The sequence below is a fragment of the Perissodus microlepis genome, chromosome 6 (genome assembly GCF_051167445.1).
Source record: "Perissodus microlepis isolate ML-2025 ecotype Zambia chromosome 6, ASM5116744v1, whole genome shotgun sequence".
NCBI classification, from domain to species: domain Eukaryota; kingdom Metazoa; phylum Chordata; class Actinopteri; order Cichliformes; family Cichlidae; genus Perissodus; species Perissodus microlepis.
This window is the reverse complement of record NC_140466.1, coordinates 42,160,883-42,305,061: the sequence shown is the minus strand read 5'-3', so window position 1 is coordinate 42,305,061 and position 144,179 is coordinate 42,160,883. Positions and strand designations below refer to the sequence as shown.

General features: G+C 43.4%; 5 protein-coding genes across 10 annotated transcripts; 1 reads left to right on the top strand and 4 right to left on the bottom strand.

Moving 5' to 3' along the window:
* Window positions 1-32,868: 32,868 nt before the first annotated feature.
* LOC146386314 (CD48 antigen-like) lies at window positions 32,869-55,232 on the bottom strand. The gene is made up of 4 exons (XM_084932427.1): window positions 55,132-55,232; window positions 37,104-37,433; window positions 34,715-35,008; window positions 32,869-34,599 (listed from the first exon to the last, which is right to left on the bottom strand). Exons 1-4 carry the CDS (start codon window positions 55,190-55,192, stop codon window positions 34,490-34,492), a joined length of 795 nt encoding a protein of 264 aa, XP_084788553.1. The 5' UTR covers window positions 55,193-55,232; the 3' UTR covers window positions 32,869-34,489.
* A 7,082-nt stretch (window positions 55,233-62,314) lies between these two features.
* LOC146386313 (uncharacterized) lies at window positions 62,315-67,104 on the top strand. The gene is made up of 2 exons (XM_084932426.1): window positions 62,315-62,431; window positions 64,999-67,104. Coding segments are annotated over exons 1-2 (876 nt in total). The 5' UTR covers window positions 62,315-62,430; the 3' UTR covers window positions 65,874-67,104.
* A 10,382-nt stretch (window positions 67,105-77,486) lies between these two features.
* Window positions 77,487-96,484, bottom strand: pex6 (peroxisomal biogenesis factor 6). Of its 4 annotated transcripts, none has more exons than XM_084932422.1 (18): window positions 95,926-96,484; window positions 94,746-95,351; window positions 93,484-93,653; window positions 93,312-93,395; window positions 92,485-92,590; window positions 90,529-90,650; window positions 90,277-90,382; window positions 89,932-90,134; window positions 89,457-89,643; window positions 89,079-89,155; window positions 88,246-88,363; window positions 87,570-87,775; window positions 87,408-87,469; window positions 86,883-86,991; window positions 85,672-85,788; window positions 81,281-81,358; window positions 80,860-80,999; window positions 77,487-77,785 (listed from the first exon to the last, which is right to left on the bottom strand). In XM_084932422.1, the coding sequence occupies exons 1-18, from the start codon at window positions 96,445-96,447 to the stop codon at window positions 77,649-77,651; spliced, it is 3,150 nt and encodes a 1,049-aa protein (XP_084788548.1). In that variant the 5' UTR covers window positions 96,448-96,484; the 3' UTR covers window positions 77,487-77,648. The 4 variants fall into 4 exon arrangements, 3 of the variants coding, with proteins under 3 accessions (XP_084788548.1, XP_084788549.1, XP_084788551.1); XM_084932423.1 differs by having other exon boundaries at window positions 90,277-90,379; XM_084932425.1 differs by lacking the exon at window positions 81,281-81,358.
* Window positions 96,485-105,231: 8,747 nt separating this feature from the next.
* Window positions 105,232-123,292, bottom strand: galnt7 (UDP-N-acetyl-alpha-D-galactosamine: polypeptide N-acetylgalactosaminyltransferase 7). 2 transcript variants are annotated; one of them, XM_084932419.1, is made up of 15 exons: window positions 122,672-123,292; window positions 117,805-117,916; window positions 117,036-117,354; window positions 115,808-115,974; window positions 114,317-114,447; window positions 113,098-113,177; window positions 111,447-111,629; window positions 110,710-110,827; window positions 110,493-110,615; window positions 110,108-110,223; window positions 109,547-109,649; window positions 108,939-109,037; window positions 108,571-108,699; window positions 108,364-108,394; window positions 105,232-106,483 (listed from the first exon to the last, which is right to left on the bottom strand). In XM_084932419.1, the coding sequence occupies exons 1-15, from the start codon at window positions 122,792-122,794 to the stop codon at window positions 106,377-106,379; spliced, it is 1,941 nt and encodes a 646-aa protein (XP_084788545.1). In that variant the 5' UTR covers window positions 122,795-123,292; the 3' UTR covers window positions 105,232-106,376. The 2 variants fall into 2 exon arrangements, with proteins under 2 accessions (XP_084788545.1, XP_084788544.1); XM_084932418.1 differs by lacking the exon at window positions 111,447-111,629 and adding an exon at window positions 111,814-111,996 and having other exon boundaries at window positions 122,672-123,275.
* Window positions 123,293-123,590: 298 nt separating this feature from the next.
* Window positions 123,591-133,436, bottom strand: LOC146386310 (ankyrin repeat and SOCS box protein 5-like). 2 transcript variants are annotated; one of them, XM_084932421.1, is made up of 8 exons: window positions 133,172-133,284; window positions 129,816-129,910; window positions 127,770-127,849; window positions 127,573-127,680; window positions 127,342-127,495; window positions 127,116-127,250; window positions 124,636-124,827; window positions 123,591-124,537 (listed from the first exon to the last, which is right to left on the bottom strand). In XM_084932421.1, the coding sequence occupies exons 2-8, from the start codon at window positions 129,865-129,867 to the stop codon at window positions 124,398-124,400; spliced, it is 861 nt and encodes a 286-aa protein (XP_084788547.1). In that variant the 5' UTR covers window positions 129,868-129,910; window positions 133,172-133,284; the 3' UTR covers window positions 123,591-124,397. The 2 variants fall into 2 exon arrangements, with proteins under 2 accessions (XP_084788547.1, XP_084788546.1); XM_084932420.1 differs by lacking the exon at window positions 129,816-129,910 and having other exon boundaries at window positions 133,172-133,436.
* Between the last annotated feature and the right edge of the window lie 10,743 nt (window positions 133,437-144,179).

The following is a 144,179-nucleotide window of genomic DNA, read 5'->3' as shown; positions in this document are numbered from 1 at the left end:
CCAGAGCCTGAACTGGTAACAAAGGCAGTGATGAACACTTCATTCATAAATCTGTGATATAGTTTGTTTAATTTGCATCTGTATTTCACTTCCTTTGAATAAACTAATTTATCTAGTTTCACACTGAAGTTTGAATTTTAGCTCATTGGTTTCTTTCTTTATCCATAGGGCCTAATATGATGTCATCCTACCCTGTGCAGCTACAGGTTTGAGTGTTTGTGGGAATTTTCTTTCAGAAGTGAGCTGGTAAGGTCAGACACCAATGTTGGATGAGAAGCCCTGGCTTGTAGTCTCTGCTCTAATTAATTTCAGAGGTGTTCTTTCAGGTGCAGGCCGTGTTATTACTGGTCCATTTTGACCAATAACAATTCCTGGTCTCTTCTACTCAGGGCAGGCCACTTGCTTGTAATACACCTCGTCTTGAGCTGCATACTTCACATCTGTGTGACGAGTCCGCAGTGCTCTCCATATTCTCTGCGAACTTTTTGCTTCTGTAAAAACTTTCTTGATGCATCTAAAGCACAAGTGTGACTTGCTGCCTAGAAGGCACAGCAAGGAGTATTGTAGCCAAAAACGTGTTCTTTGCCATAAGAGCCCAGTCCATTGCAGTGTTCCAGTGGCAGCAGTTACTTGCCGTGACATTTTTATTTCTGGGAGTTCTTGATTGCGTTCCTCAAGCAGTCCATTACTCCATGGGCAGTATGCAGCTGTTGTCTTTACCTCTGTGTTGAAATTTTCTGCCATGTCTCTCACGTCATCGTCATTAAACTCTCCCCCATTGTCACTAAATTGTTTGAGAGGAGCCATGTGCACGCATCGCGTCATGAACAAAGTGTTTGACTATTTCAAAAGATTTCTGTGAGTTTAGGATTCTGCCTGCACTAAACTGGTCAATAATGTGGGGATACCACTCATGGTTAAAGTTCACACAGTTCCACAGACACAGTCTCATTGTATTCAGATGTTGGTGTTGCTAGTGCGAGTTTTCTTGTGTCTTTGACATATCAATATTCACGAACAGTTTTCTGCAGGATTGTGTGGCATTCTGCATCGTTGTCCTAAGCTTTTTAAAGTCACATGTAATCTTGATTCCCGTTTAAATCTTACAGGAAAAAGTAGAATAAAGTTACTCTGTGATGTTTTTTCAACTCGTTTCAATTTTAATGATTCAGTTTTTTGAGCAGAAGGTGTCCTGCTTGCCGTGGTGCTGGGGACAGGAGCTCGGTGAGGGGGCGCTCCTGGCACAACCTCCCTTTGTGTGAAGATGCACCAGCACTGCTGCCCGGTCAAAGTCTTCAATATCATGAGCAACCTCAAACTGTCACCGTGTAAAACTGGCTCGACACCAAGACACTCACCACCAAGCATGCGCAGCAGGTGCTGCGGTGGAGGGACTAGATTCAGGTGAAACGCTCAGCCGGCTTTTAAACCCGCAGCTCTGTCTTTACCTGATCATTTTTTCCAAATTTAGATTTCTTTGACTGCCAACATTAAGACCGCCAACACTACACGAAGGTGGTGGGAGGGGCTGTAGCACACAGCCTAACAGGACGCTGCTCAGGAGGACGCAGAGACAGCGTGATGGAGGCTGGACTGGGTTCTGCTGTGTACCCGAGGTCATCACAGGTATGTCATCATCGGTGCTGCCGGACTGCGTTTGAACCTCTGAGGAGGTCTTTCTTTTTCTCATGATGAGAGGCTTTCAGTCTGATTATCCAATATGATCATGAAGCATCCTGAAAGAAAACATTCAGCTTTTCGAGCAGCTGTGGCTGCAGATGTTTGCTCTGTGTCAGCTGACCTGTGTTGTGGTGGTTTCTGTGCGAACAGGGGCGGAGGGCTTCTACCAGTAACGAGTCAGGCAGGAGTTGAAGTGGAGCGTCGATGTGGAGAGTAGGTCAGCAGAAGGAGAGCACATGTGGTACAGACATACACATAATCCTTAACATCCTGAACTAAAATTTACCACCAAAACAAACTGAAGGAGGGTATGTTGCGATTGTTACCAGGATGGCTGGTGTGTGCAGAGTAGATACCTTGTGAAGGGACACTAGAGGGAACATACTGGCGATTGGGGGTTACGGCATCTCTCTTTGTGGGTTACGAGACGCATGTCTGGAAGCGATAGTGAAGTTAAATTGTGTGAAAAAAAGGAGACCATCTGGCTTGTCCAGCGTTGAGTTGGTTTGCCGTCTGTCGTTTGGGTTCGTTGACTATTTTACCCACCTGCACATCAAAGTAAATCATAAAGTCACGTGGCCGCAGAAAGACTACACCGTAAAAAAAAATCCTAAAAAAACAGTAATATTCCAGCAGCTGGGGCGCCAAAATAATACCAGAAAATAACTTTCTCATGAAAATACGGTTATTTTCAGTAATGACAATACAGTTTGTTGCCCTAATTTTACATGGGCTTTTGCCTTTTTCAAGTGCTTTTAAACATTAAATTAGGAACATTTTAATGTGATTAAACAAAGAAATTACCTATAAACAAGGTCAATGAATGCAGCAATATGAATAATAATACTTAAAGGTACAGAAATATACAGTTAACTTAACTAATAATGGATTGCATTCATAGAGCGCTTTATGAGACCCTCAAAGCGCTTTACAATTCCACTTTATAATTCCCCTCTGGCCATCACCAGTAGGTGAAGTGTCTTGCCCAAGGACACAACGACCGAAAGTGTCCGAGCCGGGGCTCGAACAGGCAACCTTCTGATTACAAGGCGAACTGCCAACTCTTGACCAACAATCGCCCTAAATAACAATAATTATTATTATTATTTGATGTAAAAAAAGTTTATACGAATCATTTTATATATTTTTCCATAGCATTATATTTGAATTTAACAGTTCAATCTTTCAAATAACGGACAGATATTTGTGAAATCATGACACATTTCTGAATTATTTTAACAAAACTAAATATGCATATGTACAGACAGATACATTTAAAAAAACAAGGAAATTATGTTTTATTACATTTACAGTGATTTTACGTTAATTTACATTTGAAATGTAAAATCAGTCTATTGATGTGAATTTAATGATATTCTAGAAGAACAGAACAAAACTGTAAAATACACAGTAAAATACTTTTATATTACAATTTTTTTTACAGTGTAACTTTGAAAGAGGTGTCACTTCACTTTCAACACACGTTGGACTAAAAAACAACTGGAAGAGATTAAAGTTAGAAATGGTTGTAATTATCTAAGCCATGACAGTGATGCTACGCAAGAGCAAATGTTACATGCCGAAAGAGTTAGCAGATGTAAGTGAAGAAACCAGTGAAAGTCATCTTTGTGATTTAGAAAACAGCTACAGCACAATTTAATATCTCTGCTGTTAAAGATGCAAACTGTTCTGCACATACCACAGAGTGCTGTGCCTCAAGTAATCATATATCTTTGTGAAATCAGAAAGCTGTCAGAGCCACTTCCACAAAACCGAGTGAGGGCTGCAATAAAAACAATGTTACGCTAACATGAAAGAAAGAGGTGGTCAGCACCGTGTCACAAAGTGACTTGATGATATTTTGTGCCAAAGATGGTCCCGTAGGAACTTCTAAAATGAGTGCAGCCTATTTACAAAGAGCGTTTCCACTGGTGAACCTCATACAGTATGTTGTAGAAAGAGATAGCTTTTGTTGACTACAGCCTATTAGACTTTAAAAACACAGAGACATAAAAATAATCACTTTTTGGCACAGCACTCAAGGAGAACAGAGTGGATTGCTGCTCTGCAGAGCAGCGGACAAAGCTTAGCTGAACTGAGCAGAGAGCCCAGAGCGTGGAGAACCAATCGAAGCAAAAAAAAAAAAAAACGAAAACTGGAGCAAAGCAGCCAAATCAGACAGTTTCAGACCTCAGGGGGTGAAGCTGAAGAGTGAAAAACTGGCAGGAGAGAGTTCTCCAGCTGTTACAATAAAGTTTAACATTGAGACGTTTAACATTGAGAAGAAAGTGAATCTACAAGGTTCAATCAAGGTCGAAGTTATCAGGAAGTTATGTTGCTAGTTTCTATCCAAACATGATACAAATGAGGTGATAACCTTTCTGAACTTGTCACCTGACCTGCTGCAGGGTTTGTCCTCCTGAAAGCGTCGCTGTTCTTTTATTAAGTAAGAAAAGATTTTGTATATTTCTATTTACCCCTTCTCTATGTACAAGGTCTGTGTACACACAGGGTCTGTGATAGACTTATGGAGGATGAAGCTGGTACTGCTACGGACCCAAGAAAACCTCCAGCTGTTCAACAGCAGCAAGCAGTTCATCATGGGTACGTTGTCATTCACGCCATCAGGCTCCTTTTGAGCTTCAGAAGAGGTTTCTGAGTTTCTCATGATGAGATATTGTGGATCTGATTATCCAATATGATCATAAAATGTCCTGACAGAAAACATTCAGCGCTTCATGCAGCTGTGGCTGCAGATGTTTGCTCCGTGTCAGCTGATCCATGTTGTGGTGTTTTCTGTCAGACAGGAGCTTCAGTAGAACTGGGTTCTGAAGCTGGAGGGGAGGAAGGAGGAAACGTGACTGTCGACCTCGTCGCCAGAGTTACAATTAGTGAGTTCCAAGGTTGGTTAGTTTTAATTTAAGATAAGATAAGATAACCTTTATTAGTCCCACACATGGGAAATTTATTTGGTTACAGCAGAAAGTGGACAGTGCAAAGTTACATAGCAAAAATTAGAAAAACCCTGGAATAGGATAAGAATAACATACTGTACATAACTGTACACAATATAATAAAATAGAATACAAATACTATATACAACTGAGTCAAAAAAAAGAGTGTTGCCCTTAGTGTTATTCCTATTGCACATGTGTGGGTTTGTGTGTGTTTGATCAGTTGAAGTCTTTGTTGTGGAGATTTTTTTCCAATAGGAAGAGGGCCATGTGACACATCAAACTTATTGGTAATGTCACAAGAAAAACAATGGTGTGCTTGGTTTCAACGTAACTTTATTTGGACAGCCAAATCAGAGCAGTGGTCAAGTCCAGTTTTTATCATTAAAGGCGACTGGTGAGAGTGAAATCTTTTCTTTCTAGGCAGCACTTTGAAACCGTGATCCATGCGAACTTTTTGCTTCTGTAAAAACTTTCTTGATGCATCTAAAGCACAAGTGTGACTTGCTGCCTAGAAGGCACAGCAAGGAGTATTGTAGCCAAAAACGTGTTCTTTGCCATAAGAGCCCAGTCCATTGCAGTGTTCCAGTGGCAGCAGTTACTTGCCGTGACATTTTTATTTCTGGGAGTTCTTGATTGCGTTCCTCAAGCAGTCCATTACTCCATGGGCAGTATGCAGCTGTTGTCTTTACCTCTGTGTTGAAATTTTCTGCCATGTCTCTCACGTCATCGTCATTAAACTCTCCCCCATTGTCACTAAATTGTTTGAGAGGAGCCATGTGCACGCATCGCGTCATGAACAAAGTGTTTGACTATTTCAAAAGATTTCTGTGAGTTTAGGATTCTGCCTGCACTAAACTGGTCAATAATGTGGGGATACCACTCATGGTTAAAGTTCACACAGTTCCACAGACACAGTCTCATTGTATTCAGATGTTGGTGTTGCTAGTGCGAGTTTTCTTGTGTCTTTGACATATCAATATTCACGAACAGTTTTCTGCAGGATTGTGTGGCATTCTGCATCGTTGTCCTAAGCTTTTTAAAGTCACATGTAATCTTGATTCCCGTTTAAATCTTACAGGAAAAAGTAGAATAAAGTTACTCTGTGATGTTTTTTCAACTCGTTTCAATTTTAATGATTCAGTTTTTTGAGCAGAAGGTGTCCTGCTTGCCGTGGTGCTGGGGACAGGAGCTCGGTGAGGGGGCGCTCCTGGCACAACCTCCCTTTGTGTGAAGATGCACCAGCACTGCTGCCCGGTCAAAGTCTTCAATATCATGAGCAACCTCAAACTGTCACCGTGTAAAACTGGCTCGACACCAAGACACTCACCACCAAGCATGCGCAGCAGGTGCTGCGGTGGAGGGACTAGATTCAGGTGAAACGCTCAGCCGGCTTTTAAACCCGCAGCTCTGTCTTTACCTGATCATTTTTTCCAAATTTAGATTTCTTTGACTGCCAACATTAAGACCGCCAACACTACACGAAGGTGGTGGGAGGGGCTGTAGCACACAGCCTAACAGGACGCTGCTCAGGAGGACGCAGAGACAGCGTGATGGAGGCTGGACTGGGTTCTGCTGTGTACCCGAGGTCATCACAGGTATGTCATCATCGGTGCTGCCGGACTGCGTTTGAACCTCTGAGGAGGTCTTTCTTTTTCTCATGATGAGAGGCTTTCAGTCTGATTATCCAATATGATCATGAAGCATCCTGAAAGAAAACATTCAGCTTTTCGAGCAGCTGTGGCTGCAGATGTTTGCTCTGTGTCAGCTGACCTGTGTTGTGGTGGTTTCTGTGCGAACAGGGGCGGAGGGCTTCTACCAGTAACGAGTCAGGCAGGAGTTGAAGTGGAGCGTCGATGTGGAGAGTAGGTCAGCAGAAGGAGAGCACATGTGGTACAGACATACACATAATCCTTAACATCCTGAACTAAAATTTACCACCAAAACAAACTGAAGGAGGGTATGTTGCGATTGTTACCAGGATGGCTGGTGTGTGCAGAGTAGATACCTTGTGAAGGGACACTAGAGGGAACATACTGGCGATTGGGGGTTACGGCATCTCTCTTTGTGGGTTACGAGACGCATGTCTGGAAGCGATAGTGAAGTTAAATTGTGTGAAAAAAAGGAGACCATCTGGCTTGTCCAGCGTTGAGTTGGTTTGCCGTCTGTCGTTTGGGTTCGTTGACTATTTTACCCACCTGCACATCAAAGTAAATCATAAAGTCACGTGGCCGCAGAAAGACTACACCGTAAAAAAAAATCCTAAAAAAACAGTAATATTCCAGCAGCTGGGGCGCCAAAATAATACCAGAAAATAACTTTCTCATGAAAATACGGTTATTTTCAGTAATGACAATACAGTTTGTTGCCCTAATTTTACATGGGCTTTTGCCTTTTTCAAGTGCTTTTAAACATTAAATTAGGAACATTTTAATGTGATTAAACAAAGAAATTACCTATAAACAAGGTCAATGAATGCAGCAATATGAATAATAATACTTAAAGGTACAGAAATATACAGTTAACTTAACTAATAATGGATTGCATTCATAGAGCGCTTTATGAGACCCTCAAAGCGCTTTACAATTCCACTTTATAATTCCCCTCTGGCCATCACCAGTAGGTGAAGTGTCTTGCCCAAGGACACAACGACCGAAAGTGTCCGAGCCGGGGCTCGAACAGGCAACCTTCTGATTACAAGGCGAACTGCCAACTCTTGACCAACAATCGCCCTAAATAACAATAATTATTATTATTATTTGATGTAAAAAAAGTTTATACGAATCATTTTATATATTTTTCCATAGCATTATATTTGAATTTAACAGTTCAATCTTTCAAATAACGGACAGATATTTGTGAAATCATGACACATTTCTGAATTATTTTAACAAAACTAAATATGCATATGTACAGACAGATACATTTAAAAAAACAAGGAAATTATGTTTTATTACATTTACAGTGATTTTACGTTAATTTACATTTGAAATGTAAAATCAGTCTATTGATGTGAATTTAATGATATTCTAGAAGAACAGAACAAAACTGTAAAATACACAGTAAAATACTTTTATATTACAATTTTTTTTACAGTGTAACTTTGAAAGAGGTGTCACTTCACTTTCAACACACGTTGGACTAAAAAACAACTGGAAGAGATTAAAGTTAGAAATGGTTGTAATTATCTAAGCCATGACAGTGATGCTACGCAAGAGCAAATGTTACATGCCGAAAGAGTTAGCAGATGTAAGTGAAGAAACCAGTGAAAGTCATCTTTGTGATTTAGAAAACAGCTACAGCACAATTTAATATCTCTGCTGTTAAAGATGCAAACTGTTCTGCACATACCACAGAGTGCTGTGCCTCAAGTAATCATATATCTTTGTGAAATCAGAAAGCTGTCAGAGCCACTTCCACAAAACCGAGTGAGGGCTGCAATAAAAACAATGTTACGCTAACATGAAAGAAAGAGGTGGTCAGCACCGTGTCACAAAGTGACTTGATGATATTTTGTGCCAAAGATGGTCCCGTAGGAACTTCTAAAATGAGTGCAGCCTATTTACAAAGAGCGTTTCCACTGGTGAACCTCATACAGTATGTTGTAGAAAGAGATAGCTTTTGTTGACTACAGCCTATTAGACTTTAAAAACACAGAGACATAAAAATAATCACTTTTTGGCACAGCACTCAAGGAGAACAGAGTGGATTGCTGCTCTGCAGAGCAGCGGACAAAGCTTAGCTGAACTGAGCAGAGAGCCCAGAGCGTGGAGAACCAATCGAAGCAAAAAAAAAAAAAAACGAAAACTGGAGCAAAGCAGCCAAATCAGACAGTTTCAGACCTCAGGGGGTGAAGCTGAAGAGTGAAAAACTGGCAGGAGAGAGTTCTCCAGCTGTTACAATAAAGTTTAACATTGAGACGTTTAACATTGAGAAGAAAGTGAATCTACAAGGTTCAATCAAGGTCGAAGTTATCAGGAAGTTATGTTGCTAGTTTCTATCCAAACATGATACAAATGAGGTGATAACCTTTCTGAACTTGTCACCTGACCTGCTGCAGGGTTTGTCCTCCTGAAAGCGTCGCTGTTCTTTTATTAAGTAAGAAAAGATTTTGTATATTTCTATTTACCCCTTCTCTATGTACAAGGTCTGTGTACACACAGGGTCTGTGATAGACTTATGGAGGATGAAGCTGGTACTGCTACGGACCCAAGAAAACCTCCAGCTGTTCAACAGCAGCAAGCAGTTCATCATGGGTACGTTGTCATTCACGCCATCAGGCTCCTTTTGAGCTTCAGAAGAGGTTTCTGAGTTTCTCATGATGAGATATTGTGGATCTGATTATCCAATATGATCATAAAATGTCCTGACAGAAAACATTCAGCGCTTCATGCAGCTGTGGCTGCAGATGTTTGCTCCGTGTCAGCTGATCCATGTTGTGGTGTTTTCTGTCAGACAGGAGCTTCAGTAGAACTGGGTTCTGAAGCTGGAGGGGAGGAAGGAGGAAACGTGACTGTCGACCTCGTCGCCAGAGTTACAATTAGTGAGTTCCAAGGTTGGTTAGTTTTAATTTAAGATAAGATAAGATAACCTTTATTAGTCCCACACATGGGAAATTTATTTGGTTACAGCAGAAAGTGGACAGTGCAAAGTTACATAGCAAAAATTAGAAAAACCCTGGAATAGGATAAGAATAACATACTGTACATAACTGTACACAATATAATAAAATAGAATACAAATACTATATACAACTGAGTCAAAAAAAAGAGTGTTGCCCTTAGTGTTATTCCTATTGCACATGTGTGGGTTTGTGTGTGTTTGATCAGTTGAAGTCTTTGTTGTGGAGATTTTTTTCCAATAGGAAGAGGGCCATGTGACACATCAAACTTATTGGTAATGTCACAAGAAAAACAATGGTGTGCTTGGTTTCAACGTAACTTTATTTGGACAGCCAAATCAGAGCAGTGGTCAAGTCCAGTTTTTATCATTAAAGGCGACTGGTGAGAGTGAAATCTTTTCTTTCTAGGCAGCACTTTGAAACCGTGATCCATGCGAACTTTTTGCTTCTGTAAAAACTTTCTTGATGCATCTAAAGCACAAGTGTGACTTGCTGCCTAGAAGGCACAGCAAGGAGTATTGTAGCCAAAAACGTGTTCTTTGCCATAAGAGCCCAGTCCATTGCAGTGTTCCAGTGGCAGCAGTTACTTGCCGTGACATTTTTATTTCTGGGAGTTCTTGATTGCGTTCCTCAAGCAGTCCATTACTCCATGGGCAGTATGCAGCTGTTGTCTTTACCTCTGTGTTGAAATTTTCTGCCATGTCTCTCACGTCATCGTCATTAAACTCTCCCCCATTGTCACTAAATTGTTTGAGAGGAGCCATGTGCACGCATCGCGTCATGAACAAAGTGTTTGACTATTTCAAAAGATTTCTGTGAGTTTAGGATTCTGCCTGCACTAAACTGGTCAATAATGTGGGGATACCACTCATGGTTAAAGTTCACACAGTTCCACAGACACAGTCTCATTGTATTCAGATGTTGGTGTTGCTAGTGCGAGTTTTCTTGTGTCTTTGACATATCAATATTCACGAACAGTTTTCTGCAGGATTGTGTGGCATTCTGCATCGTTGTCCTAAGCTTTTTAAAGTCACATGTAATCTTGATTCCCGTTTAAATCTTACAGGAAAAAGTAGAATAAAGTTACTCTGTGATGTTTTTTCAACTCGTTTCAATTTTAATGATTCAGTTTTTTGAGCAGAAGGTGTCCTGCTTGCCGTGGTGCTGGGGACAGGAGCTCGGTGAGGGGGCGCTCCTGGCACAACCTCCCTTTGTGTGAAGATGCACCAGCACTGCTGCCCGGTCAAAGTCTTCAATATCATGAGCAACCTCAAACTGTCACCGTGTAAAACTGGCTCGACACCAAGACACTCACCACCAAGCATGCGCAGCAGGTGCTGCGGTGGAGGGACTAGATTCAGGTGAAACGCTCAGCCGGCTTTTAAACCCGCAGCTCTGTCTTTACCTGATCATTTTTTCCAAATTTAGATTTCTTTGACTGCCAACATTAAGACCGCCAACACTACACGAAGGTGGTGGGAGGGGCTGTAGCACACAGCCTAACAGGACGCTGCTCAGGAGGACGCAGAGACAGCGTGATGGAGGCTGGACTGGGTTCTGCTGTGTACCCGAGGTCATCACAGGTATGTCATCATCGGTGCTGCCGGACTGCGTTTGAACCTCTGAGGAGGTCTTTCTTTTTCTCATGATGAGAGGCTTTCAGTCTGATTATCCAATATGATCATGAAGCATCCTGAAAGAAAACATTCAGCTTTTCGAGCAGCTGTGGCTGCAGATGTTTGCTCTGTGTCAGCTGACCTGTGTTGTGGTGGTTTCTGTGCGAACAGGGGCGGAGGGCTTCTACCAGTAACGAGTCAGGCAGGAGTTGAAGTGGAGCGTCGATGTGGAGAGTAGGTCAGCAGAAGGAGAGCACATGTGGTACAGACATACACATAATCCTTAACATCCTGAACTAAAATTTACCACCAAAACAAACTGAAGGAGGGTATGTTGCGATTGTTACCAGGATGGCTGGTGTGTGCAGAGTAGATACCTTGTGAAGGGACACTAGAGGGAACATACTGGCGATTGGGGGTTACGGCATCTCTCTTTGTGGGTTACGAGACGCATGTCTGGAAGCGATAGTGAAGTTAAATTGTGTGAAAAAAAGGAGACCATCTGGCTTGTCCAGCGTTGAGTTGGTTTGCCGTCTGTCGTTTGGGTTCGTTGACTATTTTACCCACCTGCACATCAAAGTAAATCATAAAGTCACGTGGCCGCAGAAAGACTACACCGTAAAAAAAAATCCTAAAAAAACAGTAATATTCCAGCAGCTGGGGCGCCAAAATAATACCAGAAAATAACTTTCTCATGAAAATACGGTTATTTTCAGTAATGACAATACAGTTTGTTGCCCTAATTTTACATGGGCTTTTGCCTTTTTCAAGTGCTTTTAAACATTAAATTAGGAACATTTTAATGTGATTAAACAAAGAAATTACCTATAAACAAGGTCAATGAATGCAGCAATATGAATAATAATACTTAAAGGTACAGAAATATACAGTTAACTTAACTAATAATGGATTGCATTCATAGAGCGCTTTATGAGACCCTCAAAGCGCTTTACAATTCCACTTTATAATTCCCCTCTGGCCATCACCAGTAGGTGAAGTGTCTTGCCCAAGGACACAACGACCGAAAGTGTCCGAGCCGGGGCTCGAACAGGCAACCTTCTGATTACAAGGCGAACTGCCAACTCTTGACCAACAATCGCCCTAAATAACAATAATTATTATTATTATTTGATGTAAAAAAAGTTTATACGAATCATTTTATATATTTTTCCATAGCATTACATTTGAATTTAACAGTTCAATCTTTCAAATAACGGACAGATATTTGTGAAATCATGACACATTTCTGAATTATTTTAACAAAACTAAATATGCATATGTACAGACAGATACATTTAAAAAAACAAGGAAATTATGTTTTATTACATTTACAGTGATTTTACGTTAATTTACATTTGAAATGTAAAATCAGTCTATTGATGTGAATTTAATGATATTCTAGAAGAACAGAACAAAACTGTAAAATACACAGTAAAATACTTTTATATTACAATTTTTTTTACAGTGTAACTTTGAAAGAGGTGTCACTTCACTTTCAACACACGTTGGACTAAAAAACAACTGGAAGAGATTAAAGTTAGAAATGGTTGTAATTATCTAAGCCATGACAGTGATGCTACGCAAGAGCAAATGTTACATGCCGAAAGAGTTAGCAGATGTAAGTGAAGAAACCAGTGAAAGTCATCTTTGTGATTTAGAAAACAGCTACAGCACAATTTAATATCTCTGCTGTTAAAGATGCAAACTGTTCTGCACATACCACAGAGTGCTGTGCCTCAAGTAATCATATATCTTTGTGAAATCAGAAAGCTGTCAGAGCCACTTCCACAAAACCGAGTGAGGGCTGCAATAAAAACAATGTTACGCTAACATGAAAGAAAGAGGTGGTCAGCACCGTGTCACAAAGTGACTTGATGATATTTTGTGCCAAAGATGGTCCCGTAGGAACTTCTAAAATGAGTGCAGCCTATTTACAAAGAGCGTTTCCACTGGTGAACCTCATACAGTATGTTGTAGAAAGAGATAGCTTTTGTTGACTACAGCCTATTAGATTTTAAAAACACAGAGACATAAAAATAATCACTTTTTGGCACAACACTCAAGGAGAACAGAGTGGATTGCTGCTCTGCAGAGCAGCGGACAAAGCTTAGCTGAACTGAGCAGAGAGCCCAGAGCGTGGAGAACCAATCGAAGCAAAAAAAAAAAAAACGAAAACTGGAGCAAAGCAGCCAAATCAGACAGTTTCAGACCTCAGGGGGTGAAGCTGAAGAGTGAAAAACTGGCAGGAGAGAGTTCTCCAGCTGTTACAATAAAGTTTAACATTGAGACGTTTAACATTGAGAAGAAAGTGAATCTACAAGGTTCAATCAAGGTCGAAGTTATCAGGAAGTTATGTTGCTAGTTTCTATCCAAACATGATACAAATGAGGTGATAACCTTTCTGAACTTGTCACCTGACCTGCTGCAGGGTTTGTCCTCCTGAAAGCGTCGCTGTTCTTTTATTAAGTAAGAAAAGATTTTGTATATTTCTATTTACCCCTTCTCTATGTACAAGGTCTGTGTACACACAGGGTCTGTGATAGACTTATGGAGGATGAAGCTGGTACTGCTACGGACCCAAGAAAACCTCCAGCTGTTCAACAGCAGCAAGCAGTTCATCATGGGTACGTTGTCATTCACGCCATCAGGCTCCTTTTGAGCTTCAGAAGAGGTTTCTGAGTTTCTCATGATGAGATATTGTGGATCTGATTATCCAATATGATCATAAAATGTCCTGACAGAAAACATTCAGCGCTTCATGCAGCTGTGGCTGCAGATGTTTGCTCCGTGTCAGCTGATCCATGTTGTGGTGTTTTCTGTCAGACAGGAGCTTCAGTAGAACTGGGTTCTGAAGCTGGAGGGGAGGAAGGAGGAAACGTGACTGTCGACCTCGTCGCCAGAGTTACAATTAGTGAGTTCCAAGGTTGGTTAGTTTTAATTTAAGATAAGATAAGATAACCTTTATTAGTCCCACACATGGGAAATTTATTTGGTTACAGCAGAAAGTGGACAGTGCAAAGTTACATAGCAAAAATTAGAAAAACCCTGGAATAGGATAAGAATAACATACTGTACATAACTGTACACAATATAATAAAATAGAATACAAATACTATATACAGCTGAGTCAAAAAAAAGAGTGTTGCCCTTAGTGTTATTCCTATTGCACATGTGTGGGTTTGTGTGTGTTTGATCAGTTGAAGTCTTTGTTGTGGAGATTTTTTTCCAATAGGAAGAGGGCCATGTGACACATCAAACTTATTGGTAATGTCACAAGAAAAACAATGGTGTGCTTGGTTTCAACGTAACTTTATTTGGACAGCCAAATCAGAGCAGTGGTCAAGTCCAGTTTTTATCATTAAAGGCGACTGGTGAGAGTGAAATCTTTTCTTTCTAGGCAGCACTTTGAAACCGTGATCCATGCGAACTTTTTGCTTCTGTAAAAACTTTCTTGATGCATCTAAAGCACAAGTGTGACTTGCTGCCTAGAAGGCACAGCAAGGAGTATTGTAGCCAAAAACGTGTTCTTTGCCATAAGAGCCCAGTCCATTGCAGTGTTCCAGTGGCAGCAGTTACTTGCCGTGACATTTTTATTTCTGGGAGTTCTTGATTGCGTTCCTCAAGCAGTCCATTACTCCATGGGCAGTATGCAGCTGTTGTCTTTACCTCTGTGTTGAAATTTTCTGCCATGTCTCTCACGTCATCGTCATTAAACTCTCCCCCATTGTCACTAAATTGTTTGAGAGGAGCCATGTGCACGCATCGCGTCATGAACAAAGTGTTTGACTATTTCAAAAGATTTCTGTGAGTTTAGGATTCTGCCTGCACTAAACTGGTCAATAATGTGGGGATACCACTCATGGTTAAAGTTCACACAGTTCCACAGACACAGTCTCATTGTATTCAGATGTTGGTGTTGCTAGTGCGAGTTTTCTTGTGTCTTTGACATATCAATATTCACGAACAGTTTTCTGCAGGATTGTGTGGCATTCTGCATCGTTGTCCTAAGCTTTTTAAAGTCACATGTAATCTTGATTCCCGTTTAAATCTTACAGGAAAAAGTAGAATAAAGTTACTCTGTGATGTTTTTTCAACTCGTTTCAATTTTAATGATTCAGTTTTTTGAGCAGAAGGTGTCCTGCTTGCCGTGGTGCTGGGGACAGGAGCTCGGTGAGGGGGCGCTCCTGGCACAACCTCCCTTTGTGTGAAGATGCACCAGCACTGCTGCCCGGTCAAAGTCTTCAATATCATGAGCAACCTCAAACTGTCACCGTGTAAAACTGGCTCGACACCAACACACTCACCACCAAGCATGCGCAGCAGGTGCTGCGGTGGAGGGACTAGATTCAGGTGAAACGCTCAGCCGGCTTTTAAACCCGCAGCTCTGTCTTTACCTGATCATTTTTTCCAAATTTAGATTTCTTTGACTGCCAACATTAAGACCGCCAACACTACACGAAGGTGGTGGGAGGGGCTGTAGCACACAGCCTAACAGGACGCTGCTCAGGAGGACGCAGAGACAGCGTGATGGAGGCTGGACTGGGTTCTGCTGTGTACCCGAGGTCATCACAGGTATGTCATCATCGGTGCTGCCGGACTGCGTTTGAACCTCTGAGGAGGTCTTTCTTTTTCTCATGATGAGAGGCTTTCAGTCTGATTATCCAATATGATCATGAAGCATCCTGAAAGAAAACATTCAGCTTTTCGAGCAGCTGTGGCTGCAGATGTTTGCTCTGTGTCAGCTGACCTGTGTTGTGGTGGTTTCTGTGCGAACAGGGGCGGAGGGCTTCTACCAGTAACGAGTCAGGCAGGAGTTGAAGTGGAGCGTCGATGTGGAGAGTAGGTCAGCAGAAGGAGAGCACATGTGGTACAGACATACACATAATCCTTAACATCCTGAACTAAAATTTACCACCAAAACAAACTGAAGGAGGGTATGTTGCGATTGTTACCAGGATGGCTGGTGTGTGCAGAGTAGATACCTTGTGAAGGGACACTAGAGGGAACATACTGGCGATTGGGGGTTACGGCATCTCTCTTTGTGGGTTACGAGACGCATGTCTGGAAGCGATAGTGAAGTTAAATTGTGTGAAAAAAAGGAGACCATCTGGCTTGTCCAGCGTTGAGTTGGTTTGCCGTCTGTCGTTTGGGTTCGTTGACTATTTTACCCACCTGCACATCAAAGTAAATCATAAAGTCACGTGGCCGCAGAAAGACTACACCGTAAAAAAAAATCCTAAAAAAACAGTAATATTCCAGCAGCTGGGGCGCCAAAATAATACCAGAAAATAACTTTCTCATGAAAATACGGTTATTTTCAGTAATGACAATACAGTTTGTTGCCCTAATTTTACATGGGCTTTTGCCTTTTTCAAGTGCTTTTAAACATTAAATTAGGAACATTTTAATGTGATTAAACAAAGAAATTACCTATAAACAAGGTCAATGAATGCAGCAATATGAATAATAATACTTAAAGGTACAGAAATATACAGTTAACTTAACTAATAATGGATTGCATTCATAGAGCGCTTTATGAGACCCTCAAAGCGCTTTACAATTCCACTTTATAATTCCCCTCTGGCCATCACCAGTAGGTGAAGTGTCTTGCCCAAGGACACAACGACCGAAAGTGTCCGAGCCGGGGCTCGAACAGGCAACCTTCTGATTACAAGGCGAACTGCCAACTCTTGACCAACAATCGCCCTAAATAACAATAATTATTATTATTATTTGATGTAAAAAAAGTTTATACGAATCATTTTATATATTTTTCCATAGCATTACATTTGAATTTAACAGTTCAATCTTTCAAATAACGGACAGATATTTGTGAAATCATGACACATTTCTGAATTATTTTAACAAAACTAAATATGCATATGTACAGACAGATACATTTAAAAACAAGGAAATTATGTTTTATTACATTTACAGTGATTTTACGTTAATTTACATTTGAAATGTAAAATCAGTCTATTGATGTGAATTTAATGATATTCTAGAAGAACAGAACAAAACTGTAAAATACACAGTAAAATACTTTTATATTACAATTTTTTTTACAGTGTAACTTTGAAAGAGGTGTCACTTCACTTTCAACACACGTTGGACTAAAAAACAACTGGAAGAGATTAAAGTTAGAAATGGTTGTAATTATCTAAGCCATGACAGTGATGCTACGCAAGAGCAAATGTTACATGCCGAAAGAGTTAGCAGATGTAAGTGAAGAAACCAGTGAAAGTCATCTTTGTGATTTAGAAAACAGCTACAGCACAATTTAATATCTCTGCTGTTAAAGATGCAAACTGTTCTGCACATACCACAGAGTGCTGTGCCTCAAGTAATCATATATCTTTGTGAAATCAGAAAGCTGTCAGAGCCACTTCCACAAAACCGAGTGAGGGCTGCAATAAAAACAATGTTACGCTAACATGAAAGAAAGAGGTGGTCAGCACCGTGTCACAAAGTGACTTGATGATATTTTGTGCCAAAGATGGTCCCGTAGGAACTTCTAAAATGAGTGCAGCCTATTTACAAAGAGCGTTTCCACTGGTGAACCTCATACAGTATGTTGTAGAAAGAGATAGCTTTTGTTGACTACAGTTTTAGAGTCATGCAGACCCCTCCTGCAGATGTTTGCTCCGTGTCAGCTGACCCATAGTGTGGTGGTTTCTGTGTGAACAGGGGCAGAGAGCGAGTAAGGGTTGCAGTGGAACTGGGTTCTGAAGCTGGACGAAACATGACCGTCGACCTCGTCACCAAAGTCACCATCAGTGAGTTCAAAGCGTGGTCAGATTTTAACCTGTGACCGTTAATCTGTGACTCAAGGGCTCAAACTATTCCTATTTAATATATATTGTTTGAATAATATCATCAACAACAGAACCAATGACTAATCAAAATTATTAATAAACTGTTATATTGCATTATCTCATTTATTTTGTACTTTTTTGTATTTTTCTCCTGCTATCTGTACCTAAGCTGAGGTAACGCACAAATTTCCCCACCGTGGGATCAGTAAAGTCTTATCTTGCCTTATCTTATTTTATCTTAAGTTAATCAATTTTACTTGTATGTGTAATATATAATTAATGTATTAATAATGGGAACATTAGGGTTCGACCCTAGAGTAAGCATGTTTAGTCTGTGTTATGCCATTTAACAGAGACTTTTAGTTTTTACTTGGGTGAACAAAATTAGATTACAGGTCAAACAGTCATGCCAGTCATCTCTCCTATACTGTTAGAAATCATGGAGTAGTTCTGGAAAGCTCCCTAAAATTAGACAAGCAAGTTTCTCGTTTGGCTCTCGGCGAAGGCAGTCGAGCTTTTCTCCTCTCCTCCTTCCCCTTAGCTTCCCTGCTTAGCCTCTTGTGTCCTTGTCTTGTCTCGGGTGTATTACTTTCCCTGGAACACTCTCTCACAGTCTGTTCTCTAAAACCTAAAAGAGAAGTATGGATTTGATCAACTGGTCTCTGAATGCTATTGACACCCTTTTCTCAACGAGAAGTCTGGGCTCGGGTGAGCCCGAGTGCCCTGGAGGGACTTTCCCTGCCGGATACACGATAGACGGGTGGCAGGAATGGAGGATCGCGTGCCTGGTGGGACTGTCGATCGAGGACGCTGAAGATATCTACCTATTCGGAACCATGATAACAGGGTTCTTGCTGATCGGAGCTGGCTTGGCCCTGGCTTATCGGAGAATTAAGAAAGTGGAACCGGCTGTTCAAACCCCCCCAAGGCTGCCCGCTGGGATTGAAACGATGGGACGAGGCGCGACTTCTCAGAAAGGGCTCATTGAAAGCAGCATGGTTAAGAGCTTGGAGAAGCTTACGGCTGCCGTGAATACTCAGAATAACATCTCTGAGTGCAAGTTTGATAACATCATGGAGAATGGGAGATTGAGAGACCAGTGTCAGAGTGTTAAAGAACAGCTTTGAAATTCTCATGAGTTGTTCGCATAAAAGAAAAATCAACATCATAATGTGGCTATCCCTTCGGCGCCAGCCGTGGGCTCAAGGCTGGAGCCGAACAAAAACTCCCTGATAACGACTGTGTTTAGACTGTTCTTCCCACTCCATGCAAGGCCACCTTGTTGGCTGGTAGACTTTACTTAGCCTTGTAGGGTAAAGGACACTGTCTCCGCTGAACTATGGACCAAGGTTTTAACAGTTTTGCAATTTTCATTAGTTTTTATTTTTATTTAGTTTTGACTTCAGATTTTCAAATCTATATCAGTTTTAATTAGTTTTTACCATTTGTTTGGTAGTTTAGTTTTTATTTTTTGAAAATCCTTCATTTCAGTTTACTTTTTATTAGTTATAGTTATAGTTTTAGTCTTGTTTGCAATATCAGCTACATACCAGGGGCAAGACTGTTAAAAAATGGAAATAATTAAGTGTAACAAAATCCCAGTTTCATCATATCCACCCATCTTCTTCCACTTATCCTTGGATAGGTTGCTATTCCAGCTACCATACCCTGGTGCACCCTGGACAGGTCACCAGTCTGTCACAGGGCTAACGCATAGAGACAGACAACCCACATTCCCACCTGGGGAACCTATGGGTTCTTTTTTTAAAAATATTAATTTAGGGCAGATGAACAAACATTGATACCAGGCAACTATAAAAGATATATGGCTTTAATATTTAGTAGACACATTTACAACAGCATCTGAAAAGCAGGTAGTTATACATTAGTAAAACGTAAAAAAAAAAGCAAAAAAAAAAAAAAGCACTGAACTGAACTGCAAGTGTGCATGTGGGTGAAAAAGGAGAGGTACATGAGGGTACATCAGTCAAGTAACAATTTTTTGTTGATCTTAAGGAAAACTCGCTGCTCCAGAGATGTGGTTGTTCTGTTTCTCAGCCCAGATGACAGGAGTCCACACACAGAAAAGATGCGTTCCACAAATGCTTGTGAAGCAGGGGCACTAACAAGATCTAAAGCTACAGGGGCAAGTTTTGGATAGACAGCCTGTCTTGCTTTCCAGGAATGCAGCGGTGTCTCATTAAACACACCCTGTTTGACCTCAGTGATGTACTTCTCCATCTCAGTAAACAGACCATCTTGATTTACACATGACAAGTTGAGCTCTATACGAGATGCAAGGAAGCGGTATTTCTGAAGGACACTAGGAGGGACCCCTGTTACAGTTTCAGTGGGCTCTGCAGTGTTAACATCATCCTGAGAAGTAGTGCGTGGGTTATACTGAGCTGCCAGGTTCTGCACAAAGGACTTTGCTGCTTTCATCAGCGATGCTGTATCTGGTGACTGAAGAATCAGTGAAACATTTGGATCCAGCAGGCAGGCTCCTGCTGGTGTAGCATCAAACCGTGTGGAATCAGGATTAAGAATACCAGCAAACCGTTCCCTTAAAGACTTCAGAAGCACTTGAGCTAAAGGATTCCTAAAAGGACTCGTCAGCAGATGTGCCTCACGGTTGAGCAGACATGGCACTACTTGTGAGAGTGACTGGCTGTCACTCTGAAGCTGGTCTGTATGAATGGCAAAGGGTTCAAACAGCTTGACAAGGTTCTCCAGCTTGGCCCAATCACTTGTGAGAAGTATCCATCTCCAGCTGCTCAAGCAGTTGGTTTAGTTCAGCTCTGGTTTCTAGCAGTCGTCTCAACATGTCAAAAGTACTGTTCCAACGAGTGGTACAATCCCGGATCAGAGTTTTGCCACACCTTTTGATCATTTCTTCATTTGCCACTGATGATTTTCTTACAGCATGTACCAGTTTTCTTGCTTTAGTTATGACTGAATCAGCAGTCGGGTGTTTCATGGCATCTTTGATTGTGAGCTGGAGAGTGTGTGCTAGGCACGGCATTCTGTGGAACTTGCTGCTCTCCCCATATTCTTGCAGCTCAAGGTCTTAAAAAAACAAAACAGACAATTATAAAACATGTAAACATTATAAACATAGAAGCAATAGTCTAAAAATGTTGTTATATTTCCACTTGAGGTATGTATTTGATTTAATAAAAACTATTTCGTAAACTATGGACATTAGCTCTGTGCTGCAGGTCTCTTAAGTAAGCAGACCTGTTTCAATACGTTTTACTTCTTAATAGTGTTATCCCCATAGCCATGAGTAGGATCACAGCAGAAGCACCGATTAAAGCTTTTACTGGGGATTGTGAGTAAAATGATGTGGGCAGCCTTTTATGTGAATAAAGCATAAACAGCATTGCAATTATTTAGTTTAAATAAAAAAAAGTTGGGGAACTTTCGTTTACAAAAACATAGTGAACCTTTACCAGCTACAGCTAGTTTCCATTTCCAGCCTTTCTGCAACATATATGCTGTCTGCAATATAGCTACAGTAAATGAGAGGAAGTAGATTGCATCCATATATTCACATGCATCAGAAAATTTACTAGGAAACTAACATTATAGCTGCAAATGCTGTTGATTAATGCAACGGTTTACATGAGTAAAAAGAAAAAAAATTGACAATGTGTTTGCTCCTATAAAAACACTCACCAAAATCTCCACGTTCCTCACACTCCACGTCTGACTCCTCCGACTCAGACTCCATCCACATTTCATCTTGGCCCTCTCCAGCAGCTCTTTGCTCATCCTGAGAACCGTTAGTATCATCAGTTCGCCTGCGATTCTGAAGAAGCCGTACGGCCTTGACGATGTTGGCCCCTGTGAAGAGAAAATTATTAGAAAGGCAAATGAAGTCACACTCAGATATCTAATTTTTACATGCGCATGGGCGGTCACGGTCCGATCTGCTCTGCTGTCAAAGTGCGCACAACAGATGTGACAGAAAAACCGCGCAGGGCTCTCAGCGCATTCTTTATTTATACTCCAAGTGAGCTTTCAAGGAAGTAGGAGTGGTATGTTCAGTATACAAAAACATTTCCATAATAGAAGAAAAACTGTTCGCTTATCTGCTGAAACAGGAGGCAGCTTGGTATGTATAGAAACTTAAACATTTCCTTAAAAGGAGAGTGAGAGAGGGGGGAGACCGTTAACTTATCTGTTAACACAGGAGGTAGTATGTATGTCACCGCATTCCTCTACACATCTGGTTCCACTTTCCTTTCCTGTGGTGGTTCCAATTCACAAGCTCTCCTTATTTTAAATGAAGCTACAACTAAACAATAATCACAAAATTAAAAATCTTTCATCAGCCCCGTTATCGGTTACAACGAGCAGCACCTTCTCTTTCCCTACAGCCCACTCTTCTAATGTCTGATCAATGCAGCGGGCGATGGCCTCCCCGGTATGTGGGTGCTCCAGTCGGTGCAGGTTAAGCAAAGCATGGTGGACCTGGCCTCCAGGTGGGTGGTAAAAACAAGCCGACACACCCATGAAAGATGCTGTTAATCCCCTTTTGCTCCAGCCATCTACACACAGTGTTAGCTTCCTCGCTTCTTTTATTAGTTCTTTCAGTTTCTGCTTTGCTATATCCATCTTGGCCCCAATGAGACAATTAACTCTTGCAGCGCCTGGTGTTCGGAATTTTGGTTCAAGTGAATTGCTAAACTTTTTGAAGGCAATTGACTCACACAGTTGTGTAGATATCCCAGTCTCAATAAACATATTCACCAACGCTTCCTCTCGCTTGTCATGTTCCTGCAAATTGACCAACCAGCAGCCATCGGGTCGCCGTTGGAAGCACTGCATTAATGTTTTTTGTGGGGTTGTCTCAGGATGCATCTGCCTTGCCTGGGGTTAGCTTCTGTTTCTGGGGATGAGGCTTGTGCGTGCTCCCTTACCTTCTCAAGGTAAGCTAGGTTAGCCTTCTTGTGCGAACTTTTCAAGTGCACTTTAAGGTTTGTGGGATTTTTCCCCTTTAAAAATGTCCCACATATTTTATCTCTTTCCACTACAAGACACTTGCTTTTATCTAAAACACAGTCATATTCGAAGTAATCCCAAATTGGACTCTGGCGCTTTCTCCCGACTTTTGCTGACATGATGCTACGCGTGGACGGAGCGGCAACACAGACGACCCGACTGAGGTACTTGCCACCTGCTGACATAATGAGGCACAGCAAGAACATAACCTGGAAACTACACTTCATTCTCACCCTAGACTAACGTATGGCACACATCAACGAAAACTAAACACGTTTTCTCTATAAATTCAGTTAATTTTAGTTAGTTTTGTGGACGGTCATTTCAGTTTTAGTTCGTTTTCCTTTCTTTGCAAAGTCTTGTTTTTCTTTTTATTTCCGTTAACGAAAATGTTTTTTATTCGTTATTTCGTTAGTTTTCGTTAACGATAATTACCTTGCTATGGACACGCACACACATACACTTACACTGATAAGCACTCACTCATCCCCCCTCCCTTTCCAACGCCTTCGATGCTTGTTGCTTCCTGGGAACACGAGGCGGGTCTGGGCCCGCGCTGGAGAGACGGCGCAGAAGCAGGATGGCTGCTGTGTTGCCTGGGATTACTCCTCATCCCCTACCGAACCCTATTGCTGGTCACGTGCTCTAAATGTTGTGCTGTGGACATTTATGTGCTTTCTGTGCAGAGGAGTTTTTTTGTTTCCTGTTCACATGCTGTCCTCCCAGGAGCCCAGCATGAGTAGAGGTCTCTTTTTTCCTCTTGTACTTTCCCATTGTAGTGTACATTTCAGTGGTTTTTCTGTAATGCAACCGTTCTCTGACTTGTATCCCCATGTGATGTCTGTGTTGTGTGTGTAAGGTTGGGGGGCGGGTTCATTCCACTGCAAGGCAACCTGCCACTGCATGTGGCGAATAAAATTTGAACTTGAACTTGAACTTGGCTGCCGTGGTGAGAACCAGCTTTTTCCAAGGCAAAGCCCTATATACGACATAAAGACCTAGGAAAGCTAATTCATGCTCTTATTACTTTGAGATTGGACTATTGCAATTCTCTTTATCTAGGCCTCCAATTTTCACTCATCCAATGCCTGCAACTAATCTAAAATGCCACAGCATGTATTTTAAGCAGCACCAGAAGACATGATCATATTATAACTGTCTTAGCCAACCTTCACTGGCTTCCTGTCAAATACCGTATCGTTTTTTCACTTTTAAAATTTGAAATAACTTGGCGCCCAGCTACTTAATCAACCTCCTTGACCTATATACCCCCATGAAAGCTCTTAGATCCTCTAATCAATGGCTAATAGTGCAACCAATGTCCCGACGGAAGATTAGGGGGGATTGTGCTTTTGCTATTGCCGCACCTAAACTGTGGAATAGCCTGCTGATTGATGTCCGTGCGTCGGAGTCCATTCAATCGTTCAAATCACATTAACAAACGCACCTGTTTAAGCTAGCCTTCGAGACAAATTAGATTTTAACTTCTACCCGGTTCACGCTTGTGCCACGCAACTACCTGTAACTGTTCTTTAATGATAACTGTATTTTCTTTGTTCTTCTATTGTTGTAATCCTGCAATGTGGCACTTGTGTGAAGCACTTTGATGTACCTTTGTCTTTTAAATGTGCTATAGAATTAAAATTGAAACTGAAACTAAAACAGGTAGTGGGCTGGGTGCGAGGGGTCACCTGTGATGGCCATGGTTTTCCTAAGACAGGAGGAGCTGGTGATGGCCTCCAGGGGTGACAGAGAGAAGCCAATGTTGTTTTTTTCAGTGTTAATTACCCTCTGTGCAGCCTTCCTATTCTCAGTAGTGGACCCTGGGTACCAAACATCAGGTCATGTTTTAGCGACCCGGGTGATTGGAGTTTCCTGAGGGGGGTGTCGGCAGGGATAAGGAGCAGAGAGAATTATCAGATTGTCTTAGGTGAATGAAGTGTGTTGCTTTGTAGGCTTGTTGGATATTACTGTATAATCGGTCCTGAAGCTCATTTACTTGCTAATGCTAGCTGTTTCTGATCTCAGGGGAGTGAAAGCCTCCTGTCAGTTTACAGTCAAAAACCAGAGGTTTATCCACAATGCACATGTTCAAACCATAAGAACAAACAAAACAAAACTACTGGCCTCTCAGCTTACCCAGCTCCAATCACTGTTAACAAGAGCAGACATACCCTAATCGACAAAGATCGCTACACAGTCTCTTATGAGACTGAGAAAAGCACAGCATTCAGCGGGCCAAAGCCAGCAGAGTTGAGGAGATTTTGTTGCCGTCGTCTGTGAGTAAGAAAGTACAGAGTCAATCTGGAAAGTGAGGTGGATAGTCCCGTGTTGCTTAGTTTATGTGCCAATTTATGAGAGATTAAAGTATTAAATGCAGAGCTGAAATCAACAAATATGGAGGGCATTGAGTACCAAAATGAATCAATTAAACACACCATAAATTGATATTGGCACTCCTGGCCCTGCTGCACAACTTTATGTAGAACTACACATGTTAGGACAAACGATCATAAAAGACATCAAAGACAGACAGTGGGGGATGATCTCATTATAGCTCATGATACACCACCACAGTGGAGCAAAAGTGTTGCACCACTGATTTCCTTTTTTTTGTATGTTTGTCAAACTTAAATGCTTTCCATCATCAAACAAATGTAAATATTTGACAAACATAACACAAGTAAACATAAAATGCAGTTTCTAAATGAAGGTGATTATGATTAAGGTGGAAAAAATCCAAACCTACATGGCTCTTTGTAAAAAATTGATTGCCCCCTGAAACTTAAAAACCGATATTATACAAACTTCACTGAGCTTACAGCTTACCTGTAATTAAAAAAGGCTACAAACTGAAACATGTATGTTTTCTTGAAGAAGTGGGTTTGTAGGACTCTGTCAAAGCCGCCAGTACATGATTTTCAATTTTAGAAGGCACATTAGATTACCTTGGCAGTTTTGTTCCATTGCTAAGACATGGTCGTAGATGTCAGCAAAGCCCTTCAGCATAGGTTGAGCATGTTTTTGGTTACTGCAATGTGGAGATCATTTCATTTGAGCTGCACCTCACAATCAAAAGCAAGCATTCAATTCAATTCGATTTTATTTGTACAGCGCCAGATCACAACACTCGCCTCAAGGCGCTTTATATTGTGAGGTAGACTGTCATGGTCCGGGTGAGTGCTGGGTTTTTCAAAAGTGCTGGTGCTTCCACTTCTGGGCGGAGCCGCTGCATCACCACTGACAGGCTGCACCTGAGTGCAATCTGAGCTGCCGGCTTCTTAAGACCAGCACTCACAATCACTCTCTGCCAGATCGTATCCTAGCCCTCATTCGTCAAGGTGGTCACAGTTACAGTATCTTGCCATAGTTATTCTTGTAATGACCTTGTACCTTCTCACAGAAAACTTCTGCATGTTGCTGAAATTCACTGCCATAACCTGCCTTCATTCAGTCGCTGATCAGCATGCAGTTTCTCCATTTATGCTCATCTTCCTGCCTCCCTGCCCAGCACTCTGACATTAACTGATTTACTGATCAGATTTACACCTCACCCTTCTAACACTTGTTTCCCTCGCTAAAGTGCTTGCTCATAGGGGGTCATATGATATGTTTACACAGCGGTCTTCTCCTGTTTCACACGTAAGGCTATGCTCTCTCTATTTTTGTTAATTCCATGCCGGTGGAAACCCAAACAAAAAATACATTAAGAGGCTCTAATGCCTGTGTCTCAATCTCACAACCCATGTCACCTCTACTTGCATAATGACATGACGAAATATTTTTTAAAAGTATTATTCAAAAAATGATTTAATATGAAAGCAACAGGCAGAGTTACAGGCATAGCCCTAAAGAATGTAGCCTCATGGTCAGTGTAGCCCAGTTGTAAGTAAGCCATTAAGACTCGACTGTACACTGTGTTCGTGTTTTCCTCCAAAGCAACAAGTTCCGTCGGAGCAGCCTTTCAACGCTTCTCTCTGTCTCTTAGCCAGAGGTCCCTTTACTACGGTTTGGAGCCACTGACCAGTTTTATATATGTGCGAGTAACCTTCAGTAATAGTAATAAATCACACAGCAATAGTACATTCATGTAGTTGTAAAAAGTATGATAATATATTAAGTAATCCAAAGTGTTCAGAATATCTTACTCCCATTGAGTAACATAACGGAAGACGTTAAGACAATACATTTTGGGGCATGTATTCTGTAATCTGTAGTGGAATACATTTTAAAACTAACCTTCCCAACACTGTTTCTTAAGAGTATTCGAGTTGTGACTATGGTACAGTTCAAGGAACTAGTACATCATACTCCTGTTCATAATGGGCCAAAGAATTATTTGAGTAGTAGATTTTTAGTTTGCTTTGTCACTTGCCTTAAGTTTATGGTATACTTGCTAGTGCGACTTGCATTTCTGTACACTGGAAGAAGATCATTTGTAACCTTCACTAAAGCTGTTTCTGTGCTGTGATGAGCTCTGAAACCTGACTGAAACTCTTTGTCATGGTCCTGAGTCTGCCGACTCAGTGTTTTGTGTTTCTTTGTGCTTTTGTTATTCTGAGTATGTATTCTGTTATTATTGGCCATTTGTTAGGGTTCTGTTCTGTGCCTGCCCTGGTCCCACTTCTGTGTTCTGTCTGTCTATGGTGTCACACTGTCTGCGTGTGAATCTGTCTAAGTTCAGTGTCTCGTCTAGTTCTCTGTGTCTGTGAGTTTCCTGTCTTATTCTGAAGGTCCCCTCTCATGTGATTGTGTTCAGTTTACGTTTCCCCTGTCCCGTCGGCTCTGACTTCTCCCAGGTGTGTTGCCCTCCTGTCTCTCATCTCCTAATTACCTGGTGTGTATTTATACTGCGTGTCTGCCTGTGCTCCTGGTCTCGTCGTCTGTGTTTCTCTTTGAATCTTCTGTGTACTCAGCATTATTCCGTGTTTCACCGTGTCTCTCTGCTCCTCGCCCCGTGTCCTCCTTTTGTGTTAGTTTTCCCAGTTTAGGTTTATGTTTCGGTACTGCCCGCTTCTTGGTTATTACTCACTGTAAATAAATCTCACTTGCACCTCCACCACTGGCTGCTATTTGGATCCTCCTTCTCACCTCCACACGACTGCCGCCCCAGCTGTGACAGTACGACGCGACCACAAGATGGATCCAGCAGCTTTGTCTGGGGAGAGCGACCTCGCACGCATCCAACGCCTGATGGACTGGGTAACCCACACCACCAACGCAAGGGCGAAAGTAGTGGGGTTAAAAGCCATCAAGGCAATCCTGGAAGGAAATCCCTACCTCTGCCAGCTCAAGGGAGTTTCGGACTTAATTTGCAACCTGCATAAAGCCCGGGGGGTGGTGCAAGCTCGGGAATCCACAGACTTTGTCCAACAGCAGCGGACTACGGCAGCCCCGGAACAGTCACGTCAGCTTCTCCTGCCAGAGGTTTTGCCCGGCCCGCCGGATGTGGTTTTGCCCGGCCCGTCGGAGCCGTCCGCAGGGAGGAAGCGACGATCGCGCCGTCGGCGCGTCACCCCACTGCCGGATATTAGGACTTCAGAACTGCTGGCTGTGGTGAGTGAGAAGGACCCTTTTTCTGTTTTGGACTGTGGGACAGTTTATTCAGGGGCTTTGTTTTGTGCAGCAGATAATATATATATATATATATATATATACACACACACACACACACACACACACACACACATATATATATACACATACACACATATATATATATATATATACACACACATACATATATATATATATATATATATATATACACACACATATACATTATATATATATATATATATATATATATATGCGCCCTGGATAGCGTAGTGGGTAGACTACACGCCTTTGGAGCAGAGGATCGCAAGTTCTGCAAGCCTACCGCAGACATGAGCGAGACAGATAAATATGAAGGCATGCCGGCTCGGACGTCGCCCGGATCAACAAGGTCCGCGTCAGGTGTTGAGGAACCAGGGCACCCTGACAAGAAGTGGGCTACTTGAACAAGAAGGCATCGGTGGGCAAGAGACGAAAACAGGGCGTTGTTGGAATACTACTACACAAGTAACCCTGGCGGAAGGGGTTACATGAATAGGATGAGGGACCTATGGATTCTTCGATACCCAACATCCACAATGACGGCGAAACAACTACTAGCTCAGTGTTCCAACATTCGAAAGAATGGACTGCTCTCACAGCTAGAGATTGACGAGGTACAACATAAATGCTACGGGGAGCCAGGACGCCAGGTCAGGGGGGAGATATCATCACCCCCACCCGAGATTGGGTACCAAGCCCCAAGTGCGATAGGAGAAGGATCGTTGAGTGCGAGAGGAACTGACCTGAAAGATAGGATCATGGCTATCCTGGACCCCCCCGTAGCCGGTCCACCCTGAGGCTGTACGCTAAGCAGAAGGAAGGGGGTCAGCACCACAGTCCAGGATGAGACTAGGACCATCCACGAATACATCACGAAGATGGCCCCAACTGACAGCGTGCTCAGTGAATACCTCAGGCAGCAGAAACCCAAGAAAGTGGAGGAAGCGAGGAACCATCATGGAAGGACAGGCCCCTGCACGGTATGTACCACCGGCAGATAGAGAAGGTGGCTGATATCCAGAAATCCTACCAGTGGCTGGACAAAGCTGGACTAAAAGACAGCATGGAAGCACTAATCATGGCAGCACAGGAACAAGCACTAAGCACAAGATCCATTGAGGTCAGGTGCCACCAGGCAAGACCCCAGGCTGTGTAAAGATGCTCCAGAGACAATCCAGCACATAACAGCAGGGTGTAAGATGCTAGCAGGCAGGGCATACATGGAACGCCATAACCAAGTGGCCGACATAGTGTACAGGAACATCTGTGCCGAGTATAACCTGGAAGTCCCGGGGTCAAAATGGGAGATGCCCCCAAGGGTGATGGAGAATGACTGAGCTAAGATCCTGTGGGACTTCCAGATACAGACGGACAAAATGGTGGTGGCTAACCAACCGGACATAGTGGTGGTAGACAAACATGAGAAGACGGCCGTAGTGATCGATGTAGCGGTTCCGAATGACAGCAACATCAGGAAGAAGGAACACGAGAAGCTCGAGAAATACCAAGGGCTCAGAGAAGAGCTCGAGAAGATGTGGAGGGTGAAGGTGAAGGTGGTCCCCGTGGTAATCGGTGGGTGCAGTGACTCCCAAGCTAGGCGAGTGGCTCCAGCAGATCCCGGGAACAACATCGGAGATCTCTGTCCAGAAGAGCGCAGTCCTGGGAACAGCTAAGATACTGCGCAGGACCCTCAAGCTCCCAGGCCTCTGGTAGAGGACCCGAGCTTGAAGGATTGACCGCCCACAGGGTCGAGTGGGGAATTTTATATATATATATATATATACATATATATGTGTGTGTATATATTAGAGATGGACCGATCCGATATTACGTATCGGTATCGGTCCGATACTGACGTAAATTACTGGATCGGATATCGGAGAGAAATAAGAAATGTAATCCGATCCATCAAATATCAAAAAAGCACCTCACAAAACTTACGACATGGCGTAACTCGGCTCATAACCGTAGCGCGTCGCAGCAGTATGCGTCACGTGATAGAGCGGCTGTGTGTATTTGTAGCCTCGCTACCAATCTGGCATTTCATCTCCGAGGAAGTTATCCCAGAGAGAAGTAAAGAAAATGTGTAAGTTCATCTCTGAATGTTTGTAAAGCATTCCCACATTAAGCTTAACAACCGATATATGGAGCAACTGCCTCTTCCCTCTCTCTCCCTCTCCTGCTGCTACTTCAATCGTGAAACTGATCAATGATCAGCTGATCGGCTTTTCTGTCGCGAGTCCATCTCTCTTCTTAGTTTTTGGCCCACTTTGCACCAGAAAGAGGAAACCAGCGGCTGAACAACAGCAGCACGTTTAAGCTTGATAAGCTGTTGTTAGAATTTATTTAATATTACTTTCTACACCAGGATCTTTTTCTACGCAGCTGACGGCTGGTAACTGTGCAGGGGCGGATCTAGCAAAGTTTAGCCAGGGGGGCCGATAGGGCATGAACAGGGAAAAGGGGGCACAAAGACATACTTTTCTTTCTTATTCTCATTTAAAATGTCTAGCTTTTAATAAATAATTATCCAAATCTTACACCCAAAGTTTTAATCTGATGTAAAATGTATAGAAGTCCATTACTGTATATAGTAACTATTAAGTCTAATATACCCTAGTAAGCTATAGTACTTTTTCCTTTGGGAACCATCTGTGCAGTCTGCAGTTCTGTTGAAGAAAGATGTTGAATCTATTTAATTATTCTTGAAAAATAATTTATTTCTGGGCATTTTTTTCACACTGCATCAAATTAAAGTTGATTACGTCAATTAAGCATCATGAGGTGGAGGGTGGTTCCTCATTTTTTTATTTTACTTTTTTTGGTGGGAGTTTTAGAGCCCTATTAGTTAGGTTGCTTACTCTTTAAAATACCAGAATAGGGAGGATAGTGCAGGTTTAAGTTTATTAGATTGATCAGTTTTGCTGAACTATGAAATATTTTGGGTGCAGTGTATTTTTTGCATACAGGTATAACAGAATAGCTTTAGTGGTTTTTGTTTTTGTTTTAACTTGACTATGAACTTATACAAAAAGCAGCAAGATATTAAAAAACAGTTTTATTGATCAAAAAACACTATCTCGGATTCATATCGGTATCGGCCGATATCCAAATTTATGATATCGGTATCGGACATAAAAAAGTGGTATCGTGCCATCTCTAGTATATATGTATATTTATATATGAATCCCAGGTAAATTACAGCAAGAAGTCTGCCCAGTATTTAAATGAGTGAGTGTGAAATGAGAGAGCTCTACTTGTGAAAGAACAAACTGTTTCTGAGGTGAACTAAATGTTACAGATCATAACTGGCAGATAAACATCTGTAGGCTGCCCATTTTACCATCAGAGAGGAGGTCAGGTAAACAGGTACACTGCTGTCATTAGGCTAGATGACATTTATGATAGACAAGATGTTTTATAAATATCACAATTGATTCTCCTTGTTATCTCCATACTGTGGTAATTAACACCCTTGACAAACTGAAGAAAATAAGAAAAAAGGTCACTAACGTGATTCCAGACATATGAATCCCCCTCTGGAGTTGTGTCAAGAAGGACATCTGTTGTAAAACTCAAATGAAGCAGGTACCTCTGAAGACTCTGAGCTACCTACTGTGGTTACCCCCTATGATAATGGAGTTTAAAAAAATGGAGCTTATAGGGGATTCTCTTGGGTTTATTATGGTTACTCAAAGTGCAATGAGTTAATGAGTATGAGTGATTACAGCAAACACTTATGAGATAAACTTCAGCAGTAAAATGAGACTTCCTTCTGGAAAATATTAAGTCATTGGGTATGTAAGTGAAAGAGAAACTACTTTGAACAAACAACAGTAAAAATGGCCACATACTTTCCAGGGAATCATGGATGTTTCAACATATGTTTGTTGACACTGGAATAAATATTCAAGAACTTTCTAAATCATGTTTAATCTGCATCAGGAAGTCTACAGATTTTATGACTAAAAAGAATGTGGCTGTTAGACACATATGAGATGTATGGATGATGTATGTTAAACATGACGTGTGAAGATGCTCATGCAAAGTTTTGCTCAAACTGGCCATCCATTCAGGCCATCCATCCATTCAGTGTGTGTGTGTGTGTGTGTAAGGGGCGGAGTCTATATAACGTCACCCCCTGGCAGGTGTTTTAGTTCCTTACCACCAGACTGAAAACAAAGAAACTGTAAATTAACACCTATATATGATTACCGGCTAATGTAAATAGATATCTCCTCGTCAATTGTAAAAAGTAATTGTGTTACTTTACTGATTAGTTTTTCGAAAGTAATTAGTTACCTATTTACTTTTTAAAAGCATGAAACATAACCTGAATACGTAATAAAGCAATAGATCTTTCAGCCCAATTCTACTTTTCCTGCAAAATCCATCATATCAGATATAATCAAATCAAAAAGTCTCTTTTTAAAACTTGTTTTATTAGTTTTAATCTTTTAACTTTATGCACATTGCATCAAGCAAAAATTTTATTATATGCAAGAAGAAATGTGTTTAACATTTAAACCAATGTTCTGCATATTCCAGCATATAAAATAAAATAATGTTCTTGTGTTTACACTCTTGTGTTTAAGGGTTTTTTTCACTGTAGAAAGAAGTTTTCTTCACACGAAGTGAACAGCAGACGCTAATATTTTTGTCACTTTTTAATGAATCAAACTCAAAATAATGTGAGTACTTACAAAGTTTAAACACTACATGGTCGTACTCCCTCCTGCACTCCATGTTATCCATTGTTGATGTGCACACGTCTGTTGCTGCCACGGGCATCACACGCTCGTACGTTATTGTCGTGAGACACTCTCACAAACAAAATCGCGGTTTAGTAACGCTTTCACGAAAGGTACTACTCAAGGTTGAGTTTGTCACAAAGATAAAACCTTTGACACCAATGGCATCTAATTCAATTCAGTTTTATTTATACAACCCCAAATCACAACAACAGTCAACTCAAGGTGCTTTATACTGTAAGCAGTGTTGGGAAGGTTACTTTTAAAATACAGATTACAGAATACACGCCCTAAAATGTTGTTTGTAACGTATTCTGTTAAGTTACTCAATGTGAGTAACGGATTCTGAATACTTTGAATTACTTATTACATTGTCATGTTTTTTACACCTACATGAATGTTCTATTGCTGCGTGACTTATTACTACTGATAAATCACTGGTACTGAAGGTTACCCGCCATACCAATACCAACTAGATTTTTAAATCTTAATATAAAATGAGTGATGGTGGACATTAGGTAAGGCTGCACTTTTTGCAGTGATCTTGTATAGAAAACTATTTCTGTATCTGTTTCTGTATATGTTTTCTTTCTGTCTTCTTTCAGAACTGCACATGATTATTTACAGCTAGCAGGTTGTAATGCTGCCTTCGGTAATAGTAATAAATCACACAGCAATAATACATCGAAGATACTTAACTGGCACATGACCCAAGTAGCTACCACAACTAAAACAAGCTAGCTGCAGTAGGCTAACATTAGCTTTTAATAAAGAAATTACTTCCAGATGTTTCTTTAGGTTGGAGTTTTAGACGCTGAGAGCAACTTGGTTGCTGACAAACTTTCAAGTAAAACTGAAAACACTGAGCACACAGCACGAGACTGGCAAAGTAAAATAGGAAAGACGAGACAGGCACAGAGACACGGACTTGACACTAAAACCAGGAGAAGCATAGATATGAAACATGAGTAGATCAGACATGAAACAAAGAACACGGAGGAAGCATAGAGACAGACATCCAGAGGCTCGAAACTAACAATGCAATCAAAGACTATTAATAAAAACAAAACACCAGGACCATGACATTTGTATTATATGCACTTTGAGAAAAAATAAGAATGAACTACTCTTAATGTTCCTTTGTAAAGCATCCTTGGGTTTCTTTTAAGGTGTTTGCAGCAGAATGGCTGCCCCTCCCCGAGCCCTGTTCTTCTGGAAGTTTCTTCCTGTTTTCCATCCCAGTGTTGCAAAGTGATTGGGCCATTTGATTATTGGGGTTTCTGTGTATTATTCACCTTACCATATGATATTTCTGGTTGAGATCCAAAATCTAATTTTAAAGGACTTTTGAAAAGAATTATGTCCCATGTCCTGTGTAGCTCTAAAGCGGATGTGTTGACACACTGCATTTTGTGAAGCTTGAGAAAAACTTCGGTGCACATGTGGTTCATCTTCGGAGTCTAATGTGGTCCACAACAAGAATAATCAAGGCCATGCCAAAGACAGTAGAGATAACCAGTCTTACTGTAGATTCAGTCTGACACCAGCTCCTGGACTCTTGGGGGGAGAGAAGAGCTTGGGGCTTAGATATTCTTTAACCATAAGACTGTGATAAACAAAAAAATAATAGTTCTAGTTTAATAAAGGTGAAAATGATTTATCACCATCTTACCTCCAGACCCCATCTTAATAGTTGTGTCTTCTCCTGATAGTTTGGTCACCTTTTTTTCAACAGGGTTTTCAGCTACACAGCTGTAACTGCCTCTGTCATGGGATTCTATTTCCAGAGTGAGATACAGATTGGAGGACAGATCAGGACTGCTAACATTTGTCAATCTTCCCTCCTGTCTGTACCAGGACAGGACCAGGTCTTGGCTGTTGTGCACTGAGCACTCCACTGTGACTGCGGAACAGCTTTTGTTAATGAAAGACGATCTGACTGTAATGGAGGGAGTACCAAGAGAACCTGATGAAGGAAAGAGAGTGAAAATATGATTGATGTGATTTGATAAGTGCTGACAGAGTTATCATACTGATGAAGTCTCTGACTTTACTAACTGTAGCTGTGGGCTCATAGATACTCTGCAAACAGAGCAAAGGGATATAAACAAAACTGATTTGATTATAGAGTAGCTCTCCCAACTCTTTCTCTCGTGATCATGACACATAATGTAATTGTGATTACTATGATTAATTGAAAATAGCTGTTTAATCGAGTAAACTAAAGCTCAAATGTATTTACAAAGCACATTTAAAAAAAAAAAACATTTAAAAAACTCAGGTTGATCAAAGCGTCTAATAAAAGTCAGGAAATAAAAAAGGAGGGAATAGGGAAATAAGTAAATAGATCTAACCATGACTGAAAAAGACACAGGAAACACAATGAGCAATCAGACCCAAATGCCAGTGTGTAAAAATAAGTTTTAAGTTTTTAAAGACTGAATGGAGGGAGCAGATTTGACTGTGGGCAATCACAGAGAAGTCTTCTCTGAGTTTAAATCTGGAGCACATGTCAGTTAGAAGCATATGATCAGCTGACTGGAGGGACCTGGAAGCTGAAGTCGGAAATGTAGGAATGAGCCAAACCATGAAGGACTTTGTAGAGAAACACGAGGACCTTGAAAATGATTCTGAACCTCACTGGCTACTTCATGGAGCACATGAAGTAGCTATGCTCATGAAGAGCTATGCTCATGAAGTAGCTATGCTCATGAAGAGCTATGCTCATGAAGAGCTATGCTCATGAAGTAGCTATGCTCATGAAGTAGCTATGCTCATGAAGAGCTATGCTCATGAAGTAGCTATGCTCATGAAGAGTTATGCTCATGAAGAGCTATGCTCATGAAGTAGCTATGCTCATGAAGAGTTATGCTCATGAAGAGCTATGCTCATGAAGTAGCTATGCTCATGAAGAGTTATGCTCATGAAGTAGCTATGCTCATGAAGAGCTATGCTCATGAAGAGCTATGCTCATGAAGTAGCTATGCTCATGAAGAGTTATGCTCATGAAGAGTTATGCTCATGAAGTAGCTATGCTCATGAAGAGCTATGCTCATGAAGTAGCTATGCTCATGAAGAGTTATGCTCATGAAGAGCTATGCTCATGAAGTAGCTATGCTCATGAAGAGCTATGCTCATGAAGTAGCTATGCTCATGAAGAGTTATGCTCATGAAGAGCTATGCTCATGAAGTAGCTATGCTCATGAAGTAGCTATGCTCATGAAGAGCTATGCTCATGAAGTAGCTATGCTCATGAAGAGCTATGCTCCGGAGAGAAGAGGGGAAAGGGAAAAAAATTCAGTGGAAGCATGTGTGTGAATGAGAAGGACACAGTTGGAAAAGTGAAAGTTCGAGGAGTAGAGATAGCGAAGGTAGATGAGTTTAAGTAACAGGAATGTAAAGGAACTGTGAATGCACAAGAGAGGTGAAGAAGAGAGTGCAGGCAGGGTGGAATTGGTGGAGGCAAGTCTCCGACTGATTTGTGAAAGAATGGTAACAGCAAGAGTATAATGTATGGTTCGGAGACAGGCACTAACAAAAAGAGGATGTGAAGCTGTGTGGTATGAGGAAAAGAGGAAGAGCACATAGAAGGGTGGCTGTGGCTCAGGTGGTAGAGCAGATCAGCTATTAATTGGAAGGTTGGTGGTTCGATCCCTGGCTTCCCCAATCTGCATATCCCTAGCAAGATATTAACCCCAAGTTGCCCTCCGATGTGTTCATCGGAGTATGAATGTGTGTGTGAAGGTAGTTTAGTTTGCACTTGTGTTTGGAAGTGCATGGGTGAATGAGGCATGTTGTATACAGGGTGAGTAGAAAAGTGCTGTATAAGAATCAGTCCATTTACCAGAAGATTCATGAATGTAGTGAAGGAGGACCTGCAGAGGGCCTTTGTAACAGAGGAGAATGCTAGAAATGAGATGAGATGGAGGCTGATGTATCTAAACAGAGCAGCAGTAAGGAGTTGTTGTGCATCTTTTCATGAATCAGTGTGGGGAAAAAATGTTGCCTTTTTATTAAATTGTCTTCCAGGTCTAGTGACGCGAGTGAGCGGATGTACTTACAATAAACAGTCAGGTTAAACTGCTTCCATAAGATGGTGTCGCTGATGGCCTGCCACTTGTAGATGCCTGAGTCCTGGACGCTGAGCTGTGTGATGATCAAAGCTCCAGTCTGACTGTCCAGCTGCAGTCTGTCTCTAAAACGCGCATCATAGTCACTCTTCACCGCTCTGTTCTTTATGGTAGCAAGTAGCATGTTTGGATTTTCGGCTCCAAAAGTCCATATTATCTTGGCATTACTTGGACTTTCTCCTGTCTGTAGGGTGACATCTGCTCTCTCTTTTGCTTTCACAGCAGTCTTTCCTTCATTTCCACCAAAACAACACAGTATTCCTGAGAGAGAGAAGATGTGGCTCCATGAGAATTCCTTGTGAAAATGCTAAAATTGCTTTTGCGTAAATGTCTTGAAGCATGCTTAATCATCCAGGTAAGCAAATCTGTTCATCTGGTTGTAACGTTTTCAGTTGAGAAATGTTTCTCCCACTGAAAATGCTATGTAAATGTTTTCTTATATGTTTCCAATATGACAGACAGAATTTCACCTCTCACTAAGAGCTACTTTTTTTGTTCAATGATGCTGAAGAGGTCATACAGGTAAATCACCTTTCCTGTTGTTTTTACCGCAGTAAAAAATCATCACTGATTAATAATGACAATAAATAAGTCAAAACACCATTAAATTTGTTTTAAAATGGGATGCAAGATCGTTTGTAATAACACTGACTGACTCTGGACTAAGAAGCAATTACTGCAGCTTTAGGCTTCAAAATCTCTCCAGCGTCATTCGACAACTGTGCACAAAGCTTGACCTTCAGTGGGTACTGCACTATTTTGAATTTGCAAGTAACTTACAGTTTTTCTCGATTGCTAAAACACTAAATCCTATTGCCTGAACCAAAGTCTCAGTTGCCTGAACCCACTTATTGAATCAGTCACTCTTTTGGCAAAACCATAAGCACTTTTCATCTGTTTAGACACATCTTGTCAACACATTGTCATTGTGATGCACCTGTGTTGCATAATGGTGAGCACAGGTGGAAAAAGTCAAACACTATAGCTCCGGTGGCAGAGCAGGTCAGACACTAACCAGAAGGTTGGTGGTTCGATCCCAGGCTGCTCCAGTCTGCATGCCAAATATCCCTAGGCAAGATGCTAACACCATGTTGCTCTCCTTTGCCACATAGTGTTAGCATCTTGCCTAGGGATGCTAACTCCGATGCATCCATCGGAGTGTGAATGGTAGACTACTTAGCTCAGAAAAAAGTGCTTGTGTGTTTGGGTGAATGAATTAGTAGTTTAAAGCGCTTTGAATAGAATAGAATAGAATTCAACTTTATTGTCATTGCACATGCACAGGTACAGGGCAACGAAATGCAGTTTGCATCCATCCAGAAGTGCTTTAGTGATATAGATATATTACAATATATATTAGCAATAATATAGATATGTAAGTATATTACAGAAATGGGTCTATTATGGTATGTTATAATGTACACGGTATGAAGTATGTTGTGAATATTCTATAACTATAGGTATGTACAGGCTGTAGTGAGTACAAGCTATGTACAGGCTATGAACAGGATATAAATATGAAAAACTATACAGAATATGAAATAAATAACTTTACAGAAATCTGAGATATACAGTTATACAGAAATGGGAACTATGCAAGTTGTAAACAGTTGTAGGGTTAAAAATTATCGTATGTACAGAATGATTATTTACAGAGCTATACAGTAGTGCAGTTAAGATAAATTAGATATGTGGATAATTTCTACAGTATCTATATAAAGTGCTAGTGGTTGTGAGTGGTGGTTCAGTCCATGTTATTATTGTGTGTTTGAGGGTACAGTTGTCCATTGTGGGTGTGTGTATGTTCAGTCCATGTGTTAACGTGGGTCAGATGTCAGGAGGCAGAGTTTAGGAGTCTGACAGCTGTGGGGAAGAAGCTGTTCCGGTACCTGGTGCTCCTGTAGCGCCTCCCAGAGGGCAGGAGGGTGAAGAGTCCATGTGATGGGTGACTGGGGTCTCTGATGATTTTCCCAGCCCTTTTCAGACACCGCTTCCTGTAGATGTCTTTTATGGCAGGAAGTGGTGCTCCGGTGATGCGCTGGGCAGTTTTCACGACCCTCTGCAACGCCTTCCGGTCCGAGGCAGAGCAGTTCCCGTCCCAGACTGTTATACAGTTGGTCAGGATGCTCTCGATGGTGCAACGATAGAAGTTCGCCAGGATGTCTGAGGACAGGTGGTTCTTCCTCAGAGTCCTCAAGAAGAAGAGGCGCTGGTGAGCCTTCTTGACCAGCTTGGAGCAGTTGGTCGTCCAGGTGAGATCCTCGGAGATGTGGACTCCCAGGAACTTGAAGCTGCTCACACACTCCACAGCCGTCCCCTTAATGTGGATGGGTGGATGTGGGTCAGCATTCCTCCTGTAGTCCACGATGAGCTCCTTGGTCTTCTCGGTGTTAAGCAGCAGGTTGTTTGTGTCGCACCACTCAGCCAGACGATCCACCTCCTCCCTGTAGGCGGCCTCATCGTTGTCACTGATGAGGCCAATCACCGTGGTGTCATCTGCAAACTTAATGATGGTGTTGGAACCATCAGCAGGTCTGCAGTCGTGGGTGAAGAGGGAGTAGAGGAAAGGGCTCATCACACAGCCTTGTGGTACACCGGTGTTCATTGTGATGGTAGATGAGCAGTGGTTATCCAGCCGGACATGTTGGGGGCGGTTGGTCAGGAAGTCCAGTAACCATTTGCAGATGAGGGAACTGATGCCCAGGTCTGTCAGTTTCCTGATGAGTTGTGAGGGGTGGATTGTATTGAACGCTGAACTGAAGTCTATAAACAGCATTCTGGCGTAGGTGTTGTTGTTGTCCAGGTGTGAGAGGACAGAGTGCAGTGCGATGGAGACTGCATCCTCTGTGCTCCTGTTCTGGCGGTATGCGAATTGGTGGGGGTCCAGGGTGGGGGGGAGACAGGATTTAAGTGTGCTAGGACCAGCTGCTCTAAGCACTTAGTGATGATGGGGGTGAGTGCTACTGGGCGGTAGTCATTGAGGCAAGATGGGTTGGAGTTTTTGGGTATCGGGACGATGGAGGTGGATTTGAAGCAGGCCGGTACCACAGCGTGGGCCAAGGACAGGTTGAATATGTCTGTCAGCACTCCTGCAAGCTCCCCAGGACACGCTCTGAGAACACGCCCGGGTATGCCATCAGGGCCTGCAGCCTTGTGGACATTGATCCTGCTCAGCACCGCTCCTACATCGGTGGGGGAGAGAGTCAGAGGTTGGTGGTCTGGCGTCACGTCTGCTTTGGTTGTGGTTGTGGGGTTCCCTTGCTCAAAACGAGCATAAAAGTTGTTGAGCTCGTTGAGGAAGGAGACATCAGAGGATGCGGGGGAGGGTTTGGTGGTCCTGTAGTCTGTGATGGTCTGGAGTCCTTGCCACATGCGTCGGGGGTTGGAGTTGGAGAAGTGTTCTTCTACCTTCTTTTTGTAATGGTGTTTGGCTTTTTTGATGCCCTTCTTTAGATTAGCCCTGGCTGTGCAGTAGGCGTGTGCATCTCCTGACCTAAAGGCGGTGTTGCGGGCCTTCAGGAGGAGATGAACATCCCAGTTCATCCAAGGCTTCTGGTTGGGGTACATGGTGATCCGTTTCTGGGTGGTGACACTGTCTGTGGTTTTGGAGATGTAATCCAGTACAGATGAGGCGTACTGGTCCAGGTCTGTGTGGGTGAACGTATTCCAGTCTGTGTTTTTAAATCTGTCCTGGAGCACTGCGTCCGTCCCCTCTGGCCACACTTTAATTGTCCTCACAGCAGGTTTCACACGTTGGATGAGTGGTGAATACCGAGGTGTGAGGAACAGGGAGAGATGGTCCGATTGTCCAATGTGGGGGAGGGGTGTGGCTTTGTAGGCTCCAGCCAGATTGGAATACACATGGTCTAAAGTCTTGTCTCCTCTGGTGTGGCAGGAGACATGTTGGTGGAATCTGGGGAGGACTGTCTTTAAGTTGGTGTGGTTGAAGTCGCCAGCAACAATAAAAGCAGCCTCGGGGTGTTTATTCTGGTGTTTGTTAATGGCTGCAGAAAGTTCTTTCATGGCCAACCTAGCATTAGCGTCGGGGGGTATATACACGGCAGTGAGTATGATCGAAGTGAGTTCTCTGGGGAGATAATAAGGTCTGCATTTGACCATTAAAAACTCCGCATTAGGTGAGCAGTGACTCTCAGTAGTAGTGGAGTTCATGCACCAAGCATTGTTAATATAAATGCACAAACCTCCACCTCTGGTCTTGCCGGAGTCATCTGCTAGCCTGTCGGCTCAGTGTGTGTGGCGTCCTGCTAACTCGATAGCATTGTCCGGGCAGCTGTTGTTCAACCATGTTTCGGTGAAAAACATGACATTTGAGTCCATAATCCGTCTGTTGTTAGTGATGGAGAGCCGTATCTCATCCATTTTGTTTGCCAGAGAACGGACATTGGCGAGGAAAATACTGGGTAAAGGCAGCCGGTGTGGTGTTAGCTTTAGCTTAGCCCGTAGCCCTCCACGCCTACCTCGCCTTTGTTTACGATCTCGGCGCCGTCTGCGTGCACTTCCGCCCAGCCGGGGAGAGTGGGCAGCCTCCGGTGTTCTGGAGATCTCTGGGATGAGTCGGAGATCGGCGATAAAACTGTTGGAGTTATGAGTCCAGATGTCCAGAAGCTCTTGTCTGCTGTAGGTCAGCAACGCACAGCAATTCTGGACGAATAATCCGGTTAAAAGTAGATAAAAAACCGCTAAATAGCAGATTCTGGAGAGACACTGAGCCTCGCGTTGTTCACGCGCCGCCATCTTGGAATCAGAGTGCTCAGACAGAGTAGAAAAGCGCTATATAAGAACCAGTCCATTTACCGGTGGAACACAACAACTCAAAATTTATCACACTTGTGGCTAATGATGTGATATCAGATTAAATCAGAGCTACTGTGATTGACCATGTTCTTGTCCATGGTATGACAATGAAGGAGGCCGGACTAAGGGTACAACCAAACATCAGTAGATTCACCGTGTCCACCATAATCCAAACATTTAGAGAAGAGCGCAGGTAGTTACCTTTTTTCACATCATAGTATGTAAATGTTGACAACAGTTACAAGATGGCGCCAGTGTGTGTGGCTCGCCATCTGTCTCTTCCCCTGTTGTGTTTGTTTGTGTTGTTTTTTATTGCTAGAGTCAACTCTCTTTTAATGTACAATCGCCAAACTCTGCTGGACCTCCGACTAGTTGCCAGTGATCTTACCAATGCAACTTATACTGGACATAAGATGTTACCTCCATTCCTATCTGGGTTACCAGCTAACCTTTGTCGGACCCTGGCCCTAGCCTCACGGCGAAAGCGTTTCAGATGCCGGGGCAAACGCAGCGGTCTGTTCGTGAAACTTAAGGAGTACTTGGTGCGCTCTTCCCCGGCTCCTTTGAACGAACGTGGATCTGTGCCTCACAATGTCTTTTCTCTGCGCTCTCTGGAGCCCATCGATGCCTGGCTGGTGCCCGTTGTTGGCTCGGATCAGATGTCCCAGCCGCGAAGGATTTTCCCTCATCTTTGTCGGCACAGTGCGAACCTATAGAACCTGCGGCCGCTGTGTCGGGTCTCGCAGTCAGCCACGAGCACGCTGACCTCCGCCAGGTTTGGACTGGTGAACACTAGATCGCTGAGTAATAAAACTTTTATTTCAAGGGATTTATTTATGACCCAAGGACTGGATTTCCTCTGTATAACTGAGACATGGTTGAGGGCCGGTGAGTCCAGCGTCTTCACAGATCTCTTACCAGATGACTGCTGCTTTTTAAACTCTCCTCAAATATCAGGCAGCGGTTGTTTTTAAGAAGCAGTATAAATGTAACTGCCCTTATCAACATCACCTAGTAGCTTTGAACTGAGTATGTTTGAGCTGGGTCGCTCTCACACAGTGCTCTGTGCTGTGGTTTACAGACTCCGCAAATACAATAAGGACTTCTTAAATGACTTTTCTGATCTGTTGGCTGAAATTATGCCAAAATACGATCATGTCCTTATTGTTGGGGACTTCAATATTCACGTGTGCTGCCCGGACTGTTTAAATCTTATTGACTCTTTTGATCTTGTGCAACCTGTGTCTGTGCCTACACAAAAATATGGGCACACGTTGGATCTTGTTTTAACTCACAATTTACCTGTCTCTAACTTAGAGGTTTGTGATATTGTATGGTCGGATCATAAGCCTGTCTTGTTTGAGGTTTCCCTTCCTTGTACCAAAGTTAATCTTCCTCCTGTTGTTGCTCGGTGCTGTCGTATTTTTAATCCTTTATCTGCTGGTCAGTTCTCTATTGTTTTTAATCAGAACTGCAGCCTTCCTGATTCCATATGTAATGATACAGAAGAGCTGAGTACTCAGTCTGCTGTTTTAGATTCGGTGGCCCCCTTTAAGCTTAAGCAAGTTAAAGCCAAATCTGAACCCTGGCTGAATGAAGACACCCGTGCTCCCAGAAGAAAGTGTAGGAGAGCTGAACGTAAATGGATGAAGGATCAACTTCAGGTGTCATACCAAATATTACAAAACTACTGGAATTCCTATCAGAAGACTGTAAAAGATGCTAAGAGGAAACATTTTGCTGCTATTATTCAGGCAAATTGTCGTAAGCCTCATAGATGGTTCTACAAAGTATTGACTCAGGGGGCTGAATAATTACGCACACCCCACTTTGCAGTTATTTATTTGTAACAAATGTTTGGAATCATGTAGGGCTGCCACGATTAGTCGACTAGTCACGATTACGTCGACTATCAAAATCATCGACGACTGATTTAATAGTCGACGCGTCGTTTGAAGCTTTGTAAGATCCCAAAAGACGCAGGGATAAGTAGCAGGATTTAAGAATGTAATAACGGACTGAAACAGAAGATGGCAGCACTGCATGTACAAGGATGCCAGCTGCCATTAAACCCCGAAGAAGAAGAAGCTGTGTCCCAGAATTCATAGCGCAGCCCAGCTCAATTTCCAACAATGGCGGCAGCTAGTTAGTTTTAATATTACTCTTATTATTCTTTCTGGGTCACAAAATAAACGTTTAACATGTTTTCAGGCGAGAATGTAGCTGTGTAAACCTCAAATATCTGCTCAGTTTATCAAGACACCACATATTTTCAAAAGCGCTCCGACGTTTTCGGTAACGTCTGTTACCCACTAGCTCGATAGCTAGCCGGGGGCAAGGCTCACTAGAGCCGTGAGAACACCGGACTCCCGGTAAATTGTTTTCAAACCCACCGCCGTCTTTCGCTACTCAGGTTAAACATGATATATAAGTCACTTAGATAACTTTTTTCAGTATTTTATTTGTTCCTGGGTAAATCGGTTTGGCTGAGATTAAAGTTATAGTTTTTACACAGCTGAATAAACATCAAGCAGACAGCTGATTATCAGAAGTGTGAGATGCTCGAGAATTTACTCCGGTGTCCCGTTATATTTTAGATAGCAAGGAGCAGACGGCTGAGTTTATTAAACTACTTTCTATGTAGTGTTTAGTGACTACTCAATAGAGAATATAATTTAGATTGACTTGAGGCATGATTTGACGGCATAGTTCAGTTTTGAGCACAAATTCAACTGTTTTAGGGTGAAAGTTTGGTTTTGCAAGAAGAGTCAGAGGTTTTGTGAATGTAGCTTGAAAATTAGGTTTTGTGTTCACAGTTTGGGGAAAAGGAGAGCAGCTTTCCAGGAATGTGTCTTAGCAATCGTGAAAACTGGATTTAGTTACCTAAATCATTCAAAGAATAATAATTACAAACTTTAAGTATCTTTTGGTTTCTCTTGTATATTCTTCCACATTTCTACAATATGTGCATCAGCATCAATGTAATCAAAGAGAAATGCAGAAAAAATACTTGCAAAGACCTAGTACAGCTAAAAACTCAGGACTTGTCCTGTTTGTGTGTCTAATGGCCAATGTTGGTCTTGTTTTTTAAAAGCAGAAGAAGACCCTCTGATGTCTTCTTCTCTGTTGCAGTATGTATGCAGTCTTGAAGGACAGATAATTTGGCTATGTTCTAGTGTTTGAAACACAAGCACAGCTGAATATCATCTGTGTAAAAAAGATATGAGACTTCTTAGTTATTCAGGGTGTGTCAAACTCGGAGGATGTACAGAGCAAACACGATAGCAGTGCAGAACCTAGCAGCTCAACACAAGATGGAGTTGCAGAGGAGGACACAAAATTAGCAACAGGAACTGAAAAGCTTTAGTGAGAGAGACAGAGGAAGAAGCCAGTCAGAGCTGCGACCCTGAGATTTAAGTCTCTCAGTCAGGTACTTTGAAAGGCAGCTGAGACTTCCAAGGGTACAAGGGTTGAATATTCACCTGTATCTCTATGCATTAAAATATCATGTGAAATATCATGTAAATATCATGTTGAAATTTAGACTGAAATGTATCTCAAATGTTGTGAGCAGTTTAAACCTCTGAAAGCTGGCTGGCCACCACTTTTTCTAATATTTTGGAGATAAATTCTGAAGGTGGGAGGGGTCAGTGCTAAATAACAGCTTGTTTAGGTAAACAACCAGAAATTAAAGGCCTGATGTTGTTGAGTGTTCAGAGATATTGATACAAAGATCTTTGAGATTGTCAGCCAGTTAAGGCATGTGGTCAGAGGGCAAGGAGGAGGGCTAATAACGTATCTGATATCAAGAATGCTATTAACAAAAAATACTCTTCATTTCAGTAAACAGTTAGAGAAGAGCTTAAATGATGTCTCTGATTGTGTTGAAGTTTAAAGATAAATTCAATTTTAAAAATATGTAGCCCTCACATCTTTGACCATATTAAAAGAATATAAGATGACAAAGATGAACCTGGAGTTTGGAAATCCACAAAGGTTCCACATTCTGACAACTACGCTTGAAACAGCACGTGCTGTATTTCACACAGGGTAAAGATGTTTCTGTTTGCTGTCTAAAACGGGTGAACAGTGGTCATTGAAAGGATGCACCTGTCATGGTTCTGGGCCATTTGAGCCAGTGTTTTGTGTTCTTGTAGTTTCATGTCATTTTGTATCACGTTAAGTCTACTTTTGTTATTATTTAGTGCCTGGGTTGTTCTGTTAGTTTAGTTATTAGATTTCCCCCTGTGTTGTTGCCCTCTGTGTGTCTGTGTTTGTATCATGGTGTGAGTTCTTCTGCCTCGTTGCCCCTCATTTCGTCATGTTTATCTACGTTCCCCAGTTCCTCCATGTCCTCTCTCTCCCTCCAGTGTACTTCCTGTTTAACTTTGATAGTCTCCCATCAGTGTGCATCGTGTTGTGTTTGCTCTTCTCCTGTCTTGTTATGGTTATTTGTGTCAGGTGTGCTCCACGTCCGATCCTTCTGTGCATTTATGTCCGCCTCCCTCAGTTCCGTGTCTTATCCTCCCTCATGGCTGTGTCACTCTCCCTGTGTTTCCTCGTGAGTTAGAATTTCCCAGTTTAGTTTTGTATCGCCTTTTCCTGCAAAGAAAGCTGGGATTTTGGAGTTCACGTCACGCCTTGGTGAAGTCTGCTTTTGGATCCTTTCCCTGCCTGCACAGCGGTTTCATGATAGAACCATGATCTCTACATCTTTGTTCAGGAAAAAAGCATCACCAATATTTAAAATAGCAGCAAAGAAAGATGATTAAAAATATTAGAGGTGATAAAATGATGACCCCTATTTAGGGCTGCTCAATTAATCGAATTTTAATCTCGATTACGATCTGGGCTTTCAACAATCATTAAAAATGACTGAGCCGATTATTAGCCCCTCCCTCGTGCTTTACTCTCGCGCTGCTCCATGTGGCACCTCTCTGCATTTCGAACACGTGTCACAACAATTAAGAGGACCCGATGGAAGCTCGGAAAGCTAAGCAGAAGTTATTTGGAGAGGAGAGTGACTGCCGTTGGTTGAAAAGAGAGGTAAAAAAACCTTCAGTGGTGTGGAAACATTATGGGTTCGCGGAGTCAGACGTGGATCAAGTAAACATAGTGTGTAAACTTTGCTACAGTGTCGTAGCTGCACCACAGAGCAACACTGCAAAGTTCACTAAACATAGATGTTTACATTTTTCATTCATTTTTTATATTGCAAACATTTGCACTCTCACTGGCACAGACAGAGGGTCTGTGCCAGTGAGAGGTCACCGAGTAGCTCCACTGGCGCTGGCTGTGAGGACATACTGAGACCACTGAGGGTGAGATTCATCATGCACGGAAAACTGATTTCTCATAGCAGCTTGGATGTATAATAGAGTTTGAAGATCATGCACCCAGCGAGAAGAAAGACAATGACACATTAGCAGGAAAGCAAAAAACAAAACAAAAACAACAGGTAAACGGGTAGTAGCAGCACCAAAACTGAACACAGGCGCCATGTGATGGCCAAACCCATGGCCACACTCTAAAGTCGGTAGCTCTTGTGTATTTTCATTTCTTCATTTGAACACAATAACACACTTTAGTTTCCAATAAATTTATTGACTGGTTTGGATAAATTTGTTCTATTTGTAAGCACGCACATTTAGTTTACTTACATATTCACACCAGTTCATTAATTTGACTTTTGACTAACCTTTGTTTCTTTACTTCTTACCCTTAAATACAATAGGATAATTGGACTGCACCACCACTTCCTCCTGAAGGGGGAGAATGTGTTTTCTTTCATTAAAGAAAAAGTATTAGCATTTAATTGGATATTGAGTTTAGGATTCAATAGTTTTGATTTTCTTATTTGATCTTTAGTTTAATAACAAACCAGACTGTACTGCATTGTTTGTTTACGATTGTGTTTTGTTTAGTATCCCCCTTGTGTGTCATAGTGGTCTGATCAGCCATTATATGCAATGGGGGGGCAGTTTAGCAGCAATTTTTCACACCAGGCTATTAATCAACCAAAGACCCAGACAGACTTTTAATTCATTTGAAAGTCTGATGCTTAGCCTTGTTCACCCCAGCTGTGAAACTCAGAAACCAGTCTTACTTGTTATCATCTATCGTCCACCTGGGCCTTACACAGAGTTTCTGTCTGATTTCTCAGACTTTTTATCTGATTTAGTGCTCAGCTCAGATAAAATAATTATTGTGGGTGATTTTAACATCCATGTAGATGCTAAAAATGACAGCCTCAACATGGCATTTAATCTGTTATTAGACTCAATTGGCTTCTCTCAAAATGTAAAAGAACCCACCCACCACTTTAATCACACTCTAGATCTTGTTTTAACATATGGCATAGAAACTGAACATTTAACAGTGTTTCCTGAAAACCCTCTCCTGTCTGATCATTTCCTGATAACATTTACATTTACAATAATTGATTACACAGCAGTGGGGAGTAGACTTTATCACAGTAGATGTCTTTCTGAAAGCGCTGTAACTAAGTTTAAGAATATAATCCACCCACTGTTATCATCTTCAATGCCCTGTACCAACACAGAGCAGAGCAGCTACCTGAATGCTACTCCAACAGAGGTCGATTATCTTGTTAATAATTTTACCTCCTCACTACGTACGACTCTGGATACTGTAGCTCCTGTGAAAACTAAGGTCTCTAATCAGAAGTACCTGACTCCGTGGTATAATTCTCAAACACGTAGCCTAAAGCAGATGACTCGTAAGCTGGAGAGGAAATGGCGTGTCACAAATTTAGAAGATCATCATTTAGCCTGGAGAAATAGTTTGTTGCTTTATAGGAAAGCCCTCCGCAAAGCCAGAACATCTTACTATTCGTCACTGATTGAAGAAAATAAGAACAACCCAGGTTTCTCTTCAGCTCTGTAGCCAGGCTGACAAACACTCAGAGCTCTGTTGAGCCAACGATTCCTTTAACGTTAACTAGTAATGACTTCATGAACTTCTTCACAAATAAATTTTTTATCATTAGAGAAAAAATTACCAATAATCATCCCACAGATGTAATATTATCTACAGCTACTCTTAGTACCATTGATGTTAAGTTAGACTCTTTTTCTCCAATTGATCTTTCTGAGTTAACTTCAATTATTACTTCCTCCAAACCATCAACGTGTCATTTAGACCCCATTCCTACAAAACTGCTCGAAGAAGTCCTGCCATTAATTAATGCTTCAATCTTAAATATGATCAACCTATCTCTAATAATCGGCTATGTACCACAGGCCTTCAAGCTGGCTGTAGTTAAACCTTTACTCAAAAAGCCATCTCTAGACCCAGCAGTCTTAGCTAATTATAGGCCGATCTCCAACCTTCCTTTATATCAAACATCCTTGAAAGAGTAGTTGTCAAACAGCTAACAGATCATCTGCAGAGGAATGGTTTATTTGAAGAGTTTCAGTCAGGTTTCAGAGCTCATCACAGCACAGAAACAGCTTTAGTGAAGGTTACAAATGATCTTCTTATGGCCTCTGACAGTGGACTCATCTCTGTGCTTGTCCTGCTAGACCTCAGTGCAGCGTTCGATACTGTCGACCATAATATCCTATTAGAGCGATTAGAACATGCTGTAGGTATTACAGGTACTGCACTGCAGTGGTTTGTATCATATCTATCTAATAGACTCCAATTTGTGCATGTAAATGGAGAGTCCTCTTCACACACTGAGGTTAATTATGGAGTTCCACAGGGTTCAGTGCTAGGACCAATTCTGTTTACATTATACATGCTTCCCTTAGGCAGCATCATTAGAAGACATAGCATACATTTTCACTGCTATGCAGATGACACCCAGCTCTATCTGTCCATGAAGCCAGATAACACACACCAATTAGTTAAACTGCAGGAATGTCTTAAAGACATAAAGACCTGGATGGCCGCTAACTTTCTGCTTCTTAATTCAGATAAAACTGAGGTTATTGTACTCGGCCCTGAAAATCTTAGAAATATGGTATCTAACCAGATTCATACTCTGGATGGCATTACCTTGGCCTCCAGTAACGCTGTGAGGAACCTTGGAGTTATTGTTGACCAGGATATGTCCTTCAACGCACATATTAAACAAATATGTAAGACTGCTTTCTTCCATTTGCGCAACATAGAAAAATTGGGCAAAATTAGAAATATCCTGTCTAAGAGTGATGCTGAAAAACTAGTTCATGCATTTATTACTTCCAGGCTGGACGACTGTAATTCATTAGTATCAGGAAGTCCTAAAAGTCCCTGAAAAGCCTTCAGTTAATCCAAAATGTTGCAGCAAGAGTACTGACAGGGACTAGAAAGAGAGAGCAGGTTTCTCCTGTATTGGCTTCCCTTCATTGGCTCCCTGTTAAATCCAGAATTCAAAATCCTGCTCCTCACATACAAGGTCTTAAATAATCAGGCCCCATCTTATCTTAATGACCTTGTAGTACCATATCACCCTATTAGAGCACTTCGCTCTCGCTCTGCAGGCCTTCTTGTTGTTCCTAGAGTATTTAAAAGTAGAATGGGAGGCAGAGCCTTCAGTTTTCAGGCCCCTCTTCTGTGGAACCAGCTTCCAGTTTGGATTCAGGAGACAGACACTATCTCTACTTTTAACATTAGGCTTCAAACTTTCCTTTTTGCTAAAGCATATAGTTAGGGCTGGACCAGGTGACCCTGGATCCTCCCTTAGTTATGCTGCAATAGACGTAGGCTGCCGGTGGATTCCCATGATGCATTGAGTTTTTCCTTTCCAGTCACCTTTCTCACTCACTATGTGTTAATAGACCTCTCTGCATTGATTCACATCGGTTATTAATCTCTTTCTCTCTTCCGCAGCATGTCTTTATTCAGTTTTCCTTCTCTCACCCCAACCGGTCGCAGCAGATGGCCCCGCCCCTCCCTGAGCCTGGTTCTGCCAGAGGTTTCTTCCTTTTAAAAGGGAGTTTTTCCTTCCCACTGTCGCCAAAGTGCTTTCTAATAATTCCTGTGACGACTCCTGTTTTCAACTTGGTCCATCACAAGCCATCTTCCTAAGATTGTGCAAAAAGGCTACAAATGTCTTGGATATCTAAAAACTTTTCCACAAACATTTAGAAAGCATTAACATACATTGTCATTTAGTAACACAAAGCAATGAGATTTAAAACTTGGTAGATAAGCGGTGATGCTTTTCTGATGTAGAAAGTCCATCAATCCATCCATCCACCTTCTTCCGCTTTATCCAGGGCCGGGTCGCGGGGGGAGCAGCAGCCTAAGCAGAGAAGCCCAGACCTCCCTCTCCCCAGCCACCTCCTCCAGCTTATCCGGGGTAACACCAAGGCGTTCCCAGGCCAGCCGAGAGATATAAGCTCTCCAGCGTGTCCTAGGTCTGCCCCGGGTCCTCCTCCCGGTGGGACATGCTCGGAACACCTCACCCAGGAGGCGCCCAGGAGGCGCCCAGGAGGCATCCTTGTCAGATGCCCGAACCACCTCAGCTGGCTCCTTTCGATGTGGAGGAGCAGTGGCTCTACTCCGAGCCCCTCCCAGATGGCTGAACTTCTCACCCTATCTCTAAGGGAGAGGCCAGCCACCCTTCCGCCGCTTGTATTCGCGATCTCGTTCTTTCGGTCACTACCCACAGCTCGTGGCCATAGGTGAGGGTAGGGATGTAGATTGAGAGCTTCGCTTTTACACTCAGCTCCCTCTTCACCACAACGGACCGGTGCAGCGTCCGCATCACTGCGGCCACAGCACCAATCCGTCTGTCGATCTCCGGCTCCCTTCTCCCATCACTCGCGAACAAGACCCCGAGATACTTGAACTCCTCCACTTGGAGCAGGAACTCATCCCCGACCCAGAGTGGGCACTCCACCCTTTTCCAGCTGAGAACCATGGCCTCAGATTTGGAGGTGATGATCCTCATTCCCGCTGCTTCACACTCGGCTGCGAACTGTTCCAGTGCGAGCTGGAGGCCATCACCCGATGAAGCCAACAGAACCACATCATCCGCGAAAAGCAGAGATGAGTTTCTAAGGCCACCGAAGTGAAAGCCCTCCGCCACTTTGCTGCGCCTAGAAATCCTGTGCATAAAAATTATGAACAGAAGCGGTGACAAAGGGCAGCCCTGGCGGAGCCCATCACCCACCGGGAATGAGTGCGTCTTATTGCCGGCAATGCAAACCAAGCTCTTGCAACGGTTGTATAGGGATCGAATGGCCCGTAGCAATGGGCCAGACACCCCATACTCCTGCAGCACCTCCCACAGGACACCCCGAGGGACACGGTCGAATGCCTTCTCCAAGTCCACAAAACACATGTAGACTGGTTGGGCAAACTCCCATGCACCCTCAAGTATCCTTGAGAGGATAAAGAGCTGGTCCAGTGTTCCGTGACCAGGACGAAAAACGCATTGTTCCTCCTGTATCTGAGGTTCGACTAGCGGACGAACTCTCCTTTCCAGCACCCTGGCATAGACTTACCCAGGGAGGCTGAGGAGTGTGATCCCTCTGTAGTTTAAACACACTGCCCCTGATCTCCACACAACATTGTAGAGGCGTGTCAACCAGGACAGCCCTACAACGTCCAGAGCCTTCAGGAACTTGGAGCGGACCTCATCCACACCAGGGGCTCTGCCACCAGGGTGTTGTTTAACTGCCTCAGTGACCTCGGCCCCGTGAATTGGCGGGTCATCCCCAGACTCTGCTTCCTCCTCGGAAGACGTGTCAGTGGGATTAAGGAGGTCCTCGAAGTTTTCCTTCCACCACCCGACAATTTTCTCAGTCGAAGTCAGCAGCGCTCCGCCAGCACTATACATAGTGCAGGTAGAGCAGTGTGTATAGTATAGTGTATAGTAAACCCCAACCGGTCGCAGCAGATGGCCGCCCCTCCCTGAGCCTGGTTCTGCCGGAGGTTTCTTCCTGTTAAAGGGGAGTTTTTCCTTCCCACTGTCGCCAAAGTGCTTGCTCATAGGGGGTCATATGATTGTTGGGTTTTTCTCTGTATCTATGAAGCGTCTTGAGGCGACTTTTGTTGTGATTTGGCGCTATATAAATAAAATTGAATTGAATTGAATTGAGAGCACTGCTTTCCCCTCCTGAGACGCTTGACGGTTTGCCAGAATCTCTTCGAGGCAGTCTGAAAGTCTTTTTCCATGGCCTCTCCGAACTCCTGCCACACCCGAGTTTTTGCTTCAGCCACTGCCCGAGCCGCATTCCGCTTGTCCTGTCGGTACCTATCAGCTGCCTCCGAAGTCCCACAGGCTAACCAAGCCCGATAGGACTCCTTCAGCCTGGTGGCTCCCTTCACCACCACGATTACCACCACGGCAGGCACCAACCACTTTGCGGCCGCAGCTCAATGCAGCAGCTTTGGCAATGGAGATGCTGAACATGGTTCATTCGGACTCAATGTCCCCAGTCTCCCTCGTAATGCTGTTCAAGCTCTGCCGGAGGTGTGCGTTGAAGATCTCGCAGGCTGGGGCCTCTGCTAGGTGTTCCCAGCACACCCTCACTACGCATTTAGGTGCACCAGGTCTGTCCAGCGTCCTCCCCCGCCACCTGATCCAACTCACCACCAGGTGGTGATCAGTTAAAAGCTCAGCCCCTCTCTTTACCCGAGTGTCCAGAACATATGGTTGCAGGTCTGGTGATACGATTACAAAATGTAGAAAGTAAAGCCAATAAACCTTCAGGTCACAGTAACAGTCTTCATCAATGATCAAGCTGAGTTCAAACGTCCAGAGAGAATTGGTTTAGATATCTAACCCTCTGAAGTTGCAGTTTCTTAGCAAGTTGGAGGGTAATTTTCTACACACAGATACTGAGGATCATGAAATACTTTTTCTTTTTTCATTTTTAAGCACACTCTGCATAGAGGTAACAAAAACCCCACCGAATTTTCACAAGTTTATGTAGTTCTGAACAGTCCTCCAATCATCTGCAGAATTTCAGGATTCATAAGCAACCCTCCTCTAAGCTTTCAAAACTTTAAATAGCAACATAGAACAAAAACATTCTTTCTAACATGCAGTAGACTAAAGACAAATACTACATTTGGAAAAGAAAAAAAAAGGTGCTAACCACAATGTTTGGGGGGTTGTGAGCCATCTATTCACAGAGTGCTATGTTTCTATGAGATGGAAAGTTTTATGGTAGCCTGCACTAAATGTACACATGCAAATAGCAGCCATTATCTCTGTACTAAACATCAAAGTTAGAAACAAGACTTGAAATCAATTCTTAAACTCCAATTTGTTAAAACACTTGATTTTGTTCAATTTGTTCAATGCCGATTTCATAGATACTAGAGGTTTTTCACTCTGGGATGCTTGTCTTTGTGGCTTGTTGATCTAAACCTAAAACTGCCTATAGATTTTTCATCATGGCAGCACAACAACAAGCTCTGAGCACAAGATCCATAGAGGCTGGGGTCTATCACACCAGGCAAGACCCCAGGTGCAGAGCTCAGAGACGAGCTCAAGAAAATGTAGAGGGTAAAGGTAACGGTGGTCCCAATGGTAATCGGAGCACTCGGTGCAGTGACTCTAACAGATCCCAGGAATAACATCCAAGATCTCTGTCCAGAAGAGTGCAGTCGTGGGAATGGTAAATGGACTGATTCTCAAAGCGCTTTACATAACATGCCACATTCACCCAATTACAGTCATTCACACTTTCTTCTATGGTTTTAAGTGCTCACTAACTAACATTCACACACATTCATACTGTGATGGATGCATCAGAGAGCAACTTGAGGTTTGTATCTTAGATACTAAGGATACTTGGAATGCAGACAGAGACCTCCTGAGCTACAGCCACCCCAGCTAAGATACTGCTCAGGACCCTCAAGCCCTTGAAGCTGTCATCACCAACAACAACGCTTTTACACAGAGTATGCATGTCAATACTTCCTGTGTCATTTCTCATTATTACACATCATTTATGGACATATATGGTTTGACTTCTTTGCATGTGTCGATTGGATGGATTATTGTCGACATCTGGTAAGAATTTCATGTCAACAGCACTTTTAGAAATGTATTTACTTGGAAAAGTGGTGTTCAATAGTTATTTTAGCTGCTGTACTGTGTATATATCAAGATAATATGGTTCCTAGAACCATTTTACCAAAAAGATTGGCTGATGAGAAAAACAAGCAAGCTTACCTGCTGTGAAACAAACAAAGAAAAAATATGTTTTTTCCATGCCGCATGCATTTACATGCATCCTCTGACAGTGTGGTGTCACGAGAGATGAGAGTGTGGTGTCACTGCCACAAATTTGCTTCTGGTTCAGCCTTTGTATCACTGTAGCTGCACTTTTCCTGTTGCTGATGTGGGCAGTGATACTTCAGCCGAAACCTTCAACCTGTCACAAGGGTGTAGATTTGGTTTTGGCATTGGTGGGGACGGATGATTCAGCCACCGAACCCTGCCCTGTTTCTTTTTTTTCCTTTTTGTCTTTGCTTCTTGATAAAAAAAAATTTAAAAAAAGTAAATATACTTGCCTATGTATGCTATTCTACATGATTTTAAACCATTTAAAATTACAATTCATAGTTTTATATGTGAATTATATAATGTTAAATTACTATTAAACAAATGACTGACTAAGTATTTTAGGCTTTAGTTTACTTCAGCCATATTCCATATATATCAGATATCATACAAAAATAAAAACAGCTTCAAATACAGTCATGACAATAAAAGAATATGACTTTAAGGACTTAACAACATTACTTCAGTTATAGTACACCAACATCTGTTATACTTTGGCACTAAGGGAACACTGAATGACCTGGTGGTTTTTGTCCATAAAACTACTCATCTAAGATTACCACAAAGTAAAAGATCTCTCAGCAAAATTATGCAACATTTTAGGCACTATTGCTCCTATAAAATCAGTGAGCAGGTATTTTTTATTCTCCACATGAACTACTGTTACAGCAACAGATATGGACTACTGGTGTCCCACACAACAACTCAATGTCCACTATGTGAAGGAGCCAAACACATGCTTTCTCCTCTCGTTAATCTATAGCACCAAATCATCAGTCAGTCACCTGCAGTGTTGGGACTAACGCGTTATTAAGTAACGCGTTACAGTAACTACGTTATTATTGCGGTAACGAGCACGGTAACTAGTTATTATGCCAAAACCAGGAACGCGTTACTCGTTACTGGGATTTAAATAGGCTCGTTATTCGTTACTTCGTGTGGTGGCTATCGCGGAGCTTCCACAGATTCAATAACATTAGCAAGTGGTGGAGGCCAGCAGGTGGATGAAGGAAAAGGGAGGCAAGAGGAGAGACCCGAAGCAGCCGCCGGTCCGAGTATCAGGTGAACTGAACTTCAGGTAAGAAGTTATAACCTGCAGTGTATCTGAGTCACATATAAACCAAGTTTAGGTGGAGTTTATTTTCGTTATGCTGACTTTTTCGTACTGAGTACTAGCTACCATGACGGAGTTTCTATACAGCTGGGTGGGTGCTGTGTTACTGATGTTGAACTTTATTTTGTTCATAAGGTTAATTATTAGAGTTGCCAACCGTCCCTTAAAAAACAGAATCGTCTCGTATTCAGAGAAAATATTACGCGTTTCGTATTGAGGTGAAAAGGAACATTTTGTCCCGGACTTCAGCTACAATGAAAAAGACACAAAGCTGGATTTATTCTGCGTCTTTACGCAGCAGCTGACTCTTCTCCTCTCATTCTCTCCCCTCCCTCTCCTGTTTCTACTTTAATCATGAAACTGATCAATGATCAGCTGATCGGCTTTTCTCTCTTGTTTATTTATCGCCCACTTTGCGCCAGAAAGAGGAAACTAGCGGATGTCGCGGTAAACAACAGCAGCACTTTTAAGCTCGATCAGCTGTTGTTAGAATTTATTTAATATTACCTTCTACTATCAGCTGATGTTTGCTGGAGCCACAGCTGTAAAGCTGCTGGTCATGATGTCGGTTTGGATATGTGGTGAGAGGGAAATATGAAGATGAAACCAGGAGATGTCCTTACTGAATCATCAGAGCTGAACAGGTGATGGAGAAACAGGTTTACCTTTTAGGTGACATGAATGAGTTGAAGGGAAGTTATGAACTGTTTCTGAGAGACAAATAACACCAGGATCCTTTTTTTACTTAGCTGACAGCTGGTAACTGTGCAGGGGTGGATCTAGCAAAGTGTTGCCAGGGGGGCAGGTAGGGCATTAACGGGGAAAGGGGGGCACAAGGAAATACTTTTCTTTCTTATTCTCATTTAAAATGTCTCGCTTTTAAAAAATTAATTATCTGAGTCTTACAACAAACGATTGATAGATTAATGCATATATACCATCAGAACAGTGTACATCACTGTCACAACAGCGTTTGTTTTCATTCAAAGGCTTTATGATTTTTCCTATAATGGCGGGCCGGTCTCTAGTCAAATTCCCCGGGACGATTTTTTTTGTCCCAGTCCAGCCCTGTAAGCAGCTCATCTGCAGTCGTCTGTTACCTACATCTTCCTATTCAGAAGGCAGAATTTCCGAGTTCTGAGTACAATCGAAAGCACCACGACTGCAGTTTTTGTGTTGGATGTAAAAAGCAGGCTAGAATCATGCGGCGGTCAACGACGGTACAGGCATGGGATTTCTCTCGTGGAAATGTGCACATTATTTTTTTCCTTGCTATTGGTAGGTGGCACAGTGCACTTGTGGCAAGTAAGCAAGCTAGAAGACTGGCAGTCTGGCTGGGTATCCAGTTACGGAAGCAACACATTAACAAGAGAATTCTGAGTAAAACCAAAGTTACTTTCCCTAGTAATTAGTTACTCTGAAAGTAACGAGTAACTTGAAGTAACTGAGTTACTTTTGATAGAAGTAACTAGTAATGTAATTAAGTTACTAATTTAAAGTAACTTACCCAACACTGGTCACCTGTGACCTCGCCTCGTCACCTCTGTCCGAGCCACAACATGGCAGAGCCGCCTCTGTCACCTGATAAATAACAGTGAGACATTCCACATACATGCAGTCACACATGTGCTTCAAATACAGTCATGAACCAACAAGTCATCATCCAATTCCACCTGTGATCTTGTGTCACCATTGCTCTCTGAGCTCTGTGTTGGTTCTTCTGTCACCTGACAAACAGGACATACATGACAATAAGAATAAAATGTGCAGCTGCTTCAGTGTTTCTGTCAATTTGTGCAGATCTTGACTCATCAGTAATGTTTGTAGGGTGAGTGCATTTTAAAACTGTGCAAACTGCACTACAAGGTGGAATATTTGCAAAATCTGACTACCTTATGATATTTTGTCTCAAAAATTAACCCTATGAATATGTCAGTACCATTAGGAAGAAATTATTGTGTCACCAATATGTCTGTGAAGGTTCTCAGTCATCCAGGTCATCGTAGTCAAAGGAGCTTGCAAAGAAAAGCGTCTGGACTTCTTTAAGTTACTTGAAGACGTTTCACCTCTCATCCGAGAAGCTTCTTCAGTTCTAAGGTCAAATGGTGGAGAGTCCCAGATATAAACCTAGTGGGAGTATCCCCCCACAGAGAGACAAAAGGACCCCCTGATGATCCTCTAATCGCCTGAGCCAAGGTGTGAAACTGGGTGTGGGTCCCAATCAGCCAGAGTTTCAGGTGTGTTCATTGTGAAACCTGGCCCCACCTTATCATGCGAATTCCTGAGGTCAGATGGCCCAGGATGTGAGTGGGCGTTAAGGCGTCTGGGAAGGGATCTCAAAACTGGATTATAGATGGCAGAGAGTTAGTGTCGTAAACCCCCGCCTCTGTTCAAAGATGGTTGCTCACAGTGGACATAGATGGCTTCTTTCACTCCTCTTTCAAACCATCTGTCCTCTCTGTCCAAAATGTGAACATTGGCATCCTCGAAAGAGTGTCCTTTATCCTTAAGATGCAGATGGACTGCTGAGTCTTGTCCTGTGGAGGTGGCTCTTCTGTGTTGTGCCATGCGCTTGTGAAGTGGCTGTTTGGTCTCTCCAATGTAGAGGTCTGGGCATTCAGTGCAGCGAGGTTAAAATGTCACCAACATTTTAACTTTAGACGTATAATTCTAACAGCCTCTGTGAACTAATATCCTGGCTGCTCGAGGCTGCCGTTTTCTCTGACAGCTTCAATCAAAATTAGAAATGTTACTCTGAGACTGAGAGAACTAATAGTGCTGCCTGTTGTGCAGTTAGTTTACAAAACACGTTATTCGTGGTTACATACAGTTTTAGACTGATGTGGGCCAAAGCCTAGCATAGCCTGTAACGTTATTATGACGGACACATTTTATGCGTTAACTTGGCTTTAAGTGACTTACAGGTTTCTTTGAAAAATACTTTCTTACATCCAGGTTCTTCCTCTTTGCTGCCGTCCTCCTCTCCTCCTCGCAGCGCAGGCTTGCCGCTGCTAAAACTAAACAGAGCTCCCTGAAAGGCTCAGCCAATCACATTGGCCATATTTGTCACATGGGTAGGACTCCAGTAGAGAACGTAATTTAACTCTTTCTGCACCGCTGGGTGAATGAGACGCTGACAGATCGTTTTTTTCTTTCTATCGGGTTTGTTTTTCTTTATTCAAAGAGATTGAATTATTGGTGGGGACAATTCAATAACCGCTGGATATTGGTGGGGACATGTCCCTTCCGTCCATGCCAAATCGACGCCCTTGACCTGTCATAAAAACAAGAAGACATACATGAATTTTAGAAATCTGGTACTTCTCTGGGAAGTCAGGCATTAATCAAGCATAACGTTCAAACAATAAAACACGTTTTTCTGCTCAGGAATGCAAGTAAAAACTGTAATTTGATATCTTAAAGAAAAATAAGAACAAGCTTTACTGTTCCTTCTGCTTGTATATTTTAGTACAAATAATATAATTGATCTCCAAAAGTTGATTCTGTTCATCTGGACGTTTTCAGTGGGAGAAACGTTTCGTCACTCATCCAAGTGGCTTCTTCAGTCTCAGCTGACTGCAGGTTTCCCCAATCTTATAAACAATATATTTGCATAATGACTGAAACCAGCCCACTGAAGGAACAAAGGCCTGGGAGGACAGTTGGGAGGACAGTTCCTTCATCACTGTTCCTTCAACTTTTGGAGATTTACTTACCTGGATGATTGAGAATGCATCAAGACAATACAATTGATCAAAGAGCTCGTGCATAGTGGTGGATGACCCATTACAGAAACCTAAAATAAAATATCTAATCAGTGTGCAGCATCGAGGAAGCTAAAATAGTGAAATGTGTTTTTATTCATTTCTTTTGTGAGTTGGATTCATTATATCATTACAATAACCTCTTTAATTTAGTGACTTGAAATGATGTAAATTTGGAGCCATGTTGGTATATCCGCTCCATTTACGCTCTGACACTGCTTAAGCTGAGAGACGCACATGCAGAGAATGTGTGGGTCTCATACATGGGGATAGCAAACGCCTCCATAGTGCCACAAGATGTCATTGCAGTAGCCTCAGCTCACATGCAGAGAAAAGTCTTGCTCCACCTCTTGAAACTCTCTTGTGCATTTATGACAGTAGCAGGAGTACAGAGCACTAATGGTGTGGTTTGGGAGAAATCGTCTGCTTCTAAATATACATAAGACTTTCAGAGATGGTGAAAGAAGAGGGCAGAACAGGATTTAAGTAGTATGTTTGGGTGTTTAGACTGACAACAAGCTTACAAAGGCTGGTTACAAGAAGGGATGGGCATTATATTTCCTATGCAAGCTGAGATATTTCAAAGGTAGCAGCAACATGCTTTGTTTGGTGGTGAGTGCACTGTATTTTGTTGTGGTCTGTTAAGGGAACACCAACAACAGCAATTTCAACAATGTTTATGTAAAATTTTCACAATGAGCACAAGGGTTAAAATGTTCTCGTTTCACCATTTCGGGCCTTCTCCTAGGACAGGGGTCAGCAACATGCGGCTCTTTAGTCTTTATACTGCGGCTTCACGTGGTTTGGAAAAAAATGATGTTTGCACGAACATGCTTTTTTTCTTTATTGACCACACATGGTTGCTGTAGCCACACAGCCGGCTGTAGCTTTCCAGCTCACAGCCCACACACACCAACACAACAGCAGAGAGAGCACAGACTTTAAGCCGGCGAAGCTTGATTGCGGATGCCGCTCAGGTGCCTCCCCTGCAGCGGCACTGCAGACCACACTGCGCCACACACATTAACCATGTAAAATAAATATTTATCCAGATATTTTGCAAATATTTACTTTTCATTTTTTTAGCAGTTGATTTTTTCCAATTATTTTTAAAATTCAGGTCAAAGCTCTGCTACAGGCTGCAAAATCCCAAAGGTGATATAAGGATGACGGCTCACTACAGTTTTTGTTTGCTATATGAATAATTTAAGTTCAGCTTTTTAATTCATTTAAAAGAGACCTTTACCTGGGTGTATCTCCTTTTTGTTATATTTTTTTAAGAGTTCAAAATGTGTTCATTACATAAATAAAATTTAATTTTCTCTGTAGCACTTCATGGATTTCATAAGCAACACAATTTAGTTGTTTATACAAAGCGTAAAGGTAAAAAACAATAACAGTGTTATCTTCATTTTATATGTCAAAAAGTATTTGCTGCTCCCAGTGTTTTCTTTTCTGTGGAAACTGAGTCCAAACGGCTCTTTGGGTGTTAAAGGTTGCTGACCCCTGTGTTAGGACATTAACATGACCTGTAGGGCTGTTTTATTCTAGGACATCACATTGTATTTCTCAGTTGTACATCAATGTAATCTGTCCTAAACTTCACATGTTTTATAGCAGCGGTCCCCAACCCCCGGGCCTCGGACCGGTACTGGTCCGTGAGTCGTTTGGTACCAGGCCGCGAGAGTTGAGGCTCAGGTGTGAAATGTATGGTTTTCAGGGTTTTTATCGGTTTTCAGCGTTATTTTGTTATTGTTTTTATCGTTAACTCGGTTTTCCTGGGTCTTTTCACGTGTGTTATGAATAAATCTTCTTTTTTTCGGTACTGGTACTAGTTGTATTTTGTTGTATTTATCCGCGACACCTTAAAGGCCGGTTCGTGAAAATATTGTCGGGCATAAACCGGTCCGTGGCGCAAAAAAGGTTGGGGACCGCTGCTTTATAGGAATGACTGCGTGCGTATAATCACCAACAGCTCGCCCAAGCTGTAGCACAGGCTATCTTCCCTCTCTGTTTGCAGCTTTAATTTCTGTCTTTAGCATTTTATATCTGCTGCATTTGAAAAAAATAACTGCATTTGAATGCTAGAAAAGGAAAGTTAGACAAATGACTGCATGAGACCTGTGAGATGAGAGCATGTGGTAACCTATTTTCTGAAGCCTTCATCTTTGTTGTTCCCCCACCCACCCTCAGTGTCTGCTTTCTTTCCCTTCTCTAAGTCTTCTCACATACGTAGCTATAACTTTGCCTCCTTCACATCCTGTCTTTCTTGGGAGCTTGGCATTACTTCACTGAATTATTCATTTACTGAGTAAGTAAATACTTGCAGTTTTTAGTTTGGTTTGTTACGTTTTAATATTGTATCTTTCTGGTATTATAGAGTTTCCCATTTATTTTAACTCATTTCTTTACTGGACATATTTATTCACCTCCTTGTCTTCTGCCTACCTGTTGTAAATGTTCTTCATTCTTAAAGAACAAACGTTTCCTGTGTTACAGTATGAGAGAAATCAATCTGAATTGAAGGTAATAAAATATGTAACATGTGGCTAGAATCAGCTTCAGTCCTGGGATGATTTAACTAACTAAACTAAAACTGAGTTTCCTTTTACAGAGATTCATAAGAGTTCAGCAGCTGTCATTATTCATGAGGAACTCTAATGTGGTCACTGCAATGAAAGCTTCATTACAGTGACCACACTATAAATATTTAACATGGTGGGCCACGTGCAGATCTCAGTGATCTGAAGTGGACTGAAGCAGTGAAACTCACTTTGTTGTCAGTGAAAAGAACATTTAGTCCTGTGTATAGAACAGTCAGAATTCACAGGTGCCAGTTAGAAAACCACCTGATTACTGCAGTTGCTGTTGCAAAGTTGCAGATAGGTGCAAAATCGATTTCCTGTTTTTTCAGTGAAACACAGATGCAGAGTGCACAGAACTAACCACATCCTTAGCCTGAATGAGTGTGAGTCAGTGAACAGGGCAAATATAACCTTTTTACTTTAACATTTGGCATTCTCGTTATTAGTGGAGTGTTCTGTGCAAACGGTTTTCATGGCTTCACAAAAACTGTAGACTCAGTTTCCTGTTCTTTGCTAACAGGAGTGGAAGCCAGTGTGGTTTTCTGTAGTCCATCTGCTTAAAGTTTCATGTGTTCTGCATTCCAAGGTGCTCTTTTTGAAATGCACAACGAAGAGTACATAACACAAATAGAGAAAGGTTATTACAGTTGTCTTCCTGTCTGCTCAAAACAGCCTGGCCATTCTGACCTCTGGCATCAACAAGGCGCTCTCACACAGGGAGCTGCTGCTGCTCTATTTCTGACCAGTTTCTTTGTAAACTGTAGACATGGTTATATGGGAAAATCCCAGTAGATCAGCAGTACAACCAGATTCACTTAAATCACCTTTCTTCGCCGTTCTGATGTCATCTCGACCATGACTGCATTCCTACATGCATTTAGTTGCTGCCATGTGATTTGCTGATATGCATTAACAAGCAGCTGACCAGGTGTACCTCGTGAAGTTTTCAGCGAGTGTCCGTGTGCTTTTCATCAGTCAGTCTTGTATTTTTAATTATCCTAAAAGCAACTAAAACTCTTACGACAGCATACTTCCTGTAACTAATACAAGCATGACTGATTATCACTTCACACAGGTGTGTGTCTCATAATCATAGCTGAACATTTTTTTCAGATATCAATTTATAAATTATGATGTTAATAATGTCAATAGTTCAATTCTAAATAAAATGCAAGTGAAAAACCTGTTTGCCTGGCTTCTAGCTAAATCACAGCTGCTGTAACTGTACAGTGTGTTTATCATTTATGATGTTAAATATAGCAGATTTCTTGCTTCTTCTTCACCTTTGTACCTCTGCTAAAGTAGTTTCATCTCCAATCTGTCAGACTCTATGCATCTGTTGTATACAGTGTAATGCAAAGTTCCCCTCTTACCAAGCACTCAGTAACGTGGGAAAGAAAAACCTCTGAAAAACCAGAGCAAACTGGTGACGCTGTAACCACGAGACAGACACATGTTCAGAATGGTAATGCAATATGCAGGAGAAGAGATAAGTAGCAGGAAAAAAGACCAGCTGCACAGTGAGGAGACACTAAGGTCATATCATGGAAGAATGAAAATAAACCATCACATTATAAATCTTTTTTTTAAATATTCTTTTCTTTAGAATTCAGGCAAATGTCTTGAGTCTATTGAGTTATTGAAGTTCTTTAAAACATTTAAAATATGTGCATTAACAATATGTAACTATTTACCTGCTGGATGGAGCTATAGAGTACAGTCACTGCTGTATCTACTGTATACAGTTCCAAATAGAGAGGAAAGTTGCTGGCAAATAATCACATCTGCACATTTACAGAAATTGTTTATTGCAAACAATGTGGGGTTTATGTATTTACACACACGTCTTCCTGTGTGTGCCTTTGTAGTGTCTACCTGTTGTTGCCGCTGCTTCTTTTTCCAGCTCTCCACCACGGCATGCTTCTTTAGTAGGGGAGGCATAATTACCCACTGTTGACCATCTCCCTCCCCACAGCCCCTACTGGTCACCTGGTTCTGCCAGATGTTTCTGAGGGAGGGAGTTTTTCATTCCCAAAGTGCTCAAAAAGGGTAGTGTCATTGTTGGGCTTTCTCTGTATTATTGTAGGGTCTTTACCTTACAATATTAAGCGCCTTGAGGCAACTGTTGTTGTGGTTTGGTGCTATATAAATAAAACTGAATAATCATTTAGTGTTTAAAGAAACATTACCTGACAAATCTGTTCACAGGTTGTTCATTGGGTTTAGAGCTACTGAGGTCATTTCTTGTGATTCACATCATTTTAACTGCAGTTTCTGCTTTTTGTCTTTTTAGTGATCTACAGAGTCACCATGAGGACCAAAGCCATCCTTCTTATGTCAGTGTTTATACTGATACTCTTGATTCCCGTATCTTTTGCTACCGGCACTCAAAACTATACTCTAGAGAACAATATGACATTTACTCAAACTTTAGGCTATTCACACTCTCCCTCTGGAGCTACAAACAGCACAACAACATCCTCCCCAACATCCAATTCAGTTACAACCGTTGTTCCATCAGGTACAACAAATACAGCTCTATCTAGCACAACTTCCTCACCCTCCACAACCGGAAAGGCAGTGAAGATTTGGCTTATTGTCATTCTGTTGGTCATCATGGTTTTGATGGTGCTTGTGGCATATCTCCATCACGTGTGCCAGCAGTCCGACCATAGTGGTTCTGTGCCCAGGTTCCTATTAGATGTGAGGGAGAGGCTGAGAACATGGATCAGGAACCTGGAGGACCACCTGGGTGTTCAGCTTTGGCCAGGGGACAAGAGAACAGCAGAGGATGCCATGGAGGAGGATGCCATGGAGGACACAGAAGAAGGACAGGCAGATGAGGGAGAGGTGTGGAGGGGTGGAGAAGGAGCTAATGATGAACTAAGCAACGAGGAAAAAGGAGAACACAAGGAGGAAGACAGCGACACTTCGGATGACTGCTCAAGTTTGGAGGGGGATGATCTGAGGGAGAGGGCACTAAACAGACAGAATGAAGGGGAGGGGAACCAGAGCAAGGACAAGGATGAGGATGAAACGAGTACCTCAAGTGATGAAGGTCAAAGTCATTCAGAAGGAATGAGTGGTGGAAATAAAGATGAAGATTCTGAAGAGACTGCACTTGTAATCTCCCCTCAGCAGGATTTATGTGATGTGACTGTTTTATAGTGAAACGATGCATGAGTGAAGGAGCAGATTCTGACTGTTTTTAATGTTACAGAGTTTAGATAGTTACTTTATCAACACCAAATCAATAAATAAATCAATACATTTGCCTTTTTCATAGTTGTCTCTGTGCTCTACCACTGAAACTCCGATGTAAAAAAAAAAAAACATTGTCAGTGTGTGATGATCTTCAAATAAACCTTTAAAAAAATCCTCCTCTGTCTGTAATTAACATGAAATTCAGATGGCACAAAGACAGCTTTTTTACTGATGAGTACATAAGTGAGGGGACTACACCTTACAAAGTTATATTCAAAATACCTCTCTTCAAAAGCACTCCAGTATAATGAGCAGACACCGTCCATGGGTTTTTTCTCCAAAAGCCCATGGACAGGTGATAAGAAGCATCAACACCAACTAATTTAAAGACCTATTTGCCAGATATCAAATATTAAAATAGATTTCTATTTCTCATCATGCGCAGCCCGACTGTTGCAGATTTATTATGTGAAAATGTCTATTTATTCCCTTTTCTGAGTCACTTCCAGATCTCTTATAGGAAAAAGCTCCAGATTCTGAGGTGGTCTTCAGTTTTTTGGTTACCTGGTTGATGTTGAAGGGGTAAACTATAACAACCCCCTTTTTATAACTAAAATATGGAATTATATTTATTTCCAAAGCCATGTGCTAGAAAGAACATAATCATGTGCAACTAACTTCTTTCACAGGCACAGGTATTCAATGACACTCACGCAGCTAAATTCAGCAACCTGCTTTGCAGGTGTGTTCAGTTCATGATACTGATGGTTTCAATCTTGAAACCTCTTCTTTCTAAGGAAGCTGAGAAAATTTCGATTAACCTCCAAACTTCTTAGCAGCCTTTACAGATGCACAGCAAAGAGTATCCTGACAAACTCCATCACAGTGTGGTAATTCCAACGGCACAATTTGCCTGTGGAGTACCCCTCCCACCACTACAGGAGATTTACATCACCCAGGTCGGAAAAAGGGAACACAACATCATTAAGGACCGCACCCACCCACAGCACACAGATCACACTCCTGCCACCTGGCAGGTGCCTGCGCCCATTCCTCTGGTGAGCCAGCCGTTTCCCTCGTTTTCTGAAGGCTCACTTCAACCACCACTACAACCACTACTTCTGTCCCCTGCCTGGGAACTCGCAAAGTAAGAATTTCATTGCTCAGAGTAACCATTTGTGTTTTGCAGTGTACATGACAATAAACTTTAATCTATTACTGAAGACTGCAATGTCATCTGCATACTGGGCTTTTTTTTGACTTGGGCTTCAATCAAAGAGACCACCACTGCAGTGCAAGTGCTCTTTTATACTGTAGTTTAAGTCGATTTAAAGCACAACTGTAAAAGCAGAGCTGCATAAAACCATTTACCTAATTTTGTGAACAATTCTGATGTGACTCCTATTTAAAGTTGTGTTTGTCCAGAAAGCTGAGTTTTGTGGAATATTTAATATTGCATTAGCTGTAAATTGGCAAATTTTGTTTTGAAATAGATGCTTCTGCAAATCTCATTCCAGATGTTGGCATTAGTAGTGATGGAGTGATAGTAGTGATAGGTCTGATTCCCATTTTTCTTTTTCTTTTTTGTAATTGGAATGTTGAGTAGTCCTGAAGTTGCCTGTGGAAAGATAATATTTATAGTATTAAGCTCAGTATTAAGTGAGTGGACAGCTGATTTAAGTTGTAGGTATTGCAGATAAATGTCCGTATCCTGTACGTCTGCATCAAGTGACAAAATAAGACCAGGATATTACTTTAAAAATGTGCTGCAGGTGTGTGAAGCCTTTTCTAACTCGTATGCACAAGTACAGTGGTTTCATATTAATTGTAAAGTCAGAATTGTTCGAAATAGCACCATCTAAATAAACTTCTAAGGACACATTTGTTGAAACACTTCCACCAGGCTGTCAGACGGGCTGCTATTGTTAATGATTTCAAACAAAGACACATAGACACCCCAGAGATCCCTGATAAATTTAAAGTATGCAATTAAATTGTTGCAGGATCACATCATGGCTTCTATTCTTTGGACATGTAATACCAACAATAAAAAACCCAGAGTGGATAAATTACATCTATTATAAACAGCCCCAAAAAATGAATTCTGTTCATCTGGATGTTTTCAGTGGGAGAAACGTTTTGTCACTCATCCAACTGACTTCTTCAGTCTCAGCTGACTGCAGGTTTCCAACCTTGTAAACATCTGCATAATGACTGAAACCAGCAGCACTGACGGAACAATGGGCTGGGAGGTCAGTTTATGATCATTAATATGCAAATTCTCATGACCACTGAACAACGCTCACTGATCAACGTCCATGAGTACCATTCACAGAGAGTCGAATGGCTGCAATCAGGGGCGCTGTTAGACACTATGGTGTGAAGACGTGTTTCCCGGGGCTCTGCAAAGCAGTGACAAAAATATTGTTTTAAGACGCATCTGTACTTTCTATATCAGCCCTGTGGGCTCTAAATAACCCTTTTTGCCGCTGGGCACCCGCTTATTTATTTATTTTCACTTTTTCACTCTCTGAGGTCGGGAAACCTACTTTTGACAACTTCTGGGAAAGGCCGCAGGAGTTTCTTTCCTGGTTGGCTGTGGTGACCGTAGCGGCTGCGTCCGGACAATCAAGTTCTCTCACTAAAAGTCCCACCATTTGCCCTTTATTCTTTTTCTGCACAATGGCAGATAAGAGGGAGCAACGTCGAAAACGGGGTCAGGCTGGCGCGGGTGGTTCACAGAGCCCGGAGCTGGGTCGCGAATCTCAACGTGACGCGGCTATCACGGAGAGCAGCTATGAGCAGGGTGCGGGCGCACCGCTCGGCGAAGTCACATTTACCAGAGCATTGGAGGTTCTGAAACGGGACATCTGCGACAAGCTTGAATGCAAGATTGATACGGTTACCCATACACTGCGGTCAGAAATATCATCTGTGAAGGCTGAGTTTAAAGATGCTATAACCACCCTACAGGCCACCGTTAATGCTCAAGGGACCACCATTAAAGATTTGGAGCTTTCAGCTACAACCTGCAGTGACGACCTGACTTCTCTTCAATCTGCTGTAAGTGTCCTAACGGAGGAGGTCAGACAACTGCAAGCTAAATGTGAGGATCTAGAAGGAAGATCAAGGCGCAATAATATTCGTCTTATTGGCATCCCCGAGGGTTTGGAGACTTCTAACCCTAGGGAGTTTATTTCCCATCTCCTGCAAGATCTTCTGAAACTGAATGAAGCACCTCTGTTAGATCGGGTTCACAGGTCCCTTGGACCAAAGCCCAGAGAGGGAGCGCCTCCTCGCCCACTCCTCATTAGAGTCCACTACTTCCATGTCAAGGAACAGCTTCTACGTCTTGCAGGGGCAAATGCTCCTCTACTTTACCAGGGCAGAAGGATCTCCATCTTTCCAGACTTCACACCTGCAGTGGCTAAAAAACGTTCACAGTTTACTGGTGTCAAGCGCCTTCTGCACTCTTGTCCTGGGATCAAGTTCGGCCTGTTCTATCCTGCAGAACTGAGGGTGACATTTCCAGATGGAGTTGTACGTAAGTTTACTGATCCTGCGTCTGCCACGGACTTTGCCAATAAGATCCTGGGGGGCCCTGCCTCTCAGGGCACATAAGTGTCTTAGCCCATTGGGCTGATATGTCCATCTTGGTTAATTTCTGTGAAATATTCTATTCTATTTTCTTTTCTCTTTCTTCACTGTTTTTTATTTTTTATTGTATCTTATTGTATTTTTTTTTTAAGTAACATACTTATGTTTATTTGAGGTGAGCTTGATTTATAGGATGTGTCTTGTTCTAATATATTTTCATACAATCCTTGATTTGTCTCTGCCTTGTATTGCAAGGAGCTTGAACTCAACTGGGACTTCGAATGGTTGGGAGGAAGTGCTCAGGGGTGTGTTTGGTGGGGGGTGCGCGCATCTTGTTAGGGAAGATGCTTCAGCATTTAGGGGGAAGTTTGGGTGTTCTTTGTTTTTTATGTTGTACTGTTCTGTTCACTGACTTTGTTTTTTCTGTGTTTTTCATCGGTCAGCTTTGGTTTTTTTCAACCTATGTTCTAACATGGTATCGCAATTAAATATTAATAATCAACAAACAGGTCACTCGTTTAAGTTCTGTAGCTGGAATTGTAAAGGTCTGAACCAACCTATTAAAAGGAGCAAGGTCCTCCATCATTTGCAATTTTTGGGCGCCCAGGTTGTGTTTTTACAAGAAACACACCTAAAAATTTCAGATCATTTTAGACTTCGTAAGGGGTGGGTGGGCCAACTCTATCACTCTACATTTAAATCCAAAGTTCGTGGTGCTGCTATTTTAATACACAAATCAGTGCCATTTGTTTCTTCTAATGTTATAGCGGACCAGAATGGTAGATTCATTATTGTGAGTGGTAGTATTTTGAACACTAAATTCATTTTTGCCAATGTCTATGCTCCCAATTGGGACGATCCAAATTTTTTTAGCACTTTTTTCACTAAATTTCCTGACTTGTCTTCCCACTATTTGGTTCTTGGTGGCGATTTTAATTGTTGGCTCGGGCCGCTGGATCGATCCTCAAATAAGCCTGGTAGGCAATCCAACTCTTCCAAAATTATTAATATGTTCCTTGAAGAATTTTCTGTTATTGATGCCTGGCGTTTTCTCAACCCCACACGTAGAGAGTACACCTTTTTTTTCCCCTGTTCATCATACATACACTTGTATTGATTACTTTCTACTGGACAGTCGACTTACTTCACAGATTCGACAATCGACAGAGGTCGATTATCTTGTTAATAATTTCACCTCCTCACTACGTACGACTCTGGATACTGTAGCTCCAGTGAAAACTAAGGTCTCTAATCAGAAGTACCTGACTCCGTGGTATAATTCTCAAACACGTACCCTAAAGCAGATGACTCGTAATCTGGAGAGGAAATGGCGTGTCACAAATTTAGAGGATCATCATTTAGCCTGGAGAAATAGTTTGCTGCTTTATAAGAAAGCCCTCCGCAAAGCCAGAACATCTTACTATTCATCACTGATTGAAGAAAATAAGAACAACCCCAGGTTTCTCTTCAGCACTGTAGCCAGGCTGACAAACAGTCAGAGCTCTGTTGAGCCAACCATCCCTTTAACGTTAACTAGTAATGACTTCATGAACTTCTTCACAAATAAAATTTTTATCATTAGAGAAAAAATTACCAGTAATCATCCCACAGATGTAATATTATCTACAGCTACTCTTAGTACCATTGATGTTAAGTTAGACTCTTTTTCTCCAATTGATCTTTCTGAGTTAACTTCAATAATTACTTCCTCCAAACCATCAACGTGTCTTTTAGACCCCATTCCTACAAAACTGCTCAAAGAAGTCCTGCCATTAATTAATTCTTCGATCTTAAATATGATCAACCTATCTCTAATAATCGGCTATGTACCACAGGCCTTCAAGCTGGCTGTAGTTAAACCTTTACTCAAAAAGCCATCTCTAGACCCAGCAGTCTTAGCTAATTATAGGCCGATCTCCAACCTTCCTTTATATCAAACATCCTTGAAAGAGTAGTTGTCAAACAGCTAACAGATCATCTGCAGAGGAATGGTTTATTTGAAGAGTTTCAGTCAGGTTTCAGAGCTCATCACAGCATAGAAACAGCTTTAGTGAAGGTTACAAATGATCTTCTTATGGCCTCTGACAGTGGACTCATCTCTGTGCTTGTCCTGCTAGACCTCAGTGCAGCGTTCGATACTGTCGACCATAATATCCTATTAGAGCGATTAGAACATGCTGTAGGTATTACAGGTACTGCACTGCAGTGGTTTGTATCATATCTATCTAATAGACTCCAATTTGTGCATGTAAATGGAGAGTCCTCTTCACACACTGAGGTTAATTATGGAGTTCCACAGGGTTCAGTGCTAGGACCAATTCTGTTTACATTATACATGCTTCCCTTAGGCAGCATCATTAGAAGACATAGCATACATTTTCACTGCTATGCAGATGACACCCAGCTCTATCTGTCCATGAAGCCAGATAACACACACCAATTAGTTAAACTGCAGGAATGTCTTAAAGACATAAAGACCTGGATGGCCGCTAACTTTCTGCTTCTTAATTCAGATAAAACTGAGGTTATTGTACTCGGCCCTGAAAATCTTAGAAATATGGTATCTAACCAGATTCATACTCTGGATGGCATTACCTTGGCCTCCAGTAACGCTGTGAGGAACCTTGGAGTCATTTTTGACCAGGACATGTCCTTCAACGCACATATTAAACAAATATGTAAGACTGCTTTCTTCCATTTGCGCAACATCTCTAAAATTAGAAATATCCTGTCTCAGAGTGACGCTGAAAAACTAGTTCATGCATTTATTACTTCCAGGCTGGACTACTGTAATTCATTATTATCAGGATGTCCAAAAAACTCACTGAAAAGCCTTCAGCTAATCCAAAATGCTGCAGCAAGAGTCCTGACAGGGACTAGAAGGAGAGAGCATATTTCTCCTGTTTTGGCTTCCCTTCATTGGCTTCCTGTTAAGTCCAGAATTGAATTCAAAATCCTGCTCCTCACATACAAGGTCTTAAATAATCAGGCCCCATCTTATCTTAATGACCTTGTAGTACCATATCACCCTATTAGAGCACTTCGCTCTCGCTCTGCAGGCCTACTTGTTGTTCCTAGAGTATTTAAAAGTAGAATGGGAGGCAGAGCCTTCAGTTTTCAGGCCCCTCTTCTGTGGAACCAGCTTCCAGTTTGGATTCGGGAGACAGAAACTATCTCTACTTTTAAGATTAGGCTTAAAACTTTCCTTTTTGCTAAAGCATATAGTTAGGGCTGGACCAGGTGACCCTGAATCCTCCCTTAGTTATGCTGCAATAGACGTAGGCTGCCAGGGGATTCCCATGATGCATTGAGTTTTTCCTTTCCAGTCACCTTTCTCACTCACTATGTATTAATAGACCTCTCTGCATTGAATCATATCTGTTATTAACCTCTGTCTCTCTTCCACAGCATGTCTTTTATCCTGTCTTCCTTCTCTCACCCCAACCGGTCGCAGCAGATGGCCGCCCCTCCCTGAGCCTGGTTCTGCCGGAGGTTTCTTCCTGTTAAAAGGGAGTTTTTCCTTCCCACTGTCGCCAAAGTGCTTGCTCATAGGGGATCATATGATTGTTGGGTTTTTCTCTGTATCTATGAAGCGCCTTGAGGCGACTTTTGTTGTGATTTGGCGCTATATAAATAAAATTGAATTGAATTGAATTGAATTCGCTCTTGCTCTCATAGTGCTATTGTCATTTCAGATCATGCTCCGTTGACTCTAGATTTGGCAGTGGGCCAAAGTTCTCCACCAGCTCCATGGCATTTGAATACATGCTTGCTGTCAGACGATAAGTTCATCACATTTGTGAATTCCAAGATAGACTTATTTATAGAGACAAACATTACACCCGGAATATCACCCTCCATTTTGTGGGAAACGTTTAAGGCTTTTATCAGGGGACATATTATATCTTATGCTGGTTTTGAGGCAAATCAAAGGAAAGCAAAGTTGTCCGAGCTCATAATACGCATATCGCAATTAGATGAGTTGTATGCTGTCTGCCCGGCACCAGAGGTCTATAATGACAGGCTGTCTTTGCAGACTGAGTTTGATCACCTGTCCTCTGCTCGGGCTGAAGAGATGCTGTTGAAGTGTCAGTACTCCCAGTATGAGTATGGGGATAAGGCCAGTAAACTGCTCTCCCATCAGCTTCGTAGTGCAGCAGCTGCAAATTCCATTCCTCGGATTCAGACATCAAGCGGTGTTTCTACGGATCCTAAAATAATTAATGACCAATTTCGAGACTTTTATTCATCTCTCTATGCGTCTCAGTGTGCATTTAGCACTGAGGCTTTGGACTCCTTTTTCAATCATCTTAAGCTCCCATCAATTGATCAGACACACAGCCTTCAGCTGGAGGGACCAGTAACTGTAGAAGAGATCCTGCAAGCTATCAGCAAATTGCAGTGTTCTAAGTGTCCCGGACAGGACGGGTCTCCTGTTGAGTTCTATCGTAAATTTATGCCTAAACTGGCCCCGCTCATGATAAATATGTATAAGCATTCACTGGAAGTTGGATCCCTCCCACCCTCTCTACTGCAGGCATCTATATCCTTGATCTTAAAAAAGGATAAGGATCCATTACAATGTGGCTCATACCGTCCCATTTCTTTGTTAAATGTGGACTATAAAATCCTTGCTAAACTTTTAGCGATGCGTGTGGAAGCAGTCTTGCCATCTGTAATTAACCCGGATCAAACAGGCTTTATTAAAGGGAGATATGCCTTCTCTAACCTTAGACGTTTGTTTAATGTTCTTTACAATCCCTCAGACTCCAACAGCCCTGAGTTTGGGATCAGTTTAGATGCTGAGAAGGCTTTTGACAGGGTCGAGTGGGGATACCTTTTTTATGTTCTGGATAAATTCGGCTTTGGTAAAATAATCATCTCCTGGTTGAAACTTCTTTATACTTCCCCGCTAGCCGCTGTCAAAACAAATGGCACATGTTCTGACTTTTTTCCTCTGTTTAGGGGGACTAGGCAGGGCTGTCCCATGTCGCCGTTGCTCTTTGCAATTGCAATTGAGCCCTTGGCCACATTGCTGAGATCGAACCCAGGTATCACCGGGGTTACTAGAAATGGTATAGAACAAAGGGTCTCCTTATACGCAGATGATTTGCTTCTTTATATCTCAGAACCAGCATCCTCATTTCCTTCTGTGCTCTCAATACTTGAACAGTTTAGCCTTATTTCTGGCTATAAGCTGAATCTCGCTAAGAGTGAACTGTTCCCCCTGAATGCTGCTGCACAGAAATATCAGTGCACAGCACTGCCTTTTCGAGTTGTATCGGACAACTTCACATATTTAGGGGTTAAAATTACAAGTCAATTCCATGCTCTTTTCAAGCTTAATTTTGACCCACTTGTGGAGAAAGTTAGGCAGGATTTGGACAGATGGTCTCTACTCCATCTGTCTGTAGCAGGGCGCATAAATACAATTAAAATGAATATCCTCCCAAGATTTTCTTCTCTTTTTCAGTGTGTCCCTGTATTTATCCCAATTTCCTTTTTTGTTAAATTAGACAAGATTCTCTCTGGGTTCATTTGGAACAAAAAAAACCCTAGAATACGCAAGACATATCTTCAAAGACCGAAAAAGATGGGGGGGATGGCTCTACCAAACCTTATGTTCTATTATTGGGCATGTAATATTCGTATTCTCAGGTACTGGCTACAGGGGGAAGGCATGAATAATGCCCCGGCCTGGCTGAGTTTGGAGACTTCTTCTTGTGCCTCATCCTCTTTACCAGCCCTGATTTATGCCCAAAACCAGCCTCCGAGTGCAGGTTCTTATAATAACTCTATTGTCAAAGTTACCTTGAAAATATGGTATCAATTTCGTCGTTATTTTAAGTTGACCTTTTTTTCCCTTCAGTCACCCACAAAAATCCCTCTTTTCAGCCATCGTTAGTTGATGGTGCTTTTTATTTGTGGGCCTCCTTGGGTATCAGGTCTTTTTCTGATCTGTATATTCAGAATACATTTGCCTCCTTTGAACAGCTCTCATTGAAATTTGGCCTTCCAAAAAGTCACTTTTTTCGCTACTTACAAATCCGGAGTTTTGTTAAGGAGAAATCTTCCCAGTTCCCATCTAGACCTCCTTGTCATGACTTTGATAACCTTCTATCGCCTCCCCCTTCATCACAGGGCCTGATCTCTTGTCTGTATGGGAGAATATGTTCCTTTGGCAACTCCTCAACCTCGGCTATTAAAATGGCATGGGAGCAGGATTTGGGGTGTGTGATTCAGGATGACTCTTGGGATAAAATTCTTTACCGGGTCCATGGCTCTTCATTATGTGCCAAACACGGGCTGATTCAATGTAAGATTTTGCACCGTGTACACTGGACTAAAGCCAGACTAGCTCAAATATACCCCAACCTTAGCCCTGATTGCAACCGTTGTCATCAAACACCTGCCTCTCTAATACATATGTTTTGGTCATGTCCATCCCTCAAACAATACTGGATTAATATTTTTCTGATTTTATCAAAGATCATCCAGCTAACCCTCCAACCTGTGCCCTTAACTGCTTTGTTTGGGGTTCTTCCTGATACAGTTGTCTTGCCGACGCCCCAAGCGGATCTGGTAGCATTTCTCACCTTATTGGCAAGACGCAGAATATTGTTATGTTGGAAGTCCCCCTCTCCCCATCCTGGGAAATCTGGATCAGAGACGCTTTGCATTTTAGGAATCTCGAAAAGATTAAATTCACCCTGCGTGGGTCTATGGCCAAATTTTTTAAGACCTGGCAACCCTTTTTTGACCATGTTCAGACTTTGCGGTCTCGCAACGCTCCCAATTAGCCAGCTCAGGCTTTATTCTATTTTATTTTATCTTATGTTTAAGTAAGATGTTTAAGTATATGGACTCTATTGTGCCTGCGCCTTATGATGGCATTTACTTACCTACTTTATACATATTTCTTTTCTCTTACAGATTTGACTTATCTCTACAACTAAGCTGACCACTCATTATGTCTGTTTTTTTTTTTTCTTGGTTTGTGTGTTTTGTTTTTTCTGTGTCTGTGTGGGCTCTGAAACTCTCATCTCTCTTGTACACTCAGGAACTGTTATCTTGTACTCCAGGGTTTACTATTCGTATTATTAGATTGGACCCTTTCTTTTTTCTTTTTGTACACCCACTGGTACTCCTATAATTATGAGGTGGGAGTGTATGTTTCATATTGTTTTATGTTCTTCAAAAAGAAAACGGCATATTGTTCAATTTGTCTTTTGTAAAAATGGATGCAGAAACTTTAATAAAAATATCTGAGGAAAAAAAAAATGAGAAAAAAAAAATGAATGGCTGCAATCACAGCATGTAAGATGGTGACAGATGTACCCTTAGGCCCCCTCCTCAATTCAGAGATGGTCTTTCCCTTTTCACGTAAATGGCCTCCCTTGACTCCGCCCTCAAACCAGCGTTCCTCCCTGTCCAGAAAAGGAAAAAGGATAAAGTTTAAAGTAAAAGTATAACGTTGCACTTTGGGAACTATGAGTATCACTAACATGGCTGACAAAAGGGTCCAACAGATTATGTCTGCTGCTGATTCTTCTTTTGTGGGAGTTTACGGTATCATCAGCTTTGTTCATGGTAGTTACGTGTAGAAAAACACTGGCTGCAACTTTGACCTATGCATGCTTACATGCATGACAGAGACGAGAAGGAAAGCAGGCTGTGTGGCGAGTGTTGCAGGTGGAACCATGGCTACAGCACAGAAATAGAAAGATCTTCCTTAACAGCATTAAGCTGCCGCTCAGATTTACTGAAGGTGCTGAAACACGACTCCAGATCTTTCCAACGCCCCGCTTATGTGGCAGTTACAAATGATGATGGCAGCTCCACCAAACACAGTGAAATTCTACACCAGTTTTCATCCACCCAGTCCAGGGTCACAGTGAGCCTATAGGCTGCGAGAGGCCGGGTACACCCGGGACAGACTGACGGTCCGTCACACGGCTAACACAGAGACAGACAAACCACTTTTCATTAGTGTCTTTATTAATTAAATATATTACCAACTTCTGTTTACATGATTTACATTGCCGTGCAGTATTGTACAGCAGTGATTTTTCTGAGGTGCTTTAAATGAAACTAACTGTTGAACATCTGTCAGCCCCATGACAAACAGATGTCTGTGTGTTTCTACTTTGCAGCGAGTTTTTGTTGAATGTCTTTGTATCGCAGGAGCTCCTCATCAGAAACTGATGACTTGAAGTTTTCTAAAGCAGTGGAGAAATCCTCAGTGGAGAGGAGGACAGGAGAGTCTTCAGAGTCTAGACCTGACAGGGAGAGAGGAAGGGATGGAGAGGGTAAAAGGTTTGAAGGGAGAACAGAGAAGAGCAGACAGGTAAGTCGCGCCGATCTCACCGCCTGTTCAAAAGCTTACAGATGTGGAACAGTGATCTTTTTGCATCATTTTTGTTAGACCAGCAGAATCAGCTGTTAACAACTTTCAGCTGGCAGACTGCAGTTGCACTCAGACTTTTCTATACATATAGTCCATCAGTGCTTACTACAAATAACAACAAGCACAGAAAGAGGAACAGGAAGTGTATCTTTTGTGATCACATTTTTGTTGTTTTTACACAAATCAAATTGTTAAATGTTGTCATTGTGTTACTTAAATTTGTAAGTCTTAGTTCAAGCAGCATGATCAAAGACATTCTTTTGTTTCTGTTGACCTCCCCAGCCTGTTGGTGGGGGGGGGCTGTAGTGTTTTATTACAGGGACACATCCTATGTGAGGGTTCTGTTTCTTATTTAGTGAGGATGTTTTACTTCCTGCCTTTATGACCTCACCTGTGTTTGTTTGGTGAGACTGTTAGAGGGGTTAAGCCATATACAGGGGGGGGGGGGAGATTACCCTTTGGTGAGCAGGAAGTCACACAAACGCACCCCCCAAACACACACACACACACACACACACACACACACGCAGTATTTTAACCTTTTGTGACCATAGGGGGATTTTACAATGGGTGCTGCTTGTGTGCACTGTAACTGTTTTCAGTAAAAGGCGGCAAGAGGAGGTCGGGGTTGAAGTCGTCTGTGGTTGGATTCAGAGTGCTTTTCTGAGACACCGACCGGGTCTTCCCAAAGAGCTCATCACACAGGTAGGTGGTGTTTCGATGAGGTGTAGTGTACGGAGCAGTCCCTGCTTCACAGTCAGGGAGAGTAAAGCCTACGTGATTCACCTCAGAGATTTCGTGGAACAAACAACTAGACACAAAACTGAAGTCAATTCTTGAGTGGGATTTATGTCTTAATGATAGGTGGGTAAACACTAGGATTTAACAGGCAGCAGCAATCTACTATTGCTATTGTTGTTTGACCAAGCTTGCATAGACTTGGTTAATACGGTGATCTATACAGTGTATGATCCATCAGAGCACATATAACAAGTTTAAAGCCTGAGAAGCCCAGCAGTACTAGCTGACCACAAATCAGTAACACAAATCAGTTTGAGTTTTTGCACAGCTATTCTACCACCGTTGTCAGCCCAACAATTTGAACTGTAGATTACAATGGAAAATCCTCACAACCCCATTACACTTATCAGCAGCAGAAGAATGAGCAGTTAACTGGAAAACCCTGTTAGAAGGACAAGACCTGCAAAAACAATATAAATGTCAACATATTCCAGAGAGCAGATGGGGAGAGCCCTGTATATAACTCTTCTGGAGCAAAGAGAAAAACCAGCTTCAGACAAATCTGCTAATGCAGCTGTGCTAAAAGGGACGTCCTTCCCTCGAGATCTGGTTAAAAAGTAACAGAGAAGGTCTGAGTAAACAAATCAACAGTAATAACGATAAAATCTGCATTATTTATTACTTTCCCAAAAATGAAAGTTAAGTTCATGGGTAAAGGCAACAACAGGTTAGAAGATATAATTAAAATAAAAATAATTATGGATAAATGAAATCAGAAAGAAAAGACCGTTATCACAGTGACAGACCAAACCAATAGTTCCACAATCTTGGGAATAAACTTCCCCAAGAAAGTAATTGGGTCACTTCCCTCGACTGACTCCATGAGATTTGGGATCCTGACATTGTGTTGTCTTCATCAGCCCTCCAAATATATCACCGACCATTTGTTCAACCCTCTTGGTTTTCACTCGGGATAAACCTTTTTGATGATCTATTCAACGCCCAAGGCCTTCGTTCATTTCAGGACTTAAGGACACGTTTTTCTTCTTACTTTGTGTATCTGCAGCTCAGATCAGCTTTAAAAGCATATGGTGTCCCCTGGGACTCTCCTCTTCCCTCTCATCCCATGCTGGAATGGATCTTGCCTAACTCTGGCAGTCCCTCTGTTTCCAAAATCTACAACAAATTAGCTGAACATGGTATAAAGCCCCTGCCCATTGAATCTATTTGGGTCAGGGAACTGGGAGGACAGAATATAGACTGGGATACAGTGTGGTCTAATCTGAGTTTGACTTCTAAGAACCTGGCGCATCAATTGATTCATTTCAAAACCATACACAGAACATACATTACACCCTATAGGAGGTTCCAGATGAAACTACAGGCTACGTATCACTGTCACATCTGCAATGATTCGTCACCAGGCACGTTTTTGCACATGTTTTGGGACTGTCCTGTTGTATCCAATTTTTGGGTCTTTGTGAACTCTGTGTTATCTGAGGTGCTGGAAGTTTTTTATATTCCCAATCCTGGTCTTTGTCTCCTTAATGATACACTGAAATCTCCTTAAAACAAATACAATGCAAAATGTTGTTCGCTGGATTCACATCTGCAAAGAAGACTATTACAAAGCAATGGTTCAGTCCTGACATTTGTATGGAATCATTCTGGAGACGATGTCTTCTCCGTGTTATTAATTTTGAACATACCACAGCAAAATTAAATAAAGCTCGACCCACGACTGTTGAAGCTTGGAAAATCCTCTCATCCAAAGTTATCTCCTGGAACAGGCAATAACTGGTTTTGACTTTGTGTTTTTTCTTTGCTGTCCCTATGCCTTGTGACCAATGTTTGCTTTGCTACTGCAGTTTACAGTTGTGCTGTATATGTCTGTACCCCCCCCCCTCCCCCAACCCTGTTTTAAATCAATAAAATGTTGATCACAAAAAAAAAAAAATGTTAATAATTTATTATACTCTAGATCAGATTTCTAATCCCTACACCTAACCAAGGAAGCTAAAAGTAAAATATTTGTGACAAAAGGCCGAAACACCCTGTGAAGTTGAGGCACACAGCTGACAATGTGTCCCCCTGAAAAAGCTTCGGGCTGCCTTTCCTCATAGTAGTCATCGCTTAAGCAATGCATCATCAGGGATTGTAACATCTAGTCCTTTCAATGAATCAGAATGAATCAGGTTTCCTCACCGTCACTGATGAGAGAGATCTTCCTCTTGATGGCTGCCATCGTGGCATCTGAACAAAGAGCGTATAGGTCAGCACCGGTCATGTGAGCAGGGCAGCAGTCCACCACCTCTTGGAGATTCACAGCAGGGTCTAACTGAAATCTGGAACCAAGAAAAAGCTCGTGTTTTAAAAGATGAAGTTAAAGTATAGTACTTACCATTTAAATGGACTGATGCTACGTAAACACAAATTTCTCATGCTCATAATTTCATAATTTTATTTTAATCCGATGACAGGTTCTCTGTACTGAAGCTGTGAAGACCAAAGTATTTTATGAAACATATCAGAATGAAATATGTCGGAGAAAAAAGGTCGTTTTTTGTGCCTAGCTTTTTTGCAGCTTGTGTAAAGGCCCGGCCTTCGCAGGAAGTGCTGTTCTTACTTTCTGAGGATGGCCTGAAAAACCTGCAGCTGGGAAACACGATCCTCATTGATTCCCATGTAGACCAGCTTATCAAACCTAAGAAGACAAAGTCCAGGAGAGGTTCAGACACACACTGAAATCAGAGAAATCTGTCTAATTGATTCCAAATGAAACAAAACGTTATATCTATAACTTCTGTTCCCTGAAGGAGAGGAACGAGGTACAACATAGGGCTGTTCGATATAACGATATATATCGGATGACGATATAAAAACGTCTGTCGTTTCATTTCACGCTATCGTTTGTTTCGTGGTGTTGCAAAATAAACTGTTTACATCAATATTTGTTCATGGTTCTGATGGTCACTGTAGTGGCTATATTAATTTCTTCAAGTTCTCTCTTTCTCTTATATTTAATATAACCGCACTACGGACGGACAAGCGCCTGTTTTTATGCGTTGTCGTTAGCAACAACGATGGTAAAACCACCGCGTGTCCGCCGGTTTATTTTCCACATAAACCTTTCACAATAAAGGTCAAGATCCTGTTGAGACTCTTCAAAACAAACTGAATCACGTGAAAGAGCAGATTATTTACGGATGAGAAGCAAAAAGAGCCGCCAGGTGCTAAAAAATAAACCTTAGACTCAAACGTTAGAGCAGGCTTTTCCCCGCAGCACGCCGTGTAATAAATACTCACAAAGAAAACGGCGGCCGTTACAACTTGTCTAAAAATGTATCGTTTCATGCATCGGTTAAAACACTCGACTCCAGCTACAGGACGCGCAGCTGGAAACACTTCACGCAAGTCGAGCTGCCAGAGATTCACAGAATTTACAGAAAATGTTAAATGTTTGTGATTTATATTGTTATCGGGACGATAGATGTCTTATATCGGGATATGAGATTTTGGTCATATCGCACAGCCCTAGTACAACACATAAGTATTTGATATTACGCTCCCACGTGCCCTGGCTGAAGAAACCTTTATTCACGCCTTTAAAGCGGATGGCCTGCGATGACATGCACACGGCCCCACCTACATATATACCCCGTGTCATCACAGTCATCCCTCAGTTCGATAGTCGCTCTTCACCAAGCCAAGCTGTGTGGCAGGGCAACGTTGTGTTGTACCTCGTTCCTCTCCTTCAGGGAACAGAAGTTGCCCTAGGGTGCTATCTAAAACTGCAGGACACCGGCCATCAAGGCCTGATGTTGCCCACCCCTGGTTTAGACAGAGCCCCCCTTAGCGAAGCAGACAAACACTGGTCACATAAACGCATGTTTTGAGTGGACTCAATGTAGGTACATAGCACACGCACCGGACAAAAAGAAGGCATCCTTCTCTGCTCCTCAGATGCAAGAGGAGGGGAGCAAAAGCTCAGCCACTCAATGTCCATAGAGATATAAGCTGCAGGAATGACCGTGGGAAAGCATTCGGGCACAATCAGGAGAGAACTGTGTGCAGGAGGGATGCACAGACAGACCATGAAGGTCACCCACTCGCTTTGCCAAAGCGAGAAGCATATTATATAATATTTCATATCCAAGGACCTAATGGGTTCAAAAAAAGGGGGCGCTCCAGCACCAAAGACAAGTCCCCTGCAGGGACACTGTACTTAAACTTTATTGTCATGACACATGTATAAATACAGGGTATCGAAATAAATTTTGCATCTAATCAGAAGTGCAAGAGCAGTAGGTGCAATAAGAGCAGATTAACCTAACCACGGGTCTCAGCCGGCAAACCCCTTTTAAAGAACGTATGGCGAGGGCATGTGCACCTGGTGTCACCCTGTCAAAGTCAATATGACAAGCAGATATAGCTACTAAATAAACCTTAACTGTAGAAAATGAAAGGGCCTCATCCAGCAGCTCCTGCAGGAATGTCAACACATCCACAACAGAGCACTGGAATTGGAGAGTGTGGCAGTCTCAGCAACATCGCTCCAAGGCCTGCTATTTGTGAGGGTACCAGCCTCTAGTGGATGCTGCAGTAGCAATCAAGATTGACCAGGTAAGCATGAAGGCACCACAGCTCCGGGTGTGGGTGAATCACGGGTGAGAGGAGGTCCCTGTGGAGAGGAAGCTGCCAAGGACTCACTGCCAGCAGACCAATTATCTCTGCATACCATGACCTTGTGGGCCACCAAGGGGCCACTAGAATCAGAGAAAGACACTGGTGAGGCTCTCTCTAGAACTGGAGATATCATTGCCACCGAGAGGAATGCATACAGGAGCACGTCTGGCCATTGGTGCGCTTGCACGTCCATGCCCAAGGGTGCAATGTGGTCAATTATGGAGAAGAACAGGGGGCAGTGAGTGTTTACCCTGGAGGGAAAATGATTGGTGCAATTTGCGCCTTGCCAAACACATCCCAAATCTGGGCCACTATCAAAAGGGTGGAACCTCCATTCCCTCACCAGAGGACCCCCTGTGGAGAGAAGGTCTGGCCCCAGGTTCAAATGGCCCATAACATAAGTGGCTCTCAGAGACATAAAACGAACACTGCACCATAACAGTAGAGAGTAAGACAGATTCAACAGGGGAAGGGAGCGTCTTCCTCCCTCCCTGTTTATGTAAGAGACCTCTGTTGATTTCTCTGTACTGACTAGGACACGCTGGCCCCTCAGAACTGGACAGAAATGAGCTCCCATTTATGCATATCATCACCGGCCATCTGCCGGTTGCAGCAGATGGCCCCGCCCCTCCCTGAGCCTGGTTCTGCTGGAGGTTTCTTCCTGTTAAAAGGGAGTTTTTCCTTCCCACTGTCACCAAAGTGCTTGCTCATAGGGGGGTCATATAATTGTTGGGTTTTTCTCTGTATGTATTATTGTAGGGTCTACCTTTCAATAGAAAGCGCCTTGAGGCGACTGTTGTTGTGATTTGGCGCTGGATAAATAAAATTGAATTGAATTAAAATGCTTGAGAGCCAAGCAGTGGCTAGCAGCTCTAAGTGGTTGATGCACAGATCACACTGGGCTGTGGTCCAGATCCCTCTCACTGATGTGCCCTCACACAGTGCTCCCCACCCCCTTAGGGAAGCATCTGTGGACACCACCTTGTGAAACAACACCCTGATGCAGCACCCCGGCTCCCTACAGGACCAAGAGCTAGCATGCAAGATGCAGCACTGAAACGCTCTCATCTTTAACAATTCAAGTGGCACTACAGTGATCATAGAGTAAATCAGCAACGAAATGCAGCTGACAAACGTACGCAGCTGGAAAGCAAGCATATTTCCAAACCGAGGAAAGAAATGTGCTGACTGAACTAGCAAGCTCTTTGGAAGTTCACAGAGAAACCCAGTGCCAGCTGTGTCGCCACCTACTCTCTGGAGCAAGCTACAAGAGCCCAGTCATCTACATAAGCTAAGATGCAAATGCCTCCCTCTCTGAGGAATGCCAATGCTGCCTCGGCACATTTTGCGAAGGTGCGAGGAGTGAGAGACAACCGGAATGGCAGCACCAGGTATTCGTAGGCTACGCCCTCGAATCCAACCTCAGAAACTGCCTGTGATTTGGGTGTATAGCCACATGAAAATAAGCATCTAATTAAATCAGTTGGTTTGAAACAATCTTCCAGGCCGACTGCATTCAAAAGCTGATTGTTAGCATCTTCACCTTGTACCTTTGTAAATATTTGTTCAAGACTCGCAGGGTGAGGTCCCAGCGGGCTGTCATCAGGAACCAGCAATCTGAGCTCCTGGTACATCTGGAACATAGTGACGGAGCTCATGACTCGGATGAAGCCGGGGCCCCAGACTCAGATTGGAGAGGGTCATGGAGTGCGACAACCGTATGTCCCAGCACTTTCTCCACAAACATCGCCTGTCTTTCCAGCCTCGAACGCCGGAGCTAGTGACAAAATAACAGGCTTCGGCTCCATCAATGCTCTCATAGCGTGGACAATCTCAAGGCAGACGGGGCACGCATCGTGCTGGTCCCTGTCGTGCAAAGAGAAACCGCACCCCTGAGGACAGGGGCAAAGAGAAGATTTCTGCCTTGCTTGCTTTGATTTGGTGTCCATTCCAAAACGCTAAGGAAAACGCGAACTTATCGCTCCACGGGCATCCTATGCACCAACTGTGCATTGGAGGCTAACACCAACAGGGGCAGTTAAGGTAACTTCAAGTCAGCAGACAACAGAGCTAAATAGAAGGGGGAGGATGCTTATGTGTTGTACCGAGTGAAACCACTGAAAGGGAACCAGAATTGCTTTATTGAAGAAGTCTTGAATCTAGGAATTGCAAACAAAAACTCATCAGGAAAAGTAATAAATCACATCACAATTCAACTGAGCAGCAGGGTAATTCTGTGGTTCATTAAGAACTGATTTGTTTTTGGAGCCAGCACAACACCCTGTGAAGTGATGCAAACATAACTGTGTGTGAGTGAGTGAGAGCGCTGACCTGCCAGGTCTGAGCAGTGACTGGTCCAGCAGGTCTGGACGATTTGTGGCTCCGATTACAAAAACCCCACCAGATGAGTGCAGCGCATCAAGCTCAGCCAACAGCTGAGACACAACTCTGTACAAAAAGGCAAGTAAAATTTATCGATGGTACAAGAGCTGAGCACAGTAAATTATGTCTCTCAGTAGGGCTGCCACAAACGATTATTTTGATAGTCGACTAGTCACCGATTATTTTTGCGATTAGTCGACTAATCAGATCATCATCCATTGGACGTAAAACGAACAGCTTATTGCACCAGCAGCATCTGCTCTTATATAACTATCATTAGCTTACAGCTTTAAGTGTTTACGGTATGTGCTAACTAAAAATAAAGACAATATGACAGTTTATTAAATTTTAATGAAATTTGCAGATTGTTTAGGTGAAGTTTAATAAACTCCTTGCTATCTAAAATATAACAGGACACCGGAGTAAATTCTCGAGCATCTCACACTTCTGATAATCAGTTGTCTGCTTGACGTTTATTCAGCTGTGTAAAAACTATAACTTTAATCTCAGCCAAACCGATTCACTCAGGAACAAATAAAATACTAAAAAAAGCCAAACAATAACATTTGTAAGTTATCTAAGTGACTTATATATATGTTTAACCTGAGTAGCGAAAGACGGCGGTGGGTTTGAAAACGATTTGCGGGAGTCCGGTGCTCTCACGGCTCTCGTGAGCCTTGAACCCCGGCTAGCTATCGAGCTAGTGGGTAACAGACGTCTCCGAAAACGTCGGAGCGCTTTTGAAAGTATGTGGTGTCTTGATAAACTGAACAGATGTTTGAGGTTTACACAGATACATTCTCGCCTGAAAACATGTTAAACATTTATTTTGTGACCCAGAAAGAATAATAACAGTCCGTTATTACACTCTTAAATCCTGCTACTTATTCCTGCTTTTGGGATCTTACAAAGCTTCAAACGACGCGTCGACTATTAAATCAGTCGTCGACGATTTTGATAGTCGACGTAATCGTGACTAGTCGACTAATCGTGGCAGCCCTATCTCTCAGTCAAGGTGCCAAAGAGTGCTTCCCAATAATGAAAAAGATTCATTTATTTTGAACAAAAAAAAAAGAAAAAGAAAAAGAAAAAAAAAAAAAATCAGAAACAACAAATATTATAAATAATCAAACAAAATAAAAATGAAGGCGTGCACACACCTGTCCATCACCCCTCCAGAGTCTCCACTGCGCCCTCTGCTGGGAGCCAGAGAGTCTAGCTCATCAAAGAAGATGACGCAGGGAGCTGCTGAGCGTGCTCTGTGGAAAACTGATGACAATCCACATCACGTACAAAAATATATAACATTTACTTAAAAATGTGTTCTAATTTAACTCTGGGTGATACGTTTTTGGGAACAAGAATATTATTCACTGTAAAGCAAAACAAAAAAGAACAAACAGGAAGAGACGACAGTTTGTTTGTTTTTTAAAGTGAGCCATTTTAAAAAATAAACTTCAATTTTTTTGGTAATGGCTTAACGAAGGAGCGGCAATCTGTCCAGGCACTCTGCAGTCCCCACAAGTCGGCTTTTTGTTTGAAGTCATGTTAAAATGAAACAATGTTCCAAGAAAAACAATAATGTGGCTTTATAGTAACTCAGTGAGTTTTCAGTCTCAGACGTTAGCTTGAAACTAACAACATTACCAAAACAAATATGGTTGAATGTAAAGACTAAGAAACACCTTCTCTGATGTTTTCTTCACTCTGACCCACGTACATGTTGATGAGCTCTGGACCTTTGACACTGAAAGACAGAAGTAACAGTGTCAGTGAACAAATGCTGATTCTTTTCAGCGTGACGCCTTTCTGCCTGTTTCGTTCCTATGAAGTGGAACTAAATCTACCTGAGGAAAGTCATGGAGCACTCAGTAGCCACAGCTTTGGCCAACAGAGTCTTTCCTGTCCCTGGTGGTCCACACAGCAGGATTCCAGTCCGGTTCAGATCCAGAGACAAGAGCTGAGGACACTGCAAAGGAAGCTGAACCGTGTCTAGGATCTCCTTCTTCACATGCTGGAGACCGCCGACATCCTCCCAGCGCACATTAGGTATCTACTCACAACACGGGACACAAGGACAACAACGTGAAACAAGAAACAGCTGCTTCTTTCCAATTTATTAAGCTGCACCTGTGACACACACACACACACACACACACACACGCACACACACTGTATCTATACAACAGGAGTGACTTGAACACAACTCTCCATTCTCACTGTAAACAACAACCCGATGACACACAGAAGTCTTTACTGTTATATTCACTTTTTTTGTAAATAATGAATATTATGTTTGCACAAACAAAGATCACTGCCTGTTGTGTCAGTTCATTTTTCCAAACATGGATTTGAATTTCTAAAAACGGAGTAAAGGTTATTCCGCCGCTTTGGTCGACTCCACCACAGTCTGCCACAGACAACCATTCATGCACAACAAACTTGTGTGTGTGGCCTTATTAGGGGCGCTAACAGCAACGACAGCAAAAATGGAAATATAACGGTCTTTTAGTCTCTGGTCACCTTCGGGGCCCCGATGGCCTTGGACAGGGTGTCCTGCAGGACCTCCAGAGCAGAGGTGAAGTCCTGGTTCAGGATGGTCACTCCGCTGGAGCACAGATCCTCCTGCTGCCGAGCACCACTGCACAAACAACAATAAAGACTGAACTACAGGCTGTTCAGTGAGACACCGTCCTTCATTCTGTCACGATTAAGTATTCACACAACAACAGTGGGCGGTAACCTACAGCATAGAACAGCAGTATTTAAGACACAGACAACAGGATACGTAAGAGGCAAACAATTTACAAAGCAGCACTGTACCAACTGTTGTCTCCACAGTTCTTTAAGCACGAGGTATGCAGGGGTGAGGTAGATATGGTGCTGTGGAGAAGAAGCTGTCTGAGGGTTCTACACCAGGGGTGGGGAACTCCAGGCCTCGAGAGCCGGTGTCCTCAGCATGTCCTCAAGTTCTCCAGAGGCCTGGCAATGAACTAATCATGTGATTCAGGTGTGTTGACCCAGGGTGAGATCTAAAACCTGTGGCCCTCGACGCCTGGAGTCCCCCACCCCTGGTCTACACCTTTTTCCAGGACGCAGAAGGATGTTCAGTCGAGACCTGAGAGGGGAGCATTCAACCTTTCCATACTGAGTTAGAGCTTCAGACACAAAAACCAAGAAGCTGAGAGCACCGAGCTTCAGCGTTTAAATACCCCACCACCTCGCTGTTTCCAGGACCACAACCTTCAAAACCAACATGTTTCAGAGACTCGGTTATAAACTACAGGTGATGAAGTATGACACATTTGATCTGGACTAGAAGGTAATCTTGTCCTGTAAGACGTAGTTATTCTCACCAGCTGTGGATCAACCTCCTGTAGGCAGCTCTACCAGCCTCAACCAGCAAAGCACTGAGGTCCCCCAACACGAAACCCTGTGGAGCAGAGGAAGAACATGTGGACTGAAACAGGAACCACACTCGGGAAGGGCAACCAGCATCGAAATCCAAATCCAACATGTGGATCCAACCAGCTGTGGCAACTCCTGAACACGGGAGCAGCTAGAAGAAGCTTTTTGGCTTCATGGTTAGAAACAACCTGAAGCCTTCCCCAGAGTAGCTTTACAGATTTGGACCAACACAGCTGCCTAACATGTCTTCACCTGAACGCCTGAGCTTTAACAGTAATCATTCTGCCCCAGTGGTGGTGTGAAGTAGAGTCGATGTCATTACTCACTGTGGTGAGTCTGGAGAGGTTCTCCAAGTTGACATCCTTCCCTAAGTGCAGGTCTCTGCTCAGGCTGGAAAGCATGGCACGCCGCTGCTCTTCAGTTGGACTCTCTATTGCTACCTGATGGACAAACGCTGCCATGATGCCTGCAGGCAAATCTCGAACTTTGCAGACAGTTGCCACCATCACCACACTGAAAGATAACCACAGATACATTTGATTATATTCTGAGCCATGGCTCACACAGGAGACTTCCAGTTTGACTAAAAACACTTGTGCACGTCTCTGCTGCATGCTCTGAAGCAGAGCCGAGTGAAAGTGCAGCTGTTGGTGTGGCGCCGAGTCATACTCTGCGCTCCTGTAGTGGTGCGTGGTTTACAGGTAGGGGATGTAATAAAAGGAAAGCTCATTTCATCAACATGATCACCTATTCGATGAGCTAGACCAGTGTATTGAATGAGGGTTAGAGGCAGTCACTGACCTGGTGGGGGCGCAGCTGAGCAGCTGGCAGAGCTTTGCCTGGACCCTGCAGTCGCTCTCGGCAGCCCCTCGTGATCTGAGGACGAGCTGCAGGTTCCTGAGCAGCAGAACGCAGGGCTGCAGGGCCTCAGCCCTCTGAAACACTGACGCCAGCTTTACCTCAGAGGCTGCAGGACTGTCAGCGCACAGGCTCACACAGTCTACCTGCAAACGAGGAACAACAGCAGCCAAACAATACGTTGCCTTTTATTTAAAGACAAAATATTCTCCTGCAGAGAGGAATGATGAAGAATGTGCTGATGTCTAATTATCTTATCACTCTAAAACTTGAGCACAGCTGTTGTACCTTCAGCAGGTGGAGGTTTAGTCTGCCACTTGCTGCCCTCACTGCTGCCATCTTTCCACTTCCTGCAGCACCGTGAAGGAGGACAGTGCAACCAGACAGAGAGCTGCTGCGAGCAGACATGCAGCCAACATCAGCATCATGCATCCCTCTGTTACTGAACTAGGTTTGTTTATGTGAACTTCAAGCTCAGGTCCTATTGAGTTGTATTTTTCACTGCCTGATGTTGTAAATCTGAGCAGACAGGTCGGTTACCTGTGCTGCAGGTGAGGCAGGATGGTGTCGATGAGGAGCTCCACAGTCTTGTTAAGGCCTGGAGGAGACAGAGCTGCTCCCTCCACGAGAGAACATGGGACGGGGCTGTTTATAGATGTTCCCTGAGGAGATGGGGGGAAGCTGTCAGAGCAACAACGCTGACTAACAACAGCTTAGATTTAGAAAAGACTGCACTGTGAGCAGGATCCCTGCAAACAAACAGTCTCATTTACTTGCTGTGATAAATCAACAGTGCCTGCAACCCTGTTACCCCCGAGATAAGGCAGTGCAGGCACAGAGGACGTGAAAGACACACACACGAACGAGGGGCAAAAATAATAACAAAACTGAGAAGGAAAGAAAAACTACAAAGACAGGAAACATGACAAAACACTGAAGATGGAAATGAGATCAAATAAAGAAAAAACAAAGATGCAGAAAAATGATCAAGGCAAAAAAGAAAAAAGACTTTCGGTACATTTTATAACAAAATACACACAACTCACGTTTCATCAGTGCATCTATTGTGAGTCAGGGCTCCCTGAGCTAGCACCCTCAGACACAGCTAAGCTGCTGTCTGACACTTTGGGAAAAGAGCCTTTATTGGACAGACAGGAAGGCAGGGACACAGGGAGGGAAGCGGGTCGGACTCCAGCCCAGTGAGCTAAAAATGGGTTTATTCAACGGTTTAACTAAAGCATTGAGATCAGCTGGCTGACACGGTCGCTAAACCATATCAGAAGAAAGCTTTTACAGGATGTGTTACACTGAGGTATTCACCAGTTTCACAGCATTCAGCTGCATCTGAGCAGACAGTCCAACCCTGTACGCTTCAAAATGAATGGTAAACAGACTGATTCTTATATAACGCTTTTCTGCTCTCCCGGAGTCCTCAAAGCGCTCTATACAACACGCCACATTCACACAATCACACCCATTCACACTCTAAACTGAGTGCTTTCTAACTACATTCACACACATCCACACTCCAATCATCGGGGAGCAACTTGGGGTTAGTATCTTGCCCGAGGATACTTGGTGGAGCCAGGGATTGAACCACCAACTTTCCGATCAGTAGGCGACCTGCCCTACCTCCTGAGCTACAGCCACCCATGAATGCTACTTGGACCAGTAGTCACACAATCATTCATGAACACCAGTAACCCAGTTTCACTGGCAGCCGTATCCAAAATAAGTGTTGAACACATCACCAACTAAACGGATGTGTAGAAGTGCTGCTGCATGAAATTTTCAACAAATGTCGACAACAACTAATTAAATCCACACATGCAAAGAAATCAAACCATAGATGTCCATAAATGATGAAATGACACAGGGACACAGTACTGAACACATGAAGAAAGGGAGCTGCAAACAGGCGCCAGCTGAACCCGATCAGTAATCAGAGAGCAACACTCAGTGCACGAATCAGCGGGTTCAGTCCCAACTGATGGCCTATAAAAAGGTGTGTCATTACCAAAGTGTCACACAAGAAACGATCGTACTTCACAGCCTTATTGTTGCAAACATACTGATGACATCGCTTACAGAAGAATTTCTAAACTGCGAGCACTGCTGGAGACCAGAACATCAGCTCCCCATAAACTGGCCTCGACCAGCTGCTGCCCTCAGGATTTCAGACAGAGTGAAAAGAATTACTGAGAGTTGTCCGAGGGGCCGACATGTGGAGAGCTACAGAAAGGCTTAGGACCAGCAGGTGCATCAGTGCACTCAACCACCCTGACCTGCATGCGCGCTTACCACGCGGGACTCCATAGCTGCAGACAAAGCGTGTTTTAAGTTTGCTGAAGAACATTTAGACGAGCCTGTGAAACACTGGTCTGGTCAGATGAGGCCAAAATCAAAGTCTCTGGATCCAACAACATACCGCATGTTTGGAGCGCACAGAGGAAATGAAATAAAGAAGAATGACTGAGGTTAGCGGTCACGGTTCACCATATAGAGCGAGGTACGCTGTCTGCTGGCCAAGTAAGCTCCTCCTCCTTCTTCTCTCCCTGCAGATGAGCATACCTTCTGCACCCTGAAGAACAGCACCGGACACCTGACGACGTTCAGAGGACACACATTTTTCACTGAACAGTCACAGACAGTGATGCAGTGCATTAGCTACGTCAGTCTGAGGTCAGTAAACAGTTTCTAACTGCAGCGTCTCTGGTGCCCTCCAAAGAACACACAGCATCCTCCACTGCACCAAAGAATAAAACAGTTAAATGTGGATTTTTAAACATTAGTTTTCTCTCTTCTGAGCTTTGTTGATTTACTCTTACAGAAATCTGATGATTATGATGGCCTAAATGAATCCACACATTAACAGTCTGGGTCTTTGGTTGCTTAATAAGCTGTAGTGGGAGATTGCAGCCACTCCTGCTCCTCAGCCTGTGTGTCGACGAGAATTCAGAATTCATTTGAATTTATCTGATTTCTCAGGATTTTTCGGCCTATTGTTTAGAGCTCAGCTCAGACAAAATGATTACTGTGGATGATTTCAACATTAATTTAGAAACTTACAGCCTCAAAGTGGTTTTTGATCTATTAGGCTCAATTTGCTTCTCTCCAAATGTAAATGAACCCACCCACCAATGTTGTTCTGACATTTAACAGTATTCTCTGAGAAACCTCGTCTGACATTTCATTTATTAAAATGTTTGAATTATTTTTTCAAAAGTTTTTATCTTGAACAAAACAAGTGCTCCAAAGAAACACTGATCTGATTTAGGTAAAGAGCATACAGACTTGTCTTATTAACCAGTAATAAGCGGCACCTGTGGATCCCTTCAGAGGGGGTCTCGAGCAGGTCTGGATGGTTTCCAGCTGGAACAGTCAGAACGTCTCCTGGTGACACCAGCCTGAAACGAGCCCAGACAAACTGCTGGAGTAAAACAGTGCTGCTTTCTTTCTACATGTTAAGGACACTGTTTGGATGCATCAGTCAACCTGGGCGTGCAGAAATGTTGAGCCAGCAGGTTGTCATAGCAGCCCAAGTTGTTGTAGGATGGAGAGGTGACCAGCTGGATGTGGAGCTCGCTGGCATACGGTGGAGAAGCCGAGCGGCAGAACGTGTCAGAGCGACAACCACTGGGTTGTGAAGGAGGGGGGTCCCACCTCTGAGACCAGACGAGAGACAGAAACAAAAAAAAACAAACAAACACTGAAGATTTGCTGATGGGATGAAACTTTTTTTTTTTTGCTTCACAGCGAGAAGGTCCTGGGTTCAAATTCAGGATATTTATGGTGTGAAGTGTACAACCCTGGATAACTTTAAGAAGAAGGAAGGATCAAAATCGTTTAACTGATCAAATATGAGTCTTCAACAAATATAAAATGCCTGCTGGTGACAGTTTTTTCCTATTACACTGACACTTTATTTGAATGAATTTGGAATCCTGGAATAGAATAAACTCTTCCAGATTAATGGATCATCAGACAATCAGACCTGTACAAAAAGAGCGACTGGTGAACATTGGCACTAATGCAGTCTATCAGACAGCTGATTCCTCTGTGAGCACCCGCTGAGCGCTAAAAATGTAAAGTCATTTAAAAACCTGATATTCGAATGCATCTGAAGAAACAGACTTGCTCACAGCTGTGCAGTAATTTATTTATCCGACTCTGCTGGATCCAGCTGCTGGCTGTGCTTATAGTTTTCCAAACACATGTTTCCAAGTTGAACATACTGTTTGTGGCCCATGTCTGGTACGGATGAGCAAAAGGTTAATGACAGGAAGCAAACCCTGATTGGTTCATACTCTTAACTACTTTTTTTTAAAGTGCGGACCAATTCGAGAACAACGGGCCCGTGGGCACAGACCTGTGACGACGGGGGAAACCAAGAATTTACTGGGAGTTACCGTGCACCTACTCTGAAAGTCAGCCTGGCTCTCTCAGTCTTGGATTAGTGTATGGGCTTACTGTTTAGGTGTTGTGTTCCTGACATGCTTTAACTACCTCCACACAGCAATGCACTCCTTGGCTGCAGCTGGTGACATTTCTTCTGCTCTGAAGACTCGCTGTGAGGTGGTGAGCTACTCTACATTCAACTAGTTTACTCATCGAGGCTACAGAGCAGAGCAAGGACGACTGCCACCAGGTGCAGTCCACCCACAGCACAAAACGCCCACTGTGCAGATGGCTAGCTAATCTGTTATCTGGTTACAGTTGCTTGTTTACTGAAATGTTTGCAGAGTGTGTTGAAGCACCTTCATCCTGAGCATAAAGCTGTTTACAGGGATCACTTCTCCTCCAGTCATGTTGAACCACAGAGTAGGTGATATGAGGCCCAGGTTGTCATGGCTCTGTAGTTCTGGACTTGGTGGCAGATCCATCACCACCACAGAGACCAGCCTCTCTCTGCAGATGCCCCCCATGACGTCGCCCTCTCCTGTGGGTCCTCTGGATTCGCCGAGCTTCGACAGCCGTACCCACTCCTGGTTGAAAAGCCCCAGTCTGAGAAGCAGCTGTTTGGTCACAAACACACAGCTGTGCAGGTCCACGGCTACCCCATATTGTTCTTTGAGCTCGAGCCATCGCTGGGTGTCCATTACCCGAACTTCCACTCTGCATAGCAGTGGACACGGGACACCTGGGAACCCAGAATCCAGCACGCTCCTGTTATCGAGCAGACATGGGCCAGCACAAAGGCCATCAGCGTAATGAGCAAAGTCTGACACACAGAGTCTGAGTGGCCTGCAGGGTGGGGGGGTGACTGAATCCCAGCAATCTGTCAGAACCAGAGAGGTATCAGCTGTGATCCTCCCCTGTTTTACAGGACTGCACTCCAGCACCAGCAGCTCCAACAGCTGATGCTGCACCATGAACAGAAAACAGAAGCAAATCAGTCTGTATTCTCATATCTCCATCATATATTTATTTCAGAGCTGTAACAAGAAGCTGCTCAGTGGAAAATGATTCACTGCGATTATTAGAATCAGTGAATCGCTGAATTTAGAGCTTTGAACAAAACAAATAACATGCGTTTAAGTTCTCAATCAGTCCTGCTCTTTGTCTTCAGCTGCCACATAAACACCAGACTATCAAAGATCCAAATGAGCGCATTGTGTTTAAAATATTAAAGGGCGGGCGAGATGGCCTCAAAATGATTTCACCATAATTCTAACATTTACAAGTGTAAGTAAATAAAGGGCCTTTTCCATCCTCTTCTTACTAATATGACGTGTGAATCTAAAGCAACAAGCATCACAACATGAGTCAAACATAAGTAAAGCACGTTAGGCTAACCTGCGCCGTGGAAGTAACATAAACACAGGAACTGGCACTTTTGTTGCTAGTTAAAACAAACATTATCAGTTGAAAACAGAAATGATGTTTACAGCTTTTCTTCACGGTGGGATTCTAAATCAATCTGACTCTGAACATCACCTGTCCTGGGTCTTCTCCCAGGATTGTATGTCGGGGGAGCAGCAGCGGGTCTCCTTGCCGAGCCAGCAGCCAATGTCCCGGGCGGCAGAGTTCCAGCAACCTGTCGGTGAACTGCTCCGATCCAGCCAGGTGGAGGCTCTGCCTGCTGCGGGCTCCAACTACGACTCTGTCCAGGCTGACGGGCTCCACAGCTCGGACGGTTCCGGTACCTCTGAACTGCTGGAGCCCGTGGTGCCGCAGGAAGAGCCGGCTGGTGAAGAGCCGAACCCGTGGCGCTGACTCGGTGTTGGCTGTAGGACAGGTCACTGCGTCGGTCGTCTCTTCTTCGGTAGTTTGGTGAACACGCAGTAAAATGCCCGTCCTGCCGGAGCTCTGAGGCCCCTGAGGAGTGAAGAGGACGGTCGGCGGATCCGTGTCATTTAGGAAGACACGGTCCAAGTGTGGTTTTAACATCAAAACATCCAGAGGACTGAGGTGAGACGGGAAAGTCTCCAAATAACTCAGCTCAACCTGAACCGCCATAACTAATCTTCTTCGGTCCCTCTGCTTCTTCTTCGTTCGTTCTTAATACTGCGACCCAGCGGACGAGTAGAGGAACTACAAGAGAACCTGAGGACGAGCTCGGGTTTTCGTTTCTTTTCATTACATCTAACGATATACTGCCCAGTGTTGGGCAAGTTACTTTGAAAAAGTAATTAATTATAGTTACTAGTTACTTCTTCAAAAAGTAACTGAGTTAGTAACTGAATTACAAGATACTAAAAGTAATTAATTACTTGAAAAGTAACTATTGTGTTACTTTAAAAAAATGTTTAAGCCTCTGGGGTCCAGGGTATAATTGGCCATTTTTAACTACTTCTGATGTTTCCTCTACATTTCACCTTCACTAGTTACTTTGCCTTGTTTGGTATCATTCTTTTCAGCACAACCTCACGTGTCTGAATTTACAGTTATGTTTTCATTTTGACATACTGTATTAACACAATTGATCTAAAATCAGACAAAAAACAAAAAAATGAGTAGAAAAAGTTATATCTGTTACCGTAACAACCACAAACATGTTTTTCATAACTTTAAATGCAAATATAAATTGTCAATTTTAAAATCCTATGCACAGGTTTTGCAAACAACAAAGTTATTTGCAGCCATTTACCTTTTGGTTACCTTTTTTAACCATTTCAAACTATTTACAGAACCATCAGCTGTTCTGCATTAAATAAGATGCCACACAAATTATTTGTGCCACTCCAAATATTTCTGTCCACTATAAAGGAGAACAACACAGCCTGATACCTGCAGGTCTGACAGCAGCAGGTGTGTCACTCCTGTTTCTACCTGGAGACAGCAGTCGCCTCATTGTTCTGACACACAACACAAAACTATCCACAACACTGCACACTAACTACACAAGACAACACATTAACTACACACTGCAAACACGCTAAACGTCACAAATCTCTCACATCTCAAAACTCTCTCTCTCTCTCTCTCTCTCTCTCTCTCTCTCTCGCCGTCACTCCTAAATCTTCCCCCTCTTCCTAAGCAACCAAATGTCATGTTGCCATATCATTGTTCTGATTGGTCGACATGGTGCATTTTTCCACCAACATGAACGGCTGATTTTGGTTTGATTTTTATTTTTTGCTCATTAGCAGAGAGGTCTCGCTGCGCTGTCCTCAGACAGTAAACATGAAACTATTGAGGAAAAAACACGCGTATATATTGTTTATCATGACCCTTGTTTTTACGTGGCCTATCAACACAAGTTATAAACTGGCACCTTGTTGCTTTGTCATCTTGAAGTGGTCATGTGATTGGCTTACCACGACTACTTTATTCTTCCTCAGTCAAACAGCAGCACTCATGCCATTGTTTTGTCCCCTTTGCTCCAGGTGTTGTGCCAAAAAGTGATGGTCAGGCAGAAAGTGATTACCGTCAGCGGGAGCGCGCAGCTGCTTAAAGCTGCAGCGTCCAGATTACTTACAGCTACTTCTGTGCAACTGATATAAGATGCTGTAAACTACAGACAGCTTCAACCGTCTGTTTGTTGAAAAATAGTAACGCGACCGCACCGCAGTTTCTTGTTAGTAACGGTAACGGCGTTGTAACGATAGGAATAGTAATTAGTTAGATTACTCGTTACTAGACTTGTAGTCAAGACCGCCTAAACCGAGACCAAGACAGAGACAAAAAAGTCTTCAAACTGCAGCCAGATGCTGCTTTGTTTACGGGTCTCAGGCATATTTATGTGTTTTTGCTTTCGCACAGCCCTCCTCACAGCTGTCTACTGTCTCACTCACTGAGAGGACAGACGCACGCTCCACTTGACTGTCGCGTCTCTCGCCTCTCTGTTTTTCACATAATGATATTATCCTATATCCTCGCATGTGATTGGCCACAATATGGAGGGATTGGACCATAGCTGAGCCACTGTGTGAGAGCTGAGCAGCGAAAGAAAATTAAGTGAGGAGCCGGCCGTCGCTCAATGGGAGTCGACTCTGATTCACTACAAAGCACTCTGTAAGCATGGCTCTTACAGCTGACGCTTTTGAAATGACGCATTATCGAACGTTACGTCGTGTGTCATGGATACTGGGGGGGGGTAGAAATGACTGAAAGATTTATTAGGCTGTGTTTTGCGTTTTGTTCAAAAAAGAATGACTTCATATAGGAAAAATATATATCACATCTGCAGGACACCTTAAACTAGTTTTTTAATTAAGCAGCAAGGCAGAACAAAATCAGGGCTGTATCAAGACACAGGGACTAAACCCCAATTCAACCAGACCCAGAACTGATCTGGAATTAAAACAGGACTGCAACGGTTCAAAATCAGGACTATTTAGGACTTAACCAAAACAGAACCAGAATCAAAACTAGATGATAGTAGCACTAAAAATCATCATAGACCTGCACTACACTTATTTTTTTAATTCTACCAAAGTACAATATTTAGATTCAGAGAAGTTTATATAATTATATAATAAATATAAATTCATATGAGCTGTTCGCACTAAAGTAAAAAGCACCATCACTTATGCGGATACCCCTTTGGTGCCAGCTGCAGTCTCAAGGCTGGAGCCGAACAAAACACCCTGAAAACGACTGTGTTTAGTCTGTTCTTCCCATTCCCTACAAGGCCACCTGGGTTGGCTGGAAGACTGTTTACTTAGCCTGGCAGGGCGAAGGACACTGTCTCAGCTGAACTCTGGACACACACACACATACATATACTCTGATATGCACACACTCATCCCCCCTCCCTTTCCAAATGCCTTCGACGCTTATTCCCTTCCGATGCTGACGGGGATCAAGGAGACCAGCGCACGCAGGCCCGGATGTACTGTCTAATTCGGCTGTCTCTCACCCTTTACCCACACCTGTTGCTTGTCATGTGTTTCTTTGGTGTATTAAGAGTTTTTCATGTGCAGAGGTGTTTTTTTCTGTTCTCAAACTGATCTCCCTGGTGGAGCTCAGTCTGGGGGGAGTTATTTTTTCTCCTTATCTTCAATTCAATTCAATTCAATTTTATTTATATAGCGCCAAATCACAACAAAAGTCGCCTCAAGGCGCTTCATAGATACAGAGAAAAACCCAACAATCATATGACCCCCTATGAGCAAGCACTTTGGCGACAGTGGGAAGGAAAAACTCCCTTTTAACAGGAAGAAACCTCCGGCAGAACCAGGCTCAGGGAGGGGCGGGGCCATCTGCTGCGACTGGTTGGGGTGAGAGAAGGAAGACAGGATAAAAGACATGCTGTGGAAGAGAGACAGAGGTTAATAACAGATATGATTCAATGCAGAGAGGTCTATTAATACAATACTAATACTTTCCTCATGTGGTGCATTTTCCATTGTTATACCTCTCTGACTTCTCTGTACCTTTGTTTGTCTTTGGCCCTAAGTATTCAGTGCAGAAAAGACGGACCTTGGTTCTGATTAATTTTTTGTTTGGCACAGCTAAGCTGGCAATATGGAAGACTAGGAAGAACCAGATGCTAGGTCAGGGTTGGACTGATGTTGTGCAAAGTCTAAAGGGCCTGTTGGCATCCCGTCTGAGAGTAGAGCATGCTTTTTACTCTCTGACTAATAGTCTGGACTCCTTTGAAACTGTGTGGGGCATTGGAAGGGTTTTGTGTTCAGTAGGAGCAGATGGGACACTTGTGCTTAACTTTTAAGTGTGTGTGCTGGGTACCTTAGTTAATGGTTAGTGTGCAATGAATATTGTGATTATGTGGTAGCATTTTTGTGTTAGGTTTTTTGTTTTGTTTGTTTTGTTTAATTCGGTGTAAATAAAGTTGTGTGAAAAGTCAAAGTCTCTCTCTCTCTCTGTTCCTCTCTCTCCCTCTCTGTTCCTCTCTCTCTCCCTCTCTGTTCCTCTCTCTCTCAAAAAAAAAAGGTACCCAGCTTGTGTCAAAATTTGATTGATGACCCCATCCTTGACCTTCTGACCCTACCGGAAGTAGTCCGGAAGTGACTAATCGATTCCATATGTGTGACTAATCACATCCGGTGGGAAAAAAGGAGGGGTGGTTCGTGGGGGGATCAGAGAGGGAGGGTTCCTGGGGCATGGAGAGTTCAGGGGGGGTGACACAGCAGATTTCTGTTGAGTCAGTGCTGTGTAGAGAGACAGAGCGGCAGTTAGTTTTTCCACAGACAAACTCATAGTTTGAATTCTGTTTTAAATATTATGACAATGTGATCTTGATAACCATTTTCTCAGTAAAGAGCTATTTCTTTTTACAATAGCGGCTTTATTTTGCTATCTTACGTTATCTTATTACAGGCGCAATAAAATAAAAACCTTTAAGATTATCTGACTAGTAACGGATTGCATTTATATATAGTGCTGGGTGGAGGTGAACTACACCATTGCTTGTATGTGTTAAAAAAAAATAATATCCCTAAGTGAAAAGAGCACCGCGCACATATTCAGAAATCGGTCTTACTTAAACAATTAAATCACCCCGATGAGGTATTTTGGTTTTGTGCAGCCACTCCTTCCAAGCAAAGAATTTCATAAAGGCCTCAACTCCTTGTACGTGCAAAATAACCCCGAGTAAAAAAAAAAAAAGAAGCACATATTCAGAACTCCATCCCAAATAATTTTATTAAATCACCCCAATGAGGTATTTTGGTTTTGTGCAGCCACTCCTTATCAGACCGAAAGTAAAGAGTTTTTCTTCATTTTTTGAGCTACTTTTACAACGGGTTTTCTCATTAACAGAAAATAGACAGGATCCCTAAAAGAAAACGGCCTTGTTTTACGCACATCAAGAAGGAATCAGACGACCGTCGGTTCATCCTGGTCAATTACCTCCGAGAGATCGGGATGCTTCCTCCGTCGGGTACCATAAGCGTATAAGAAAAAACCCCAGAGAATTTATTATTTTTGTAAGAGTGTGTGAGAGAGAGCGAATTGATCAAACTTTTCTACAACACGTTATACCACTCCGGCTCAGGAGGGGCGATATAGCACGGACTGGCTGGATGACTACGCCGGATGGAAGCATAACCGGAAGCGTGGCAGGGACTTTCCCTTTGACCTTCATTCAGCTCCATGATCAACCATTAAATCTTTCCTCAATATTGCTGTAATGTAACAACAAAGTTAGTTTTTTTAAGATCAGACAGGTCCCAAAACATTCCTTACACATTCCCACAGTCACTGAATAAGCATCTGTGACACAAATAAGCTTCAGTGACTGACTTGTTTTTTAGAACCGACCTTTGACACTTGGATGTTGGCTTAATTTTTACCCAAAGAGAAATTTGACCCTAATAAAAAAAAACACGATACTGTGGTGAATACTTACCTCAACTTTGATGGGTTTTTTCAAACAAAGTAAACATGTCACAAGGACACAATGCACATTGCAGAGTACGTGAATGGGAAGTAGGAATTCCTCCTCTCTATACTTACACTCCTCCCTAACAAATGCCAAGTCATCATCTGCATATTGTGTGTCCCACTTTCCGAGTTTCATTGAAGTGTATCCAAGTGCACAAGATGTAAAACAATCTATTAGTTTTTTAAGCCTCTTACGAGTCCCCGTCAAGATGCCATTCATTTAAGAGACTAATAATTTAACTTCTACTAAATGGGTCAAACTGGGCAGAAAGTCTACAAACACATAACATCCTTATAGAATATGATGTAACACTATAGATCATCTTAGCTCAGAATATATAAAGCATATAAACAATTACAGCAATATGATGCAACAAACACAGCAGCTACTGATCCAAAATACTCAAAGCTTCGTAGAACTGAAACGAACATTTATTTTAGCTCCATTCTGCTGCTGATACATACTTTAGGTTTCTGAACATTAAACTTGTTGCTGCCTTTCATAGTGTGTAACTTCAAGGCCCTGAGTACTTTCTCCCACACTGAAAACACTGGATGATAACATTATTTGAACATTACCTAATAAGACTGATTCAGGACAGACAGTTAGTTATTTCGTGCCACTATTCTGAGCGCACGTAAAAAAAAATTGAACGCGCGTAAAAAAAAATTTGCAGGTGCAAGTGTTGCATTTTGAGGAGCAATTTATTTTGAGCGAAGAAAAGCTGAATTTGAGTGAACAAAATTCATTGCTGCGTGCAAAAAAACACAGCCTGCAGTCTAAAGCAGGTCGAGCAGAAAAGGCGAGAGGTGTCAAGACGGAGGGGTGGAGCTGCAGTTGGATGTGTCCGGTGTTACAGGCTGCACAGTGTGCTTCACTTTGTTCTGTGCTCTTCTTTCTGTTTAAAGAATAAGAATCGTTTCTTTTTGTGAAAAAGTTATAAACAGAAAAAGGATTGAGAGAAAAAAACCTAAAATTCCAAACAAAATACACTAACAGACAATTGTAAATGCTCCTGTGTAAGGTCATTAAGATTAAACAGTGATGATAAACTTGGCCCATTAAACAATATTAAATTGGTTGAATTAGCTGCACAGTTTCTTCCTGATAAAAGGGAGTTTTTCCTTCCCATCGTTGGCTGCTGGGGTTTTCTCCATTTTGCCAGATTTGTCTGGTGACACCACTGAGCTAAACGATCTTTATATGAAGTATTTAAAACCTTGAGAAGCACACACAGCACGGTATTGCGAGTCAGCCACGGTGTGTTCTGCAGTACCCCTCCATGAACATTGTGCTGATAATATTCATATATGTTTACCCACAAGAATTTCTTACAGTTTGACACGTATTTACATTTTCACATAACTAATTTACAAATAATCATCATAAAATCATAAAAAGGAAATCAATTATTTTTTCAGTGTAATGTAAATTCGTGGTAGGCAATATCAGTGATGGGAATAACGGCGTTACTTTTTTCAGTAACGAGTAGAGTTGGATGTCTCGAGACCGGTCTTGGTCTCGAGACCACTTTTACGTGGTCTCGGTCTTGGTCTTGGTCTCGCTCTCTCGTAGTGATGTGTCGGTCGTGAACGAAACGGCTCTTAGAGCCAGATCTTTGAACTGAACGACGCGAGCCGGCTCCTTATTGGGAGCCGTGGGTTTTTTTTTTTCTCCTTTCTCTCACCCTCTCTCTCTCACTTTTTTTCGGCTTCACTCCGCACGTGAGCCTTGTGCTTTGCACTGGGAAGAGGGGGGAGGGGTGGTAGTTACACTCGCAGTATGGCGTTATTTTTGTGCCACTATTCTGAGCGCAAAAAAATCTGAAAAAATTTTGCAGGTGCAAGTGTTGCATTTTGAGGAGAAATTTATTTTGAGCAAAGAAAAGCTGAATTTGAGTGAACAAAATTCATTGCTGTGTGCAAAAAAATGTATTTCAGTGTTTGCTATTATCCACACACACACACACACACACACACACACACACACACACACACAACAGCAGCCCCTCTCGCTCAGTTTTTGCATTTGCGCTCGCTCGCAATGTGTTGCTTGCGCTCTCAGCATTTCTGCCCGTGCGCGCTCAACTCTTTCTCTACACCGTTATATTTGTGCCACAAAACCAGCCAATCACAGACTTGGATGCAAGAAAATCTGATTGGCTGTTTTGGTCTCCAATCAGCTCGAAATGATGAAATGCAATATCCCAGAATCCATTTGGTCCAAAACTCAAACGAGGCAGTGGCGGAGGGACGCAGAGGGGCGGAGTTTGAAATATTACTCTTTCTGGGTCACAAAATAAACTTTTAAGATATTTTCATGCGAGAATGTTTCTGTGTAAACTTCAAATACCTGCTCGATTTATCAAGACATCACATATTTGCAGAAGTGCTCTGACGTTTTCGGAGATGCCCGTTACCCACCAGCTGACCGCACAGCTGGACTGGCCATTGGGCGTACCGGCCGTTTGCCCGGTGGGCCGATGGTGATTTATCATTTTTATGTTTGTTTGTTTTTGTAACGGTATAAACAATGAAAGGTGGTGGATTAGCCAATTGGTCATGATCAACTCTGGGCTGGACCAATTACAATACATCCATATTGAGGGGAAAAGGAACGCGATTCGTCCCGGACTTCAGCTACAATGAAAAGAAAGACACAAAGCTGGAGTTATTCTGTCTTTGCTGCACAGCTGAGTGTTCTTCTCTCATTCCCTCCCCTCCCTCTCCTGTTGCTACTTCAACCATGAAACTGATCAGTGATCAGCTGATCGGCTTTTCTCTCGTTTATCTCCCACTTTGCGCCAGATAGAAGAAACCAGCGGATGTCGCGCTAAACAACAGCAGCACGTTTGATCAGCTGTTGTTAGAATTTATTTAATATTAATTTCTAGTATCAGCTGATGTTTGCTGGAGCCACAGCTGTAAAGCTGCTGGTCATGATGTCGGTTTGGATACGTGGTGAGAGGGAAACATGAAGGTGATACAAATCATACACATATACCAACAACAGTGTACATCACTGTGACAACAGCGTTTGTTTTTGTTCAAAGGCTTTATGGTTTTTCCTCTAATACCTGGTGGTGTAGTCGGTGATTTTTTGTCAGTTCAGCCTTTTATATTATGTTTAACTCGAGTGACCACCCGGTCAGCTGGTGGGTAACAGGCATCAACAGGATTCTTATTCTTTAAACAGAAAGAGCACAGAACAAAGTGAAGCACACTGTGCAGCCTGTAACACCGGACACATCCAACTGCAGCTCCACCCCTCCGTCTTGACACCTCTCGCCTTTTCTGCTCGACCTGCTTTAGACTGCAGGCTGTGTCGCCGCTCGCGTCCATAACTCTGCACATCTTTGGCCTGTGGGAGGGGTCGTATCCATAGCAACCTTGTTGCTGTGAGGCGAGATTCTTGCACAGGTCTGATGAAGTAGTTCCACTTCAGTCACACAGTTATAGTTGTAAAAATCAGGTCATTTATTTCCTCAGCCCATATTATGAAATCTCTGCTATAAGTTAGCTATTTACAAGATCATTCAAGCCCTCCACAAAATCCATCACGATCATCTTTAGAAATGATTATTTACACAGTACAAAACATTGCATACATGATCATCCAAACACCAAAGCCCCTCCCTGCTGCGCACAAAACAAAAACATCTTTTTTTTTTAACCACAATAATTGTGCATTTTTTTACATGTTAATAATCCTGCCTCCAACCCCACCCCGATTATTAATGAGTCACAGTACTGGTCAGCTACTAAACTCTATATTTCTCATCCAGACTGTCGGTAAGACGGCGACCCACACATCCTTTAGAGTATCCCAGTGTATGTCAGAGAGTAAATGAAGACTGTGAGGAGCAAAGCACTAAAGTTCAGGAGTTCATGCTGGTTTGAAAGCTCAGCACAGAGGAAGGAAACGCTGCCACGGCTTAGGGACGCGAATGGGAGGAAATCCTTTTTTTTTTTTTTTGCCTTTTCAACATTTTGGTAAAATAAAATCGCCAATTAGCCAAACTGAGCCTGTGCAATCAAAATCACACTTAGGCCAGACGAGGGGTTTGTTTGTGAAGACTCCAATAAAACCAAATCAAAGCAAACAACAGCAGCGAGTCACCACGTCCAAATATTCTTCAAAATGTGCTGCTTGTCGCTCTTTTCCTCCGTTAAACTGAGGACCTTCTTCATCCTGGTCTTTTTTCAGCGGCAGACTAAAAACCACACCCATGATGATGATGATGATGATGATGTGACTGAAGTCTAAACTCTTTGGTAAGTCAGCTCATCAGTTTGGCCGAGGACTAAACAGACCTAATAATCTTAAGACTTGATGGGATTCATTTAACAAATGCAATGAGAAAATTAGAAAAGACCTGAGAGCCTGAAAGGACAGAGACAGTGTAAACAACCACCAGGGACAGTTTCGTGTTCATCCAGCAGCTCTGGATCAAATTCTTCTTCTGGAGCGTCAGAACAACCTTCACATTTGGGCCGATGTCAACAGTTAAACCATTTGGGCTTCATTTTGTTGGAGGTACACCAACACCTAGGTGTCAGGTATTTTTCCTTTGGACAGATCGCTCTCCCAGATGTCTTCACACAGCCACAATGTTATTCATCTCCCATTTCTGAGTGGTTTTACTGGTGTCACAGTCTGATACGAACACTTTGTGAAGCAGGTCGGAGCGGTCCAGACATTTTCCTATAAGGAGAATACAGCAGCGGGATTACTGACGGACGCTCACAGGCCACCTACAAAACACACACCAGGGGTGGGGACCTCCAGGCCTCAAGGTCCTGCAGGTTTTAGACATGTCTTGAAGTTCTCCAGAGGTCTAGTAATGAACTAATCATGTGATTCATGGTGAGATCTGACACACTCGAGGCCTCGAGGTCCCCACCCCTGGTCTACACACTAGTGCTGTCCACATGCACTGAGGGACAACTGTGGGAAGGCTGCCCTTCAGACTTTAACAATGATTAGTGTGGACACGATTATTACTGCTGTGAGCGTGCAGGGTGTCACACTGCAGGGTAATGAAAAACCAAACCAGAACCTTCTGTGCTGGTCTGGTCTACATTCTGCCCAACACTCACACTGCAGGATGTAGACCAGACCAGAGCATGAAACATGAATGGTGTGTGTGTTCCTGTCTAGCTATCTTTGTGAGGACCGAAAGCTGCATTCTACTATACTTGTGAGAACCAACAGTCACTTGTGAGGACACACTCACCGGTCCTCACAAGTTTGAACGCCTTTTTGAGGCTCAAAATGTGGTTTTAGTGTCAGGGTTAAAATTAGGTTATGGTCAGGTTTAGGATGAGCGTTTGGGCCCCTCCTCCAATTGGAGGCGGGCGGCGCGCGGGCCATCCCTCGGTAGGGTGTCTGGGTCCTGGATTGTCCACGGCGTCTGCCATGGCGCACCAGGGTCCAGTCAGAAGTCCATCCAACCATGATGAGTTTTTTAATTGGTTTTTTTTACCAAATGAAAAGAAATTTTTAACTTAAATTTTTAATAAGTTGTTAAAGAAATAAAAGAAAGAAAATGAATTGGTTTTGAAAAGAACCTTTTAGGTTTTTAAAGAAAAAAGAAATCAAATCAAATTATAACAAATGAATATGAATGTGTGTGCCTATGTGGCGGCGATTCGACCTGTGAAGGTCTTCTTCAGGGCTAGTTACACACAGTGAAAAGAGGAAAACAGGCTTGCTCTCAGCGACCTGCTCTGTCCGATGGAGAGGAATGAGCAGAGAGTGCCGTCCACTTCTATTTATACCCCCCCACTTTTACGTGTCTGTTTTTCAGTTCGAATTTCGTTTTAGAAAATCAAATTAGTTTTTTGCTTTGTTGGTTCTTAGTTTTTTGGGTAGAATTTTTCCAAATGTATTTTTTGATCACTCCTCACTATCAACAACATGTTTTTAGAAAGATTGTCATTTTTTAACCATGTAAATCATTTGTAATCATGTAAACAATTTTTTAATCATGTCTATAGTATTTTTTAACCGTGTACGTAGTATGTTTAACCACAACTGTATATTTAATTTATGTTTTATTATTCTTAAATGTAATTAATAAATTGAGTTTGTAACTGAAAATTTGTAATACTGTACCAATTAGGATTAAAGCCAAATGGAAATTGTAATTAATTGGTATGCAATGATTGGGTTTAGGGCCAAATTAAAAAAGAATTAATTATTGGTCCAATTAATTAGGTTTAAGACCAGAATGTTGAAATGGTTATGGTTTATCATGTGGGTTGGGGCTTAGTTAAAGAATAGTGTTAGGGCCAGATTAGGGTTAGAGTAAGGGGCTAGGGAAACCATTATGTCAATGACGGTCCTCACTGAGATAGCTGAACGGGCTTGTGTGTGTGTGTGTGTGTGTGTGTGTGTGTGTGTGTGTGTGTGTGTGTGTGTGTGTGTGTGTGTGTGTGTGTGTGTAAAACTGGGACCAAAAGCACTTCTGAGGCTGAAGTAAATGATGCGAACAGCAGCTGACTCCATGTGTGATAAAGGCAAAAGTGCCTTTGGTTAAATGATGAGAAAAGATAAGTTAAAATGCCAGCGCAGTCCTTCACCTGTTGGCACATGAGTGAATCGATGCAGATCCTGCAGACACACACAGGAAAGGAGAGAAAAAAAGGCAGTAAATTCAGTTTGTCAGATATTTTCTGCCTCCTACAGGTTCGTGTGATCTCAGTGCTTCCAGTCTCCACACGCTGCTGAGCAAACATCTAAAGACCAACACTACATCCATCTTTTCTTGTGATCTGTGTGTGTCTCACCTTGAAGTACTTCCACTCCATGTGCTGGTTGGTTTCACAGTGTGTGATGATGATAGCAGACTTGTCGCCTCCTATGGTCAGGCACTGATCATACTGCATCAGCTGGTTGGCTTCATTGATGCGGAACAGCTACAGAGTTCAGGGTGAAAAACCAGAGTCAGGATCTTGGTGTGAGAGACTGGACACCTAACGTAAAGCCTGCCTCCACGAGGCAGGAGAGCACACTCATGGGGAGATAAGGAACCCAAGCTTTCATCTACAGAAGCAGCCAGCTGTCCCTTTAACCCACTGATCACAGTAACACTGGCTCATGTCGTCACACCAGATGAAAACAAAGAGCCACATCACGTGTGACAGTGTTTAATTACCTGGTTTCCACCCATCCTGTGGCACGGGCCCAGCTCTACATTCCCTCCGTTAGTGTGCCCCATGCTGTCGATGCAGTAACTGGTGTCGAAGCCCCGGATCTGCAATCACAGGGACAATCAAGCATGCTGTGTGTGAAACATGTTTATGCATCTTTGTGAGGACCAAATACTGGCAGGCTTGTGGGGACCAACAGCCCTTATGGCAGTGGTGTCCAAACTCCAGGCCTCAGGCCGGTGTCCTGCAGGTTTTAGATGTGTCCTTAATCCAACACAGCTGATTTAAAGGCTAAATGACGTCCTCAACGTGTCCTGAAGTTCTCCAGAGGCCTGGTAATGAACTAATCCTGCGATTCAGGTGTGTTGACTGACGGTGAGATCTAAAACCTGCAGGACACCGGCCCCCTCGGCCTGGAGTTGGCCAAGCGTGCCTTATGGGGACTAAACGCCCGTCCACACGAGTGGGAAGACAGTTTTGAAACTCAAAATGTGGTTTTAGGGCCACAGACAGGGTTATGCATTCATCTTTAATGGTTAGGGTGAGCGGCTAGGGAAAGCATTATGTCCTCACTATGATATCAAAACGAGAGTGTGTGTGTGAACACGCCTACCTCCCCCCACTCTACATTTTTAGGAGGAAGTGGGTAGTGCAGTGGAATGTCGTATGCTATTTCCTCCATGAACCACTTGAAACTTTTGCATCGATGTTCCTCCCTGCAACAAGCAAACGTGAGATCAGCTGTGTGGTTAGCAGCTAAAGATGAATTCAGACAGAAAAACGCTTCATCCTCAGGTCACATAATCCTACATGTTAGTGCAGTGGCTGTTATTTACTGCACACCTGTAACACACAACTCTTACAACATTTACGCTACAGCATGATAAAGGGTGTATGCGTAGGCACATCTTTCTGAGCACAGTTGGAGGTCAGTGTTTAACGTTTCCACAGCGATGGAGTGAATTTGTGTCAAAAGCACAACAAACCTTCATGATATGATCGTACCCACATTAAACAGTTTTTTCCCTTGATGAAGACCGACTCGTCGACTGTAAATCACACAATCACACTGCACAGCTGAAGGAACACATCCTGGGGAAAGTCAGTCAGTGCTACACTATGTTCTGAGTGGGCGTTCACTCAGTAAAAAGGTAGAAGAGTGGTTTTTGTGCACCTGAATCGTTTAAGGTCACTGATGTCGCCGTAGGCCAGAGTCAGAGTTTCAGGGCGGCTGGCGTAGAAGTAGTCCTTATAGTCGTCCCACCAAACCTCCACAACACGAACATAGTTCTGCAAACACAAATACAACATATGTAGATGAAGTAACATCCCTTTCATGACAGAGTGATTGTATAGGTGTAGCGGTGACTGTGGGCAGAATGGCAAAAGCATGCATCTGCTATTGAACCTGGCTCCATGCATGCAGGTGGAGGGCCAAATGGCAGCAACACCTCCTTTCTGTAGACAGAAACTTGGAAATGCAGGACTCTGTGGAAACTTGAAACAGAAGATGTGCACTATACAAGTTTCAATCCATTCATACGTTTGTCTGCTTTTACCTTGAGAGTAGGCGAGGATCCAACATGTGCTGGCGGAGGGTTGCCTTGCCATCCCTGAAGTCTGTAGATGTGGCCGACGCGAGAACAGGGCACAAAGAGCAGCTGGCCACCACACTGCCAGATCTGGACCAGCATACAGAGTCACAGTAACCATGATGTCTTTACAATGTGCAGGGATCCATCAGCCATGAACATAAACTGACAATTCAAAGTCTACCTTGTAAGATATTTCAAAATTCTCCCCTCCCCATATCTGCAGTCCAGGGTCGTACAGTCCCAGCTCAAAGAAAAAGTCTCTTTCTATAGCAAAGAGACCTCCTGCCATGGCTGGAGACCTGCAGGTATAAAGACACACAGTCCTCAGCCCGAAACAAGCTTCCATCTCTTTGTAATCATGTGACTCTACGTGGTCAGTCCCTCTGCTGACGTAATAATGAACAAGTGACACTGACAGAGACATGAGTGAAAGACAGCAGGAGGACGAATGAAAATGTGAAGACAGAAAAAAGGAGTGATGGTGCCCCAGTCCGAGCCCAGTTCACACCAGAAGCTCACCCACAGACCCCACAAATATCCCAAAGTCCCACAGCCTTCAGGTCGGGACTCAACCCACCTTAGCCAACGCAGCTTGCCGCCAAGACCACTTAAAGGAAAGAAGGAGTCCTTTCAGACAGACTCAGGGTAAGAGACACCTGAGAGGAAGCTGTGCTACACTGAACAAAGAAGAGTGGAGTCAACAACAAGCTCCTTCCCCCCAGTGGGTGGAAGATAGATGTGTGCAGCGACACCTAAACAATGATTCACACTCATGACCGTTACCTCTACACAAGCACGGCTGACATGACTTTAAGATTAGCATTTTTCTGTTAAGGTGAGGCTGCACTACTCCTACTGTGAGGCCTGTGAGAAATGACGCGGGACACGTCTACACGAGTTAGGAATGACTGTGTGTACCTATAAGGCTCAGTCTGAGTTTTTCTCAGCTTATGTTCCCTGGCTCCCAGAGGGATTCTCTTCCACAGCATGCTCCAATCCCAGGCGCCTCTAGCAAAACCATTGCTGTCTCCTCCACCCTGGGGCTCAAAGGTGAACGTCTCGCCGTGGACGGAGTCGATCAGAGGCACCGTACACACCGTTCTGACACAGAGGGCCACGCATACAGCATACGTGGAGAGGAGGGGTGTACATGAAGGGGATGACGGCAGTGCCAGGAAAAACACACAGACAGACACAGGGAAAGGTGCCACGCGGGGTGGGGGTGGGGGTGGAGACACAAACAGAACAGAGGTCAGTTTAACAAGCTGGTGCGTTGTGTGTGTACCGGTAAGGCTGGGTGGTGTGCGCCCTCTTGGCCTTCTCTCTCTGGCTAAGCGGTACTCTCTTCCAGAGCAGGCTCCAGTCCCAGGCCCCTCTAGCCAGGCCGTCCTCGTCTCCACCTTGCTGGGGCTCCATACTGTACTCATTACCATCTATATAGTCTATCAGCGGCACTGTGCATACTGTCCTACATACACATAAACACACACAAGCCTTTGGATGTGCCGCTTTTCAATAACAGCGCTGTAAAACCAGAGTAAAGGAGTGTGTGTCTCAGAGTGTAGAAGTGATGCAGCACAGCAGACGATCTAGAGGCGCGCAGACTGAGCTGCAATCAGCAGCCACGGTGGGACGATGACGCGCCCTCGGACCGCCGTCAGACCTTTCTGATACAGAAAACTGATTAAAAAGCATAAAATGTCAAAGGACTGGTGGAGGGTAGGCCCTAACTCACCGAGGCTCCATGAATACAGCTTCAGGTACTCAGCCACTGATCGGCCATAAGATCAAAACCATCTGTGTCACATTGTTGAGCCATTTTTAACATTAAACAGTTGGATCCATATTATTCTGGTGATGTGTTGGTTTTGAATCAGAGCCATCTTATATCCAGATTATATTATATGTAGATTATATCGCAGAAACGAAAAAGCAACAGGACACTGACTCACAGACGGCTTCGCGGTTAGCGAGGCCGGTTCGCTCATCTGTCCAAGACACACTACACAGAGCTGCAGTTCATCACATTTCATATCTTTTTCTTCATTTAAAAATAAAATCTTAAATTTGACTTTATGATAGTTCAGTCAGTGACTTTTGAGCCTCTAAAATGCGTCTGTTTTGTGTCTTTGTGTGAATCTGCTGCTGCAATAACAAACTCACACAAAGACAATTTGTGCAATTTCCCTTTGGGGATGAATAAAGACAGCTGACTAAATTATTCACCAAGTTGACTCAAAGCCCTCGAATTAAAGCTGAAAGTCTGCACATCCTGATTTGATTTAACATCAATCACACTGGAGCAACATTACAAATAATGTCGTAATAATAATGTCTGCATGTCTGAATTCACGTCACTGAACTGGACATGTGCAAACAGAAAAACTGATAAACTGTCACATCAGCACTGCTGAAAAACAACAAGCTGCAGGTTAACAGACAGCACAGCTTCACAACCACGACAGCTGTTATAACATGAGGCTACACTGTGTGTGTGTGTGTGTGTGTGTGTGTGTGTGTGTGTGTGTGTGTGTGTGTGTGTGTGTGTGTGTGTGTGTGTGTGTACTACCTGTCCTTTGAAATGGGAGCGATCAGTGGAGCGTACCAGTTGATCCCGACCTCACAGTGAGCATCCAGGTAGACCAGCACCTTTAAAAAGGAAACCCTTTGAAATGTGATGCTGCTAATTTGAGCCTCTGTCTAAATGTTGCCCCACTGACATCCTGAATTATGTAGGACAGCAGCTCCGACTCCTGGGTCATGAAATCTGCCGACTCGTGAGAATTCTTCCTTTTCTTGCTCAGAAACATAAGGACCAGTTCATTGTGGCTTGATGTCAGCAGCACAAACACACAACGCCTTCAGTGTGTGTGCACGATACAGAGCAAGTTTGCATCTGCAAATCTGGCAGTGTGTTCGGCGTCACATGACACAAACGAGGGTTCAACTGCAGGCATGTTTAAGGACAGATGAAGTGCCGTGTTTGTTGGTAAAATTCTCACAAACACGGTGTCCACTCTTACTGGCTGTGTACTCGGACCTCCAGTCACACTGTGACAAACCTCAAAGTGGTTTTTCTCCAGCATGTTTAAACTTCACGTTACAAAGACGAGGCCTGCCTCTTGTTATCTGCACAGTTTGAAAATGAGAAACTAAAAATTCTCACTCTGCTGATAAATTAGTCGTGTGTGGTTTCATCCCTGTTAGAGCCAGAACGACTGACCCTCTGCAGCTGTTTGTGGACGCTCCTCTGTACTGTGTTCGTGTCCTCTCTACATGCTTTTCTCCCGCCTGTCAGCTGATCTCCCATCAGTTGTCTGACTTCTTTTATTCAGCTCGTCAGACTGTCGGTGATGCAGAGGATCACTGACAGGACTGCTGGGTGCCAGTCGGCACTTTTACAAATCAGTTATTGACACTTATTTAAAGATGGGAGCCCAGTTTACTTTCTTACTATATGAAATTGGTTCTGCAGTAATAGAGTGTACATACAAAACAAAACACAGTTACATCACATGGAACCAAAATTCCTGCGGAAAACTGCAGCAGTGCCAGAACGTAAGAACCTTCTAACAGAGCGTCATCAGCTGAGCTGGAACAGAGTTTCCTGTCTGCAGCGGCCGCACGCTGGGATCTCTTCAGAGGCGATGTTGTACATTTAACACAGAGTACTCTTACACACAGTACTTCACTGTATTTATTTTAAATTCAGATCAGTTTGCTAATTAAAAGTCTAAGAGACATCATCAGCATTAGAGAGGAAAAGCAACAGTGACGTCACATGGTACCTGTCCTTTGGTGGCCTTCTTGGCTCCAATGCTCCTGGCCTGTATTAATCCTTCCCTCTTCTCATTCCTGAAGAGTTTGACGAGGCCGTTCCACTGCTTGATGTACTCCTCCAGGCGCTCCTTCAGATGGACTGCAAGTGCATTGGTTAGCCAGCATTAGTACACGCGTTTGGACCAGTGAGCATTTGATAAAACAGTTTTGGTTTGCTGACAGACGAATGCTGGAGTGAAGACACGAGTTGGTGATTGTTAGATTTGTATTGTTGATTGTCATTTATGCTTAGAAATATCTACTCATATATGCTTAGAGTTGTATAATCAATGTCATGTTGGTAGAGGATTGATTCTTAGGAGTCTGCAAAGGCATCGTGTGCATTCCAGAGTCCTCTGGCATTCACACCCTGGCAGCTTGGGAGAGGTCGTACCTTGTTTTATTGTTTTATGGTAGGATAAACGTGGCTATGTCAGTTTTACTCGAAGTGCCTTTTGTTTAGATGGACCGCTGGACTTCCAGACTTAGGGAAGTCGGTTATGGGGTCACACACTGACCACACACACACACACACACACATACACACACACACACACACACACACACACACACACACACACACACACACGCACACACACACAGGCAACTCTTTGTGCACATGTAGACGTCATATGTTAATGAACCTATGTATATTCATGTAACCTCAATAAAAGAGCAGTGTTACGGGGGAGCGGACGAGAGCGACTGGGGTCAAGCGAAGGAACGGCGCTTGTCGTGGTTCTCTCCCTCATGCATGAGTAACACGAAGAACTTTGGTGACTCGTGTCTTGCTTTTGCTGTGTAGTTGAATTGTCTTGAACGTTCCAGCGAATGGGGTTAAGCTACAAACCTATCAGTGATGTGTTCCCACATACGTGCTGCACACAGCACCAGCTGATTGATATGTTCAGTGCCACATGGCTGTTAGCAGCTGATCACACAGACGTTTCTATCATAGGTAGGTTTCGTTACATTCCACTAAGTTAGAGTTTAGCACTCCAGGCTAGTCAGACAGCATTAGCTAACTTAGCTAGCATGAGTCAGCTGTGCAGCTTGTCTGGTCCTCCTCTCACTTTCATTTCCCTCTTTGATGCTCCACAGACTCAGAGCTGAGTGCAGCGTACTGTGGCGAATACACTGACATGTGTCCGTGCCGTGCTTCATTTCTCTACGCAGTCAGGTTGTTAGCCTCTATCTTCCCTGTGCTGCGTTCTGGCTCCACTGGGGTGATTACAGCCGCCCACGTGGATGTCTGAGGAGCGTGCACAGACATGATGGTAACACCATATGACACCTTGCCTCTGACCACAGACTGCAGCAGACAGCACCACGTGAACCAACAGCACGGCCTTTGCAGGTGATCATTAACAGCACTGATGGAAAAAGGAGGCTGTTCACAGTGGAACCAACATGCATCTAAAATGATGTTTTTACTCCTGGAGGGAGGAAAACAGACCCACCTTTGTTACTGAAGTCATCTATCAGGACAATCTCAGCCAGGTACCTGCGAGGAGTCCTCTTGATGACACTGTGGACAGTCCTCATCAGCGTTGACCAGCCTTCGTTATGGAAGACTATCACCACGCTGGATGTGAGCAGTCTGTCGTCGTAGTGCCAGTACTTACACCTGCACAGAGGACACGGTGTGCCATGAGAAACCTTGTTGCTGCACAGCGTAGTACAGTCTCGCTGCACCAACGCAACTCCTACAAGGTAAAACTTGTTTAAACTGTGCATCGACACTGTGACACAGGCGCCGTCTAACAGTCCGACGCTTCAGCTCTGCATCCATCAGAGCGCGAGTGTGTGAGCGTCAGGTTAAAGTTCGAAGGCACAGAGAAAGCATGTGCACAATGTGTGTGAGAATGAGGCTAACGGTGCATTTCACTCCACGGCAGCAGGACCCAGTGTGTAAACTTTGCTACGGTGTCGTAGCTGCACCACAGAGCAACACTGCAAAGTTCACTAAACATAGATGTTTACATTCATTTATTTCTTATATTGCAGACATTTGCACTGTTATCAGTATTTGCACACTATATTATTTTTTGACAACCTTTAAAGTCATTATTCAACACATTGTTATTGTTAAATAAATATCGTCAAATCATCGAGATCTCAATTTCAGTGAAAATAGTCGTGATGATCATTTTTGCCATAATCGAGCAGCCCTACTTCACACTGACTCGTACATGCAGAAACAAACACAAGAACATAATTCACCTAATCAGTTTGCAGCCTGTACGAGGATCTGAGTGGAAACATTTATGTTCTCACTTCAACTGAGCGATAAAGTCAGCAGCGTCAATTGAAAAGGCTGTAAGGCAGCACCTGTGTCACTCTACACGCTGCCAAAGGTCTCGTGTTAGAAATCGGCCACAGTGATTTGGTCATCACGCCCATTTCTGCACTCAGAACACAGGATACGGCGTACTTAATGATGTGTCGCTTTTCTGTTTATGAGAAACACATTGCGAACACGTGTCTGCACACTCGGCATGATTCAGTATCATTTCCTGATTGATTAAACATGTTTTTCCCTGAGCGAGGTTACAGGAGGACGATCGGTGTTAGGCTTACTGCCTGCTTCCTGTGGCTATTAAAGTTTATCTCCTGTAATATTAATCAGGTTTATGTGACTGCAGGACAAAAGATGGCAGACATGCATTCAGTGGAAGCAGTACTTACTCTTCGTGGCGTATGTCATTGATTGTTCTGTCCAGTGAAATCATATCACTGGCGACCATGTTGAAGCCAAACTCTTTGATGGAGGCCTGAACCGAGTCTTTGTACTCTGGACCCAGGACAAACGGCTTAGCGCCCTCTCCGGGTCCACCGGGGACCCCTGGAGGTTCAGGCTCCTTAGGCTCAAAATTTCCCAGGATACCTTTCTTCAGGACGGGGCTAGTGTAGGCGTGTGTGTGAGGTCCGAATGTCACATACTGCTGTTGAATCACCTGCTTCTGGTTGGCTTGCTCCTTTGAATCCTTGGGAAGGTCGGCCCCTCCTGAACACAAACCAAGAGATGACACAGGACCACAATAGACTTTTAGTCTTTGGCAGGAGAAAACACCAAAACCACTGTCAGGGCTGATATTAATTAGCAGTGATTACAGACCAACAGTCACTAATGAGGATCATCTTCTGTCAGCTGCTCCACAGCAGACTATCTCCCTATCCCAGCATCGCCCTGCATCTCCTCCTTCACTACATCCGTGAACTTCCTCTGAGGTCTTCCTCTTTCCCTCCTGCTCCGTCTTCATCACCCTGTGTCCAGAACATCCACCCTCCCTCCTCTGCACATGTACAAATCATCCTAGCCTCTCTGGTTGACTCATGTCTAATACAGGAGGTATACACCAATATTGGTGATTTAAATACAGTAATACAGTGGGCTGTCACTTTGACAGTCACCCGCTTCGGCCACAGTCAGGAAAAAACAAAAGTCAGTCCTCACCGTGTTTCAGTCTGATGGAGTCGAGGTCGACCTCCACCCCCTCCACATGAGGCCAGGGCATCACAGGCTTAAACTGCTCTGCAAGGTCACCTTTGGGCAACAAGCTGTCATCCTGCATGATGAAACACAACAGACATGGATATTAAACACATGTGTCCTGTACTGAAATACAATGCAGCTCATTTTGAACACATTCACAGAGTTAATGCAGCCAAGACACTTAAATCCAGCGATTCTGTCTGCGCGCCACGCTGGTCACAAACACGAGCGAATCAAAACCAAACACATCACAAACAAACAAACTCGAAAGGTTCTGCAGAGAAAAGCACATCAATATCATTACTGTCCTGTTCTACATGTTAAATTCTGATAATCAAACATATGGTTAGTGCACAAGATCATAAATAAAGCTGCTCCACTACAGTTACCAGGTCCACCACAAGGGGGGGCTGTGCTTCCAAGTGTGCAGAGACTTCAGCTCTTCTGTCATGATGTGAACAAATGGATTGTCAGCATTAATCATTAATAATTTTGTTTTGTGCTTTATGGAATTGTATTTATATGTTTAATATTCTGATATATGTGTGTGTGTGTGTGTGTGTGTGTGTGTGTGTGGATTTTAACTGTAGCTTTTCCTTTTGAGTACAGTCCCTGAAACCAAATCAAAAGAAAAGAGAAACAAACACAGAAATCTATACAAACACAATGAGGTGTGACTGCGTTGACTCTGTGGCAGCAGGGTCAGGCTCCAGCATCCCCGGGGCCGAACTGGGATAAGTAGAGGTGACTGGATTACATACAGCTGCTCACAGGGTCGGTGACTCACCTGCTTCAGCAGGGAACAAAGCTGCTCGTTTAGCACCGTTAACCTAAGATGATGAGAGCCTGTTACTACTTCTTCATGGACTCGCTCAGCCAAATCTGCAGCTCCGCACGTGTAAAACTGACTGAGTGTGAGCAGCTCTCAAACCTCAGCACGCCAACAAAGAAATAAAAACAAGTTGGTAATAAATGTGTATGAGCATGTGTTGGTCAGCTTGCTTCAGTCTTCCCTCATTCACAGAAGTCAGCGATGGATTTTGCAGCTTCCCGTCTGTCTAAATTGACAACGCAGAATAAACCCCGCCTCCCCCTTGTTTGATGGTCTGGTCTGGTCCAGGTTCAGCCCCTCCAAGCTGATGTTAAACAGCCGAGCAGACGGTGGGGTGGGTTTCAGAAAAAGACACACCGGTGGAAACTAAACTCCTAGTGAAGGAAGCTGCTGGACTTCCTCGTGTTAGCCAGTTTACCTTATTTCTATTAGAAAAATAATGTTTTTGTGTTTAGCCAACACTTAGTGGGTGCAGGCACACTCTTTGTGCATGTGTGTACTAAATCATGTATCTGCCTCACTGCTGCCAGGACACACAAATCAAACCTCAGACTGTCCCACACTCACTCCCGACACTCAACGAGCCCCACTGATATCTGAAGGAGCACAGGAGCTCATTGTTCTTCTATGCACTGCTTATTTAGTAATAATAACACGTTATGGTTATAGCCCACATAAACAGTTTTGCACGCTGCCTGTGACTGCTGCTTTCAGCAAGCTAAATCAGATGAAACCCTGTTAGAGTTGGCCATGAAGGTCCGATCAGCAATGACGACGTGAACCGCTCTGAGGGGTCACGGTTCATGGAGACAGAGGTTCTCTCACCCTCAGTACAAACCACCAGGTGGCGCATTACCCAGTGTTGAAGGTTGGTGGCAGGCCCAGACGGAGACCGACACACCACAGCAGGTACATGACTACAGGTGGGTTTCATAAGCAGCTCGTGTTAAAAATTAAATATCACCAGTAGCTGCAAACAGCTGTGATCGCTCCGTTGATCCTTCACCAGCAAACTGTGACACAAGCTGGCAGAGAGGCAGCAGTCCTGCCTGAAGCTCACAGCACAACCTCAGCGCAGCACACCGAAGACCATAGCAGGGAGTCTGTGATGGGTGCTGCCTGTTAGCTGTCTAACATCACACTGTTCAAGAGACTCGGTGTGATGTTGATACCAACAAGAAATGAGCAGAGTTGAATCCATGTTCAGAGAGAAGCACAGCACCCACACAGCCTCTCTGCACCAGGCTGGTGTCGGTCAGCCGTGGCAGAAGGATTCATTTACTGCCCTAAAATTGCTAATACACTAATACTCCACTAGTCCAGCATTCAAAAACATCCTACAGTAACTGTAAGTATGGATGAATTATCAGCAAAGTATCAAAAATAACTCCTTTTTAGTACTTTGAGCATTTGTGGGGAAAATTCCTGGAAATGGTCCAACCCCCCATCCATCCACCACCACAGCAACTGTCATCATATGTATCAATACAGGGAGTGCAGAATTATTAGGCAAATGAGTATTTTGTCCACATCATCCTCTTCATGCATGTTGTCTTACTCCAAGCTGTATAGGCTCGAAAGCCTACTACCAATTAAGCATATTAGGTGATGTGCATCTCTGTAATGAGAAGGGGTGTGGTCTAATGACATCAACACCCTATATCAGGTGTGCATAATTATTAGGCAACGTCCTTTCCTTTGGCAAAATGGGTCAAAAGAAGGACTTGACAGGCTCAGAAAAGTCAAAAATAGTGAGATATCTTGCAGAGGGATGCAGCAGTCTCAAAATTGCAAAGCTTCTGAAGCGTGATCATCGAACAATCAAGCGTTTCATTCAAAATAGTCAACAGGGTCGCAAGAAGCGTGTGGAAAAACCAAGGCGCAAAATAACTGCCCACGAACTGAGAAAAGTCAAGCGTGCAGCTGCCAAGATGCCACTTGCCACCAGTTTGGCCATATTTCAGAGCTGCAGCATCACTGGAGTGCCCAAAAGCACAAGGTGTGCAATACTCAGAGACATGGCCAAGGTAAGAAAGGCTGAAAGACGACCACCACTGAACAAGACACACAAGCTGAAACGTCAAGACTGGGCCAAGAAATATCTCAAGACTGATTTTTCTAAGGTTTTATGGACTGATGACATGAGAGTGAGTCTTGATGGGCCAGATGGATGGGCCCGTGGCTGGATTGGTAAAGGGCAGAGAGCTCCAGTCCGACTCAGACGCCAGCAAGGTGGAGGTGGAGTACTGGTTTGGGCTGGTATCATCAAAGATGAGCTTGTGGGGCCTTTTCGGGTTGAGGATGGAGTCAAGCTCAACTCCCAGTCCTACTGCCAGTTTCTGGAAGACACCTTCTTCAAGCAGTGGTACAGGAAGAAGTCTGCATCCTTCAAGAAAAACATGATTTTCATGCAGGACAATGCTCCATCACACGCGTCCAACTACTCCACAGCGTGGCTGGCAAGAAAGGGTATAAAAGAAGAAAAACTAATGACATGGCCTCCTTGTTCACCTGATCTGAACCCCATTGAGAACCTGTGGTCCATCATCAAATGTGAGATTTACAAGGAGGGAAAACAGTACACCTCTCTGAACAGTGTCTGGGAGGCTGTGGTTGCTGCTGCACGCAATGTTGATGGTGAACAGATCAAAACACTGACAGAATCCATGGATGGCAGGCTTTTGAGTGTCCTTGCAAAGAAAGGTGGCTATATTGGTCGCTGATTTGTTTTTGTTTTCTTTTTGAATGTCAGAAATGTATATTTGTGAATGTGGAGATGTTATATTGGTTTCACTGGTAAAAATAAATCATTGAAATGGGTATATATTTGTTTTTTGTTAAGTTGCCTAATAATTCTGCACAGTAATAGTCACCTGCACACACAGATATCCCCCTAAAATAGCTAAAACTAAAAACAAACTAAAAACTACTTCCAAAAACATTCAGCTTTGATATTAATGAGTTTTGTGGGTTCATTGAGAACATGGTTGTTGTTCAATAATAACATTATTCCTCAAAAATACAACTTGCCTAATAATTCTGCACTCCCTGTATACACTAATGTGACAAAAACAACTGGGATACGTCTTTTGTCCATATAGCCCAGCCCTGTAGAGGTGACACCATTTCTGTGGCAGCCTCCTTACACCAGATCCAATAACGGTGTGAAACCCTGCACCAGTCCCCTCTACCTACACCTGCCTCCAGCCACAGAGGCAGACAATGTCCTGAAGACATGACAACAGTGCAGATGGTGCAGCCTGTCTGTCTCCTGTGTTTGACAGCGCTGTAAGACTGGTCAGGGCTTCACGACACCTGTTCTGGCACAAATAAAGAGGACGTACTGGACACTTGTCCTCTGACAACACCAGCGTGACTGTGCAGAGCGTGGCCTACACCATTAAACAGCTGCAGACACGGGACACAACACGTAAAGGTGTCCCACTGTGGGCTGCGGCGTGCACACAGATCTGCTCCTGTAGGGACAATAGGAAAAGCCTCTGAGGTGTGACTGAGGCACCGGGAGCTGCTGGAGCCTCCATCAAAGTGCCAGAACACGTCCTCGGGACCGGGTCCACGCAATCTCCACACGGGTGCCCTTTCTTACATAACCCAAAAATGATCTGCGTTTCCGGCTGGAATTGAACCAGCAACCTCCCGCCGGCCATGACCGTGTGGCTCAGTGGCACACTGGTCATATGTCTACATGCAATCATTTGAATACCTTGCAGAAAAACCGCAATACCGGAACAACTTTTACAACCCACTTCCGCCTTTGACTCCAACATGGTGACATATGCGGATATGAATCCTGGGAGCCACGGTGCTGTTAGCAGCAGCGACTGTACAGGCAGCTGTGCAGCTAGAGTCCAGACCACAGCGTCCGCTGACTGCCCAACACACACACACACACACACACACAGTGCAACAGCGTGTGTGTGTCATAACTGCTCACACGCTAACACTGATGTGGCTCAGAGCCTGTTGTGTACTCACCCTTTTCTCAAACGGGTTGTCTGTGTTGGCTTTGGGGGTCAGGGTGGACCAGAGCACCAACAGGCCCAGAAACGTGCCGATGACCAGCAGGCTCCGCAGAATGAATCCCACTTTGAGCCTCATGTTAGCAGCAGCCGCTACGCTGCGTTAGCTTCAAGTTAGCACGGGAGCTAAGCAGCTAACAGGTCGCTAGCTTGTGCTGAATGTTGAACAGGCTCCTGCTGACGCAGCGACCTCCGCCTCCACTACACCGACACGCCGTGCCTCTCCATGCTAGGAACAGTTTTTTCTTCTTCGGTTGTTTCTCGGTCGTGTCCGGCTCTCCCGCTCTCTGAGGCGCCGTGTAGATGTAGACGCAGTACCACCACCTGTGGGGCTGTGCTGCTGCACGGATGACAATGCTGGTAGGCTGTGGTCGCCACTGCTGACAGGCTCAGCACGGGCTTAAAAGCAGGTATTACTGGGTGTGGAGACAAACAAGAGGTCGGTCCTGTCCGGTTTGTTCGTCATTAGGAGGGATGTGGCTCATTGTCCACGTCATATATAATTGTAAAGAGCGCATCCAAGGGAACAGTAGGCATTGGTAGCATTCACACGGAGTTAATATGAAAGCATTCGGAATAAAGGTACGGGGTGATAATAAGTCCAGATCATTAGAAGCAATGATTCGGTCTCACCTGGTACCAAGAGAATGCAGAGAGCAGAATCACAGGTGTGTACAGGTAACTGTACAACACCTCAGACGTGTCTGGCCTAATTTAAGCCACATAAAGACGTGGACATGCCAACACACTGAAAGGCACTCAACTAACCAATTAAACGCCTGCATGTTTTGTACAACCACACACCTCGCTGAGGTATTTCCACACCCGACCTTCAAATAAATAACTTTACCAAGGAAATAAGAAATTGAAGAGGATTAGATATGACACACTTTATTCATCCCAAACGTTGGGAAATGGTCACATTACAGCAGTCACAACATGAAAACAGCCTCACTCAATAAAATAAATATGACATCACAAAACGAGCAGCTCAGAAAGATTAAAAAATACACACGAAGCTGAAGTGAAATGAATAAATACAAGTGAAATCGCAAAGTAAGTCATGAAGGGCTATCCAGTGTTGTTCTGATCAGTGTTGGACTGAATTCAGACGGTAACAGCAATGATGGAGGACGGGTACCATCACACTGGGGTCCAGGACATTTCCATGAAATATATTCATCCAGTCACCAGGATGACCCTGATGTCGGTCACCCTGGAGTCTTCACGTCATCAGATCTTTGTCTTCTCCGTGACCCTTGGAAGCAGGTGAAGTTGAGCCAGAACAATGAAACTACAATGATGGCTGAAACAGGCGCTCAGCTCAATCACGGTGAAGACTGTCCATCGCCAAGCTAAGGCGAGACCTACAGACTGAGACCTGATAAGAGCAGCAGAGCAAACAGCAGTCGTTTCAGCACCTAAAGTTCATGAGGAGTCATTAGGAAAGCTAAACAAAAGGAAGAAAAACAATCAAATTCTGTTTAAGACACAAAGACAAATTGTCCCCATTGTAACTAAAGTCCTAGTGAAAAAAGCAGATCGTCAGTTATGGCGATGAAAGTAATCTGCTGTGCAACAGAGCGAGTACAGCATGCAGCAGAAGGTCTGAGTGTCCTCGTGTGAAATGTCGGCGGACTCGGTGTAACCACAGAGCGGTGATATCAGCGTGCACGGTGGCGTCACTGCTCGTTGCTTCTGTAGTCCAGGTAGTGAGTGAGCAGGCCGGGCAGAGGAAGCACAGGGAGCAAGTTCAGTCTGGATCGCCCAATCAGATTTCTGATCTGAAGACGACACAACTGGCAGAGACTCCTTGGAGAAGCTAGAAGGAGACAGAGACAGAGCTGCTGTGACTCAGAGCGACTTAGTTTCATCTGGTTCTACACAATAACAGAGTCACCACAGCAGCACAACCAGTACCTTCAAAGGCCAGCAGCAGCTGGTGTGTTTTCCCACCAGGGGGCGCCAGCTCCACCGGCCGCTGATTGTTGCTGTCTCGGAAGTTCGTATTCGCCCCGTAGTCGAGCAACAGTGACACCTGATCTGCGCTGTCCTGTCTGACAGCTGCATGCAGAGGGCTGTCGCAGCCCCTGCCCACACTTACATCTGCTCCTAGATCAGACACACCCACAGAGCCAGGAAACGTGACCATGGACAGTCGACACAGAGACATTTAGAAAGACCTGCTCTTGTCTGACAGACCACTCGAGCTGCTCCAAACCACAAGCACATTTGTTCACACATCACCCTACAACACTTTTTTCTGCAGCCTGAAGCACTTTACAGAGCTTTTACTCACACAAGGCCAATCCAGATTAATCAAAGAAACCCTTCATACATGTATTTGGACTGTGGGTGTGGAGAACGCTCCACACACAAAGACCAGCCGACCAGAACAATCAAACCCAGATCCTTCCTGCTGTGAGAGCGCAGTGCTCACCACCATGCGGACTGTCCTCTATTATTTTTTTAGGACGTGGCCTGTTAAACAAATTTCCCAGGTGTGGGACTAACAAAGGTTTATTTTTCCTCATCTTTCCATACCTTATCTTCTCTTATCTAACCCCTTCTTATCTAACACGCCCGGGAGGAAACCGCGCTCTTGTGTGTTAACACTGACATGACCGTGACTCTGGTCTCTAACCCTGACCTATCACTCTCCTCTTTGCAGTGCATCTACATCTCCCCATAGTCTGTCCTCGGGGTTAATCATAACAATAATACATTTTATTTGAGGGCGCCTTACAAAAAGAAAAAACATATCAATAAAAAATTGATTTAAATACATTTAAATAGAAAAACAACAAACAAGATTTGACAACAAGTAAGATCTGTATTAAAGTGAGTAAGCCAGTTTAAACAGGCTTTGAGCTGTGACTTAAATACGGGAATCTATATTTCCTATGAGTAGGGATGGGTATCGAAACCCGGTTCCTGTTGAGAACCGGTTCCCACTGTCTCAGTTCCTTGGAGTTGTTTGCCATTTTTGCAAACGATTCCCTTATCGATTCCAGTCGCCCCGAATGACGTCACCACGTTGCGGAGCGTCATTTACCTGGCAGGAAACACAGCGGCTCAAACGCTCAAAAGTTTGGTTACACTTTACGAGAACGGATGACAACAGGGCAACTTGCAATACTTGCAAAGTAGATATTTCATGTAAGGGAGGAAACACTACGAATATGCAAAAGCATTTGCTCACAAAACACGCGATGACCTTAAATGAATGTCGTGTTTTTAATTCGCTCCGGACTCGTGAATCTCAGCCCAGCAGCAGCGGTAACGTTTGCACGTCCTCTCCCGTTAACGCGGCAGGTAAATAATCAACTAACAGTGCATATTATGTTAGTGCGATCTGCCTTATTACAAAACCTGCCATTACTGTGCATTTAGGTGACCATGATGAGACAGACAGAGTCTGGCTCAGGTGCTGGCAGTTCTCGCTGCAGTCTACCGGCAGCGTCTCCTTTCAGACGAATGTCACCGAGCAGAGACTCAGTCTGTGGTCAAAGGTTTGCACCCATTTGCCACAGCAGATGATTTTCGGTAAGTGAATGTGTTTAATTGTAGGCAGGGACATTACTGGATATTCTTGTGTAATTGCTACAGAATCATTTATGTTATACTTTGTTATTGCTACAGAAGAATATTTATTTTATTATTTTACATTTACATTTTGCTTTCCTGGGGACCCTGTGACACCCCATTGAAGAGCCGTAGGCTGGATCTCTTAAGATCACACTGCTGGGTTTGTAAGGCCATGTTACTCCTAATTTTCCATCTTGTTCAAAGAGAAGATATAAAACAAAGTTCTGAGCTAATCGACCTTAGTGTTCTCCTTTTTAAAAAGAATCGATACAGAATCGAAAATGGAATCTTATCAATACCCATCCCTACATATGAGTGGAGGAAGTGAGTCCAGAGCCGAGGAGGAGAGCAACTGAAAGCTCTGCTCCCCACAGTGAGGAGACGAGCACAAGGAACAACAAGATGAGTGGCAGATCTGAGAGAGCGGGAAACAGTGGAGATATGAAGCAGATCACAGAGATAAGGAGGGCCAAGGTTATGGATGCACTTAAACGTGAGAACCAAGATTTTTACGCTTATCTTGGCTTCTGTGGGCAACCAGCTGTTGAAGAACTGGGTAATATAGTCTCTTAAAGGAGTACGAGTTATGACCCCAGCTGCTGGTTAAGAGACGTTAGTGACTTCATATTTTCACTTTTTCCACCTTCAGATGTATTTCCACGGTTACGGGAGCTTTCATTTTAGCACGAGCGTCTGAGAGCTGTCAGGTGATTGTTCAGAGGACTCCGAAGCTTGAAACATCAGTCACAGCCCTGCAGACATGAGCCACATCAGGTGAAGCTACTCAGCTTTGTAGTGAATGAGACTCACACCTCTGTGCAGCAGGACCTTTGAGCAGGCTGTGTGTCGGTGCAGACAGCTCACATACAGAGGAGAGCCCAGGTGGGAAACTTCATAATCTGGATCTGCTCCATGAGACAGCAGGGCCTCCACACAGTGGCTGTTACCTGCACGTGTACACACACCACAGCACAAAGCTCACATAGTTGCAGTTAACACATGTTACCCACAGTCAAACAGTGCGCTGGCTATATTTACCTCTCTTGCAGGCTTCGTGCAAAGCTGAGGGGAAGTGTGTGTGATGCGCACGTGTGTGTGCGCCGCTCTGCAGGAGCAGTTCCACACAGCCGACGCTCCCTGACGTACAGCAGTTGTACAGAGGAGTGACACCATCAATGGTAGCAGCATTCACCTAGACACACACACACAGCTGCTGGACACAAACACACGGTGCGTCCATGCAGATGTAAAGATGGTGCTGATACTCACATTAGCTCCAGCATTTAGTAAAGCTCTGACACAGGCGACGTGTCCTGATAGACAGGCTTCGTGAAGAGGAGTCACATGATCGATGGTGACAATGTTGGCGTGATAGCCCTGAAAAACAGATGTAAATAACGGGACGTGTGTCGGCTTTATTCAAACTGATAAGCGATTACCGGAGCCTCACATCGATGTCCAGTTACCTGGGCCAGCAGAGTGCGCAGGGCAAGCAGCCGACCCTGAGAAGCTGCTTCATGGAGAGGAGAACGATCTGCCCAGGACCCTGAAAACACACACACACAGAAAAAATGCAGACATGTAATAGAAAGTGGAATACAAAGCACCAGCCTGAGCTCAATAATGACTGATGTGCTTTCAAACTCTGTCTCAGGCTTAGTTTGAAGATCAGGAATTCCACGATGAAACAGTAACAACATGTTTGTCCATGTGAGGACTTCTATGATGACACCCTGCCGTTGTGTTGCTGAACACTAAGCAGTAGAGCATCTCCCTTCTCTGCGACCCATGAACACACATCACACGTGCACGTGCGGCCTGACACCCTAACCCCACAACAGGAAAGCTTTGAATCCCACACACACTGGAGGCATGTGGCTCCATGCTCCACTATATCTTACTGTGGAGCTGAAGGATCTTCTTGTGGCAGGGCTGCCACAAACTATTATTTTGATAGTCGACTAGTCACCGATTGTTTTTGCCATTAGTCGACTAATCAGATCATCATCCACTGGATGTAAAACTGCGCACTTATTTAACTATCATTAGCTTACAGCTTGAGGTGTTTAAGGTATGTGCTAACTAAAAATAAAGACAAGATGATAGTTTATTAAACTTTTAATAAACTCGGCCGTCTGCTCCTTGCTATCTAAAATATAACAGGACACTGGAGTAAATTCTTGACCATCTCAGACTTCTGTTTAATCAGTTTTCTGTTTGACGTTTATTCAGCTGTGTCAAAACTAACTTTAATCTCAGCCAAACGATTTACTCAGGAACAAATCAAACACTAAAAAAAGCCAAACAATAACAGTTTTAAGTTATCTAAGTGACTTATATATCATGTTTAACCCAAATAGCGAAAGTCCACGGGGGGTTTGAAAACGATTTGCCGGGAGTCTGCAATTCTCGTCGGCTCGAGTGACCAGTGAACCCCCCGGCTAGCTATCGAGCTGGTGGGTAACACACATCTCCGAAAACGTCGGAGCACTTTTGCAAATATGTGGTGTCTTGATAAACCGAGCAGATATTTGAAGTTTACAGCTACATTCTCGCCTGAAAATATGTTAAAAGTTTGTTTTGCGACCCAGAATGATTAAGAAGAGTAATATTAAAAGTCAGTAGCTGCCGCCATTGTTGGAAACTGGAATTGGCTGAGCCGTGCTAAATCTGGGGAAAAGTAGGACGCATTTGTCGGCTGCATTTGCAGAAGTCTTTGGATTTGGGAAGCCTTCGTCACATCACTGTTATGTAATCGGCCTTCTAATGCGGCCTCCAAAGGATGCGGCCTGAATTTGGACATATCGACGATACAGGAGTTGCTTCTTCTTCTTCGGGGTTTAACGGCAGCTGGCATCCTTGTACATGCAGTGCTGCCATCTTCTGTTTCAGTCCGTTATTCCACTCTTAAATCCTACTACTTATTCCTGCGTCTTTCAGGATCTTACAAGGCTTTAAACGAAGTGTTGACTATTAAATTTGTCGTTGGCGATTTTGATAGTCGACTAATCGTGGCTTATTTCGCTCTTATAGAACATTTCACTCGCTGGGCGCACGTCCTCATTTTATGTTTGACAGCATTTTAGTAGGTAAAGGTGAATGCTTGGACATGAGTTGAGCTGTGGTTTGGGGAAGGCGTCGAAGGGGATCGGCGACAGCTCCCGGGCCTGACAGATCCCCATGTACTTAATAGAAGAGAAGAAGCTAAAGAATTGAAAAGGGAGGGCGGGTGGGGCACGTAAACGAGAATGAAGAGCTTGCAGAACTGGGGGAACCTATATAGATGAGAGGAGTGTGTTTGGAGGCGTGGTCCTGCTCCTGAAATTGCTGCTTAATCTGCAATTAAGGTAGAAAACAGGACGAATCACAAAGAATTGCACTTAATGAGAAATGTGATTTTTACTTGTTTTGTAGCAGGGCGTCAGCACCTGCATTTAGAGCTCGTCAGCACGTCCTCAGCTGTCACTGCAGCACACACCACAGACCCACACACAGTCTCACATCCAACATACCCATATCTCCGTCTCCCCACGGCACATCCAGCCACTGGTAGATATAGGACATTTTGACTTAAGCAGAATCCCTCCACTCCTCCTGTTTGTCCTTCCTGTATGCGGGACACGTCAGACTAAGAATCACCTCGCCATCGAAACACCAACAAAACACTGAGAATGATCAGATGCGACTATAATGAGCTGGATCACTGACAGGCTCCTCCTGTGGCAGAGCACTGAGCAGTGTCTCCAGATCATAATAACGAACCTCTCTGATCAAAAAGCTGAGCCCACTCTGTCAGTGAGTCTCCAATTCAATGAGTCAGTGTTTCTGCTAAGAGTGCACAGTTAATGCTCAGTCATCCAGGTAAGGAAATCCCAAAAGGTTGGTTCTGTTCATCTGGATGTTTCAGTGGGAGAAACGTTTGGTCATCATCCAGGTGACAGTACACAGTTAAGCAGGAACGCAGCCTTGCTCCAGTGAGCTGCTGCTGGCGTCCTGTGGATGGTACGACACAGCTGCCGCGGGGGTTTAACTGGGCTACATTTAAATAAGCTTTCTGCAGGTTTTACAAATGTGTCATTAAATCATTGTGTATCAAAAACATGTTCACAGGGCTGACTTTAGGTTAATGTTATCTAGAGGTGGGAATCACCATACATCCCACGATACGATATTATCACAATACTTAACGCACGATACGATATTATTGCAATTTTTAAAAATATTTTGCGATATTCAGATTCTGTACATAAAGGTAAACTTTATCAATATTCATTTTATCTAATAACAAAGTCTCACACTCAGTCTTTCTCTCATTTCAGTCAGTTTTATTGTTGACAAACTGAATGGTTTGTATTACAGTCTAGTCCAACTTACCATCTGGTACAATTATAGCTATTCTGAACTATGAAATTTGTGAAACCTATGCAGCCCCTTCAGCAACTGAAGAATTTGAAAGTAAATTAAAACAAAATATAATTTTACATTAAATAAAAAAGTTTTAAACTTAATTAAAATACAACATGTCTTAAATGAAAATAAGTAAACTGTCATGTTCATTGCTGCCATAAAAAAAAGTTACACACATTTGGACAGTGAAGGAAAGTCAGGATTCTTGCTCAGAAAAAGGATCAACATGCTCTGAAGTCAGAGCATGTTCCAGTCCACAAAAACTTTTTTGTAACAAAATATCGATTTCTGCTGTCCCTGTATCGATACATTATTAGCAAACAAAATATCACGATACTACACAGTATCGATTTTTTCCCCCACCCCTAATGTTATCATAGTTTTCTATTTTCTAATTAGTTTTATTTCATTTGGACTTTTTGCTTTTGATTCAGTTTAGTTGGAGTCATTTTCCAGAATGAGCTTCCTTGTTCAGTTTAGTCGTTATTGTTTGAAAATGTTTAGTTTTATGTTATGAACTAAAAAGTCTTTTAGTTGTAGTTAACTGTAATAACCCTAACCCTGCATGGCCCACATTAACACTAACTAACCAAAACCAATTTAGAACCATTCATTAACCAAAGGTTGAAACCTGAACCTTCAAACTGCACGTGTGTGACGTGTTCACAGCATTAACCACCTCCAGCCTCAGTAACTCCTGAAAACAGACTCGTGCTGCTGCACTGGGAGTCTTCCTCACTCTTACAATGAAGCGTTGCAGGAATCTTTCAGAACATAACAGGATACAATCACAAGTCCCTAAAATGTTTTACTTGAAACAGCCCACTTTCCCTCACCCTCCACCTTATGTAGGAACATTTCATTCACACATCTTTTGAAAATAACTTTTAGTAACATCTGCCAGTGTAGCTCTGTGCTAGCTGGGTCAGCTGGTTGGTAACATTTGTCAGTGGTGCCAGACTTGGGTATCCTGACTATTTGAAACTGGCTTTCTAAAACAGGACACTGGAGGGTGTAGTAAGCCAGTCTGATATGGCCAGGCTATCTTTAGTTAGCGGGTTTGAAAAAAAAAAAGCGCAGTCAAGTCCGAGATAGAGACAGAGATCACGACAGACGTCTGTCAAAAATAGAAGAAAAATAAATGCAAAGCTCGTTTGCAAGCACAAAGAAACTTCCTATGAAGGTCATAAACAGCTGGAGCCGCTCTCAGCTAGCTGGCTGCGAGGCAGGGTGCCTGCACAGTGCTGACACAGTGGGCAGTCCCACTCACATTCACGCCTGTGGCCAGTGTGGACTCACCAGTGAACTTAACAAGCGTGTCTGTGGACTGTGGGAGGACAAGAATATCCATTCTGTTCATCACGTCATAGACCTTAGTGCTGCCTCCATTAGATCAGTATTTACTGACTGAACATGTAACAAACAGCTCACAAATACACTGAGCAGCTTTCTGTGTTTGGCTAATTATGACCCAGCATTAAAGCACATGTATGCATTTCTGTATCAATAACTGAATGTATGATGAATTCCGCTAACACAGAATTTTTACTTAACTTTGTTTACCGACATTATTCAAACATAGCATAGCAGGCTGCATGTCTGAAACACGCCCAGTGACTGTACAGCTGAAAATGGAGGTGTATGCTGAGGTCTGTGAACCTCCATTGTTTCTAACAGCCAGCAGGGATGACATGGTCACTTATGATTAAAAAAAAATCAGATTTCAAAGAAACCTAAGGGAAAAGACGCTTGAGCTGCCTTCATGACATTCTTTTCTCCCTAAACCTCCAACGCCCGAGGATAAATGACCCTCCCTGAGCCTGGTTCTGTTGGAGGTCTTCCTCCATTCTGTTACCAGGTGCTTGGAGAACATAGGCGATGGGCACATTGTTGGGTTTTCTGTGTAATGTGGTAAGATCTGTACTTCACGACACAAAGTGCCTGTTGTAAACACAGAAGCGAGTGCTCTGTGCTTGTGTGAGTGTTTCAGCTTGTAATAAAGAGATTATTGTGTTCTTCTAATTTAAATGTAGGCCTTACTGCAGTTTCACGTGATAAAGTTCAAACACAGTTATTTTGGACAGGTATACTGATGCTGTGCCATTAATCGGGAGTTTTGCGTGGGTATTTTCACAAGTAGTGCTGCTGATTTAGCTTAAGGATCTTCAATCCAGCTGCTTCACAGAGCAGCAGCTCTTCAGTGCAAACCCCGTTTAAATGTACCACCTTAGTATGAAAGCACCCGGCCGGCAGTGTTTCCATACGTCTGCTCAGCTCCAGTCAAACTGCTGGAGGCCCCGCTTGGGCCTGGAGCAGGGCTGTTCCAAACACGCTCAACTTCCACCTGACAGCCACACACTTGTAGAAAGTGTGTTATTTACACTGACACTCTGATAGGGCTATTTACAGAAATCCCCCCGCCGCCAATGTGCTTCCACCCAAAACACATCAATGCGCCCACCTTGGCTGGTCAGAATTCCCCAGCAGGCCCGCTTCCTCTCCGAGACGTGCCTCGGCCGCAGGCCCGGCTCAGCACCTCTTTTCCGGGACACTTCGGTAGCTCCACACGGCCCCGGCAGCATGTTCCGACTACTCCGAACTCCGCTGCAATACTGCAGGCAGCAGCAGCTCGGAGAGGAGGAGGGCGAGCTGGGAGTCTTATGATTGGCTGAAGAGGTTTGTTTGCGTTCGGGGCACATGGCCATCTCACATGTGCGCCCACGTGTGGAGCATAGATACAGAGCGCTCCACTCCAGACTAGTGATGGGATTTCCGGCTCTTTTTAGAGAATCGACTCTTTCGGCTCGGCTCACTAAAAAGACCCGACTCTTTCGGCTCCGAACCGGCTCTTCAGGTTGTTTTGTTGCTTTAATTAATTTATTATTAGCAATAATATAAAATTATGCACAAAAGGAATTACTAACGTAAAAAAAAGTGGTTTTATTTATATATGTTTATATATAAATATATGCGGTGGCCCCTAGAGACAAAACGCGTACAAACTCCAAAAAGCACGTACAAACTCCAAAACACATTTCTAGCGTTAACTGAACTTCCAAAACAGAGCTACCTAGATCATTTAAATTACACAATTGAAAGCATATGTGTATTGTTTGTGTATTTATACACAAGCTGTATTTATACACAAGCACTCATATATATTCAAATAATTTAAAAACAAATGTTCATTTACCTGTTATTACCACACACCAAATCCGGTCGTTGGTACTTGCTGGCTTGTGTAGCCACTAAGTAACAAAAGCTCAACACTGTGCCTAGCATCCTGGAGCACTTCTGTTGTCTTTTGTACGTGTTTTTACGTGCTTCGGAGTTTGTACGTGCTTCAGAGTTCGTAACTGTTTTGAGGTTTGTACGTGCTTTGTCTCTAGGTGCCACCGTAAATATACTTTTATTTATTCACTCCACATAAAATGTAATAAATAAATCATATAATACAAAAAACAAACTATTCACATTTCAACTTTTAAATATTTAAATTTTCAGCTTTTTCCTTTTACAAATTTAAAGTGAAACAACACAAAACACTGCAAACCACAACACAATTAAATATAAATTAAAATATGAAAACAAAAAGAAGATGCATATTCTCTGTCATATGGACCTGCATGAATAAACTTTCTGAATCCTTTATCATCTGCAACTGAAAATAGTTGTGGATGATTACTATACCTTTCTAATGTGACGTTGTTGTCCCTGGCTCTCTTTCTCTCTCTGTGCTACTGCTACCGCCCCCCCATCCCAGCGCAAAGCACAAGGCTCGCATGCGGGGTGAAGCGGAAAAAAGTGCAAGAGAGAGGGTGAGAGAAAAAGAAAAAAAAACACGGCTCGCAATAAGTAGCCGGCTCGCGTCGTTCACGTCAAAGATCCGGCTCTAAGAGCCGTTTCGTTCGCGACCGACACATCACTACTCCAGACTGATCTGACTGAAAGGCCATAAGCTCCAGCCTTGGTGTTGTTTGTTTCTCTCTAATTCCACTTTCACAGTGTGTGCATTTTTTCACCCACTGTGTCATTATTGCTTGGTCACAGTCACAATACTGTATTAATCCCTAAAGAAATGATGTGGTAACAGTGGCTCCGAGACAATAAGAACAGTAACAGACTGAACTAAAGTAAACAATACAATATATTACAGTGTTACAACAAGTGTTGGGAAGGTTACTTTTAAAATGTATTCCACTACAGATTACAGAATACATGCCCCAAATGTCCCTACCCTCACCTATGGCCACGAGCTGTGGGTAGTGACCGAAAGAACGAGATCGCGGATACAAGCGGCAGAAATGAGCTTCCTCCGAAGGGTGGCTGGCCTCTCCCTTAGAGATAGGGTGAGAAGTTCGGCCATCCGGGAGGGGCTCAGAGTAGAGCCGCTGCTGCTCCACATTGAAAGGAGCCAGCTGAGGTGGTTCGGGCATCTGACAAGGATGCCCCCTGGGCGCCTCCTGGGTGAGGTGTTCCAGGCATGTCCCACCGGGAGGAGGCTCCGGGGCAGACCCAGGACACGCTGGAGAGATTATATCTCTCGGCTGGCCTGGGAACGCCTTGGTGTTCCCCCGGATAAGCTGGAGGAGGTGGCTGGGGAGAGGGAGGTCTGGGCCTCTTTGCTTAGGCTGCTGCCCCCGCGACCCGGCCTCGGATAAAGCGGATGAAGATGGATGGATGGATGCCCCAAAATGTATTTTGTAACGTATTCCGTTACGTTACTCAATGAGTGTAACGTATTCTGAATACTTTGGATTACTTAATATATTGTCATGCTTTTTACAACTACATGAATGTACTATTGCTGTGTGATTTATTAGTATTACTGAAGGTCCGCGCCTCCGAACCATAGTAAAGGGACCTCTGGCTAATACGTCGGGTTCCACGTCGGGCTCGTGGCCAAAAAATAGCTTTACTTTGTTGTCTGGGTCAACTTTGCTTGCGAGAGACAGAGAGAGGTGAAAGACAGAGAGAGGCGTTGAAGGGCTGCTCCAACGGAAATTATTGTTTCGGAGGAAAACACGAACACGGTGTACAGTCGAGTCTTAATAGCGTACTTACAACTGGGCTCATCAGGCACTCTTCTTGGCTGCAGTGGTTATTATTATATTTCCATGCTTCCAGCTCCTGTTTCTCGGTGACAGCTCGTACTTTTCCACTCTCATTTTTCTCCCTCCTCGCGCTCACAGATAAAAAACTGGTATGGCAGTCCCTGCAGCATGGACTACACTGCCCGTGAGGCTACATTTTTTAGGGTAGCGTTCTGCCTATTGCCTTCATATTAAATCATTTTTAAAAATATTTCTTCACGTCATTATGAGACGCGAGATTGAGACACAGGCATTAGGGCCTCTTAATGCGTGTTTTTTGGGGGTTTCCACTGGCGTGGAATTACCAAAAATACAGAGGGTATAGCCCAACACATGAAACAGGAAAATACCGCCATGTATTATACATATCGTGGCTAGCTCAGACAAGGAGGAGACAGAGGTGTCGTTTAGTCTTGCTTCCCCGAGTTGCCAGTGAGCACAGCCATTCATTTTCCAACAGAAACGCACCGCCGGTAACCCAACTGCTCGGCATAGCTTAGCACAACAACAACAACAAAAAGGCGCTCTCTCACCCAGGAAACACACAGTCACAGAGAGAGCGCGTCATCCTGTAACCATGGCAACCGTAACGCTGCCGCCTGGAACAACAGAACATAGCTGTCAAACAAATGGTAAATGGCCTGCATTTGTATAGCGCTTTACTCAGTCCCTAAGGACCCCAAAGCACTTTACACTACATTCACCCATTCACAAACTGGCAATGGCAAGCTACATTGTAGCCACAGCTGCCCTGGGGCGCACTGACAGAGGCGAGGCTGCCGGACACAGGCGCCACTGGGCCCTCTGACCACCACCAGTAGGCAGACATGGGGTTAGTATCTTGCCCAAGGATATTTGGCATGCAGCCAGGAGGCAGCCTGGGATCGAACCACCGACCTTCTGATTGGTGGCTGACCTGCTCTGCCACCTGAGCTACAGCCACCCAAACAGTCCTGACCCGCGACAATATGAAACAGGAAAATACCGCCGTGTAATCCATTTATTTCAACAAAGTAACTGTATTCTGAATATCACCTTTTTTTTTTCTTTTCTTTTTTTTTGTGTCCCGTTTGGATCTTTAACCATCAGAGTTGTTGTCTTAAGGCCAAGAAAGATGCCAAGCGGATTTATTTTACCAAGTGGATCATCATGGCCTTGCCATATTGGTCCATTTGATTGACCTTTATTATAACTATGTATTTTTTTAATTTTCGGTTGCTACAAACGGGACAGACATGACTGGGGGATAGGACAGGGAGAAAGAATGAAAGAAAGAGAGGGAGAGAAAGAAAACCAGAGGGGAGAAGAGACGGTGAGAAAGGGGGGAAGAAAGAAAGAAAAACAAACAAAACACCTGGATCACCTGTATGGAGAAAAAAAAACAGAAGAGAAAGCAAACAACAAAGAGCAACATAATAAATACAGCGCCATCACAATAAACTAGCTAGCAGTAGATAACAGTAGATACTAAATATTAAACGCTATTGTGCAGCACGCAAGATAGACAGCGCACAATGTGCTTTGAGGCAGCAGCCAAGAAAGGTGTAGTCCGCGTCTGTGAACACCCGTGTGTACACCTGTGTGGATCAGCATGCTTGTATTCCAAAGGTTTCTCCATGTAATGATCTGCTAGGGAGTGTGGGGAGCCATAGCCCCGTCCCCCAGGGCATGAAGCAGGTATGGAGGAGATCCAGGCCCCAGACATCCAGAGGCCCCAGAGTACGAGGACCCGAGGAGGACCACCAAAAGGGGGGGGAACCGTGCCACCCTCCTGGGAAGAGCTGAGTAGAGCCCCAAACGAGAAGTCACCCAGCAGCTATGGAGCAGAGGCCAGAGGGGGTTGCAGTGGCGTGCCCGCGGGCTCTGCCGGCAGCCAGCTGTGCCAGAGAGGACCGAGCTTCAGGCCCAGAGGCCAGAGGCCTGAGGGCACCCCACCCCCCGGAAGGGGCCCAGCCGGGCCACAGGCGCCAGGCCCCGCCAATCGGCCACCAGGAGTGAGCCGGTACATACATGAGCGCCCAGCCCCAGTCGACAAGGACCAGCAACACACCAACGTCTGAGGGCATCAGCCACCGGCAGGGAGTGTGGTGAGGGGAGATAGGCCTCCGTACTTTGGAGGGCCTGAGATGTTCCCAGAGAGGTTGAGTCTAAGACCCAACCTGACATATAGACACAGACGAACAGGCACACGCGGACACAGACGTGCATTCCCACCCCATATGCACAACCAAATACTCGGCACTCACCCAACGTGTAGACAGACACAAATAGACACTGCACAGACAGTCACACTCCCCAAACATACTCTATATCCCAGGTCCAGGTACCCCCGCCCCCAGAGGGGCAAGCCGGACCTAGACCCAGGAGATGTAACCCTTCTCTCTGGGGTGGAGGCAAGCGGACCACCTCCTTATCTGCAGTAGCAGGGAGGCCCCGCATCCCAGACCCCAGTCTGACGGCCAGCACCTCCTCCCAGCCCCCCAGCCCTGACGGCTAACAGGTGAGTGAAGACCTCAAACCTCCCTACGCCCGCTCATATGTAGTGTTGCTGTGTGCTGTTCTAAAGTGCATTTAAAACTCAGGAGAGCATGGTACTAGCTTCCTCTCAGAGAGCAGCACGGCTCCTCCCGAAAACCCTCAGTGTCTAAATGCATTTAAAATTGATGGTAGGGCACCAGCGCCAGAGGTGGGTTGGAGTACAACGACCATCCTCTGGATGCTGTAAAACGTGCCCACCCCCAAGGCCCTATATGTATGTGTTATGTGAGAGTGTGAGTAATGTGGATGTCTAGGTTGCAGAATAAAATTGAGGCACAGGCGGCCAGAAGGGGACAGAGGGGGAGTGCCTCCCCTGCACCCTGGTGACATACCTGCACCCCAAGCCCTGCGTGTGTGGGTGGGTGTGGTAGAGCGGGAATAGGGAGGCAGCTGAGGATGGGGAGGGAAGAAAGGGAGGGGCAAGCGGCCCCTCCCTGGGGCCAGCTCCCCCACTGACCCCAGTAGGCACCCCCACACTCTGGAACCCACCAGGGCAAGGGGGCCCAGGCCCATCCGGACCGGGGCCCGCAGCAGCAGCACCGCCCAGCCCCACAGAGTCCGGGGCAGCCCACCCGACTCCACCCCAGAGAAAACTGCACCCACCCCATCATCCAATCATCTCCCAAACTACACAAGACAATAGACACCCAGGTTGAGTTCATTCTCCACCTCTCCTATATCTCTCCCCCACCTGCAGAGTGAGCTCCTGTAGAGAGGAGACCGCCTGCAAAGATATAACAACCTCTCCACCAGTTAGAGAGCCCCCTAGTTGGGCCGATGCACCAGAGGTCCCCTGCACTGGGGCTGAGCCCCCCTGCACCCACCCGCCCACAGCTCCGGCGACACAACAGCCAGGACCCAAGCCCCCAGGGCCCAGCCAGCACCCCAGACCGGGGGCGGCGCACCCCCAGACCCCCAAGCCTCCATGCCCATCCCGGACCCACCCAGGGGCAGCCAGGCTACCAGGCCAGTAACCAACGTCCACCAGCACAGACCCTCCCCCATCTCCGCTGTACGCAGCCACAAGGAAAACACCATCTAAGAGCCACCAGAGCCCCTAACCAGGTCATGGCCACATCCCCCAGGTTAGGCCCTCCAGGGAAACGTCCCTAGGGACTCCCCAGACGCCCTAAGGCCGTCCCTACCCCCATATCAACCACAATAGCGAAGGCAGGACCAAACCATGACCCCCCACCCCCACTAGGTGATGAAGCCGATCAAAGGAGCCCAAAGGGATTGATCAAATGTGATGGCAGAGGCTGTTTCAAGACTAATGTGATCTATTAGATGGTTTTTATATTGGTTAGAATTAAGATTATTTTTATTTTTCCAGTTAATGAGGACCATTTTCTTGGCTATGCATAGGGCCGTAAAAACAACGTGGGCTGTGTTTATTTCTGCAGTGACCTCATCCAAGTTGCCCAGCAAGCATACTAAAGGGGAGGCTGGAATGTTACATTTCAGACACTTTGATAAGTCTTCACATATCTCACGCCAAAACCTCTGAACTGGTGGACAGAACCAAAGAGCGTGGATGTAATTGTCCGGTGTATTTGCTGTGCAGTGTGAGCAGTTGTTGGAAGGCGTATAGCCCATCTTGAACATCCGATGACCAGTATAGTGCACTCTGTGTAATATTTTGTATTGTATTAATTGCAAACTGGGATTTCTGATCCATTGAAAGGTTTTTAAGCATATCTGAGACCAAAGGTTTGGGTCTAAGCTGATCGATAAATCTGCTTCCCATTTTGCAGTAGGAGGGATATTGATTCATCTATTTTAGAAAGTGTTCTGTATATTTTAGACAATAATTTGGGGGGTTTTAGACTAAAAAATTGTACCACACTTGGTGGTGTTTGTAATTCAGCTTCACTGGGATTAAATTTCTTTTTTACTATGGATTTAATTTGTTGATATTCCAAAAATCGTTTCTTGTTGATCCCATATTGTGTAACTAGTCTGTCAAACGAAATAAAGTCTGTTCCTTCCAACATATGTTCCAAGTATTTAATTCCTTTGCAACTCGAATCTGAAAAGTTTATCATATTATTGTTTTGTAATATGTCCGGATTGTTCCAGATAGGTGTACGTTTGCATGGGATTAATGAAGACTCTGTCATTTTTAGAAACTCCCACCATGCTGTCAGAGAAGAGCTGATGTCGATGCTTTTAAAGCATTCATGTCGTTTGATGTTTGAACTGATAAATGGTAGGTCTGAAATTTCTAGGTTATTACATAGTGCCTGTTCTACATCTATCCAAGGTTCATCTAAGAGGGTGTGTTTAAACCATCTAGAGATGAACTGAAGCCTGTTGGCTAAAAAATAGTGATTAAAGTTAGGCAGATCTAATCCTCCTTTATCCTTGGTCCTTTGTAGTGTTTTTAAGCTGATACGTGGGGGTTTATCTTTCCAAAGGAATTTAGAAATATACGAGTCTAGAGATCTGAACCAATCTTGTGATGGCTTATTTGGGATCATTGAAAATAAATAGTTTATTTTTGGCAAGATCATCATTTTTATAGCGGCGACCCTTCCCATGAGTGATATGGGTAAAGATTTCCATCTAGCTAGGTCGCCTTCTACTGTCTTTAAAAGTGGGATGTGGTTTAATTTAGTTAATTCTGAAAGTTTAGGAGAGACATTAATACCTAAATATTTTATATTTCCAGATTGCAGTGGGGAAGGAGAAGAATTATGGAAGGAGCAATTAATCGGAAGAACTGTTGATTTCGACCAGTTAATTGAATAATCTGAGACACTTGAGAAAGAATTTATCAATGCAATTACCCCAGAGATATTGGTTTGTGAGTTTTGGAGAAAAAGTAACACATCATCCGCATAAAGGCTGATTTTATGTTCTACATTCTTACATTTTATGCCCTTAATTGTTGTAGCCTGTCTAATTGCTGCTGCTAGTGGCTCAATAAAAATTGCAAACAGTGAAGGGGAGAGTGGGCATTCCTGCCTGGTGCCCCTCAGGAGACAGAAGCTGGAGGATGTCTGGTCATTTGTTCTGACACAAGCTGTTGGGGAGTTATATAATATTTTTAACCAGTTTATGAAAGAGGGTCCAAAACCAAATTTGTGTAAAGTTGCAAATAGAAATTTCCAGTTAACTCTGTCAAATGCTTTTTCTGCATCTAAAGAAAATATTGTAGTTTCAATGTTTTTACTGCATGAGTAGTCTATTAAATTAAGTAATCTACGTGTATTTGTTGATGAGTGCCTACCTTTTATGAAACCAGTTTGGTCAGGATGAATTAAAAGGGGGGTTATTTTCTCTAATCTTTTTGAGAGAGCTTTACAGATTATTTTAAGGTCTACATTAATAAGGGATATTGGACGATAGCTTGAAGGAAATACAGGGTCTTTGCCTGGTTTTTGTAAGAGACTGATATTTGCAGAGTTCATATTTGGTGGTAGTCTACCATTTTCTTTGATTTCCTGCAACATCCTGTGAAAAACTGGTGCCAGAATTGTCCAGAATTCTTTGTAAAAATCTGTTGGAAAGCCGTCTGGACCTGGAGCCTTATTATTGGGCATACTTATCAGAGCTTCCTGGAGTTCACCTGGCGTCAGTGGCGAATCCAGTGCCATTGCTTGGGTGTCTAATAATTTTGGAAGAGTTATGTTGTCGAGAAATTGATCAATTTCGTTTTTAGATGGGTTTATTTGTGGTGAATACAACGTTTTATAGAAATCCCTAAAAAATTTGTTTATTTTTTTAAGATCATATATTGTATTCCCAGATACATCTTTAACAGCACATATAGTTTTTTTTTCTTTATTGATTTTTAACTGGTTAGCAAGAAATTGTCCGGGTTTGTTACCGTGTTCATAATTTTGCAGGCGAAGTCTTTGTACTAAGAATTTAGTCTTTTTATTAATAATTTCATTTAATTCTAGTTTTGTTTTGCGTATTTTGTTTAATATTTCTTGATCTTGGTGTGACACATAGGCTTTTTCTAAGGATTTGATGTTTTTCTCTAGTTCCTGAATTTTTTTGTTTTCTTCTTTCTTCTTATGTGACGAGAAAGAGATTATTTTACCTCTCATCACGGCTTTCCCTGCTTCCCAGAGGACAGATGCTGATGTTCCAGGAATGTCATTAAAGCCTAAATATAGAGTCCATTCTTTTTTAAAGTATTTGATAAACTCTTCGTCTTTGAGCAGTGATGTATTAAATCTCCAGTTTTTACTTGGTGTAGTATTATTCATCTGTATTAGTGTTAAAGATACAGGAGCATGATCGCTGACAGCTATAGGATGAATCTCAGTGTCTGTAATGTCACTCAGCAGTGAGCTGCTGACCAAAAGATAATCCAGACGAGAGTAGGATTTATGGACATGTGAGAAGAAAGAATATTCCTTACTGTTGGGGTGAAGGGAGCGCCATGCATCACAAAGGCCAAAGTCGCTCATATACTGTTTGATTATATTTGTGGACTGCCAGTTACGCTGAGTTCCTGCTGTATTGAGCCTATCCATGTCTTCATTTAGTCCCAGGTTGAGGTCTCCCCCAAGAACAAGTGTGCAATCTAAGTGTTCAGAGAGTGCACTGAAAAAACCGTGAAAGAATGAGGGATCATCAACATTTGGACCATATACACTTACAATACATAGCTTTTTATCACGTATAGATAGTTTAATGATTAAGAATCTGCCCTCTGGATCTATAACTGTATCGAGTACTGTGAAATTAATATTTTTATGTATTAGAATTGCTACTCCTCTTTGTCTAGAATTATAACAAGCTGAGAACACATTATACCACCTTTTTAAATGGTAACTGTAACGGAATACAGTTACTCATATTTTGTATTTTAAATACGTAATGGTGGTACATGTATTCCGTTACTCCCCAACACTGGTTACAACATACTAAAAAACGTTGGTGTTTGTTATTTTCACTGTGGAGCGCGTGCAGAAGGTTGTGACTGCTGCACTGCGTGCTGTGCATTAGATGGAGGAGTGGTACAGAGATATGTCTTGATGCATTCTCAATCATCCAGGAAAGTAAATCTCCAAAAGTTGATTCTGTTCATCTGGACGTAGCATTTTGTGGGAGAAACATTTCGTCACTCATCCAGGTGACTTCTTCAGTCTCAGCTGACTGCAGGTTTCCCCAAACTTATAAAAAGTACATCTGCATATTGACTGAAACCAGCCCAGTGAGGAACAATGGGCTGTGAGGTCAGTTCCTTAATCTTAATTATGCAAATTCTCATGACCACTGATCAAAGACCATTGATCAAAGACCACTGATCAATGGCCATGAGTACCATTCACATAGTTGGAGAATGGCTGCAATCACAGCATTGTAAGATGGAGACAGATGTACCCTTAGGCCCCTCCTCCATTCAGAGATGGTCTTTCCCTCCTTGACTCCGTGCTCAAACCAGCGTTCCTCCCTGTCCAGGATGTGAACATCCTCATCATTGAAAGAGCGTCCACTGGCCTGTAGGTGTGAATAGATTGCAGAGTCCTGGCCTGACGAGGTGGCTCTTCTGTGTTGTGCCATCCGCTTCGCCAGAGGTTGTTTGGTTTCCCCGATGTATAAATCCTGGCAATCCTCCTGGCACTTAACAGCGTACACTATGTTACTCTGTTTGCATCGGGGACCCGATCCTTGGGGTGGACCAATTTTTGGCGCAGCGTGTTTTGGGGTTTAAAAGCCACAGAGACGCGGGGTTTAGAAAAAATGCGTCTCAACTGCTCTGTCATGATCGGAGGCAATAAGACGCAGGGTTCTGTCACGAACCGCTTTTATTGAATTGTAGCAGCAGTGTACGTGGCTACATCAATTTCAGAAGAACACATATACACATAGGCACCT

Bases quoted from the DNA above. Each gene is read 5' to 3' on its own strand.
- galnt7 (XM_084932419.1), bottom strand. From the start codon at position 122,794: ATGAGGCTCAAAGTGGGATTCATTCTGCGGAGCCTGCTGGTCATCGGC. The intron at 109,038-109,546 runs GTAGGCGTGTTC...CTGTGATTGCAG, and splicing joins AAAATGTAGAGTGGGGGGAG to ATCCGGGGCTTCGACACCAG. The intron at 108,700-108,938 runs GTAATTAAACAC...TGAACTCTGTAG, and splicing joins ACAGGATGGGTGGAAACCAG to CTGTTCCGCATCAATGAAGC.
- pex6 (XM_084932422.1), bottom strand. From the start codon at position 96,447: ATGGCGGTTCAGGTTGAGCTGAGTTATTTGGAGACTTTCCCGTCTCAC. The intron at 90,135-90,276 runs GTACAACAGCTG...CCTCGTTTGCAG, and splicing joins TAAACCTCCACCTGCTGAAG to GTAGACTGTGTGAGCCTGTG. The intron at 86,992-87,407 runs GTGTTTCTTAGT...GATTGTCATCAG, and splicing joins TGAAGAAAACATCAGAGAAG to TTTTCCACAGAGCACGCTCA.
- LOC146386314 (XM_084932427.1), bottom strand. From the start codon at position 55,192: ATGCATGTAAATGCATGCGGCATGGAAAAAACATATTTTTTCTTTGTT. The intron at 35,009-37,103 runs GTAAGTACATCC...TTCCTTCATCAG, and splicing joins GTTTAACCTGACTGTTTATT to GTTCTCTTGGTACTCCCTCC. The intron at 34,600-34,714 runs GTAAGATGGTGA...TCTCCCCCCAAG, and splicing joins TATTAAGATGGGGTCTGGAG to AGTCCAGGAGCTGGTGTCAG.
- LOC146386310 (XM_084932420.1), bottom strand. From the start codon at position 133,415: ATGGCCATGTGCCCCGAACGCAAACAAACCTCTTCAGCCAATCATAAG. The intron at 127,496-127,572 runs GTGAGTATCAGC...GTGTGTGTCTAG, and splicing joins TACTAAATGCTGGAGCTAAT to GTGAATGCTGCTACCATTGA. The intron at 127,251-127,341 runs GTAAATATAGCC...GTACACGTGCAG, and splicing joins GCACGAAGCCTGCAAGAGAG to GTAACAGCCACTGTGTGGAG.